The sequence below is a fragment of the Halichoeres trimaculatus genome, unplaced genomic scaffold (assembly GCF_033239565.1).
Source record: "Halichoeres trimaculatus isolate MK-OKI-2021-1 unplaced genomic scaffold, fHalTri1.1 fHalTri1_scaffold_16, whole genome shotgun sequence".
Taxonomy (NCBI): domain Eukaryota; kingdom Metazoa; phylum Chordata; class Actinopteri; order Labriformes; family Labridae; genus Halichoeres; species Halichoeres trimaculatus.
In genome coordinates, this window is record NW_027437194.1 from 3,390,150 (window position 1) to 3,532,692 (window position 142,543).

Here is a 142,543-nt window from a genome sequence, read left to right on the forward strand (position 1 = left end):
ACTTGCTCAGGCTGTAGGCTCCGGGTCAGGTCCAGGCACTCTGTCGCCACCTGTAAACGGTTTCCGCCCTCGTCTCCTCGCAACCGCGTCGGTCCAGAAGATGGTTCTCCAGTGTGTTTTTATCAAGTGAGCTTTTGTTTTTTCTGTGTGTACAAGAGATTGTGTGTGTTTGTGTCTATCTGGGGTGTGTGTGTGTGTGTTTTTGTGGTCCTAAACTCAGTTTCACAAAAAAGAAAAAGATATGTGCACATCACTGAAGTTTTGTTCCGAGCTTTCGTTGTCTGTTCCTAGAAGGAGAAAACAAACAAAAAGAAACAGTGCTTGATATTTCAGAAAAATCTTTGGTACCTCTAAATTTCTCACTGTGGATGTGTCAGTGTCTGTGTCTGCCTCAAACCCTCTCCCCTGCCTGGATTTAGATATTTTGGTTGTTTTGAGACATTTCTGTGCAGAGAGAAGCGCAGTTACCACAGATAATCACAGCGCACCCAAGTGACTTTGCGTGTTGATTAGCAAGTGGAAGAAGCTAATCAGAGTGGCTACGATAGCAGACGTAGCATAAAGAAAGAAAAAAACAACCAAAGGGAAACGAAACACCAAACAGATAAAGCTTTTTCCTAAACGGGTGTGATGGCTCAACTTCCACTTACTTTCAGGAACTTGGAGACAAGCGACAAGCGTTAGCATTCTGCTAACCAGGTATGTGTCAAATACCCGTGATTAGCTTGTGCTAACATGCTAAGTCTGGAGCACAGCTCTCAAGTCTCTCACATGTAGAAACGTGATGCTAGAGGTGGTTGCTTGGCTAGTGGGCGTGTTCATGTAGTCACAGTCTGAGGCTGAGGGTGTGTGCTGCCGCTGGCACTGAGCCAAGGAGGAGGAGCCCAGTTTGAATGTTGTGTTTACAAACAAGTAACAAAAATTCTTGCAGACCCTACCTTTGAGGTTCGTTTTAGCCCACTTTGTACAGAAATATTTTGAAAATGGTCAAAATAAATTGCCGCAGTTGGTGTAGCCCACGATCTCAGCGGAAACGCTGAAAGGCTAAACTTTTGTTGCGGTGCGCAAACCAGACGACAACAGCAGTAAGAATGGCGGACTATCATGTTTTGCTTGTGCTGCTGAATCTGTTGACTATCTTAAAACAATTTGTAAATTGGTCGCACCACTTCAGCAAAGAAAAAGATTCATACACACCAGATGATCAGCCCACTTCTTCTTTGGCCGTCGTCTAAAGGCCTGGCATGCGTACTACAGCGTTTTTAGCCCCCCAGTGTTTTGGTGTAAACACAGATTATTTTTTTTACTGTTTTTTTGTGTTTTAGGGTGACATGTTGAAACAGTGTCTGACGCACCCTGTTGCACAAACCCCCTTCCCTCTGATTGGCCAGCCTTCTGGAGGCCTGTCAGGGCCAGGACAGAGCAGACCTTGGTGTTTGAGGCCCACCCTCTGACACTAACTGGATCCTTACGCAATGTTTTCATTATTTTAGCAAGTCTTGTGAAGATCCCATAAAAGTATCATAGAAGTGAACATGTAGCTGTTTGAAAATTTACACACACTTATTAAAAACATCCAGCATTGCTACTTTGTATCCACATCTAAAATATTAAAAAGCATTACACCTCTTCTTTAATGATGGAAAAACACTTATGTCAAGTTTGACCGAGTAACAAATGTTTCTCTTACCTCGCCTCTGATCTGGTCACTGTATACTCAAACCACAAGATGTTGGGGATCAGGCTCGTGTCTCGCACCAGGAAGTACTCTGATATCGGCCTGTCAGTGGTGAAAGAGGAAAAGTGAAGGAGCACATAATTAGAGCAGTTTAAGACACGAATCGAGGCTGAGGAGAAAACCGTCTTCCCCTGCGACACAAAAAGGAAGCAGAGAAATGAGGGCGCCACTTACCATGCTGCTATTTTGGGGAATAATGGTGTCAGCACCTCTTGTGTGAAAAAGAACCAGACGATGCCAATCGTACTACCGGCCACGCCGCCGTAGAAAACCTGGCTCCAGGTGTGATACAACAGATACACCCTGACGACAAATGAGAGTGAGAAAAATAAAAAAATAACCCAGACTCATTTAACAGCAAAACACACAGTGAGGCGAACAACACTTCCTGTATTCTGCCTGGAGCAGAACAGAAGAAACTTTTAAAGATGTGATGTATGAAAACTCTGCTTACAGACTACGACTGCTGCCAATCTCTCACAGAGACGGTGCATTACCCCAAACTGCTGACTGCTTTCTGTGCAATTAGCCATCAGCGACCTACAAACTGTTCTCTGGGGCCAGGAATATATTGATGATGAGGATAAGCACATACTGGTTGGTTTCCTGGACAGACACAAGTCTAGTTTTCCATCGTCTTGTCCAAATGTGGTTGCTGAAGCACTGCTTTTATCTGTTATACATTAAATTGACGGGATCTATAGACATGCCGCAGCTTCAACTCTTAAGCCCCAGGACTCTGTAAACCACCGGCTCTCAGATTAATAACTGCTGACTGATGCAATATCACACCGGCATCCTCCTCATGAACAGAGACAAACACTGGTTTTGTCTGTATATAAAGCCCATACTGACAAGCTTCCTTCTTCTGTTACAACCTTACACCTTACACATTACGGTACAAATCTTGAGTCTTATTTGTGTGGCCCACAGAAACAAAGAGAAAGGGTTATCAGTCAACTTCACACTCTATCTTTAAATGTGAGTAACCAGGTTAGAAATCTAGGGGTGATACTGCACTCAGACCTGAACTTTAACAGCCACATCAAATCAACAACATCAGCTGCTTTTTTACCATCTTAAAAACATTGCCAGGGTTAAAGGAATAGCAGGGTGTATGCTGAAATCCTTGAGGTTAAATTCAATACCTATTTAAGACTTTTTTTAAAAACCTTTCAAAAATCTTAAGACCTCATCGCGACTTTTAGCTGTCGTTAGCGACCGATCTTTGACAGTTGTAGTTTGCATTTTAACATAAATTAGGTAAGAAGCAATAAAGCTTGAAAAATAAATGAAACTAAAGGCAGATTAACTGACATTCCCATTACCACAAAAAGTAACAGAAAAAAACAAGAATTTATTCAATCATTGTCAAAATTAAGGACATGTACTCGAGACTGTGTTATTTGCTTTCTATCAGCGTTACATTCGGACAGCTACTAAACTACTGTACAAACTGACTTTGTTGTCACATTAGCCTTCGGATATGTTGGTACGTATAGCCCGTGCCTCACAAAATTACAACTTTGCTTGTTGTCACGTCTCAAACACCAGCGCTACGTTACTGTATTGATAAATACCTTATCTCATCGCGTTGTATCCAGTAAAAAAGTGATTTGAACAAAGAAAATTTGTTCCAAAACAACTGAGATCAGGGGAAGATTTCTCTGAATCCTAAGAATCCAAAATCCCAGGTCATCAAAAGTCTGAGACATTTTCTCAGGAGGCTTGAGAAACTCTTCTGATCTAGAGTGAAATATTTTGAGATGCTAAAGCTTTTTCTAGATCCTCACGCTGGTCTGTGATGAGTGTGACGAGCTGAATGATCGTCCAATCACCAGATGTGGTTATTTTTGAAGGTTCAGACCCTGAAAACATTTTCCAACCAGATGGACTGTTTCCGTGGAGGTAGGGCTGAACAATTTATCATTTTCAGATCGAAATCGCAATTTTAGACAATGCAACTTTGAGATCGCCAAAGCAGCAATTTTTTGCAGCGCTCAGGATCTGTTGTGTCAAGTATTATACACATTCTGTTTTACAAATTTGTAGACAATCTATATGTTAAAAGTGCTGGTAGGCAGGTCAACCACACAAAGCCTCTGTTTAGGAGTAGAAGTTGATGAAAACAGATTATTTATCATCACTATTGACAATTAAAATATCGTGAATTGCAATATCTGCCGGAAAAATTGGATCTTTTCCTAAAATCATTCAGCTCTACATGTGAATATCCCGAAGCTTGATTTGAAGAAAATCGTGAATCGAATTGAAATCACAATATCTGTCAGAAAAATCACAATTCAATCTTTTCTTAAAATCGTGGAGGATATATGAAGCTGTTTGTCTGGCGTGTCCGGTTAGTTTGTAACAGATGCAAGAAGGAAAATAAATATTCATAGATACTTTTGGAGTCAAAGCTTGAACACCAATAAAATATAATACCTCATAACATTAGGATTAAGACTTTTTAATACTTTTTAAGGGCCTTAATTTTCCCACAACTGATTTATCAACTTTTATTACTTTTTAAGACCCCCTGAATAGTGTCTAAACCTGACTTAGAGAGACTGATCCACGCATTTGTCTCCAGCAGGTTAGATTACTGTAACGGCCTCCTCACTGGATTCTCAAAATGAGCTGTAAGACAGCTGCAGTACATCCAGAACGCTGCTGCTTGGGTCCTGACCAGAACCAGGAACTAGACCATAATAGTCCAGTGCTCAGGTCTCTGCACTGGCTTCCTGTGGCTCAGAGAATAGACTTTAAAACAGCTCTGCTTGTTTACAAGTCTCTTCATGGTCTAGCACCAAAGTACGTCTCGGACATGCTGGAGCGATATGAACCAACTCGCTTGGGCATGGTATGGATAACCAGTGTGACCGCACTACCGAAACGGTTCAACCTGTGCCATAAAAGGACTAAAGTTTGGTACCCAGCCTTAGTAAATAGAGAATAAAATATAAGGTTTAATGTTGAAATAAGAAGAATTTTCTTAGATTACTGCATAACAAGGAACTACTACTGTGAAATCTGGACCAGGACATGTCCCTCATAAGCTTAAAGTCAATGTCTCCAACAGGATTCTTTAAGTCTGACAGTTAAAAGTCACATCACACTGAACAAATCTGCTGTGATAAGTCTTATGACAGTAACAGATATAACAAAGATGCTATTGTTAACTTTAAATCAAGACCACGATTCAGTATTTGACCTTTAAAGCTAATGTTTCTGCGTTCAGCTGTGGTTTGGGTTTGGGGCGGTCCCTTACCTGCTGTATGAGACTGATAAGGCTATGCCCAACAGGACGATGGACAGTATGTGTCTCCATAGCAGGTCCACACATCGAGCATTGTTTGTTTGATGCATTCTGCAAAAAAAAAAGAGCTCAGCATAAGTTCACACCATCACATCCAGCTCATGTAAAAATAAGAATAAAACCCTGACACATGTATTCTTAACATGCTGAACTCAACATTTAAAATTTTACAGAACATGTTCACCCAGTTTCTAATTTATGAAAAACACACTGCTGGCTACTTTCAGTTCTTTAAAGAGTTTCAGAGCCACATGCTTCAACCCTTAAACCTCCAAAATACACACGCACAAAACAAACAGGCTTACCTTAAATAAAGGAAAAGAAAGAAGTAAACAACAAAGAACCAGATAAGCTGGGAGTGACTGGAGGGCATCCCATACTCTGTGTGTACAGTTGAGTGAGCCCCTGCAGAAAGACCAAAGAGCAGGATATCAGCATTTACAAAAGGCCTTCAAAAGACCTGCTGAGCAAATAACAGAAGGGTTTGTTAAAAAGAGAGACGTCCCCTACATCTCCAGGATGTATAAATAGTTTGTTCTTTCATCGACAGGAAAGATAACAGTCATTATTTTGTCATTTTCAACCAGAATGCCCAACTATTCTTCAACTCTGGATGTTTTGTATTTTTAAAACCTCAGAATCTTTGTGTTTGGGACCACGGGACCACCGTGTCTGTTACAGGTAGGGACAGGTATCAATAACCAGAAACTGTTCAATCCTTCGACACCATTAGCCATCATACTGAACGATTTTTGTTGATTCTTTACGTTAAGCCAGAGCGGCTGGACCTTACATCAACGTCACATGGCGTGCATCAATTACACTCATCAGTCAGGGGCAGGATTTCCAAGACAACAGCAGAGATATAGAAGCAATCTAAAGCTTGCCAACAACGCAAAGTGCAATTTGTGCAACACCATAATATCATGCATGGGTGGCAACACCAGCAACTCAAATACTAAGAGTTTCATGTCATATTCATTTCCATAAAAACTCAATAAAATGTCGTTGACACAGAACAACCTGAAAAGTTACCGGAAACTCACAGGACAAACTGATAAAGGAATCCAAAAAGAATCAGATCAATAAGCGGAATCAGTAACAGCAACTAATCTCTGGTTTCAGGAGTTGTTTTGACTTCCTTTCCAAACAAAATAAACTCTGAACAGAACTTAGCCGAAGTATCAGCATCATGTAGTGCTTTAAATTTATAAAAACAAGAATTAGACCACAGTGATTCTTTATTTCTTAAAAGAAGGCTACCATATCTAAAGATGAGTATTGATGAGGTTTTTCTTTATACAAATGCCCTTGTTGATTCTACTTGAAAGTGGTTACAGCAATGTTTTGAGTCGTTCGGAACACTGAACTTGCCGCAGTTATGCTAGAGTCAGCCATGAACCTGCACATACCTTTTCTACAATCTTCCTGTTTGAAGACATTTACCTAAAGTTGAAGTTCTGGTTTAAAACTGAAGTTACACCAATGTATAGGCCTGTCACGATAATCAATAAATCAAGTAACCGAACAATAAATAAAAACGTCCTCGGTAAGTTTGCCAGCCTGGATAAACTGACACGTGCATGTTTGTTTTCCTCCTCTCTTTCGACCAAAGAGGCTGAATGAGAAGATGGCTCACTACGTCTATCTTTCCTAACATCGGGGTGCATAGGTTCTATAGCGGATTTAGCAGATTTATAGCGGAGTGAGCATCTGTGAAAAATGCGATCTTTGGGGTGAAGACGGGGCTGCTCGCGCGTACACACGGAGAGAGCTGAAGCGAGCATCCAGAGGTGTAAGGAGGAAACACACGCTAATATGAGTGACGGCACCAAAGATACGGTACTTGAGCTGCCTGCCACAGTCCCAGTGTGGGAATATTTTGTTTTTTATCAGAATGAACAAAGTGTGAGCTCATGAACACCAACGAGCTGATATGTCGCATTTGTTTGAAAATAGTGGCGACGAAGAAGAAGAAGGGGAGGTGCAGCGGAGCCTTGTTCTTTGACAATCCGCTCTTACTGAGGCTTTTGGTCGGCAAAGTAAATAGAAATAAAAGCGCCAAATGGTGGGCGCTCAAAGACAGATACATTGCCAAAGAAATGCAGCCCTTCAATACAGTTGAAAGCCAGAAATGTTAAAAATGTTTGACAGACAGTACAGATTGACTGGGAAAAAGGACATGTTACGAACAATTCAGGAACTGTATAAACTCCCTTTTATTTAGGCTATAGTTTTTATTGTTGGTTTTTTTTATTTTGGAGTTTCGTTTTTTCTTGAGAGACAGGGTCTATGTTTTATTGTTTTTGATTAGTATTAATTATTTTCATTGACATGTATTTTTTTCTAAAAGAGTCCATTTCATTTTTATTGTAATTTTTTTCTCTTTCTTGTTAAATTTATTATATTTTTTGTTTAATTTATTTTATTTAAAAGATCCTGACCTTTTAATTACAGTTAAATAATCTCTTTTGATATGATGTACTCACTTTATTACCCCATTTATCATAATTACATCAATGAAAAAATGAAAAAAAAAATCAAAATAATATTGACAATAATATCGTTTATCGGCAATAATATTTTGGAAAATTATCGTCTAGCAAAATTTGTTGTCATGACAGGCCTACCAATGTACCTAGCTAACTGCTTGCAATTTCCTGTTGATATTAGCATCAAGCTACTACATTGGGGGGTGTATAACATGTTGAATGTACTGTATAGGAATCTGGAGAGAGAGAGTAATTTACAATTCTTTGTGAGTTCAGTTCTTCAGTAAAACTTCATGAAGAAAATCCTGAAACTGTTATCATCTGCTAAGCTGAGTCACCTGGGGCGATGCGCTGAATCTTATCAATTCTTAACAGGAACCGGCTTTCAATACCCATCCCCTATCATAAAAAGCCCACGTTTGGTTATAATGCCATCTCATTGAGTTAACACAAGATTTGACACCTTACAGGTTTGCTTTTTGTGTGACTGATATCATAGGTAGATGTTATGTTGCAAGTTACCTGATCCTGTTATCAACTAGTTGCATCATTTACCTGCACATGGGCGCGGCTCTCTGAGAATGTGCTTAAGCAGCCAGTTCACCCCTTCATTCAGAATGAGCCCACCGAAGAAGGAGATCTGTGTGGAGAAATGCACACGTCAACATGTGGGCTTATAGAAGAGATAAGACCAGTGTGACAGATTTTCAGCAAAGTGACTAAATGAAAGTGATGCTCTTGTTCTGCAAGTGCAAAACTCACCGTATGCAGCTCCCGTTTAAACACTATGAGTGTGACAAATCCCACAAGGATTGCAATGGGCAGGAGGCTGATGTAGGCCAGTGCATGTCCCGTCAGATCACCTAAAATAAATCAACACATGAATAAAGTTTGGGGATTACATAAAAAGCTCAGAGAAGCTACATAGCAGTGGTGGGAGTGACACTTGGAGGTACTCAGTGAACCCGGATGGATAAAATGTTCAACTCTAGAAACAAAGTGTGACGCTACTTTGTTTAAGACACTTTACAATGATTTTTTAAAATATGAAACCGAAACATTTTATTATACAGAATTAGAAAGCTTCGAGTTATTTTGTTTTTGATGGTTATATCAATCAGAATCAGACCATGGAGCAAGCTAACACCTTAGCTGTAGCAGCGGCTACTTTCCTGTAAGGCGATTTAGCCTTTATTATCCAGCTCTGTGAAACAGATATTGTCACGATAAGGGTGCTTTAATGTTTTTGAATATTTACTAAATGACTTTGCACATTTTGGTGTTTTCAAATAGGACATTTCAAAGCCGATATTGAAACAGCTACCATGCTAACTAGCCTTCATTGTGGACGTTGGCTCGAACTGCGCATGCGGCGCTGTCTCACAGTTTGGCAGTCCGGGCTTCATTCCCCGCTGAGCTCGAGCTTTCACAGCAGCTCCAGCACCACAGCAGCAAATAAATCCACGCACGCCTCGAAAATTACACAGCGGCTGCTTGTGTCATAGAAAAGAGAAATACACCAGGTTTACTCACCCTCGGGAAACTCTACGTGTGTCAAAGATATGGACCGCCATCGAGGTGGTGCCGAGCACTGCTCTTCCAACGCCATCTTACCCGGACACAGCCGGGCTGTCCCAGTGAAACGCCCCAGACACGTGCTCGACCAATGGGGAGGGAGCTGTGCGCTGGAGCGGGCCCCGGCAGCAGAGGAGCTGTCCAATCCCAGGCGCACAGCGAAGATGAGATATTTAGCCCATAGAGGAGAATTATTGAATGAGCAAAAAAACACACAAGTCCAGAGCCCCACATTAAAGCAGAGATCTGAACCCATTCAAAAACTGACTGTATTTTCATTATTATTAATTCTGCGTGGCTTACATATGCACCAGGTTTATCAAATAAACGACCATCAGCTACCTAAGTAGTTGGTACTTGACTAAAACATTATAAAAGTGTCTTATCCAAACATTATTATTATTATTATTATTTTTTACATTTACATTAGACTTCTTTAAAATAAAATAAAAAAATCTATTATGAAATCATGCCTTCTTTCATAAAAATAGGACTGCAAATAGCTATCAACTTAGCATTTGCAGTTAAATTAGAGGTGAAAAAGCCAAAAAACAAAAAACAAACAAACAAAAAAAACCAATAAAAATCAATCATACATTATTATTACTGTTATAATTTTATTTTTATTATTATTTTGTCTTTTATTGTTTTTATTATTATTATTTATAATTTTATTATTATTATCTATCATTATTTTATTGATTTTTTATTTATTATTAATCATTATTTTATTGATTTTTTTTGTTTTTTTTTTGTTTTGTTTTTTCACACTTTATGATAATAATAATAATAATGATAATAATAATAATAATAATAATAATAATAATAATAATAATAATAATAATAATAATATGTATTTCCTTATACATAATATTTATTTTGAGCCCCATTAGCTTACACAAAGTGGTTGCAAGTCCATAAAAACAAATGTGCAACAGAAACCAAGTGTATAGAATTTAAAAAAATAAATACATAGTGCAACTAAGTATGGATAAGTAGCTTAATACTACAAACTAGCTTAGCTTGGTATGTATTATTCTGTATTCACGCAGGATTTTACTGAAAGTGGGTTAGCTCTTCTTTAAACATGAAACTTTGGCTGTCTTTAAAATCAGGTTTATCACAGAACTTTTGTGTTAGACAGCTGAAAGCATAAATTGATTACCAATATTTAAACTGCATTCTCCCCCTCTGCCTTAAAACAGTCTGACCCATGTGTAATGAGTAGAAGTCGCCCTGTCAAGCTTTGAAAACTTGCTCAGAGTTATTGTTAGTGTTGGGCACCCTCCTCTGGACTTACACTGAATCACCACAGAGCTTCATCTTCTTTAACTATGCATCCTGTTTCAGACGCTCTGTAGGAGCTTAAGTGAAAGACAAAGGTGACCTTTAATAAATATTCAGTGTTTGGTAAAAAAGGGAACAATTAGTTGAGGAAATATAGGCTGTAACACTAAAAAAATCCAAGACATGACATCAATTACATGCTGATACCTGCCAATAAACCAAATTATTGGTCAACTCACATTTAATATTGATTATTCCATGAAAAAATATTGTTAGATTGAGTAAAAATGGCTTTAAAGTCATAATCTCTATGGCAACCACTTCATGCCTGAATGTGCTGAATAGTCCAGTCTGCTCTCCAACAGAATTCATCAGACTTTGGTCAAGAGACTAATTATGGATTGTCAGGAACTGTTTCTCCACCTACTGGAGGTTAGTCGTAGCTGCAAGCCGGGCCTGTTCATCACCACTTGTGGCTCCAATTATCTGGATTCTGATTAAGTCATAGGGTGAGGGAGAGAGAAGAGTAGTACTGCAAGTAAAGAAGAGTGAGTGCAGGGAGAGAGAAGAGTACTAATGCATGAAGAAAGAAGAGTGATAGTGCAGGGAGAGAGAAGAGCAATAATAACAGGTGACAGAAGAGTGATCATGCATAAAGAAAAATGACAGTGCAGGTAGAGAAAAGTGATAATGCAGAGAAGGAAAAGAGTGGTACTGCAAGTACAAAAAAATGAATGCAGGGAGAAAAAAGGATGAGAGCAGGGAGAGAGAAGAGTGATGGTGCAGGGAGAGAGAAGAGAAGTACTGCAAGTACAGAAAAGTGAATGCAGATAGAGAAAAGAGTAGTACTGCAAGTAGAGAAGAGTGATAGTGCAGGGAGAGAGAAGAATGAGAGCGCGGAGAGAGAAGAGTGATGGTGCAGGGGGAGAGAAGAGTGATGGTGCAGGGAGAGAGAAGAGTGATAATGCAGGGAGAGATAAGTGATAATGCAGGGAAGGAGAAGACTAGTACTGCACGTAGAGAAGACTGAGTGCAGGGAGAGAGAAGAGTGATGGTGCAGGGAGAGAGAAGAGTGATGGTGCAGGGAGAGAGAAGAGTGATGGTGCAGGGAGAGAGAAGAGTGATGGTGCAGGGAGAGAGAAGAGTGATGGTGCAGGGAGAGAGAAGAGTGATGGTGCAGGGAGAGAGAAGAGTGATAATGCAGGGAGAAATGAGTGATAATGCAGGGAAGGAGAAGACTAGTACTGCAAGTAGAGAAGACTGAGTGCAGGGAGAGAGAAGAGTGATAATGAAGGGAAGGAGAAAAGAAGTACTGCAAGTACAGAAGAGTGAATGCAGGGAGAGAAAAGAATGGGAGCAGGGAGAGAGAAGACTGATTTTGCAGGTAGAGAAGAGTAAATATGCAGGGAAGGAGAAGAGTGGTACTGCATGTAGAGAAGACTGAGTGCAGGGATAGAGAAGAGTGATAATGCAGGGAGAGAGAAGAGTAGTACTGCAAGTAGAGAAGAGTGATAATGCAGGGAGAGAGAAGAATGAGAGCGGGGAGAGAGAAGAGTGATAGTACAGGGAAAGAGAAGAGCAATTCTGCATAAAGAAAGAAATGTGACAGTTCAGGGAGAGAGAAGAGTGATTATGCAGGTAGAAAAGAGTGATTATGCAAGGAGAGAAGAGTGTCATGGCAGAGAGAGAGAAGAATGAGAGCAGGGAGAGAGAAGAGCGATGGTGCAGGGAGAGAGAAGAGTAATAACCCAGGGAAGGAGAAGGGTGGTACTGCAAGTAGAGAAGCCTGAGTGCAGGTTGAGAGAAAAGTGATAATACAGGGAGAGAGAAGAGTGATAGTTCAGGGGGAGAAAAGAGAAAGTGCAGGGAGAGAGAAGAGTGAACTTTAAAAAAAGTTTATAGAGAACACAAGAAAAAAAACCTTTGTATCGTAAAGACATTACTCTTGATCATCATTTCACTCATTTACTTTTATTGAGGGACTCTTTAATGAAAATAATCTATATTTATTTTCATTTTATATCAGGTACAAGAACGTAATCTTTAATCACAAATACAAATGTTATGTTTCTACATAATGTGATCTCTGGTGGAAGATAAATAAAAAGAGACCTTATAGGTGGGAAAAGGCATAATAAACATGTTTAATAACCAAAAATAACAGTCGACATGGAGAATCAAATTAATTTACAGTTTGTGCTTACATGTAAATCAACAATAGAAAAGACAAAAGGCATGAATAGGACACTTGTAATGTACAGCAGTGACTTGGAAATAAAATAAAGCAATCACTCTTCTCACATTTTGGCCATCTGAGATTCCTCTACTGGATTAAATGTACGCTTGGAAGGAGAGCAGATTCAATGCAGGAATTTTAATCCAATGATTACATGTTTCTCGAGAGCTTATTTCTAATTGATGTTTCCAAAACTAACAACGACAAGGTGAGCTAAGCCTGGGTGTTTGTGTGGTAGGGATACACCTGTTAATGCATTTCAGGAAATCTACAGAGTTTTCATGCAAAGGCTGTTTGAGGAATCCATTTACCCCCAGAACACGGGAAAAGCAGACTAATGTGTGAACACAAGACTTGACATTTGCATAACTGCATTAACCTGTACAATGCATACTCGCAAATATAATCTTTAACCACAATAACGAGGAAGAGGGGGGATTTATTCCACTGCATGTCGTTAGGGATCGCACCACACATGGTAAAAATTAAAACTGATGAACATTTCAAGGATGAAAAACTAAAGCTTTGGATGGAATCAATCGTTTCCATTACACTTTGTTTTTTTTTTGGAAAAGATAGTTCTCTACTGTACAGTTATTATCCTCTATTTTCTACAGTTAGTCATAAGATGCAATAAATAATTCAATATGTTTGTTAAACTCTAATAGATTACTCAAGGAGGGACATTCCTGTTTCTTCCTGCTTTTTGGATAAAGTGCAAAATACTTGGAAAATAAAAAGCTGCACGTTCATCTTAAGAAGACATCTGTAAAAAGATTTACACATGGACAGAAAATAATCCTAAAAAGCTGACTGTTACAGCCAGGACAGTGTGAAATAGATCATGGTGGCAGAAGCTCTGATTTTCTTTTTGAATGTGTCGCAGCAAAAGCTGGTCTTAAATATTTAAGACCATGAAACACACACCTTTAGTACAACAACAAATATGAGTCGTCCCTGTTTGTATGAAAGTGAAAATACTTGACAGGATTTTCTTCCCTTATCTCATTTATGCAGGCAGCAACAAGCATACATTCTGTCCTCCCAATGCCATTTATAATAAATATTATTTCAATAAATGATCAGTCACCGATGAGCACTCTTCTGACAGTCTGTCACACCAAGTTTCAAAGACAATTTGACCTCCAATATTACATAAATGTTTTCAACCAGACAAGTATTTCAAGGGTATTGGTATTATACCTGCAAAAGGATAAATCTCTAATTTCACATCATGGGAGGAAACAAAAGGTTTTTATCAGTGCACTTATAAGGTTTGTTACAGTCAAACTGTACAACGTCCAAGTTCTTCATCATAGGTGTTAATAACTTCAGAAACAAACAAAAAAAATGCTAAAGCTAAGAAATGGCACTCTTTAAAAAGTCTCTTTAAGGGAAACGTCTTGAAATTTTGAGAGCATGTAGCTAATGTAATGGAGGATAGTGGATCTTATGTAGTAACAGTTTAAACAGCATCTGGGCTTTTCTTTCAAGTTAAAGCTCCTGTGAGAGATTTTTAGCTGCTTGTGAAACAGATTGAAATCAGCACAGGTGCCTCTTTCTGACCTAAAACAACCCAAAAAATGAAAAAAAAAAAAAAAAAGTGGCTACTTCTTTCTTGTTATTTTTTATGACTGGCGGGGGGTAGGTGTCAGGGAAAGTAACAAACTCAATGCAGCCTTTGTGCATTTTGTGTCAAGGAACCCTAATTACACATGTGAAAGGACAAAATCAGCAATAGTAGCTTTGAAAACATGGGACAGCAAAAACCAGAAAAAAAAATTCTCACAGGAGCTTTAAAGGACCAGTCGTTAGAATAAACATTAAGCTAACATGCATAAAACAACATGCCATTCGTTCCCTTTTTACCGCTTGTAGCTAGCTTGTTAAAAAGCCAAATTTTATTCCTATCAGCATCCGAGCTGTTCCTTTAAATGCCGAGTTAAAGCTCCTGTGAGTTTTTTTTTAGCTGTTTGTTAAACATACTGCAACTAGCATGAATGTCTGTTTGTGACCTAAAAAAGGAAAAAATGTGGATAACAAGAAGAGTGGCTCTTTTAGATGGTTAATTTTAGCATCTAAAATCTGTGGTGGGGGGTAGGCGCTAGGCTGATTGACTGACCATAAGCAGTACGTACACATTTTATGTCAAGAAATCCCAATTACACATGTGCAGGACATAACTGGCAAAGATGGCCTTGACCACAAAGGACACCAAAATTTGAAAATTAAAAAAAAAAAAATTCTCACAGGAGCTTTAAAGGACCAGTCGTAAGAATAAACATTAAGCTAACGTGCATAAACAACATGCCACTTGTTCCCTTTTTACTGCTTGTAGCTAGCTTGTTGAAAAGCTACACTCAGGATTTTTTTTGTGCCAAATTGTATTCCTATCTGATTCCTTTAAATGCCAAGTTAAAGCTCCTGTGAGCTCCTGCGGGGGGTAGGCTTCAGGCTAATTGACCAACTTTATGCAGCTAATATGCATTTTGTGTCAAGAAATTCCAATTAGACATGTGCAGGACAAAAATGGCAAAGGTGACTTTGACTACAAGGGACACCAAAATTAGAAAATAAAAAAAAAATCTCACAGGAGCTTTAAAATACCAGAGGTAGACACAACAAATTGAGCTAACATGCATAGCAGAACATGCTATTTGTTTATTTCTTGTTTAGAGCTAGATCAAGTTGAAAAGTCATGGTTGGGAAGATTTTTTGTGCCAGAAAAAAAGTTATATTTTTCAATTTATTTATGTTTCTTGAAGTTGTATATTTTAGGCACAAACATTTCAGTCTTTTTCGGCTAATAATTTGATGATTTGAAGAGTTTGTCAACACAAATCCAGCGCTAAGCACTGCGATACTTATCTCCTTATTTAGTTTTTTATGCTATCAACAGATGAATTTATGGAATCAGACATGTATGCCACCTAAAAGTGACGTAGTTATCTTAATATCTGAGGATTTACTGACACTTTCACATGTGGAGCATGTTAGCTAGCGAAGCTGATTTTTCATTGTCCTATTTAAGATTGAACGTTTTTTTTTACTGCATTCTTTTGGCATCCTAGCGTTCTTGATTGAATCAACTTCTTCAGTTTTAAGAGGACCTAAGAGTTTTTAGAGCAGACAAAAATCCATCACATCCTTCATCAAGCAGCACTCGTCTTTCCAGGAATCATTACAAAAATCTTTCCCTGTTTAATAAAAAAGAAACCTTAAGCACAGTTTCAGCAGACTGTAGTGACCGTGATGCCCGAAAGTCAGACAAACAAACGAAGGTTACAAAGACTCGTCCTGTGTGGAGTGATAACAGTGAAGAAGGCCCAGTCTTGATGTGTCAGGAGCTTTTGTCAGGTGTGTTTTTATGAAGTGTCCATGTCACGGAAACAAGGCAGAGACAAGTCCTCAGAGGTCACATGACTACAGCAGGCATTTCTGATGCTTGACAGCAGCTGATAACACGAGCGATGGGGTCACATCCAGCAGTCTCCCTCTTCCTGCAGATTCTGTGGGAGTATCGTCCAACACGCATGAAGAGTCTTGTGATTTTAAGGAATGAAGATGTCGAGCTGCGAGCCCTTTCCGTTTCCGACTGGCCAGCCCTCAGTGAGCGTAGTCCTCTTTATCAGGCTCTGAGGACCTCTCAGTGTCTCTGGGCAGGGCGCCGTTGAGCTCCATGAGGCTGTCGATTCCCAGGTAGCCCAGTAAAATCTCGCTCCGTCGGTGGGAGAGGTTCAGGATGTCCTCGGCCAAGCAGTTAGCTGAGGTGAAACGGACTTTGTCGTGGTCGAACATATCCTTAAGGTACTGAACGATTTGTTGCTGCAGGAGGAAGAGGAAGAGGAAGAGGAGGGATGAGTGATGGGAATTTAAGAGTGTGAACTGTCTCTCAGATGTGTGTGTGCTCTCACCTTGAAGATTGTGCACACTTCACTTAAGTGCTGCCTGGGTCCTAAAAACCCAAAAGCTAAAACCGGGCTCACGTGTTCTGATATGGCGTAGAAGTGTGAGATAAAACCATCGGGGACCTGTGCAGGTAGAAAGAAAGATCACAATCAGGTTTTACTGCCAAGAACATTTGCATATACAACAATTTGTCTTGATGTGTTGGTGCAAGAAAATAATGAAAATGCACATAGAATATAAAAAAGGTTAAGATATTAAAAATACAAATATATATAAAGAAAAAAAAGAATAAAATAAAATAAATAATAATTGAAAAAAAGGAGTATTCACAGAAAAAAATAATTATTATTATTTAAAAAAAATTAAAAAATGAATATTCAGAGAAAAGAAAATATATTATTTTTAAACAGAAAAATAAGGAATATTCACAGAAAAAAGAAATTATGATTTAAAAAATACAATAAAAAATAAGAATGTTCACAGAAAAAAAATAATAATAATAATAAAAAAATAAAATACAAAATAGGAATATTCACAGAAAAAAATAAATAATAATAATTTACAAAATAAAATAAAATAAAGAATATTCACAGAAAAAAAGAAATAAAAATATCATTTTGAACAGAAAAATAAGGAATATTCACAAAAAAAGAAATAATAATAATTTGAAAAAAAAAAAAAAATTAGGAATATTTACAGAAAAAAATAATGATAATGATTTAAAAAGATAAAATAAAAAATAAGAATATTCACAGAAAAAAATTAATAATAAAAATTCAAAAAATTAAAATTTAAAAAATAGGAATATTCACAGAAAAAAATTAACAATAATAGTTTAAAAATAAAATAAAAAAAGGAATATTCACAGAAAAAAGAAATAATAATAATTTTAATGAGAAACAGAGGATACAATGTGACCACATCAGAACACAAAAAAAAGATATTTACGCTGTATGATGACTCTACAGGAAAGAAAGTTTTCAAACTCACCATCAGAAGACGCCTTTTGGCTTTCAGGACCGACCAGCACGCTGTCGCCAGAGCCTGAGACAAGAGCAGAGCTCCATGAGCAAACACATTAACATGATGAAGCCGTGTTGTGTTTGTGTAAACGTGTTCAGACGTACTGTCTCCTTAAAACTGTCAGAGAGCCAGCGGTTCCTCAGCACGGCCACCACAGAGGACGGGGGACTCTCCAGGTCCTCAAAGGCATCCATCAGGATGAAGTCCAGCACAATGTCGAAGAAGTTCATACACACCACCTGCAGGGGTCAGTGTAACACTGAGGATTCTGTTTCTTTCAAAGCTGAATCAGTTGTTATAAAACACACTGCCTGTTGGTTAAAAGATCATGTTGGAGCTGACAAATGGAGGGAGTGTAGAATCATGTTTTTATTCAGGCCTGTGGTTTCATGTTGTGATAATGTCATGGAAAAAGTTGCACAGTTGCCAAAGAGAAACTGAGGAAAACAAGGGTCAGAATAATCCTTAAGGTGTGTAAATAAATCAGACATGAGATAAACAAATATAGAGGAAATTATAATTGTTATCGAAACAGTTTCCAATGAATTAGAAATTTATTATTACGTTAATGCAATGCAATGTAGAGAGTGGGTGAGTGAAGTTGAGTGTTGACTCTTTTGTTTTGGGATGGGTTCCTTTCACATTTCAAACAATAGAATATCAATGTCTGGTACATCAGTAATCAATTGTACCAATTTTTGGTACTTTTTTCATATTTAATCATAAATATTAATATTGTTAAATAATAAAATCTTGACTTTTATGTTTTTACATCGATCTTAAATTTTATTTTGATATTTAGAACATCCTCCGTGTCTTTTCTGATATCAGACTCTAGTGTTTCTGCCGCATTGTCAAAGGAAGCCATTAAATGTGTGGTTTCATTTGATAGGATGTGTCTGAAAATTAGAGGTGGGAGAAAAAAAATGTCATTTTTTTGTTTGGAAATCTTTTTTTTTTCCTCCCAAATTCAAGTCCCTCATTTTTAGGGATGCACCGATATGAAAATTTTGGCTGATACGGATATTTACCAATATCAATATTGGTATAAAAACAAAACAAAAACAATCAGAGATGATGTGTTGAGGTAGCTCAGAGAGAAAGAGCGGCGCAATCCTAAGAAACGACGACCATGGAGAGGATCAAAGGATGAAGCGCCCAAGATGGATGCGATCAAAAAAGTATGTTTTGTTTGTTTTTTGGATCAAAACAGGAAGAGTGACATAAAAGACGAGGGTCCACTCTTCTTAGGTAGTTTTGGTTTACATGGTCAGAGAAAACAAGATTATTTGGGTCTTGAAAGATCGTTCAAGATGCTCTGAAAATGGCAGCTAATGAGTAAATATCGTCCAATACTGCTATTGATACCAATATATGGAGCATCCCTACTTTTTTTAGTCTTTGTTTATAAGCCGGGTTGGAAAAAACTTGAGTTAAATAATAACCTGGATGTCTTACTGTGGGATAAGACTGGCAATGTTTTCGGTAAAAGACAAAAAATGAGTTGATATAGAATTAGAGAAGTTAAAATTTATTAAAACTGTAAGTTTTTAAACCTTTAACAGCAGTTTGGTTAAAAAAAAGCGTCAGATCTCACAGAAATGACTCTTCAGTTGTAAAAGAAGCTCATCAGCAAATATCTGACATTATTTTTTGTTGGATATGAGTTCAGAGAGCTGTGAGGAGTCTCTGAGCGACAGAAACTCTGTTCATACTAGAGATGAAAGGAGATAAACGAGGAGTAGTGCAATCGTTGTAAGACGAAATTAAATAACATTTTACTTTATGTTTTTTTTTCCAGTTATTTCCGTGTTTATTTATAAAGGAGGCCTGTTTTCATTTGCTACATTTGTAATTTATTAAAGAGGGTTGAACTTGACTGTTTGTTTCCACACTGCTGTTAAAGTTTAATTCAGGTTAGTCTCGGAGAATCTCAAGTTCATGTGATCTGCCTGAGTGTCCCTCTTCCTATGAATAAACCAAAAAAACAACCAAGTGGAAAAAATAAATACCAAAACAAACTGTTAACATGTGTGTCAGTTTTTTCTGGTAAAACATCAGATTCAGTTTCTTACCCCTCGTCCCTCCAGCTCCATCTTGGTGACGGGCCACGTCTCCTCCCTCTGAGTGTACAGCAGCATGTCCTCGTAGCTCTCCAGGAAGGCTTTAGGACTCTGCATGAAAAAAAAACAAAACGAAACAAAAATAAACAGAGACTGTTCAGTTACAACCGTACAAACATGGCCCCTAAAGCTTCTGCTAATCCAATCAGGAGATGATAAGTGAGGATGCATATAAGTGGTGTTTTACCTTGTTTGCCTTCACCATTAAGCCTGTGATCATCTGCTTTCCCGTCTCCATGAAAAATGTGCGGTGAGTCTCATCTAACAACAGGATCTGAGGAGGAGAAAGCTACGATCAGGGTTTCATCATCACCTTCAGAGCAGAAAGTAGAGGAGAGACGTCAAACTAGTTTATTACACTCTGAGTCACCTCTCCTCCTGCTGCTTCTGATCTGACCTTGGAGCCTGGATGCTACCTGAGCTAAAGAAACCTGAGTCATTTCCTGTGGGAGCTACGACTTCACCTGCACAGAGCTGGTGTCGCCATGACTAAAGAGGGGAATTATTTTCTCTCATGTTCAAAGTTTCTTCAGTGCATTAAAAGCCTCACTAACCACGTTGATCTAATTAATCCATGATCTAAGAGTAAACCCTTTCAGACTGATAAGTTTTCCTGATTTAAAAACATTATAAAACTGCTTCAAAAGACAAAAACACAAAGCAAAGCCTTTGGTGAATATAAAAAGAAGGAGTTGTTGTGTTTGAGCTTAAACAGACCTGGAATGCTTGTCTCACACAGTGCAGCTTGGCGAGGAAGTCCTGGTCGCCAAAACATTCAAGTAATTCAGTCCTGGAAACAACAGAAAGGAGACGATGAGTTCACAGAGGCTGTTTGATATAAACACTGACTGTGTCATAAAGTTTGAGGTCTGTCACCGTCAATGACTCAGCAGTTTTTAACTCTTCAGCATCAGCTTCATTACCAATGTATGCATATAAACTCATGTTATCATTTTGTTTTTTGTTTTTCTTTTTTGGATTTCTTTTATGTTTTTGCTCTCTTTTGTGTTTGCATTCTTTTTTAATGCTGTTTTTCACTAGAGGGCCACCATAACTGTGAGCTGTTTACTTCTAGATGACTTCTAGCAACAGATATACTACAGAGCCTTCTTGTTGTTATCTGCTTCTCATTTGGATATTATTCCCTCACACTAGTGCTTTTACCATTTGTTGAGCGTGAAGACTACCTAGAATTTTATTTCATTTTTTTAGTTTTTTTTCCTTCTTTTTATCATATCACCATAAAACACATTGTTCCTGTAAACCAAAAAAGCACCATTTTATAATATAATTTTTATGATATAATCTCTGACATTGGAACAATAAACAAAATAAAACAAAAGTAATAATAATGATGATGATGATAATAATAGTTTTTCTTATAATAATTATTATATATCTACATATATATCTTTACAGAAATGCATATACATTTTTTTATGTGCATACATCCACACAAACATATTTATACACATACATCCTCACACGTAGATGCACAAACTCACAAATGCATAAGAAATAGAAAAGAAAAAAAAATGTCATTTTATTATATATATATATATATAAAAATACAGTGTATGTGTGTGTGTGTGTGTGTGTGTGTGTGTGTGTGTATATGATTACATATACATATGCATTTACATGAATACATAAAAATATACCTCTAAAAATATGACACATTTATGCTTGCAAACATATACGCCTGTGACTAAGAGTAAAAAAGGCAAGAAAGAAAAAAAAGGGGCTAAAATAAAATTATCGGTTATAATAAAATACAATAATAAAAGTAATAAAATAAAAATAATAATATTAAATGGAAAATAATGAATAAATATAAAATTTAAAATTTAAAATAAATGAATAAAAATATTTAAATAAATGAATGAAAATGTTAAATTAATGAATAAAAAATCAAAAATAAATGAATAATTGAAAAAAAAAAGATTAATTAATTAATTTAAAAAAATATGTAAGGTTTTAATGTGCTTATAAATAACAAATATATACCCTCTGACACAGCAATAACCTTAAAGTCCTGTTGCAGTCGAAATAAATCCCAGATTTGTGTCTGTTTTGTAGTTCTTAATATTTTTATCATCAATCAAAATCTCATATCTTAACTCTCAGGAGTCCATACATAGTGTTTTATTTTGAAATTAAGCAGAAGCTACATTGACATCTCCTTCAAGCTTTTTATTTTCTAGCATCTATATGAATTCTTTATTTGAGATTATTATTAAAAATATCCCCCCTATTGTCTTCTGGTGCTGTCAGAAAAGGCGTGAACCTTGTGAATGTGAGCGGTTTGATTTTTTTTTTATGATTTTGTTCTATTTTGAAATTGAACTAATGCCTCCCTTTCATGTGTTTCTTTCTGCCTGTCCAGGTAAAACTTTCCCGTTCAGCTTCAAGGCGAGAAAACACCCTGCAGAGTGAACGCCATCAGCGCAGAGGGATCACTCTCACTGGGTATTTCACTCGGTAGTGACCCATGTTGATTAGTTCAGCTTTAAGTATTTAGCATCAGTTGATACTCCTTAGTTACCTTAGAGACCTATAAGCCACTTTGCCCTCCCGGACCAGAGACAAGGCTTCTTCATAGAGAGCTGCCGGCTTAAGTGGCTGGTAGACGTCTCCCAGACACATGGCATCGAAAAGCTGCACAGACCAAACATCGACAAACCTCAGACTACGCTCCACTTTAAATAGAAAGCAGCAGACCAGAATACTCTTCTGAGATAAATCAGTGCATGCACGGGAACGAAGCTAACCTCAGCTGCCGAGAAAAAGGAGTCGTCAGAGGTAACTGTCGTTGCATCGTCGTCCTGCAGTCGGTGGAAACTCTCCACTGTAGGCAAGATAAGAGTTCCTTCACTCTCTGCTAAAGACACAACACAGGAGCTAACTACCAGGGAGGGACAGACACAGAAATACTCAGCAGAGGTAACAACATGCACCGCTTCAGGAAAAACAATCTGCATCTCATGCTCCTCACGACACAAATACAACCTCGCCAGTTTGGTAGTTTTCTTCAAACTTATTACCAAAGTCTGCCAGGACGCTGTCTGTTGGGATGCTGCTGCCAAAATCCTCCTGCAGGTGGTATGCCCTGTGTAGTAACGTCTCCAGTTTGTCAGCAAACACTTTGTTACGAACTTCAACCTGCAACAAATGTGTAAACTTGGTGAATTATTCAGAATACATGTAAAAATAAATAAAATAAACATACTTTAAATTGTAATTTAATTCAAAAAGTGAATCCATGATATGTAAAGTCAAATCTTTCAGTCTGAAATTTGAAAGTGCTCAGTTGGGGTATTGGTTGACACCTCTTGAGTCACATCCGCAAAACCCTTTGACAGTAGTTTTGGCGGTGTCGGCAGGTGTCGTCCTGCTGGGGAAATGAGATCAAAATATAAAGCCTGTCAAAAGATGAAGCATCTAAAATCTCCTGGTGGATGTCTGCGTGGACTTTGGACTTGGTAGACCACAGAGGACCAACACTGGGAGACCACACAGAAACCCAAACCATCACAGACTCCAGAAACTTCAACACCTTGGATTCTTCACTTGATTTTCCAAATAAAACGCTGAATTTAATTTCACATAATTAGGGATTTGGACTACTGAGCAACAGTCCTGTTTGTTTTCCCCTTAGTCCAGAGTCTGACATCATCTCTGTTTCAGGAGTTCAGTATTTACAGTCCACTCTTTGGGAACTTTCCATTAATATACTTTAATAAATCAGTCTACAATCAGCCGCCTGTCTCAGCCTTAACAACTGTCAGGTCAGCTGTGACCGGGAGCTTGTCAATCAAAATCCTGCTCGTAAACTACTGTGGGTCAGAGTGGTGTGCTCTTTGGATGAGAGCTCAGCATGGATATGAGGAGAAGATGTGAGATGACAGTGACATAGCGAGACGCTGCAATTCAGAAAAGTTCAGGCAGCTCACGCTCCAACTGAGGATGTGTCGCAGTAGTTCAGAGAGAAAGAGTGGCGCCATCGTGAGAAAAGACGACAGAGATCAAAGGATGCAGCGCCCGAGATCTAAATCTAAAAAAGTACATTTGTCCGTTTTTTTTTAAATCAAAAACAGGAAGAGAGACATGAGAGAATAGTCTATTCTTCTTCAGTAGTTTTGGTGTTTACAGAGTTTTAGGAAATAAGATTATTTGGGTCTTGAAAGATTGTCTGACAGCCAATGAGTTAAACTGGACTGAGAGGTAGGCGGTACTTGTATTGTTTTAAAAAATGATCTACTCAAGTTCAAAATGGAATATTATAACAATAGAGATCTACATTTTTACGCCTGTCGGCCAATGTCTAACCTAAGACATGAAGTTAGGCAATTTTCTGTTGGTGGTGTTGGTGTTTATTTGTTCCAACAATGTTTCTTTGCAAAAGAATACCATTAAAAAACCTGTGTAGAGTATATTAAGCCTGTTTCTTTCCTAGGTTTTAGGTTATAGACTTTGACATATAACATATTACAGGGATGTGGTTATTCTTCTGGGTTTTTTTTTATATTGTGTTTGGTGGCGGGGATTTGTGTTGCCTATGAAGAAACATATAACTTACAAAAAAGTGATTTTATAGATACCTTCAAATATGAAATTATTTTGACAAAAATATTAAGTTCACAACAGAGAGAGGATTAAATCTGATTAAGATATTTCTGGAAGTTTACGAGGGTAATTTAACCAGAAAACTGATATCAAAAGTCTATAAATCTTCACAAGAAGAAAGAGGCCGCTCTACATTTTATGTCAAAGAATCCCAGACTAATAGACCTGAGCTTGGTGGCTGTTGGAAGATACTTGGTACAAATTTTGTTAGCCAGTTGCAAAAAAACAAGAAATTGGCTCAACAAGCAACCTCCATCTACTGAAGAATGGAAAGAGATCATTGGTAAAGCGCTTGACCTTCTTTCTTAGATATGCCAGAGATCTATTTATGTTTTGTTCCATGAAAAAATAAAAACAAAGTTTAAAAAAAACAACAACTAATTATTGGACCCTTTTGAATCGAGGCCCTTTCTGGGTTGAGCAGCAGAGCTGAGTCTGTGGGTTGCTCCTGTTAAAGATTTGCCAAATCATCTTTGCCGATGCCCAACAACTATCAACTTTATCACAAGAACAACACTGTATGAACTGTGGAAAGTGTGCCCACCGTGTTAAAAACTTCTAAGCGGAGTGTAAGTGTGTGTAAGTGTGTGATGTTTGGTTGTTACCATGGAGAAATCTGCACATGCCGCCCCCTGCAGAGCCAGGCTGTTATTGCTGGAGGTTGAGTGTGTGTGGTGCCCGATGTTCAGAGCCTGTTCCCACTTCTGCAGAGCTTCTTCAAACAGCTCCATGCCTGACAGGAAAAGAGGATAAAGCTATTTTTAAAAAACAGGAGGGATTTAAAGATCGAGGTAAATGATAAAGATTAATGAAATGTTAACAACACTGAGGGTCCGAGAGTCCAGAGCAGTAAATACACAGACGTGAGCTTACACAAAGATTACGATTGGTCGTGTAAATAAGCCTTCAGGTAATGATAACGAGGAAGCAGCAGAGATAGCGAACACAAACCCATTAAATAGAGCTTCTCAGCGTTCGCGTCCTCCACTGCCCCCGACTCCTCCGCCACGGGCTCTGCCTCCCAGGGGGTGGGTGGATTAGCAGACTGATTAGGAGAGCTTGGGACCCGCATCTATGCCGGACATGAACAAAAACACACACAAAGGGAACATTAGAAAGGTGTGGATTGATGGAAACGTGCTAAAATCAGCTGCAGATTGAAAGACTCACCGATGCCAGACTGTGTGAGGAACTCGAGTGTTTACTAGGGGCGAGGGAAGAAATCCCACTCATGGTGTCGTTGCTTCGAGTGCTTGGACTCATCATCTGCCGACCCGTGAACTGACCTGTCGAAGAAATAAAGGTTAATTCTCCGACCATCCATCAAACGTGCAGTTTTAGATGTTTCTCTTGGTGATAAATCCTCCACACCTCTCTTTAATGATGAGGGCCTCCCTGTCTTCAGCAGTGCCTCAGGTATCCCCACAGTCTTCTGGACCTCCTTCCCCATCGTGGCCTGCTTCCTTTTCCTCCCTCGCCTTTTCAGCTGATGAGCCGTGAGCGCCAGAGCCACACTGCCCAGCGCTGTTGCGAACAACACTTTCTTTAGGCTCGGCGTCAGCTTCAGCTGAGAAAAAATGGACTGAAAGAGAGGAGATGGATGTTAGCGATCACCAAAACAAGCTTGAGCTGTGAGTGAACAGAGTATTTACCTGCCCGAACGTGGAATAGAGAAACACAGGGATCTCCGCCACAGTCATGGCCAACGCTTGAGCGATGGACATCCCCTCTGGTTGTTTCATCGACATGTTCTTAATCAGAAACGCCTCCAGGCCACCGCTCACATTCACCCTGAACGAGGTCTCCTCTTCGCTGTGAGATCAGCCAGCTCAGGGCTCTCTGACGGGCCACCTGTCGTCAGCCATGCTCCGGCTCCAGACTGGTCCTGTTGATGACTGTTGCTTTAATCACCCTGCAGACGGATAAGACATGAATTTCAGGAATTATCTGATAGACAAGCCTCCTTCTCCAGGATGTGATTGGGACAGAAGTATGTCTAACCTAATGACAGGACTGCGTTGTTTCAATTATTGCTGCCATTACATGTGTATTAACTAGCGTTAATTATGTATGGATGCAAAGTCCATTCGTTTCTGATAACGGACACCTCGGGGAGCATTATCCCACTCATACCATGGTCACTCACAAAAGAAATAAATACTAAATCAGTTATTTCAACATTAATGTTGTTTTTCCCATTATAATCCTAAATTCTATACAAAAAGCAGCTGAGTGGACTATTTAATATCTCTCGTGACGTGTTGCCAAGGGAACCAGCTCTGGCCAAAGAACCTACAGTTGTTATGTTATGTGATACAAAGCATCATGGGAAATTTTCTTTCAGAAAATCAAAGTCACCAAAGAAAACTGTTTAGTCTACTGTCTTGATGTTGTGATAAAGAAACTGTGAAATAACGTATGTTACTGTATGTTCTGTTGCCATGGTTACCAACGAGCAATTTAGCCAGCACAGTAATATAGAACAATCAGGCTACTAGACCGGGAAATTTTGCATAGGTGTCCCACAACATGTTTTATCTTACACCCTGCAGCCAATCAGAATCTAGTATTCACCCAGACCAAAAATGTTGAGATACAAAATGCATTTTATCACAGTTTGTAACACCAGACAACACGGACAAGGGTTATGCCAGACTCACATCAGGCAATATAGAAGAGACAGGATTGCTTGCCCCACTAGATGAAGAATTTAAGCTTAAATAAAATCCAACAGAAGTGTGGATACGAGCGCAGTTGTGAACAGCCTCTACTATCACCTCAAGCAAGCACCAACACCAGAGCGAGTTTGAGAATGAGCATGTAGTGTCACCTACCCACAACTAGAATCACTAACAGCCCTTGAAAAACTTGGATTTGGTACTGGCGCCTTGAAAACATCGCTTACTCGAAATGCAGTAATGTTTTTTGAACATCATTTTACATTAAAAAGTGTATTTGACTGAAAATAAATATGATTCTGTTCAGGTTTACTCAGAAATCTATGAAAATTCAACTGCTTCTCATGTCCAGTACTGATACTTAAATGTGACTATTACTTGGAAAACCTCTAATTAACTATATCTTTTCACAGAGTTCCACAGTTATCTTACTGTTTCTGATCTTATTTAGCTTTTTTTCTTTTATCAATCTATACTTTTTACATTTATTTGATGTAAGCCCTCATTTATTTTTCTGGTATTGATCTGACCTTGATTTTATAAACGTTACTCTGTTGTGAAGTGTTTTGTACAACCACCCTCTGTGATGTTTTAGTTTCTATTTGACTCACTGTTGTTATTATCTGTCTCTTTCCTTTTGTAAAGGACTTACTGCTGCTTAATAACATGTACGGAAGTTGGTGTATCAATGAAAGGTAATCAACATAACAGAAACGCAATGAAACTCGAGGGAGAATAGGATTAGACTCGTAAATGTTAGCGGGTTAACCTGGGAAAATAAAGCTCACATTAAGTGTTAAGCAGCAGAGTAACTTGAGTGTCTGCCAGCTACTTACCTATCTACTCTGTCTGGTATGCAGCCAGTGAACCCGACTGGCCTACACCTCGTGCACGTGACAAAAAGGTGTGACAGGCTTTGACTGATTTATGAAATACACAAAAACACATTTAGCAAACACTCACTTTTCAGACACGGGGGGAAAAGACTCGTTATCGAGTGGCTGCCAGCTGTGAATAGATAGCTACTGGAGGCTCCTTGTTAGCACACCGGGTGGCTAAGTCCATGGAGGGACACTGATAGAGCTTTAAATTTCATTTTGGTGAAACAAACCGCTATTCTTAACTGTGTCTGTGAAATGTGGATGAATGAAAAGCCAAACTATCAATGATCTGGCTCACTGAAGTCCCACAAGCTGCAATGCTAACATAAGTTAGCACACTGAGCTAGCCGTGCTCATCTGTCACTTCACATCATCCCGTCAACCGTTAAGTGACCGTAGGGCTGTTAGCCCGACACACCGGAAGCTTCAGTGTGTCCGTGACTAGCCCAGAAAAAGCATTAATTATGATACATCCCTTCTGCGGGTACATACCGTGGGCATCCAGGTCGTGAGAAAAGGGCATTCCTGTGTCACAGACTGTAGCAGCCGCACTCTAGCCCAATGCTAGGAGGTAGGACGCTGTGGAAACGCAATAATACTGACACACCCACCAGCCAATAGGAGGAGGCGTATGCTGGTTCGCTATTTTTTCTCCACCAATCAGATGAAAGGTGAAAGAGGCAAAAATATCTACTGACGAATCGGATTGCAGATCACGTCGCGTCGTAGCTTTGTAAAGTTAGACCGTTATTACACACATTTTCTAATTTCTTTCCCTTTTTTTAATCGTTCTGACTAAAATTTTATCGTTCATAATCAATGTTTAGCAGCCAAAGATCACTCTTGTTTTTTTTTTTTGTTTTTTTTTTTTAAGTTGTTATCGTGATTTCCCCCCCTCGTAACATCTGGTATACCTATAGCGTATCAATTAAAACCAATAAAGTCCAGTTCAAAAGTCATAATGCAACATAAAGCAGTCGGAAAGTTGTCTGCATGTATTTACATTAGAAAAAAAAATTATCGTCATATCTCACGTAACATTTTATGATTTGTTTGCATCTGATAAAATATTTAAATTATGTATGTACAACTGCATAATCAAAGCAGACGCTCGACAGTAACTATCCAACCAACCTTCTCGGGTTTTACAAAGATTTCATTGTGCGTTGACAACATCTTTGAAACGTGCGGAAGTCACTTCTATGCAGTGATGTCTGCGAATTAAAGCTGTGGGAGGAAAAATTACGAGTAGTACTTGAATGCAGCATTAGGAAGGTACAGGTGTGTTAAGTTTCCCAAATTATTTGAACATGCCTGTTTTTGGAGGTGGTGTTACCTTTCAAAATAAAAGCATGACCAAAGACGCACAGACTGGTAGTGTTATATCCCCGGAGTTTACAACTAAAACATGATGCTCATAAAAGCTTACAATTAAATTTAAGATTCTGTATTGTAATATTTTTTTTCTGACGGCTATAAATTGTTTAATGTTTGTATCTTTTAATTTCATGCAAAACTTTTACTGCTGACCGGAAGCCTTCAGCTGTATAGAGGAGCGGTGAAATTTTAACAATGTTTATAAGGCTACTGTGTCAACAAAGAGGACAAAATAGTGGTCACTGCAGAGATTTAGAATTATCATTTATTTAAACCTCTTTCGACTGGATACGATTGTGGATCTACTGTCTCTTATGCAACTTAATCTAGAATGGCATCGAAAAGAGGGAGATCCTGCATTTGGGAACAGTGATTAGAGGATAGCAGCCATTAAAATGTGTATGGATTCATTTGATCGCGATGGTTCCATGGCTGAGTTTCTTTTATGTCAATCCTGGAGTTGAAAGGGCTGGAAAAATGAGTTTTTTCAGGCTCTGTGGGTTAGGGATTGCCCAATTCTCTTGATATGCAGCCTCTGGTGAGAACCGTTTAATGCAACATGTGTTTTATAGGTTAGCCAGATGTTTATGTTGAGATCATGTCCCTCCTCTCTTTTTGGACCCAGGTCCTCCGCTGGCTGTGCCTGCTCAGTCTGAGCCTCCCTCTGTTGTTTTGGTTCGGGCATGTGATCACGCGGGACGGTTCTCCGACCCCTGCTGAGAAAAGCTCCACTCTCAGGGGCTACATGAGGATCAGCCCCGGCGGGATGTACCAGGTAAGAGGCAGGGCTTGGGTTGCTTAAAGTAATGCTTTTACAGAGCTCTGACGAAAAAGCCATTGGTTAAAGAAATCAAATTTGAAAGCTTTACCCTTTTCACATCAGTTGTATCTTTCTGAAGATAATGCAATAATACGTTTTCAGTGAATGGGACCTTCAACAGGTTTTTCCTTGCTCATGCGTACTGTAGTCATCCTTCAACCTAAACCTGAGAGCGCAGATGGAAAAAGCCTCTGAATTGGTTAAACACAACTTTTTAAAGTATTTTAAGGCAATTTAAATCCCCTCCTGCGGTGATGTAACAACAGAAGTGATTTCCATTGCCATACACAGAGGCGTTTCGAGAGTCTCTTGGGGCCCTGGGCAAAAATTTACAGGGGGGCCGTCCGACCAGTGTCCATCAGCCAAAATTTGCATTTACTGATCACTGAGGGAAAATGCAGAAAATGCAGCAGTACGCATGCCAGGCCTGCAGGTAGCGCTATGGCTGAATTGTCCAGTAGCAGGTTTTGGTAGATCTCCACCCAAGTGGGGTTGAGCAGATCATCTGGTGTATTGGTGAATGCAAAGAGCAGAAGTGGCGCAACAAATGTTGATTTTGTCAAAAGACAGCCAGCAGATTGAGCAGATTGAGCAGCACAAGCACAACATGGTAGTCCGCAACGATTTTAACAACGGTACTATTGTACTGGTGGATGCTCATGCATGAAGACACTAAAAATGTCAGCTTACATTTCAGGAAAAATTCCACTCTGGAGGCTGTTTTCAAAACTTTGCATTTAACGTCGGCTACAAGGCAGTTTCCTTGTAAAAGAGCTGCCGAAACGCAACATTACTTTTGTGTTTCACCCTAAAACCGTCAGTGTGTAGACAGAACCCTTGAGGCCCTGGGCAAAAATTCCTAGGGGGCCCCTCCAACTAGTGTCCATCGACCTTATATAATAAAAAAATCTAACACTTACAAAAATTGTGAAAGGGAAACATATGACAAGGTTATCTTAAAGGCTGTGTTTATAACATTAAATTCACCTAAGACAACTTTTGAATTTTCTCTGACACTGTCCTTCTACTTTTTATATTATTATTCAGTAAAATCAGAGGCAGTATGATTTAACATAGTTCCAATACAGAAGATTAATCTATATGCTGAAGCCTGCATTATGAGACTAGGTTTGCATTTATAAAATAAAACAGGACATAAACAAATACAGTTTTAAGAAGCATACAGCCAACTGAACACACAGTAAACAAACGATAAACACCACTAGCACCCAACAAACAATAACTTTCATCCATGTATGCTAGTAATACATTATCCAAATGTCTTGCCTATGAGTTCTTTAACTTATCATTCTTAGCTTAACAGTTTAGTTTAGCTGGACAAAGTTTCCATTTGATACCGACAGAAAAAGTATTGTCTAAGTTAGCTGGGGTTTTTTTAGCCAGCTAGCTCAGTAACAAGTTGATTGCAGGTGTCTTTACCCAAAGGACTCAACAGGAGCAGGACAGACTGAGCCATTCCAAGCTAAATTAGCCTCTGTAGACTGTTATCTGTGTTGCTTTTCACTTGAAAAACCCTCTGTTGCTGCAAACAGTGAGGGTGGGGCCCCTTTAGGGAGTTGTATACAGCCGTCGCTGTCATTGCAAACTCTCCTAATTGTCACTGCTCTGTAGTGATTCAAAGTTGGTCAGCTCTTTGGGGCCCCCATCTGGCTGGGGACCCCAAGCACTTGCCTGTCCTGCCTGTTGGTGGTGATGTAATAACAGGAGTGATTTGCATTGCCGTGCAAGCAAACGTACCTTTCCCCACTCCTTGATCTTGCTTGCGCTGATCCTGCTTCTGTGTTGCAGAGCCAAGATGTCGAAGGTTAGCGTCAGACATTCCAACTTCTCCATTATTGGGAAAAACCTGGAACCTTTACTATATTTAATTTGGTGTTTTTCTACCTCTGAATTTGTCTGCACTGGTCCACAACCTCCTCCCACTGAGAACATTCAAGACGCCAGTGTGGCACCTCATTTTCACAGCATCAGAAATTTTGCGGTATATATGTGAGGAAACTAAAACTTCAAACACCTTTCTTTCCCCACAGTTCCTGGATATGCACTGCAACCAGTGTGCCTTGGTCTCCAGCTCAGGTCATCTGCTCGGAGCCGGCGCCGGAGAAGAGATAGACAAGGCTGGATGTGTGTTTCGGATGAACAACGCACCCACAGAAGGGTTCGAGAAAGACGTCGGGAGCCGCACCAGCGTTCGGGTTGTGGCTCACACCAGTGTACCCTGGCTGGTTAAAAATGAAAGCTACTTTTTCCAGCGGTCAGCGAACACCACATATGTGTTCTGGGGTCCTGAGAGGAACATGAGGCAGGATGGGAAGGGACTGATCTTCAATGCTCTCATGAAAATAGCAAAGAGGTATCAAAACCTCTCTTTGTATGTTGTGACCAAAGAGAAGGTGGAGGACTGTGATAATATCTTTGAGAATGAAACTGGAAAAAACAGGTGAGAAAACACATCATGAGCCTAATTTAAAAGGTCATTTACAAGAAATACCATAACATTAACTATAGAGCTGAGGCAGTTTGGTTTCTGTCCCACAGGATGAAGACGGGTACGTATCTCAGCACTGGATTCTTCACGATGATTCTCGCCATAGAAGTGTGTGACAGCATCCACGTTTATGGCATGATCGACGATAACTACTGCAGGTGAGACTCAATTTTGGGCTCCAAACAAAAAAATATGTATGAGAAGCTGATGTAGCCTCCTTGGCAGTGGCTTTGGGAGCATAACTTCTATTTCAAAGCCTTTAAAGCAACACACGTATAGGAATTTGGCCCATTTCATCTCTGCCTGTTGACACTGTGACAGAATGTTAGTGTACGTAGATGATGCATTATTTTATTTGTGATAAGGAAGTTATTTGACAGCTAAAACCAAGTATGAACTTGTCAGTTCAAAAACAAGAACTCTAGCAACCCATGTTCAGGGTACAATGGTAGCTCTAGTCCCATTTCCACCAAGAAGTCCGGTTTAGATCAGTACAGTTTGGTTTGGTTAAGCCTGGCCCTATTTGCGTTTCCACAGCCAACTGTGCCGCCTTGTGGTAGGCAGCTTGTTAGCTAGATGCCATAGCAGCGCAGCACAGTTTACCCCACTAATAAATCCAACGAAGAAGAAAATGTGGCACGGTAAACAAAGAGTAATGGTGGAAACATCCAGCAATTTGTCTTCTTTGTGATTTCCATGTCCAGGAAGTAACGATTCTTTCAGCCAATCAACGGTCTGCAGTGTTGTAGCTCCACCTTCTATGATCAGATCAGTTTAGTCTGACAAGGGTCCCAAAAAGTGGGACAGTTCGTCTTGGTTATTTGTGGATTCATCCCAAGATTAGTGTACCCAGTGATTAGTGTACGAGGATTTTGTCCACAGGGGGCGCCAAAATGGGCACAAATCAAAGCATATAACAGAGATGTCAAAAGGTCTCAAAACAGTTTTGACCACTAACTGATTAAAAGTATGTTTAGCTCTGATGTAGAATAATTTTTTATCTGGTGCCTCACAAGCAGATGTTTAACTGGTTTGCAGTCGCCCCCTGCTGGTCATTAAAAAAGTACAGTTAAAAGACACTTGGTTTCACTTTCATCTTATTTTGTTCACATCACTGTCAATCATTTCCTACTGTAACCTTGTGCTTTGCTCTTTCAATCAGACAAGGCCACCATAGTCCTGTTCCTTACCACTACTACGAGAGGGTCTGGTTGGACGAGTGCAAGATGTACAATTTTCACGAGCACCGCAAGCGTGGGGGTCATCGTTTCATCACCGAGAAGGCCATCTACGCCAGGTGGGCAACTCAGCACAAGATGGAGTTCAAACACCCGTCATGGAGCCCGTAGAGGAGGAACGCTTTTTCTGATGGCGGAGGTTTCCTGTGCTGGCTTTGGGTCCTTTTTGTTCACGTTTTAGTATTACCCAAACTGGAACTTTATTATTTCAACGGCTTTATTGTTGGTGGACTTTTCCCAGCAATTGGGAGACATATTTGATACTTCAGTAGGTAAAATAATGTGCTTCCCAAAATTCAAAAAGTGTCACAACAATATTAAATGTAACCCTCAGTATTACTACTTGTTCATTATGTTAAGCCATACATCAGAGTACTAAACCTTGAAACAGCCAACCAAAACCCATTAATACCAAAGCTTGTAGTTTTTATTTTCATTATGTGTGCCTTAATATTCAGACTTATATGCTGCTGCTACACTCAGCACTTAAAAGGTGTTACATTACTTGCTGTAACTTTTAATTATTTGCATCAAAAATGATTCCAGGGTTTATTTTCTAATCTATGTACTAATTAAAAGCTACCCAACAGTTGTAAAAGTGTCTAAAATTGACACATTTTAATGACAGGTTGAAAACGATCTCAAATCTAGAGTTATTTTATTCATCATCCTGAAAACAGCTGAGTATATTTTGTGTATATGCCTCTAGAATTTCAACTGATTGCCAAAACGGCGTGAGATTAATTTCTTGTTGATTAATTAAGTGTTTTAGCCTCCTTGCTTTTATATGCCATAATTGCCATGGTGTATTCCCCCGGTAAATTTGCACAGTATTCTGCCTTAAACACACCAGGAAGCTGTTTAAAGAGGCAATGTTATGCTAATACATGATAATTAATGAGATGAAATGATATTTTCCAATTTGTGACATCACAAGTTGGTTAGTTTCCCTAAAAGGGCCAATTTGTTGTTTTAAAGGTAGGGTCTGCAGGAGTTTTCGCTACTTGTTAGTAAACACAACATTCAAACTGGGTTCCTCCTCCTTGGGTCAGTGCCAGCGGCAGCACACTCACTAGCCCTGCAACCACCTGTAGCATCGTCTTTCTACGTGGGAGAGACTCGAGAGCCGTGCAACTAACTTGGCATGTTAGCACAAGCTAATCACAGGTATTTGACACATTACCTGGTTAGCAGAAAGCTAATTTGCGTTGGCTCTCCAAGTTCCTGAAAGCAAGTGAAAGTCGAGCCAAGCTTCACCCTCTTTTAGGAAAAAACGTTATCAGTTTGGCGTTAAGGTGTCACTCCGGTTGTGTTTTTCTTCCTCCATGCTACATCTACTATCGTAGCTGCTCTGATTAGCTTCTTCCACTTGCTAATTTACAAGCAAAGTCACTTGCAAACTGGGCGCTCTGTAATTGGCTGTTGTAACCACACTTACTCTCCGCCCAGAAACATCCCAAAACATCAACACACAGGCAGAGGAGGGGGTTTGAGGCAGACACAGACACTGACACATACGTACAGAGGGCCAAAAGTGCTGATAGAGCAGAATCCTGCAGAATCTTCCTTTAAACAGACATGCTTTTGTTGAATTGCAGCAGTGGAGGAGACTTCCAAAGAGCTGAATAGCTTGAGCATAAAACCCCCTCTTTAAAAAATGTCACGTGATCTGTTTTAGGACACGTGCTGATAATCAAACAAAGCAGCCTTCAAAACAGTCATAAAATCAAGTGTTATCTCGTTTAGGTTAGGCTTTACTGCTTTCTATATTTACCTCTTTATGGTGTGATCTTTAACCTGCTGAATTAAAATGTGGAGACTGAATCTCATAGACCAGGCTGTAATCTACTGTTGCTTTTTTTTTTTTTTTTTTGGATTTTTTCCCTTCTTTCTTGGCCTGACTGCACAAACTACTGTGTTGAAATGTTTGGCATGGCAGTGGTCAGCTTTGTGTTTACTCTGAAACACACCCTGCACTCATTTGAATGTCATGTGGCACTTGTTCCTTGTTCTGGTAGCATACCTACAGACAGTATTTAGATCAGTGGTTGAGAAACAGTGTTAAATACAAACTTAGTAAAGTCTCTACAGACTTTGAACAAACGCCTGTGAAGCCTTCTTTAATTATGCTGCTTCTTTATAGTTAAAATCACAGTGCTGATTACTTAGTCGCACACTGCTTTTCCAAAAACTGCAACAGTATTTGCACTACTGAGCTGACTAGTGTCAAAGTGTTTACCTGGCATTGAGTGTTAAATTTAAGATATTGGTGGGAAATTCTGGTTGTCCATTGGTATCATGTCTTATTTTGTAAAATGTGCAGGATAAAAACTTGAATGTAAAGTTGACACTGCTGATTTTTTGTGAGTAAGAATAAACCTGCTGTATAGTGCACGTTTTGTGTGTGTGAGAGTTTCCTCTCTTAGCCTTTTTCTGTCCACATGTTTCACACTGATAAGATATCTTTTCTTGAAAATAGAGGCGATGCAAAAAGAGCATTGGCGCTTCAACTCAGTGCAGCAGAGAATCAGACTCGTTTTTTTGTTTTTACACTCGCTTTACTGCCCCCAAATCCAATTACTGCATCTGCAAATATGACAGAATGAAATTATGTTGTGGCTTAAGCTAGCTGCTCTCTAAACAAAGCTGTCTTTATGATGAGAGACTCCATGTGACCATCTGCACAGACCACAGTAGCCTTAGGTGGCTAATGTCTCATCCAAACCCTCAGGCCGACTCGCTGGTCTCTGCCACAGTACACAAGCAAAGAATACACAACAATGTCCCAGATGCACTTTCTTGCAACCCCCTGTCTCCATGAAGTGACCCTTTTAGCGACCAGAGTACTCTGCTACTGACGTATGGTACAAATTCACGTTTATCACAACAGGGCTATATAAAGCCGCGTTTCCACCAAGCAGTCCGGGTCGGTTCGTCTCGGTACGGTGCGCTTTAAGCGGCGTTTCCACCGACTCATCCCGGGACGGATCCCTTAAAACCGAGACGAGCCGTCCCACTTTTTTGGGACCCTTTCGTATGGGTGCCAGACTGAACCGATCCGCTCTCGGGAGGTGGAGCAACACACTGCAGACAGTTGATTGGTCAAAAGAATCGTCACTCACCCCGACAGCGGCTGCATTTCTCCTTGCGGCTCACAGACTTCTCTGAAACGAAGCTTGGTTGCACTTTGTAACAGAGTTACGTGAAAATCACAGAGAGGACGAAATGCTGCATGTCTTCCATCCGTGCTCTTTGTTTACTGTGTCGCGTTTTCTTCTTTGTTGGATTTAATCGCGGGGTAAGCTGCTACGGCGTCGCGCTATTGTTTACCTGCTGTGGCTTCCGGCATGCGGCTTACACGCCGCCCACCACGAGAGGGCACAGTTTGCTGTGGAAACGCAAACGGGATGAGACTTTACTGTCCCAAACCGTCCCAAACCGTACTGAACCGACCCGTACTGCTTGGTGGAAACGCAGCTTAACTGTACTGATAAATACCTTACCTTGTCGCATTGTATCCAGTAAAAAGTTGACTTTAATAAAAAAAAAAAATGTTCGAAACAAACTCACGCCTAAAAGTCACATCTTTACGACAGTGTGTGTGAGACGCCGGGCCAGTAGGTGGCGCTACAGTCTAATAAAACACATCCTCCTTCTTTTAAACCAGTGGTTCTCAAATGGTGGAGAGCACTCCAGATATATCCAAAAATATCAATAAAGCAATATTCCGTTAAAACCATTTATTTATTACATTTTTTCATCGATTATAAGTTTGAGATCATAAACTGAGCAGAATATCCAATAGACCAGGCGTCTGCAACCTTTACTGTCAAAGAAGCCATTTTGAATCAGATCACCTGGAGAAGTTGGTCCAGAGCCACAAAACTTACTTTAAATCACAATAAAGACAACATAGTGTAATAAATTATCTACATAGTTAGAATCAAATGACTAATTATCTATACAAGTTTATATATATTTATATTTTTTAATTCATAAAAATGTACATGTGATGTCTTAGTTTTTTATTTTTCATAAATTGCAAATATTTGAAGAAAAAAAGAAATTTAAAAACTGTAAACATTTTGAAATAAAAAAATGCAAAAAAAAATAATTTAATAAATCTGCAAAAAGAAAAAAAGAAAATTCAGAAAGTTGCACAAAAATACAAAATTTGCAAAAATGTTAAAATGGCAAAAAAAAATTAAACAACTTGAAATTTCAAAACTTAAAACATCAAAAAAAAATCTGTATGTTTTTTGTCTTGCCACATATCAAGCATTTATATTAAGCCAACACATTGTCAAATGAATCCATCCACACAGAATTAAAATCTGTATTTTCTTCCAGATGAGTCTTTTTGTAGATGTAGTTATCTTCCCAGGGCTGTAAAACTTGAGGTTAGCCACAGGTGCATGGAAAGTTGGTGGGCTGTTGATGTTGTAGGAGGTGAAGTAGAGCGGTGGCAGGCTTTATTGACAGATGGGATGAGTATTTAGTTCACAAAAATGTTAACGCATTATTCAATTCAGAGTTAATGTCTTGAATCATCTAAAACTGTTTGATTTGGTTGAGCATAAAACAGCCCAAGTTTTATATAAAGCAAGTAACTATCTGCTACCAAGAAATATTCAGAGAATGTTTCATGAAAGAGAGCAAGGCCATGATTTAAGAGAGTTATTAAATCTAAAGGTTGGCAGAGCTCGCACAACAAAGAAAAGTTTCTGTATAACCATTTGTGGAGTAAAACTGTGGAATAGATTGAGCACTGAAATCAAAAAGATTTCAAGTATAATTCTGTTTAAAAAGAGACATAAAGAAACGACTCTCCAGAGGTACATTAAATAATTTACATAAGGTGTTCGCTTGCTATTTGAATTAAAATGTGCCAGGAAATGACACATAGTGTAATGAAGGAATGAAATAAATATTCCTTTAATTTTGTTTTGTTTTATGAAATTAATTAAAACATATTAATAGTTAAGATTATAGGGGTAGGATTAGATAAGTTTATACTTCTTCCTACTCCCTTTCGCTCATGTAAACATTTTTACTGTGCACTTATTTCCTTATGATTATATCTGTACTGTGTATGTATGTATGTATGCATACACACGTGCTTTATTTATTATTTTATTTTATTTTTTAACATTGTTGTTTATGTGATCGAAATAAATAAATAAAAAAAATAAAATCACATCAATGTAAGAAAAATAAAAATGATGCCACTGCAAGGAAGTCAAAGAGCAGGTAGACCCTTGACTATTTTGCGCTTGTGAAGAGGTACTTGGCAGAAAAAGAAAAAAAAAATCACAGGAAAAAAAAACGTCACTGAAAAAAGTTTGAGAACCACTTTTTTAAAACCAATTTTTCATAAACATAAATAAAGAATTTGGGGTTGAGTCAACGCACACACACACTCACGCTTTAACTTGGACAGCCCCCTTCACAACTCATCTCCGTGCTGCAGTGGTAGACGTTGTCATGACGTCAGAAGTGGTGCAGGAAGATGGGGCGCGTGAGGGATGGGGGAGACATCAACACAACACAACACAACGGCCATGAGACGGTAAAGCGGATTACCAACCACGGGCGCTAATTCTGACGCTTTTCACAGGATACCTCTGGGTTAAAACCTTCATCCCATTTGCGGGATATCGTTTTAAGGAGATATCGAGGAAAAATTGACGTCAGGAATGGACGGAGAGCGGCTGCGTAACATGCTATCTCTGAGTCCAAACAGAGAAATGTTGGTACCGTTATGACTCTGTCGCAGGATTAGCATTAACCAAAGACTGTCTTTCTTTGCTGTCACACTGTTTTAAGGATTTCTAATACTATTTCTGATACGGTTACCGTTTTTAGCACATTGTAGCATTCACTCATGAGATCATACTGAGATATCCTGTAATGTGACGCTATTCTGTGTTTCGGGTTCATTTCGTGTCTTCTTCCTGTTTGCCAGGTATGATGACAGAAACTTACAGTGAATGTGTTGGTGCTGACCAGAAAGCATGGGGCTCAGGATCATCAAGGTAAGCCTTTTTTTTCTCTATTACTGGCTATTACTTGCCCATTTGGGATTTGTATTTTTTCCTATAAGGACGTGTTGATCTACTTTAGTTGTAAATCTTAAAACACTGAACATTTCCTGCACTGTAGGTGACTAAAATGTTCCCAGAGCATTCCCAAATGCCTCTTGTAGTCATCATAATCAGATTCAGATGAAGATGAAATCCAGAAATTGTTACTTAATTCTCTTCCTTGTGTCATTCTTAACACCAATTTCATGTCAAAACAGGAAGATGAGCCCTCGGTTCACTCCCAAAGGATAGTTTGAAATCTGTTTTGAAAGAATCTTTATATTTTAGAACCACACAAGTGAGTTTTTCACAAGCAAGTTGAGTTATAGATCAACTTTTATGGTCTGCCATAGACTAGTCTGTGGTTTAATGTTTAACGGTGCATCATATTTTCTAATCCAAGCTTGTTCAACAACTGTCGTCCTCATCACAGGGTCATCAGAGCCACAGGGTGGTTATCTTGGCAGCCGTCTTTGTCCTGATGACACTCCTCATCCTGTACGGCTCTAACAATGTGAGCGAAGAAATCTATGTTCCCTTTCATGTGGCCACAAATCACGCCCTGACGACGACAGATCTGAAGAGGTGGTCCGGCAGAGATGGATATGTGTCGGTTAACGGGAACAAGGTAATACGGAGGCTTTGAGAGAATCAAAGGACTGACTTTAGTTATTGTTTGCATGTCAGCGGGCATGGGGTGTGGCTCAGGGTGTGACTGAAAGGATATAATCCAACTTGTAAGCGGATGCAGATGTTATGCAGCTTCTTTCTGAGGGTTCTCTCCAGGTAACACCCTCCTGTTCTGGATCTGCAGGTAAACCCATTGTAAAGGTGACAGTGACGGTAACATGGTTTGAAAAGAACGAGTCCTGATTCATGTAAAATCAAACAGTATCATGTTTCAAGTGGAAGAGTAGTTGATTTTCCATGCTGGACGTAAACACAGCATTGCAAGTTTAAATATTGAATAATAAATGTGTTTTATTAAAAAATAGGAATTAATTATCATCCCCAGAGACTCAAGCTATATTAAAAAATGAGGAATGTTTTATATTTGGAGCAATTACAAAGATTTCTTACAACCCTGTGGACACAGGAGTACATATTTCTTTCACATCTTATCTCTTACATCTTTTTGCTGTGTAGAAACCACTTCCCCTTTTTCTTTTACTGATAACTACAGTGGCTGGTAGGTGTCAACTGATATGCAAAAAACAACTACAAGAATACTAACACCAAAACAGGAATGCAAAAGCCAGCCAAGAATAAATGTTTGTCTTTCTTTTTTGCCTTAAGCTCTGATAAATCTAGCTTTAATGCTAACGTTTTTAAGGCTAAATATAAGAAAATGTGTCTTTCCGGTAAATAAAAAGAGCTTTTTTGTTAGCTTTTGCATTCGTGTTTTTGCTCTTGCATTTTTGTTGAAGCTTTTGTATTTATGTTGTAGCTTTTGCATTCATGATTTTTCTCTTGCATTTGTGTTGTGGTCTTGGCATTAGTTTTTTTTTCTCATAAATTTGTGTTGTTGCTTTTGCATTCCTTTTTTATTGCTCTTACATTTTGTTGTAGCTTTTGCATTTGAGTAGTTGCACTTGCATTCTTGTTTTGCTCTTACGTTCGGGTTGTGGCCTTGGCATTTGTGATTTTTCTCCTGCATTGGTGTTGTTGCTTTTGCATGGGTTTTTTTGCTCTTGCATTCATGTTGTGGCCTTTGCATTTGTTGTTTTGCTCTTATGATGGTGTTGAAGTTTTTGCACTCCTAAGAAAAGGAATTTTTGGTTAGTAAAAAAGCTTTTTTCTTAGCTTTAGCATTCATGTTTTTGCTTTTGCATACGTGTTGGGGTTTTTGCATTTGTTTTTCTGCTTTATCATTAGTGTTGTGGCATTTGCATTGAGTTTTTTGCTCTTACATTTGTGTATTAGCTTTTGCATTTGTTTTTTGCTCTAATGACGGCGTTGAAGTTTTTGCATTCCTGTTTTTGCTTTGAATACGTGTTGTCGTTTTTGCAATCCCATTTTTCTGCTTTTACATTATTCTTGCAGCTTTTGCATTTGTCTTTTTTTCTTTTGCATTCCCGTGTTTGCTTTTGCATATGTGTTGTGGCTTTTGCATTAGTTTTTTTGCTCTTACATTCTTTCATTTGTGTTGTAGCTGTTTTTTCCCTTGCAACCATGATTTTGCTCTTGCATTTGTATTTTTGCTCTCGCATTAGTGTTTCTTCCTCGCATTTGCCATTTTATCTTTTGCATTTGTGTTTTTCTCTTGCATTCGTGTTATAGCTTAAGCACATTGTCTGACTCTCACAGGCCACCGTAGATTAGGGACTGTTCACTGTGAAACTTTAGGATGGAAGTTGTCAGAGCTGCTGGTCTCTTTCAGAGCAGACGTAAACTGTAAAAATTGACTCTTTAAATGTTTTTATTCTGTGAACTTGAGATTTACCAAATCACTTTTTGCTCTAAGGGTTCGGTTAAGACCTGCGGTGAGGCTTGTGGTGGGTTTCCAAATGCACTTCAACTCTTGCATGACTCAAAGTGAAACTCGACACATTACAGTTTACGAAGCCAGATTTATTTATCTCACACACCTGAACATGAACAGAGATACACACAGTTGCTCCAAATATGAAAAAATACTTGAAAAACTCAACAAAGGCCTCTGTCACAGTTACGAAGTATGAAATGTTTTTGGTGTACTGATGCTCTTTTGTTCCCCAGCAGATGTGAAATAAGATAAAGGACTCACTTCACCTATAGTTTGTATGTCAGAAGGCATGAGGTGTGGTTTTATGAGCTGGTTAAACCATCTTTTTTCATTTACACCGAGAATACTAAATCTCTGAGTCCATGTGAAGCTGACATTTATCAGAGTAATTGTTTAATGGAAAGTGCCGGAACGCTTTCTCCAGGCCTCCTAACTACCAACACAGTGCATTCCCCGTTCCCCCTCTGACCACACTGCTCCACTGACTGTGGCTCATAATCAATAACACACTCCCATATCACAGGCACCAGGGGAACTTTGGGGTTCAGCATCCTGATGAAATAAACAAATAAAAATGTCAACCTCGTAAGAAATACTTTTCCACGATTCACTCTGTGCAGCACATGAATTCGGAGTCCAAATGTCATCACAAGGCAGCCATTATACGCCCAAACAGGAAGTCATCCCCGGGGACTCCAGCTATATTAAAAAATGAGGAATGCTTTATATTTGGAGCAGTTATAAGGATTTCTTGCAACCCCCGTGGACATGGGAGGGCATCATATTTCTTGGACATCTTGTCTCCTTCATCTTTGTGGTGTCTAGAAACCACTTCCCTTTTCCTTTAACTGATTACAGACTGTTCACTGAGAAACTCTGTGACAGCTGCTGGTGTCTTTTCAGAGCAGAACTAAACTGTAAAGTTAGACTGTTTGATCGTTTCATTCTGTCAAATTGAGAATCATATTTTACAATCCCCCCCCCCAAAAAAAAATAGACAAGAACATCAGCTGTCAATCATCATTAAACATGACTTAAAGCCTTGTTTCTAACCTCTTATAACTAATGAAAGTGAAACTTTTCAGAATCAGGAGGACTCAAATACAAGGCAGCCAAATAATATCTTCAAATCACCACAACAATCAGATGTAAGAAATATTTCTACCAGGTGTATTAATTATTTAAAGTTTGACCACAGCCCATCTGGAATGACTGGAGAGATGGATTTTTTGATGTATACTGCAGCCAGCCACCAGAGGGAGCAGTTGTGTGGCAACAATACTTCATAAAACAAGATGGCGTCCATTTTTTATGCAGTCTATGGTTGATACGAAATGACACAACGTGAAACTCGACACATTTACAGTTTTCAAAGTCAGATTTCCTGTCTTCTTTCCCGCTCTCAGACTACAGACACAGACTTTGTGAAATTAAGTCCAATTGTGAAAAAATAACAACAAAACCTAACAATCGACCCAAGTGTCACAGTCTCTGAACACTCGCTAAATCTTAAAGACTTCCAAACATCTGGGTCTGTCTCTGAGTTTGACTTTCCAAGCTGTTTAATTTTCTGTGGCTTCTGGGAATTCCTGGTCTGGCATTTCATCTTTCTGCTGAAAGCGTCCTCTGTTCCTCATACTTTCACTTTGCCATTTTATTGAGCAATGTCCCAACTGCTCTGTTGTCCTCTCCGTCTGAGCTCCACGCTCTGTCACACCTCGTCACACTGAACTGATCCATCAAAGAATAGCTCAAAGAGCTCCACACTGATAGGTTGGCCACCCCGGTTAGTAAATGATCTTGAAATAGTCTCACTTTTATATATTTGCATGTTCATAATCCACCATGAAGAGTGAGATTATCAGCGCAGACTGATACCAGTACGAGTACTCCTTCTTGAGTACTCATGGAAACCAAGTACTGATACTACTAGTACTTCGATGCATAAAATCTTAATTAACAGTGACAGATCAATATGATCAAAGACAGCTCAGTCACCCGGCCATTAAGTCCTAAATAAAACACAAACTACTCTCAGTTTCAATTTTTTTTTTTTTATAAATAAAAGAATATATATATTAAAAGTGCACAATAAAACTAACAACTGTCAGAGTTTAACTATGTTTAGAGTAAACTAAAGTGCAAAATAAAACAGTTTAACTATTAACTCTTCCTCGTTGATTCATGTTGTCTGAACAGGACCTGGCGCACATTTGCTGTGGTGTTAAACCGCAGCAATCAGCAGAAACTTTTTTGCGAGGAGGACTTGCTCAACATAAAATTTTCTTGCCTGAAGTATCTGCTGCTGGTGTTTGCAGCCCTCTCAAGTACCGATACCTTGAAAAAAGGCTGGTATCGGCCGATACAAATACCTGGTATCGGTACTCGCCCATCCTTAGTTCACTTGCAACACATAAAATAATTTACAAGCTCAAAGTGAAATTTTAGAATTTCCAAGAAAAAAATGAAGAGTTGTCGTTTGAAGCTTAAGCTAAAGCTAATTAGGCTATCCCCCATATCTAATAATACAAAGAAAAAAAAAACATAAAATCAGTGAATAGAAAAACAATGTTAATGTTTTTATTGCTAACAGTAATTTGAACAAAGTGTATAATAACACAGGCCTTTTAATTAATATTCTCCATGGTGTTTTTCAGAATAATGTGATTTTGTAAGTTGTTTTTTTAGCCTTTCTAGTGTTCTCTTAATACATGACCTCACTGCTTTGCTTCCCGTAAAAAAAGTCGCCTTGAACAAAAAACTGCTTCTGAACAAGACAGTGATAGCACCACCTGCAGGTCTGGCATGCTTACTACAGCGTTTTCAGTCCGTCAGCGTTTTCATGTAAACACCGATTTTTTCGCTGCATTTTAGTGTTTTCAGAGGAAATGTTGTCGTGTAAACAGGGCCAGAGCATGAAAAAAATCTTCTCCATTCATTTGCTTTAACACAAATGTGCGCCTTGGCAACAGTGGGTGGGTTTACAACAGTGGGTGCTAGTGCTCATGGGAAATGGAGTCTTTATCCTTTAAAAAACTACTGATTCCAGATAGTCTTCACGATGCCTTCAATGTGAAAAATTCAATTAAGGATCCCAAAATTAGACAGTTTTATGAACATTTAGAAAAATAACGAATGATACTGGAGTTCATTTTTAGCTCCTGGGTTGTTTTGTGTCCTTGCAGCCTCTGGGACTTTCTCAGCCCAGGAGTGTCGCTCAGCATCACATCATGATGTAAAGCCCAGCTCCACTTACCGTGATGAATAGACTTTGTCTGCCTCTTTATATCAGTTTACGGTTTGGGAAAAGAGCCACTGGGCTTCGTTTCAGGATGAAATTTCTTTAATGGATTAAGGTTTTTATTGGATAAAAGAAAATAAACACAGAGAATCAGACAAAGAGATAAACTTGTGTTAAAACTGGTTACAATCCAGCAAATGTTACACACTCAGCAGCTTCAGAAACAGAATATTTGATAAGAAATTGACCGTAGTGTTTGGTTTTATTTCTCCTTTCAGAACTTGTCCCTCCACTGTCATAACTGCGCGCTGGTGACCAGCTCCAGTCACGTCCTGAGCACCGGAGCAGGAGAAGAGATCGACCATACGGAGTGCGTGATACGAATGAACGACGCCCCAACTATCGGCTTCGAGGCCGACGTGGGAGGCCGCACCACTCTGAGGGTCGTAGCCCACTCCAGCGTGTTCAAGGTGGTGCGCAGGCCCAACGAGTTCCTGCAACGAACTGACAGCCACCCGGCCATCATCTTCTGGGGACCCCCCAGTAAGATCGCCAAGGACGCCAAAGGAACGTTGTACAGATTGATCCAGAGAGTCAGCTCGACCTACAGCAATGTGTCGTTTTTTACCGTCACGCCCAGTAAGATGCGCAGGTTTGACAATCTGTTCCAAAGAGAGACGGGACGAGACAGGTGAGCGCTTTGGGTCACACGTACCAGTACCATTTTAGGTATAATCTGCTTTCACTAACTCTGTTTTAATGTTTTCTTTTCCGTTTTATCTTAGACAAAAGTCTCACTCGTGGTTGAGCACAGGCTGGTTCACCATGGTCATCGCCGTGGAAATTTGTGATAACATCAAAGTTTACGGGATGGTTCCACCCAGCTACTGCGTGTGAGTATAGCGGTTACTGTTTTTAACCAGTGTAGAGTTTTAAAACAGAGAAGTATGAGAGGTTTCATGAGTTTGAGTACGGAGAATAATTGTTGAAGCAAAAAGTGAGAAACATTTTAGGTTCTCTACTCATAGGTGTTTCAAAATAGACTTAAAGAGGGGGTATAATCCTCTCCTGTATTTTAAATATAAAGGTAAATTAACAACACAAGATGTACATAGTAAATGTGTGGAGCGCTTCGGAGTCCTAAATTTTCAAAATCCCTGAATTCATCGCTAAACTGCCCAAAATGGTCCATTCTAAAAATAGAACAAAACAAGACATGCTAAAATGATAAAGTTATCCCATCAGGATTTCCTAACTGGTTTATGATATCAGGCGTCTGCAACCTTTACTTTCATAGGAGCCATTTTGCCTCAGCTCACCTGGGCTCAAGTCTTTCCGGAGCCACAAAATCTACTTTAACCTCACAACAAAGACTTTAAAGTGTATAAAATTCTATACAAAGTTATCGTCTAATGAACTATTTTAAAAAAATGAACAATTAAATTAGGATTTTTTTTTAATTTATAAAATTGTAAATGTGGTGGCTTAGTTTTTTTTAAATTTTAGTAATAAATTTGCTATGAATTAATTAAAGGAAATTTGAAAAATTAAAAAAAAAGATAAAGAAAAATTTTTTTTAAGTACAAAAATTTTCAAAATATTCACAGAATTTGAAATTTCATAAATTTGCAAAAATTTCAAAGAATTAAAATTTGAGAATATTGCAAAACAACTCAAAATATTTCAAAAAACTTAAATCTTTAGAAATGTTGAAAATACAAAATGAAAAAAAATCCAAATATTTTTTTATTTAAAAATGTTTTCAAATTGTCAAAAATTTAAAATTTCAAAAATTTGCAAAATCAGCAAATTGCAAAACAACTCAAAACATTTAAAATGTTGAAAATAAAAAAAAATGACAAAAAAAAAATCCAAACATTTTTAAATGTAAATTTTTTTCAATTTTTTTAAAGAATTAAAAATTTCAGAAGTTTGCAAAACTTTCAAAAGAACCTTAATTTCAGAAATTGCAAAATTAGACAAAAAATAGTGCAAAATATAAAAACATTTGAAATGCAGAAAATATGGGAAAAAATTAAACAATTTGGAAATTTAAAAGTTTTGCAAAAAATTAAAAAAGAAAATTATTGTATTTTAAAAATTTTATGTTTTAACCAACAGCACTCACTCTCACCTTTTTGAGTTGGATCCAGTAAAATGTTGTCTTCAGCAAAGAAAATTTGTTTTGAGCTGATCTCCATTTATTTCCAACACAAACACACAGCTCGTCAAATGTTGTTTTTTTACACAATGTGCAGTTGAGACTCTGGGCCAGAAGGTGGCGAGGCATTCCTATTAAAACAGATCCTCTTCACAGCATCTTTAAAGTAGAAAAGCTTTAAATTCACATTACTTTTAATGGGTTAGGGTTAGGGGCAAATCAGGGGGTGATGTTAAAAAAAAGACTCCTGCAGAGTGTCCACTAGAGGCTGTGTCTAATCGCTCATTATATTAAAGATTTTGTCTGATTAAACCTCTCATTTCCAGAAAAAAACCTGCATCCAAAAAGATGCCCTACCACTACTACAAGCCCAGAGGACCCGATGAATGTTTGACTTATATCCAGAACGAGAGGGCCCGCCGAGGAGGCCACCATCGCTTCATCACGGAGAAACAGGTGTTTGCACGCTGGGCCAAGCAGTACAACATCACCTTCGTTCATCCCAAATGGTGAATGGACTCTGATGAAAGAGATCCCGCCTGAGCGCTTTGTGCTGGATCCCATTGTACCTTCCTGTGAAAGCGCTCGAAACCTCCACATGATGAATGATGACAGCTATTTCCAGAACACGCCGGCAGAAGGAAGAAGCTATTATTGGACCAAAGGAGCCAGATTTATGGGAGTGTTCTCCGTCACGGAGCAGAGAGGAATCACGGTCTGTAGAGAGATCTGAGACTACACTTTGACAAAAGGTGTTTTTGTTAACGGGGAGAAAAAGACTTTTTATATGTTTTTAAAACTTTTATGTATTGAAAATGCACTGGTGTTTCTCATGATGTGGGAAAGCTTTGACTAAGTTGGTACGCATAACTATATCCTATTAACTGACTGTACGTTTGTTATGAGCCATGTGGACAGTGAAACAAACCAGATTCTAACTTCAGCACTGATATCGTAAATTTGCACCAACAATAACAACGACACTTGTACGGCTAGCTTTAAAAAGATTTCCTGCAATGAGACACTGATGAATTGTCTGAAGAATCTCTATGACACTAAACTAAAGACTGAACATGGGCTGAGTTTAGCTGCACGCAAGGAAATGTCTCCTGCTAACGATCTGAAAGCGACTCCTGGTGCTACAGACAAACTTTGACAATTGTAACTAATAACACCGGTGTTATGTTCAGAATGGAGCCCGCTTTATCAGATGTCACTTTGAGATAACACAGAGATCTGAAGGACAGCATGAAAATATCTTTAGTTCTACAGATGTCATTTAAGTTTGTTCAGCAGTGCCAAACTACGGAGCCCTGGAAGTCCCAAAAATGTAAAACTATTTTATTTTGTGTGAACAAGATTATATATTATGCACACAAGATGATAACTTGTGAAAACAACATAATACCTTTCACAAACCAAAAAAAGTTGTATTTGTTGCACAAGAAATTAACTTTTCAGTACAAGATTAAAACTTTGGCGCGCATTAACGTGAGAGCAGGATATTTACTTTCTGAAACAAGATAATTACTTTCCTTTATTTTTTTTGTTATTTTTGGGGACTTTTTAAAGCAGATAGATTAGTAAAGGATAATGAGAATTTGTTTACACTACAGACTGAAAAAAAAAGGGAGGTCACCACAAAAACTGCTCCCCCTGGTGGCTGGCTGCAGTATATGTCAAAAAATCTATCTCCCCAGTCATTCCAGATGGGCTGTGGTCAAACTTTAAAAAATTAATACTCCTTGTAGAAATGTTTCTCACGTCTGATTGTTGTGGTGATTTGAAGATATCATTTGGCTGCCTTGTATTCAAGTCCTCTTTATTCTGGAAAATTTCGTTTCATTAGTTATTAGAGGTTAAAAATTAGGCTTTATGTCATTTTTAACGATGATCGACCGCTGAAGTTCTTGTGTATTTTTTGAGCCGATTGTAAAATATGACAGGAGGGAGAGCCAACAAGAAATTAGACTCTCAGGAAAAACAACATATATATATATTTTGTCAACCAGCTCCACTCAGATTCTGAGCCATAGTCCACTCTATATACAGTCTATGGTCTAAACATGATAACTATTTGGGCTCTTAACAAAATAACATATGACAACAAGATAATTTGTGTGAACAAGATGATTATATTTTGTACACAAGATAGTAACATCCATCCATTTTCTTAACCACTTATCCTGTTCGAGGGTCGAGGGTGGCTGGAGCCTATCCCAGCTGTGATTGGGCGAGAGGCGGGTTAACCCTGGACTGGTCGCCAGCCAATCACAGGGCTGACACAGAGACAGACAACCATTCACACACACACACTCACACCTAGGGACAATTTAGAGTGTTCAATTAACCTGCAGCGCTAACGGTTGCGCCACCGTGAAGCCCAGATAGTAACATGTCTTAACAAAATGAAACTTGGGCATGTGTGAAGAAGATACAATTTTGTGCGCACAAGCCAACAAATTGCGTGAACGAGTATAATTTTGTATGCACAAGATAACTTGTCAGAACAAGATAGTAACATGGGCCCACAACAAAACATGTAAAAGAAAGAAATGATGAAAACTTGGACTTTCAATTTAACATGTGAAAACAAGACAACAACTTGAGCCAAAAAGATAAACACTTCAGGAAAGAACATTGTGAAAACAAGATAGTATCTTGTGCGGAAAGGCTAATTATGGTAAAGCTAACAGGGATGGGTGCCATATTAGCGACCTAGTTCTGTTTTTAGTACCAAGTACCATTTACATAAAATCAAAGTGGTACCATATTTGGGTACCTAAACACATCATTGTGACTGTAGGTGAGTGGAAGAGTAGGTGATTTTCCTACTGGAAGTGAACGCAGCATTACAAGGCTATAAATCAAGAAATTAATATGTTAAATTTAAAAACTTTGAGAATTTATCATTTAAAAAATTAATATTAATCAGTACCTTATTGTTTCAGATGTGAAAGGTTCCCATCTCGAAAAGCTAACATGAGATTACTGTATTATAATGGAAACAAGATAACCTGTGCAAGCAATATAATTATACTGTGGGCACAAGATAAAAAAAGATTTGCATTTTTGGGACTTGCGGGCCTCCGTACCAAACACCTCCACGGTTTATCTCTAATAGTTTTGTAGTAACTGACTAACTCAGATTGTATGCACCAGCTTTATGATATAGACGCAGACTCTTACATCAAACTAAAGTCGTTTCTCGTCTCTTCACTCCAAACACCTGCTCGTACCCTTGATTTACAGATGATATATCTTATATTGATCATTTTTACAGCACTACACTTTGAACTGAATGTTTTGATGAAAATGATGAAAAACTGTTGCTTAAACCTTTTTACCTCAGTGGCTTTCCGGCGCATGCAGATTCAGCTTCAGACTCCACAGACTGCACCGTGGTCGTGTGATTTATTAACGTCGCTGCACGAAATGAAGGGAAAACACTTGTATTTTATCCATGTTGTATTTAAAAGAAGAAAAAGGTGCAGTTTCTTAAATTTCTTCTGCTTACTTACTATTGCTTTACTTGAAGGAAATGTGGCTAATGAGCAGAATGAAGATACACAAATGAACTGACTGTTAAATAAATGAATAAAGATTAATTTAATGATAGTTATGATGATGCTAAATCAAAATTTGAATTGATCCAAAATTATGTTTTTGTTCGATATTCGAATAAATTAACAGTGAAGCTAGGACCAGACAGAATTATCTTTATTTAAGAGTTTGTCCACTTAGTTTTTTTTTTTATTTGTGCTTCCATGTCTTTACTGGGAGGATAGGACAGAGGAAACTAGGAGGTGAGGAAGTGAGGAAGGAATCAAACACATGGTTAACGGAGTCGCTAAGCTAATCTAGCTTCCCCATCCTTAAAGTGAAATTTAAAGGAATAAATCTCAAAAAAAGAAGTGTCAGGAAGACCAAAAAGTTTCAACACAACCTTTCTACAACCACACCCTGCCAGTTTCCTACAGTTTTGATCATATCTACAACAGAATGTGTTTATTTGCACTGGGGTTTTTAATCAAACGTTCACAGTTCTCCTTCATATGATCCAGAGGAATACTGCCAGCCCCTTTCAAAGCTGTAATTATATTAAATTATATTAAATTATATAATAATCAGATCTGTGCCTGCTTGCTTCTCTAGTTACAGGGGAAACGATGTAAAGGGTTGTATGAAAGCATGCAGCATGTTTAGCAACAGGAAGGTAAACACGTCCATGACCTGAAGCCAGCGCTGAAAAGGCCTTAACTCCTGTAAATGTGCCACTTCTCTTAACGCAGGCATGTGTGTGCGCTCTCGCTTGGGAAGCTGATTTTTTTTTTTTCTGACAATGTAACTCAAAGTGATATTTTCTTTCTTTTTGCACATTCTGTTTTTTCTTTTATCGATGAAGCATTATGCACTGTCTTTCAGAAAGCAACAGTTCGCTTTGGAGAAAATATGAACATCAGGTAAAGCTTGTATTTTTTTTATTATTAAATATGTACAATTTGTTCAGCAATTCAAAACAGACATCCTGGAATAAAACAAACACAAGGGAAGTTTGAAACGTGTTTTTTTCTCTTACTACAGTCAATAGGCTGTGTGTGGTGTGATGGTGGAGGTAACTACGCAAAAAGACGAGGACCAGTTCAAAAATTTTGACACCTGTAATTTAAAGCCAGAATTTTTACTTTTTAACTCAGGCATTGTGAGTTTTTCAAGCGCTAAAGCCCATAAAAGAAAAAAACACAAACATTATTTCTCTGCAGTTCAGACTTCAAGGTCAAAATTTTGTGTCTTTCCCTGGGAATTCGAATTTAAAGTGAAAATTTTGACCGTTTTTGCCTTAGAATTGTTAGATTAAGGACAGAATTCTCACTTTTTGGGGGGATTTTATCTTTGAGGATGTAAGACCTGCAAAAAAAAAAATCCAACTTTTTTTAACCGTTTCTGACGTTAAAGTCAGAATTTTGAATTTTCCCTCAGTGTTTTTTTTAAATCAGAGTTAAAATTTTGACCTTTTATCTAGTTTCTAAAATTAAATTTAAAAAATTGAACCTACTTCTTAGAATGGTAAGTTAATTATTAGAAGTAAGTCATTTCATAAAACAGAGTCTGTGACCTGCTTTTTGCAATTCTAACTATAAGGTCAAAATTTTGAGTTCCTCCTCTGAACCCTGAATTGAAAGGTATGATTTTGACCTTTTTGACCAAGTTATTTAAGGTAAGGCCTGAAGAAAAATCAAAATTTTTAGTTCCTCCGAAGAAGCTTGAATTCAAAGGTATGATTTTGACCCTTTTTGTACAAGTTATTTTAGGTCAGGCCTGAAAAGAAAATCCCAAGATTTAAGTTCCTCCTCAGAAGCCTGAATTCAAAGGTATGATTTTGACCTTTTTTGACCAAATTATTTAAGGTAAGGTCTGAAGAAAAATCAAAATTTTAATTTGCTCCTCAGAATCCTGAATTCAAAGGATTTTTTTAAACCTTTTTTGACCCTTTTTGACCAAGTTATTTTAGGTAAAGCCAGAGAAAAAATAAAATGTGACTTTATTCAATTCAAAGAACAAAGTACAAGTCAGAACTACGACTTTTGTCCCTGAATTTTTACTCAAAATGTGTTTTTTTTTTTTTTGATAAAGAAGTCAGACAGTAGAGAAATGTCTGACCTTTTTCCGTATTCTAAATTTAAAGTCTGTAAATGACCTCTTGTTAATATTCTAAGGTATTTTTAAAACTGAGGCCTGAACATTGAAGTGACTTATTTAATCCTGACTTGCCAGTAGAAATTTCAGTTTATTTCCTTGCGAAATTATGACATCAAATTAAAAAGATATAAATATTTTTTTTCTAAAGAATTCAAAGATTTTAAGTCATAAAGAGGGTAGGCCCGTGATAAAGTCTCCTACTTTTTTGAAATTCTAACTCAAAAGTCAGAATTTAAAGTTTTTCCCCAGAATCCTGAGATCAAATTTAGGATTCAAACTTTTCAGAATTCAGAATCCTTACTTGAGAGGAAAGCTGTTGATAATTCAGATCATCATAACTCTAAATCACAGGTACAATTTTGACATTCTGATTTTAAAGAACTCTAAAATGAAAAGGAGAATTCTAACTTTATTCTCAGAATTTCATCTCTTCTGAATTTGAAGTCAGAGTTTTAAAAAATGTAAAAAACAAACAAACAAAAAAAAATACTGCTCCTCACTTTAAAAAAATATATCCCCCCTATCAGTAGAAGCTGTTTTCACAGCTGTGGAAATCACCTGCTGGTTTAATGTAATAACAGAAAATAAAGAGGATCAGAGAAACAACACGTCAGCTAAATATCGTCTCTTGTTGCTAACTCTTTAATGAACCATTGGAAACGTCTGTGAAGGCAGCAGCGATCTTCTGTCTCAACCCCGCCATGGAAACCAAGATGGCCTCCTGAAAAAAAAGAAGAAACTCAATCACAATATTTCCTCATGTCAAAGAATGTAGTCACAGTAACATGTGGTATGGGCTCTGATTGGCTCTCACCTCTGTGCGAATGGTCCTGCTGCCCTGACCCGGGCACGTGTTGAGGTACAGGTCGAATAAAGCACTGGGGTCAGTCACGTTCAGTTTCTGGTCGGCGTCCACACTGGCCTCTAGTCCCTGAAGACCTCCGAAAACTACCAGGAGATGCCTGAGGGTGGAAAAAGAGCAAGAGTTCATTAAAATACAAAGCTGAACAGTTGTTTTCAATCTGTTTTTAAGCACAGGGAGAGCTAAATGCTAATGTCAGCACATTATTAATCACTACTAAAATGTCATCGATTATTTTTTCATTAATACATTTCTAGATCAACAAAATCAATCTGCAGACAGAGAGCACAGATCAGATGATGTTACTTAAAGAAATCCAATATTCAGTCCACTATGAGTGAGCACTTAGGAGCATTAAGCACGTTTGCTTTGCTCACTGGAAACGCAAGTACAGCTGGGGTCAGAGTGAAAATTCAGCCAGGGAAGATTTGGTCGGTTGAGCTAAATTTGAAAGAGGAAGGGAATCAAAGGATCACAACAGTATGACTCATCCTTTCAGCATCAGAGTGTCTCAGCTGTAGACTTTGAAAAGATAAAGACATCAGTTCTTATGGCGCCTGAAAAAAAAAGAAACTCTCTTCCAAGGCCCTGGAGCCTCATGTGGCTCTTTGACTCCTTTGCAGTTGCTCCTTGTAGCTTTAAAAAATCTTTAATTCTGTGTGGATGGATTCATTAAACTGACAACAGGCCAGCTGTATATACATGCATAATATGTGGCAAAACATGAGCAAAAAACTATGACTAGAGCAAAGTATTCCATACATGTAATAAAGCCAAGTTTTGTTTTAAATTATTATTTTTTTTAACGTTTTGCAAATGAAAATTATTTTTGCCTTTTTGTGATTCACAACCTATTTCAAGTTTTTGCTGTTTTAAATTTTTTGAAACTTTTTTAATATTTTACTATTTTTGAAATTTTAACAACTTTTTGAAATTTTGATAGTTCAAAAATTTCTGCAACTTTTTGAAATTTCAAAATTGTTGACTATTTTTGCCTTTTTGTGTTTCAAAATGTATTTTTAATTTTTGCTTTTCTTTAAGAATTTTTTGCGTCTTTTTAAAATTTTATAATTTTTTAAGTTTTTTTTGCAACTTCTTGGAATTTCAAAATTGTTGAGTATTTTTGCTTTTTAGTGTTTTACAATTTATTTCAAAATTTTGCCTTTTTTTTTTTAGAAATGTTTGAAATTTTTATAGTTTTTGAAATTTTTTGCAACTTTTTAAAATGTCAAACTTGTTAAGTAATTTTGCCTTTTTGTTTCACAATTTATTTTAAATATTTGCTTTTTTTTCCAAGAAATTTTCTGCAACTTTTTAAAATTGTAATAGTATTTGAATTAAAAAAAAAAAAAAAATCAAAATTGTCCAGTATTTTTTGCCTTTATGTGTTTCACAATCTAACTTTAATTTTTGCATTTTTTACATTTTTTTTTGCAACTTTTGGAAAATTTAAATTTTTGACATTATGCAAATTAATGAATTTTTCTTCTGTTTTGGGGGAAATGTTTGAATTTTTTTTCGATTTAAAAAAAATCTCTGTAGTTGTAAATTTATTAAAACTAAGATATCACATGCATTTATATTAATTGAAAAAAAACTTCTCGTTTAGATAAACATTCACTTGATTTTGACTGTGTTTGGAATTTTATGTATAGTTAAAGTAGATTTTGTGGCTCTGTAATGACTATAATCCAGATGAGCTCCAATAAAGTAAAGGTGGCAGACCCCTGAGTCAGTCTGAGGTAAAGAAGTGAAACTGAAAATCTTTTAAAGCCAAAATGACAGAAAAAAGTCCAGGTGGCCTCTATGATACTTAGGTGATAAAAGGAAGCAGGATAAACAAGATGCTACTTGCTAATGTTGTGCACATAAATCAGTGACCACTGATGAGTTTCCTGACTTTTTGCTCTGAACCTACTTGAACGGCTTCAGCGACGTTTGGTCCAGGCTGCTGCCTCTCTCCGACGTTCCAACAGTCAGGTCGTATCCGTCTTTGTACGGACTCTCGGTGAAAACTGCACCTGCGTTTAAAAACCCACAGATTAAAACACTCCCAGCAGGGTTAAGCCTCATACTTAATTCTTACACAACATTTATTTTTAGCCTTTAATCCTGAAGTGATGCTGCAAATTTTTCCTGGAGCGCGTCTCTGAGTGATGGAGGAAAATGACTCACTGAGACACGACGCCAGGCGGACGCTGTAGCCCCAGTAGAGACCTCCTTCTGTTCTGGGGACATGTGGAGCCACCACCACACCTTGAAAGAGTTTACTCTCTGAAAATAACCAATAACCAAAATATGAGTGATTATACATTAAATGCATTCAATGAAAGAGCTTGGTGAGAAAAGTTACCTTGATTCTGCGTGTCACTGAGCTGCACTGTGACTCGAAGTCCAGACTGGAGCTGTTTATCAATGCGAACATCCTTAGGGAGAGAGAGGCAAACATGGTTAGATCAGAGCAGATTAGCGGCTGCTAGCTAGCATAAATAAAAAACATGATCTCCAGACCCTGCTAATCAAATTTCCTGGACGTCTTTGTCTGCGTGGTATTGACTGATTTACAATAAAAGTCTTTGAGTTTTTTATACTAATGCACACTTGAATTGATCAACCAGAACACTGAAATGGATTAAATCTGTCTGAGTGTAACCCCGACAGTCACCTCCACAGAGACAAACTCACTTTTCTCATTCCACAGTTCACTAATGATCCCTTCCCTTGTTTGATTGGTCGGTCCAGGACGATTCCTTCTCTGTATTCTGATTCGTCGTCCATCCTCATGTGGTGAGGAGAGTCCAAAGGGTTCAGTAAACCTGCAAGAACAGCACACGGGTCGAGGTCATAAGTGAGGGGAAACAGCTGCATCCAGTCTTGGCAAAACAAGATAAAGCTGTGTTGCAGCACAGATAATTTCCTCTGTCATAAATTTCACTGATTTAATTCAAATGGGTCGAAGATATCTGGGTCTTTAAATGTTGCATCATATTTGCAGTAGCTCCTTGTAGCTTTAAAAAAATATTCATGAAATAAAGAATAGTTATTTTTCTTCCAGAGGGTATTGATGAATAAAGACACTGACACTAAATAAAATCATGTGTTAACATTTAGTTGAACAAAATCTTCATCCCATCTGTCTTTTAATCCTGCCACCGCTCTACTTCACCTCCTACAACATCAACAGCCCACCAACTTTCCATGCACCTGTGGCTAACCTCAAGTTTTACAGCCCTGGGAAGATAACTACATCTACAAAAAGACTCATCTGGACTGTCTTTTTGAAGAAAACACAGATTTTAATTCTGTGTGGATGGATTTAACTGACAACGTGCCAACTTAATATACATGCTTGATATCTGGCAAAACATAAGCTAAAAAGATGACTTGGGCAAAGTAATCCATATATGCAATGAAATCCAAGACTTGAATTATTTTTTCTTTTTGCAACTTTCTAAAATTTTATGATTGATAAGTTTTGTTTTGTTTTTTTACCTTTGAGTGTTTCACAATTTATTTTACATTTTTGCAACAGAATCGTAACAGTTCTTGAAATTTTTACAACTTTCTGAAATTTCAAAACTGTTAAGTATTTTGCCTTTTTGTGTTTGCATTTATTTTAAGACAGTTTTGCAACTTTTTAAATTTCAATAGACGAAGACATTTTTGCAACTTTTTAAAATTTCAAAATTGTAACAATTTTTTGTCTTTTTGTGTTTCACAAATTAATTAAATTTTTTTCTAAATTTATTTTTCTTTTTTTCAATTTATTCAATTTTTCCTTGTTTGGAAACTTTTGCAATTTTTTTTTTATTTTAATAGTTTTTGAATTTTTTACAACTTGTTGAAATTTCTTACATGTTTGATATTTTGCAAATTTATGAAATGTTCCTTTTTTGGAAATGTTTGAAAATGTTTTACATTTCAAAATCTTTTCAATAGCTGCAAATTTATTAAAACTAAAAAAATGTGGCAAGATGAGTAAAGCAATGATATCAATATAAATTATCCATTTCAAGAATTCTTTCAAAAATTTCAAAATAGATTTATTAATTTTTTTGCAAATTTTTGAAATTTTAAAATTCTTTGATAATTTCGCATTTTCTTAAATTTCTTTTTTTTTTAAATCTTAAGATCCTTTGATATTTTTGCAATTTTTTTAAAATATATTTATTTTTTATATTAATATAAATTTTCTTAATTCAAATTTGGGGATCAGAGATCAGCTCATTCTTTACATATGAAACTGATCTTATAAACCTCCAGGAAGGTCTGACAGCCAGCCACTGTTGCTTTTTGCTCTGAGACCTAAAACTCAGGACACTTTTTTGGTTGTTTAAGTCAAAACATAAAGATTTTATTCTTCCAAAAGTCTTGAAGAATTGCAGAAACTCAGGAAACTACAGTCTTACCTGCATATTGTAAATCTCGATGCTTTGGGAAAAACCATTTCCGTAGATACCTGAAGGGAAAAAAAGAAAAAAGACCTTTAATACCAGTCAGTCAAACTGGGCTTGTACTGGTGATCTAACTCTTAAGTTCTTCTTACTGGGGACACTCCAGGAACTGGAGTATTCTGGCGAGCTGAATACAAGCATGTCCTTTTTTTCCAACTCCTTTGAATTCTCCTTCAACGCTCCTGTGGGACGAAGAAAAAGGTAAACACTCTCTGTTGATTTCAGATGTTTTGAGGATCCTTGCCTAAAAATACGCCATCTGACTTACTTGACGTCTTCTCCTTGCTCATCAAACACGACTATCTCATCGACACAGAACACCACGCAGGCTCGAGCGATCTGTCCAGCCAGGTACGTGCGGAGCTCAGGGGATTGAGCGTTATCCAGGACGGACCCTGGCAGGGCGATGCTCACCGTGTAATCTCGACCTAACAGACACACAAGCGGGTCACACATCATAGCTCTTGATTAAGAGATACCACAGACTCCCAGTGATTGAGGAGAAGAAGAGGTTTTTACCTTTTTTGATTTGTTTCTGTTCAAGTTTGGCAGCCTCTGCAGCCTCCAGCTCCTTCTGCTTTTCCAGCTGTTTGATTGTTTTTATCTCTTTTCTTTGTTTCTGAGTCTCTTTTACTGTCAGGGAACAAGAATGAGTGGCTCTAATGAAAAATCTGCTCTGTCCACAAACTTAAACACCAATCAAGATAAAATTTTCAATTTTTATTATAATTTTATTACAGTTTTCAGTCTCCAATTTCTAAATCCCAATCTAATTTGTAGAAGTTTGAGTGAAAACAACTAACTCTAGATAAACAGAAAAAATCCAAATATCCAATTTTAATTAGCATTTTAAGTAGGATTTAACACATTTTCACAAAACAAATAATAAAATATTAATTTTAGTGAAAAACAGTTGATTTTTAGTGAAGTTCATCTTAAAAAAATTGAGCATCCAGGATAACAACAGGGGACTAACTGCTAATCTTATAATAAAGTCTGTATTAATGTTGCTCCCCACACACACATGCTAAAAACTGCTTAAAATTTATAACACAAACAACAAAATCCAAATCGATAAAACCATCCTCGTACTTAAAATCGCTTTAACTTTGAATTAAAACGTCTTAACTTCTTTCCTCGGCCTCAGACTCACATCAAACTGACACATGTAGCTGGAACTGTTAGCCTCATGTAGCTAACGTTAGCTGTTTACTTACGTTCTGCTTTCCGTTTCTTCCAGTCCACGCGCTCCACGGGCTGAAAAATAAATAAAATATAAATTGAATCAAAAAACATCATAAATAATGTGATTTTTGTTTTGCCACAATCACGTTAAAGTACCTGAGGGGACAACATTTTGTGTTTTTTAGCTGCAACACTAGTGGACATTTTTAACACACAGCGACATGCGACTTTTATTTACTTCCGGGGCCACCGTTTCAAAATAAAAGTCGTCTGAACATGTTTGGTTGTATCAAACGTAACGCGGAAATTTCTCAAATTGTGCTCAAACTAAACCTTAATTATCAACCATAAGCTCGAAAAATCAATAAAGGTACGTTTTTTTGTGCGTGTGTGTTTTGAAAGTCCCTTTTTTTTGTAATCCGCTTTATTTTTTATCTTTATTTCCCCCTCACTTTCAGTTTAATGAGAGCACCGTAGCGCCAAAAAAGTAAAAAAAAAAAAAAAAAAAAAACACGAAAAATGTTTTAACTCTTCTCTTTCTTGTGTTGTTTTGTGTATATTTTTGTGCATCTTTGTTGGATGATTGCTGTATCTTCGCCTATGGCTGCAACTATGTGTATATTGTTAATTGTACTTTGGTAATACTAAAAAAAAATACAAAAAAGGAATCCAAAAACAAAAGAATCTTCAGTACTGTAATAACTTTAATTGCACATTCTTACGTTTAAAACAAACAAACAAACAAAAAAGAAAAAAAAACAAAAAAAAACACGAAAAAGACCAACTTCCGGTTTGTCTTTTCCGCTATGTTTTGACGATTGGTGATGATCAGTCCCTGCAGATGGGTGCTTTAGCTCAATTTACTCTTCTCCATTTGTAAAATAAGTGCTTGTTTTTAAGTACTTTTAAATTGTTTAATGCAAACATTTGTACAGGAATCAAGAGAAAGAAAACAGAAAACAGCATAATTTTCCAACCTCAAACTGAGTATTGTCTCACGTCAACTTTTTTTTAACTTTTATTTTTGTTTTATCTTTTTTTTTTCTTTTAAATAAAGGACTGCAAGCTTTTATAAACTCAGTCCCCCGGAGAATTTATTTTTATTTTATTTTATTTATTTAATTCTTTTATAATTAAAAATTGATACAAAGAAAAAATAAAAGATCCCCTAAACGGAATGAAAAGGAGCAGAAAGAATAAAAACTCTCATTGTATCTGCCCCTTCTTTCACAGGATACAAATCAAAAAATCACATAACAATAATATAAGAAAATAAAAAAGTCTTAAGTGAAAATGCATAATTTCATTTTAAATATAAATAAATAAATAAATAAATAAATAAGTAAATAAATAAATAAATAAGTAGATCTTACATGTTGTGTTTCATTGTATCTTTGTATTAGATATGCCATTCATTTTTATTCTGGATGTAATTCTGACACAGACCACCAGGTGGAGCCTAAAAGTCAAGGCACCATGTAAATGGATATTGATGAGACATATTCAGACCAAGCTGATTTTAAGATTTTTGAATGTTAATAGATAACGCAGTACTCCAGTTTTGATACTTTATTTAAAACCATACCCACGAAAGCCAAAATTCCACCAAGACAAATTGTCTGAGTTTGGTCCATTTCATCATTTTATATTTTTTTGGTGGATTCAGTTTGTCTTGTGGATATGGGACTCATTGTTTAGATATTTATTGCAGAGTTAAGTCAAAGTTCAAAAGCTTTATCCTTCTGCGCTGATGCTAATGTATGGTTGTGCTGATATGGAGGAAATTAATACACTACACTCAGCTTTTCCCCTCTTGAGCCAACACTGCCACCGAGTGGTCTCAAATAAGGACAGCTATAAAAACTGGAGACGAAAGAGAGACCACATTTACTTATTTTCCTCTCAAATGGCAGTCTCTCCCGCAAACAAGATGAAGGTAAAGAATTCAGGCTGTAGTCAGGTGTAGTGGATAGACATTTACTGACTCCAGTGTTTGTGTGTTTGTGTGTGTGTGTTTCAGATCAAGTTGACGTTTTATCTCAGGCAGGGTACTGTCCACTTCTTGGGTTTCCAAACTTTCCTCAGCTTGGGCCAGGTGTTGAATTTTTCAACAGAAACCCAGAATACAAACCACAGAGAGTGAAGCAGTACCAGGGCATCGTGGTTTGGGAAACTTAAAACATAAATAAATACATATTTGTAAAAAAAAAACAAATAAATAAAAAAAAAAAAAGAAAAGAAAAAATCTTTGAGGAGAAAAACAAACAAAAAAAATGAATGAATAAATAAATAAACAAAACAACACCTACTTTTAAAACAGGCCAACTCATGAGATTTCATAGAGAAATATCTAAACACCACCAAATGAGCATGAAAACAGAAATAACCATCTGCTGGCTGAAGCAGATATTTCAAGCTCGTTGACACCGCCGATCACCTGATACTAACTGATTCAGGTTTATCTTCCCTGTCTTCTTTATTTCTATTAATCAGCTTAACTTTTCTTATCTTATCCCCGGGGTACAACTTCTGTGTTTTATTTTCTTAAGCAAGTTTTAACAGGTAGATATTTTCAGGATTTTCCAAGGTTCTTAATTTTCTCTTGTCGCCTTTCTGCATCACAGTTTTATTAGATCAAATCAAACCAAAATTTGGTTATAGAGCACTTTTCATACGCTAAAACATATGACAAGTTGCTTTAAATGTATAAAAGGAGCCCCCACTCTCTCCAACCCTCCACTTCCATTATGGCACACACACACAGACACACACACACACTCTCAGAGATAATGTGGTTATGGAATGCGTAGCTGAGTACAGAGGAGCCAGATCAGGAAACACACTCACAGGAGGCCATCTGCACTGGGCGCCTCCACTCGGGCGCCCACCTTGCTGCAGGCCAGGGAAGCACTGCCACAGACCCCCACCCCCCAGTCTACCACGAGACAGAGACATCCCAGCCAGAACCCAGTGCAGAGGGCCCCCCACTGAGGAAACACTGGAGAAATGGAATAAAAACTTAAAACTATATGGGCTGAGAAAATAAATGGTTAGAATATGGCTAAAATGTAAATAAAGGCTAAGACAAGCTAAGAAATGTACTAAAATGTAAACTGAAAAAATAAATGAAAGGTAAATAAATAAATGTAAAATAAATAAATAGAAAATAAACGGTTAAATAATTAATTAATTAAAAAAAAAAAAAGATAAAAATGTTATCATACAATAAATAAATAAATAAACAAGAAAATAAAATAAATAAACACTTAATCAATTAATTAAAATAAATAAAAAAATATCAGCATACAACGAATAAATAAATAAATAATCAATAAAATAAAATAAATAAATGAAAAATAATAAACAGAAAATAAATAAATAAATAAATAAATGAATACATAATTAAATAAAATAAATGAAAAAATGTTAGCATACAATGAAAAATAAATAATAAACAATTGTATAAAATAAATAAATGAAAAATTATAAACAGAAAACAAACAAATAATTAAATAAATAAATAAATAAATAAATAAATAAATAAATAAATAAATAAATAAATAGGTTAGATGATCAAAAAGTAATATAGGATTAATTAAAAAAATTATACATTAGTAAAAAGCCAAATGAAAGCAGGTCATGAGCTGCTTTTAAAAATATGAACATTCTCTGAGGCCTTCAGCTCTCTCTGCTGGCTGTTCCTCAGACACACATTTTAATCTATGTGCTTATTTTTCCTCGTTTTGTTTAAAGACAGCCCCTCCTCAATTGGACCACTTAGAAAATAATCACTTAAAAGTCTGGACTGCAAAGCAGTTGATGGTTTTGTGGTTTGAGCTGGTTCTTGGTTTGAGTCCCAGCTGGAGCATTCCTGAGCAGAACAAAAATACTCTGACGTCCACTCACTGCAGCTCTAAGAATAGATTATAAGAATTTAGACAGGACGTAAGGATAGCATATCAGCGTCTGCATGGTGGCACATCAGCGTGGTGGATAGCAAAGCTGCCTCAAGGTTGGCTGCTTCTGGGTTTGAGTCCTCGCCGTAGTCTTGTGGTCTTGGAATGTTCTGGCTCCTTCCCGCTGGAGTCTTGGCTGAAGCTTCAGAACCGTCTCAGAGGAAAAGCAAGTCAATAAACCAGAGACAAGAAGCACAGTGGTGTGATGGTAAAGGCAGCTACGTCACAGAGAAGAGGTCGTTTGAGGCTGCTGCCGGCTGAGCTGGAACGGTGGCGGGGTTGCGAGCAACAAAAGTGAAAGAGGAGAAGAAGAAGAGAGGTTCTGACCTTTGACCTACATCCTCCGACAGTGGATGGGTTTTAAATTGGGACCTTTTTCCTGTCTTGATGGACTAAAATCATGTTTTAAACTTCAAAACCAGTGGCCTGTTTCCTCAAGGACGTGAAAAAGGAGCTATTGAAGACTAGCAGCTAAACCATTACATCTGAATAGACACTTCATGCACACACACACTACTATACTGGTGTTAAACCTCCGGTGGACTTACTGGAAACTGGAAAACAGTGTATAAAACTTCCATCTTTTCATCGTGAAGCTTAAAGAGAGTGCGCAGCGAACAGACAAAAACGCAGACACACATAAACATACGACAAATGGAATTGACAGGGACTTTTGTTCTGACTGTTAATTCCCAGCAGCCCTCTGCAGGGAGTCATGGTAACTGTTCACCAGCCGGCTCTTTCTTTAATGATCGCTAACTGTACCCTGTATTTATTCACTCTGTACTTTGAGTGATGGCTCCAGTTAACAAAAACTCTCGCAGTGCTCTTTGGATGGTGCTCGAGCCGTGCTGGGCTGTGATTCTGGTGCTTTGGAGAATGATTTATGACGCTTTGATAGTGTCACCGAGCAGCGATCCAGATCCTGATCAGCTGATTGTTATTCTGTGAGGATCTATGAGAGAGTTAGAAATAAGGTTACATGGTTGATATTTGCGATCCATCTAACATTGACAATATTCTTTAACTCATTTTAACTAATCAAATAGCAAAACTAGTGCCCTTAATGGATTTTATACAATCCGTGACATTTTTGTTAGTTCCACCAGAGCAGAGCCTGGGGTGGCCCTATTGTAATAATAATTAATAAAATAAAATAAAATAAAATAAAAACAACGACAACGACAACGACAACGACAACAACAATAATAATAATAATAATAATAATAATAATAATAATAATAATAATAATAATAATAATAGATATGATAATGATAATATAATAATAATAATAATAATAATAATAATAATAATAATAATAATAATAATAATAATAATAATAATAATTAAAATGATATTAATAAACTTTATTTGTATAGTACTTTTCAAAACCAATGTTACAATTTGCTTTATGTAATAAAAACAAACAGTAAAGAGAAATGAAATAGAACAAGTAAAGAGAGGTAAAAAAGAAATGTGAGGAAAAATATAGAAATATATCAAATACTTAGAACCACCACAAGATTAATGAAATGAAAACATCTGCAATGAATAAATAAATCTATAGATAAATAAGAAAATGAATAAATAAAAATTGATTTAATAAATGAATAAATAAAAAAATAAAATAAAATAAAATAAAATAAAACAAAATTAAATAAGATAAAATAAAATAAAATAAAAGATTAAAAATATTAAAACAACAAAAGTTAAAGGATTTAAGATCCCACCCTCAGAGGTTTGGGGTAAGTCTGTGTCCCAGTACGGCCACCTCAGTCAGGAATGTCTGGCTCTGATGCTACAGTTGTGAACAGTTTTCTCATAAATCTTGATCATTTAGAAAGTTAAAATCTCATCATCTTAAGGAAAAAAAGGTGACCTAATAATCAAAATCTTTCCAAAAATACTGTCTCATTTGACTCTTTAATTGATAACATTTTCCTTTAACATTCTACCAAAGAATCTATAAACAAATTATGCCAACAACTGATGAATTTGAGCCTAAAAAAGTTAGTGACCACAAAACTACAACAGTGAGGAGATTCACAGATCAAAGTTACTCTGAGTCATGCCTTTCAGCGATCAGCCTGGGGCTGGTGCAGCATGAATTGTAGTTTAGGTGACTCGCTAACCGCAGAGCTACACCTTCCTGCTTCCAAGCTGCTACGCCACGTCTGGCATCACCTATGTAAACAAAAACCACTGTTATGAAGAATGATCGCTCTATTAATTCATCCTGCCACACTTACACAGTAGTATATGTGTCAGGTCTGTCGGTAAATGATTATATATGAGACAGCAAAGAACAAGACTACAGGGCAGAGATGTTGCATTTCCTGTTTTCATATTGTTCAGATAAAACAAAACCTTATCTGTGAAAGACAGACATAATAACATAACTTTACAGTTACTAAGTCACTGGTTCTACACTGGAAACATCTCCTACGTTTATTTAAAGAAACTCTGAGAAACAGATAGATTTCAAAATTAGCCACACTTAAGGCTTGTGGCTACATAACAGACATACCATGACTTTATCCTTTAGAGTCATTAAAGGATGAATGTTTTTAAAAAAGGCCCATATATGGAGCTACAGGCTAGAGTTGAGAAAAAGTTCCCACAAACTTGAACAGCACAAACTGCCTTTTGTGGAGGCATTCATTGCACTGTTTTGTTCTCTTCATCAAAATATTGTAGTATTGTTTATTAGGGTTGTACAGAAGCTATACACAGACCTGTGGGATACAGTTACTATTAATGTTTTATTTATTTGTTAATTTTTTATTTTTACTGTTATAGTTTGGTCTTTTTGTACGCACAAGTATGGATGTGTCTATAATGTCATTTGGTGCAAATCTGCTTAGTATGAGTAGATGTGTGCGTATAGATGTTTGTAGTCTGTTCTACAATCTTTAAATGTAATATCATGTACATTATTTGTTCACCTTTTGTTATAAAACTTGAAAACTGATAAAAGCATTTTTTTTTAATTAAGAAATGGATACCTTAACATTATTGTACTAAGTGAATGTTTTTGTTCAGCCCCCAAAATAAGTTTCTTCCTTTTAACACTTGACATTTTGGAGTAATAAAGGAAGAAGTGATTGCCAAAGTTGTTTTACGTCATTGGGGAATATTACCTTCTGTTCGTGACCCCAAAGCACTTGAATTTTTTTCTCTCCATCCACTATGTGGTCTATTGTTTTGGAAAAAGTTGGTAATAACCGCAGTTTACGAGGAGTCTTTGAACGCAGCATACTACGTCGCTTACGCTTCTGACGAATCGCGCACGAGCCGGGGCGCCTCCCACCCTCCAGCCGCTCCAGTGGAGACGAACACAGCGGAGTTCAGTCCATCTCTGCCCGTAGCTAGCTCACCCCGCAGCAAGGCCACTGCGGGAAGATGGCGACGGAGAAACAGAAACACGAAGGAAGAGTTAAAATTGGACATTACATTCTCGGAGACACGCTCGGAGTGGGGACGTTTGGAAAGGTTAAAGGTACGTCTGACTGTCCCGACGCTTCTGCATCCTGCCAACTGAAAGACGGTGCTAATAGAAGCTAGTAGCTTAGCTGCTAACGTAGCATTCAATAAGAAGCTAACGTTGAGTTTGGTCGCGACGCCAGGAAGGTAACACACTTGTTGTCCTGCTGTTTGCCTCAACTTGTTTTTTTTTCTTCTTAACAAACCTGACATTCCCATTAATAAGATCAACTTTGGGTGCAGGTGTCATTAACAAGCATACAGGACAAGTTTTATAGCATTAGCTTCTGTAATCAGTTATAAATCAGTTAGCGCGTGAGCTAGCCAGAAAGCCACAAGTCGCCTGTCAAGACAGACACCGGGAAGTAAAAACCACCCGCTGGGGGGGCATTTAGTGACCCCTTAGCGTATCGTTTCCTCCTCAATTCCACCTTAAATTATGATGAGAAAGTTCTGAAACTGAACTTTGCCTTTTACCCTTCCTGCGAGTGTCAAATTGCTCCACAGTGGAAAGTGAGTAATGTTCAGATGTATGGAAGGAGTGAGGCAATTCCAGCCGAATAAACGCCCAGTGTTGTCAGTCCAGAGGGCGGTACGATAAGTGTGTCAATACAGTTAAGCTTGTCCCAACAGGTAGTGTGACTGTTATTGAAAACCCCTGTTTCTATTTGCTTAATGCCAATTATACCCCTTCTTCCGTTTGTGTGAGTGAGAAGACTTAAATCCAGCCTACAGGCTCCTTTCTCTTTCATCAGGCAGGGCTTTTTGTCTCCAGGGAACACATGATTACACCTAAATATACCCAAATCAAGCATAACAACCCAGCCCTCTCCTAAAACAACCACCATCTTTGTTTACAGTGAGGTCTCAGTGAGTCATCTCTCTCTGCTCCTCTTTTTGATGTTTTAGGACGAGGAGCAGAGTGTGCTGGAGAGAGTTTGGGCCCCGTGATTGTTATGGTCTTGAGTCCTGGAGACTTGGTTAATAGTTCACTCACAGTACAACTGGTAAATCAATAGTAGCTGATGGCTAACTTTCCCATGTGAGTGTGTTGTGTTCCCACCATGCATTCAAAGTTTAGTGAGTTTCATTATTTCATAAACAACACAAGTACTCCAGTATAAAGATCTTTGTTTCTGGGTGAATCTCTTGGTTGAGGTGGGGGAAAAAAGTTAAAAAATTCAAAGATTCATATAAGAATCTCAATTCTAAAAATCCACTATCCTGGATCTGTTCATAAACTTCAAAAGTCATTTATATAATTAGTATTTCCTCTGTCTCTTAACACACCCTCATTGGCTTCCCTACAACAAAGTTGCTGCACACAACTTGCTGTGAAGAGGAACTATGGAGGAGCAAGAAATTAAGTTAGTCCCATCTTCTATGAAGGCAGCAGTTTGGGCTCATTTCGGATTTTATAATCTCCCTGGGAAAGAGAAGCTCGACCTCCAGCTAACCAGCGCACCCTGCACCTATTTTTCAGGAAGCACCTAGCCAACTCTGAACAGGCAAAACAAAATAACCAAATCTACCGCTTGTTTTATCTTGAAAGACTTACCCCTTTGCAGCCCAGTCGAGAAAGAAGGTTTTAGATACATCAAACAAAGGCAAAAGTTGCGGAAGCCCTGACTAGAGCAACCATTTTAACCAATTTATTATAAACAAACGCAGGTAGTCTGACAGGACGAAGAGACACGATGAGAACTAGAGCCTTATTTAGCGGTGTTAATGTGTGAAAGTAACGCGCTGAAAATTCTCTAAATAAAGCGTGAATGCAGACCCAACTTGTTACATCCTGGAATATCACTTTAACACCAATTTGTTTAGTTTGTATACTATTTTATTTTTGTAACTTTATCTAACAGTATTATTTCATGTGCAGTAAATGCTTCCTTTTGTCTTCAGTTTACCTTTGTGTACATTATTGGAAGCAGTAAATTTAACTTTTGCAAATTTCAAAATCATATCATGTTATACAAACTTAATTGTTTCGATGCCATAATTTGCGTCAGTAATACACTATGCTTTGTATCAATTTTTGAATCAAGAATTCACTTTGAATCAAATCGTGAGACACACTAAGGCCATGTCCACATGTTGCCAGGTATTCGGCAAACCGCATATATTTTTACACGTTGAAGCCTGTCGTCCACACAAAACCGCAGCTTTAAGTTACTGAAAAATGATGTTTTCTGAAGACTCTGGAAAACTCTGGTTACATGTATATGCCGAGAAAATGAGTTTTTGGTTCTCAAACGTTACAGATGAATAACAGTGCTTCATCCTGATTGGATGGCACAGGTTTCGCCTGGTGTGTGTGGACGAAATCATGTTTAAAACGTTTTTGGGGGGATATTTGTCTTTGAAAATACTCGGCTACATGTGAACAAGGCCTGAAAGTCTCATCCCTAGCTCTTGGTTTTGACATAAAACAGACAAAATTTAGTTGTTTTTAGAAGTATCTTCCACTTGGTTAATACTTCTTTAGTCCAGCACTTTCTCAAGTAGTGTTAATGGAAGCTTCAATTAATCTTCTCTTGTGGACAGGAGAAAAATAATCAGGTAACTCTGTGTTGTTCACCTGATGCTAGCTTTTTAGCATCTTTAAGCTCACTGTTTTGGTTTCCTTGTGAGTAACTTGATTGTTTTCGTTGTATGTCTTGGTTATCTGAGCATCAAGTCCAGCTGTTTTTGCAAAAAAAGGTCAGATATTTTCCTCTAGGCTGGAATCAGGGTTGATAAATTCAAAGGAGATCCATTTGACAACAAACAAATTAGGGCTGAGCTGTGTTTTGAATGCAGAATATATGTAAATAAGCCGCTCTCTACCAACACGCTTTACATCGGCTTAAGAAGCTGACTGCTTAGATATGAAATTGACCTTTCCCTCTTTTTATTTTCCTGGTTTGACCCTTCCTTTGTTTTCTCTGCAGTGGGCCAACATGAGCTGACCAAGCACCAAGTGGCGGTGAAGATCCTGAACCGGCAGAAGATCCGCAGTTTGGACGTGGTGGGAAAGATCCGACGGGAGATCCAGAACTTAAAGCTCTTCAGGCATCCTCACATAATTAAACTGTAAGTCCTAGATTACACCCTGCTCGCTGTTTCCGTAATCCCCCCCGCCGCCACATTAATGCCACCCACTGAGCTATTTCCAGACTTTAATGGTGTGTTTTAGACCACATCCATCTAGGACAATATCAGCCTGAGCCCCACTGTCCTCTTCCCACAATCCTCGGCTCATTCTGCTTTATTGCCTGTTATGGCTCGTTCCCTCTGTTGACCTTTCATCATGAAATTAAAAAGTGTTTCACCTCAGTCTTTTATGAGGCCTAGCTGTTCCTCCTCTCTGCTTGAGAAGCTGTGAAACAACAGGCAGGAGTCATCCACATACTGTGTTTTTGTTCCATTTTATCTGTGGTCTTCTGCACGCTTTAAGACTCTGACAACATCAGCTGCTGTTGATGCAGAGTTTCACGACTGCGTGTTTTCCATGAGTCATTGTTAAACTTAATCTTAACTGTCTTCGACACCAACCGGAGGTCATCTCGGTCCGTTATTGTTGCTTTATGACTCAGGCGAGTCAATGAAAGACCTGCTTCAAGGAAATTCTCCGTTCAGTTACACAATAACGCTGCACTGCTGCTGGAAAAGTCAGCCATCTAAAAATAAAGGGAGTAGATTGTGGAGGTACTTCCTGCTCGGGTGAGTCCCCAGGCTGCAGCGAAGGCCGCAGTCAGAGGGTCACTGCTGCCCAGGAGGCGTGGCTAATTGCCTGAAATACCAGCTCCATGTCATGCATGCACAAGAATGTAAACTGTGAGAGACGGAGAGCGATCCAGTCTGCGACAGAGTGAACAAACACTGAGGCAGGACGCAGAGCACCAACGCCGGTGAATCATTTTTGGAGCAACGTGACAACGCTGCAACTTTTACAGGATGTTTCTCACAGTTCTGACTCAGGAGATAAGAAGTTAGCTGACAGCTTTGATCAGCTAAAGAGGCCGACAGCTGTAAGACTGCAGCGGGAACTTAAGTAGCTGCAGCCACGATGAATAAAAGCTACAGATCAGACAGAGGTGGTCGAACTGTTGTCGGTTAGGGCTGGGTGATATGGCATTTTATTCATATCTCAATATTTTAAGGTCATGTCACAATATATGATATATCTCCAGCCTTGAGATGTATAAAAACACTCGACTAAAAATTATAAAAAAGTAAATAAATAGATAAATTCGCAACGATTCATTTCCATCCAATCCAATCGACTTAGTTGATCTAGCACATTTTAAAAACAATAAACTTTACCAAAGTGCTGCACAGTAAAAAAACAACTAAGAACATCAATAAAACAAATTAAAATAACACATAGAAACAAACAAAGCCATAAAAGCAGGTTAAAAAAGAAAGACATAAAAGTACAAGATCACACAACTCTCATGCTGAATTAAAAGCCAAATAATAGTAGTGGCAGATTGTTCCATAATTTAAATAGTAGGGATGCACCAATATGAAAATTATGGCTGATAGCTGATATTTAGTGATTTCGAAATTGGTTGAAAAAAAAAAAACTGAAATGATGTGTCGAAGCAGTTCAGAGAGAAAAAGCAACGCGATTGTAAGAAAAGACGACCATGGCGAGGATCAAAGGATGAGTGTACAAGCTTTTGTCTGTGTTATGGATCAAAAACAGGAAGAGAGACATAAAATAAGAGAGTCCACTCTTCTTGGGGTAGTTTTGGTGTTTACAGAGTCAGACAAAACAATATTATTTGAGTCTTGAAAGATCATTCAAGTTGCTCTGAAAATGCCGGCAGCTAATGAGTAAATATCAGCCGATACTGATATTGATACCAAAATATCATGCATCCCTAATAAATATTGAATTTTAAACACCAAAGTAGAATTTTAGCAAATAATACTGTTAACTTTTTGCATGATAACAGGAAATTACCAGGCATTTTTTCGTACAACTATTTACAAAACCACCAGGTGTCAACAAGACTTAACAGACAGTTAATGAACAGTCATGAATTGCCTCATTGCCCTGACACGTTTTCGCCTGTCGTCCACAAGAAACCGCAGCTTTACGTCACTAAAAACAGTGTTTTCTGAAAACTCTGGTGAAGATTTGGAAAACTTTGGTTTCATGGTTTCATGTGGACGCTGGTAAACAGAGTTTTTGGTTCTCAAACGTCACCGCTGAATGACGGGGGCTCCATCTGATTGGCTGGCATGGGTTTTACGTCAGGAAAACACTGACAAATATGGGTTTGGCGTGCTTGAGCTGCACTCACCATCGGATTTACCTGCTGCGTGTGGACGAAAGTATTTCTTAAAATGAACGAGGGGGGGTTACTTGTTTTTTGAAAATACCTGGCTACCTGTGGACATGGCAGAAAGGTCACAAATAGATTAAAAACCCACTTTCGCGCACACTGTAACTCCCAAAACTTCCCCTCTTTCCTAGCAACCATATAATTTTGTGATTGGCTGAGGTGATACACTTTTGACCAATAGAAAAGGAGTGATGTGTTTCTTTATCGATACAAACGATTGAGTCTTTTTTAGATTGCGTAGAAGAAATAAATTTATATGGAGCTACAGGGGTTACAGTGTGTGTCCTGTCCCGCTGACAAACATTGTTTAGGCCTCAGCTTATTTGCTTCTTTTTTATCTTTCCACACGTCTTTGAAGCCACTTCTCCTCACATCATCAATCAACCCACAGATTCACCACATCACACATCCAGATAATTCATTTCATTCACAAACACAAGCATACTTTTGTTGCTAGCAGGGCGCCAGATCTTGATTGATCTGAGACCAAAAGCTTTCTAATCTAAAGGTGCTTTCACAACTGCTGTTTGTTTAATTTCGTCTGGAGAAAGCAAGAGCTGATTGTTTGTGACTGGCAGATGGATTACGTCGTGTAGAGTTTCAAAACATGCCACATGCTCAGGACGTGAATTTACAAAATCAGCAGAGGGAATGTGAGCTGTGGAAAACAAAATTTGTGGAAATAAAAAGAAAAAAAAGATAGAAAGAGGAGAGAATAACCCTCTGACCCTATTTCCATTTTGTGGTTGTTTTGAAGAGATCCTTTTTAAAACTTTTAAGGGTTTGATTCAGAGAGGCACTCAACCTTATTGTCTTTCTTCTGTCTCAAAATGAAATCCCAGCACATGGTTGTGTGTTGAGATTTTAACTTTGTGTTTGTTCCTGCAGGTATCAGGTTATCAGCACCCCCACAGATATCTTCATGGTGATGGAGTACGTCTCAGGAGGAGAGCTCTTCGACTACATCTGCAAAAACGGAAAGGTAATCCTCTTCCTCCGCACCGTCACGTACTGCAGATGTTATCAGGAACATTTCAAGTCCAGGGACAGGATCAGGGGAAGTGTTTGTTCAGAGCAGACACGTAAACCTGTGAACCAGACACTCTGAGCGGCTGTGAACGATTGAAACAACACACCACAGGAAGTGCTGCTGAGTCAGTTGTGATGTGTTGATTGAGTCACAGGGAAGATCTCACCTAATAGATAATTCTCGCTCTGACAGTTGGACGAAAAGGAGAGTCGCCGGCTGTTCCAGCAGATCATTTCTGCTGTCGACTACTGCCACAGGCACATGGTGGTGCATCGAGACCTCAAGCCCGAGAATGTGCTGCTTGATGCACACATGAACGCCAAGATCGCAGATTTTGGTGAGTATGTAAAGAGGTGTAAGAACATCTTGTCCTTGCTTTCATCTCATCAATGCAGCGTGCAGTTTATTTGTCAGCAGTTTTGATAATGAAGAGTTTTCATTAAGTTTATGAGGCCTGCAGAACTAGCATAAACTGTTACAGCATCCCTGACCTCGTGTTACCTCCCAGATTATAATTCCAGGAGAGTCCTCGCTCTGAAACAGCAGGAGTTTAGATTTGGGGGAGGCATGCACTTGTTTGACAGGAGGAGTTGGTAAAAATGACAAGTCCTGCATACATGGGCCTTGCTAAAGACAAAAAGGAATGTAAACAACACAACTAACAAGTTGTAAACAAGGACTTAAACAATGTAGTAAGAATACCTGGAAGTCTGTGACTGTTTCACAGCTCAGAAAATACACTCAGTGTTAGCTTAGCCTGAAGCTGCACAGGGTTTGTGGACTTTCTATTTAAGCGTACACACACAACACAGACTGTTTGTTATTGTTGTGTTTTATCCTGACGCACTTCATGTAAACATACTTTTAAAATAATATGATATAAGTGTAACATAAAAATGTAAATACAATATAAAAATAGAAAATTTTCACACAAAATGTTGAAAAAACAAACTTTGCATTAATTCTTTTTTACAAAAAAGATGACAGGCAAAGCAATGTACAATTGAAGTTCAAAATTCCATCTAACAAAAGAAAAAAAAATCTCATTATAATTGTTATTCATATGTATCTATTTTTTTATTTTAAAATATTTTTTATTAAATTTATTATTTTTTTAATTATTATTTTTGATTATAAAATATTTTAAATGTAATTTATAAATATTTTTTATTTAATTTTAAATGTTTTTCTTTTAATTTAATTTTTAATTTATTTTTATTTATTTGTTTTTCTTTTCAGGTGCAAAGTTAAGAATATCTTTCATCCTGGTATTTGTATAACATACTGTTTAACAACAATTTTATGTATACATACAACTATATATATGTAAATATAATATAAATATAAAAACACAAATGTTAACATTCTATTTACAGCTGTACATTTGGATATTAAGTGAATCATAAACCAGATTGACCACTCTAAAGAATATACATACACATACAAGAATACACATGGACAAACAAGTAAAGCAGGAAGGAAATGTGAAGCATAAAAATAAATTTATTAATTTTTTTAAAAAGTTAATAGATTAATGAAAATGTGTTTATTAAGAAATAAAGTCTAAATTATTCAGAGTAATTTACTTATTTTGATTTGTTACTGATCTCTATTTCTGCTCCTTTTCTTGTGACTTCAAATGTTGTCACAGGACAACATTTCCTGAGTCAGAAACAGGACACACGCAGAGAGAAGAGAAAATTCATCGTTACCACGTCCACGTCCTTAAATGAGGCTAAATCTTTCTCTGCTGCAGCTGCTCAAAGTTTCACTCACTGGAGATCAATGAAACTGCCACTATCAGAACAAAGCCCTCACTTCTTAAAGATCTCTTCTTCTTTTTAAAATAAAATTTAAATGATGTGTGCCAGATACATGTGTCAGTGAGAGATTTTTAGGTTAACTTGAAACCAAAGAACTGATGGAGAAGTCTTACATCGACCCACTCAATCAGAATTTTGCTTTACACGCTAAGCTTTTTTGTCATATTTATTTCTTGTTGTATCATTTCAATGTGAGTAGAGTTAATTTATAAAGCAGTATATATACAAACTGCAATATATCTGCTTTCAAACAACGTACAAACAAAAGAGGTTATTAGTCAGCGTTTACAGACTTTTTGAAGGGCAGGGGCATTTTTTGCCACCCAGGAGGGTAGTTTCGTGTTTTATTTTATGTTTTTGTTATTATTTCATTTTATTTCCAATGAATTAACACAGAATACAACAAAAATGTCCATCCTGACACTATATCAATGATGAACTGACTCGTACGTTTTTTTTTTTTAAACCCACAACCTTGTGGAAATGTAGGGTGTCATCAGAGTAGCCTATGATGTGGTCAAGGGAAGCATGTAGAGGACAAACTAGAGGGGACCGAGCATTGATCCCTGGGGTACACCATGTGAAACAGGGTTGGGAGTTGCAGCTATTGATGGAGATGTATTTTTGTCAATTTTACCAAGCACGTTTCAGAATTTTCAGTGAGTAATGAATGCTAACGCTTTATAATGACCGTCATTGTGCACAGGTTTATCAAACATGATGTCAGACGGAGAATTCCTGCGAACAAGCTGCGGTTCTCCCAACTATGCTGCTCCTGAGGTCATTTCAGGAAGGTAACGTGTTTTGCCTGCATTTGAACTCGACACCACTGCACAGATTATTTCCCATCCTATGGCTACAAGATGTTTCTGCATAAACACACAGAAGAAACATTTAATGCTTTGGCACCAACAGTCTGTCTGTTTTTGCTCCTCGGCAGGTTATATGCTGGTCCAGAGGTGGATATCTGGAGCAGCGGCGTCATTCTCTATGCCTTGTTGTGCGGGACACTTCCCTTCGATGACGATCACGTGCCAACGCTATTCAAGAAGATCTGTGACGGGATCTTTTTCACCCCTCAGTATCTGAATCCATCTGTAATAAGCCTTCTGAAACACATGCTGCAGGTGGACCCCATGAAGAGAGCCACCATCAAAGAGATCCGGTGAGAATCTGTGAAATCAAGTCCGACTAATGTAGATAAACAATGCATTTATTAACCAGCGTCACTGATTTTGCTCTCCGCAGAGAAGACGACTGGTTTAAAGAGGACCTACCCAAGTACTTGTTCCCTGAGGACCCCTCCTACAGCAACAACATGATCGACGATGAGGCCCTGAAGGAGGTGTGTGAGAAGTTCGAGTGCACAGAGGAAGAGGTCCTCTCCTGCATATACAGCCGCAACCATCAGGATCCACTGGCGGTCGCCTACCACCTCATCATCGACAATCGTCGCATCATGAGCGAAGCCAAGGACTTCTACCTGGCTTCTAGTCCCCCAGACTCCTTTCTAGACGACCAGCACCTGACCACGTCCGGTGCAGCCGTGACAGGCGTCGTGAAGCCCCACCCTGAGAGGGTACCTTTCCTCGTAGCGGAGACTCTGCCTCGACCTCGTCACACCCTGGATGAGCTAAACCCCCAGAAGTCGAAGCACCAGGGCGTGAGGAGGGCCAAGTGGCACCTGGGTATCCGCAGTCAGAGCAGACCAAACGATATCATGTCGGAAGTGTGCCGCGCCATGAAACAGCTGGACTACGAATGGAAGGTGAGGGGAAGCTGGGTGAAAAGATGCTTCGTTAGCTGCACTTTTATCCTGCCGTGTCTCACATTCTTCAAAACTTTCCCAGGTTGTCAATCCGTATTATCTCCGTGTGAGGAGGAAGAATCCGATCACTGGCGTGCAAACCAAAATGAGCCTTCAACTCTACCAGGTGGACAGCAGAACCTACCTCCTAGACTTCCGTAGCATAGATGGTAAGAGCCTCTTTTTTTCAAGCAGATTTGTCACATATTTATCTGAAATGACATGTTTTTTAATAAACAGCCCATACCTTGGATCTTGGCTCTCTGCGTCCTGTTAGCTGGATTATGTCCCATGGTAATCTGTGCCAGCGCAGACTTCATAAATGATTGACTCAGGGTTGGGATCTTGGTTTGCTCAGTCTGTGTAGGTGTGCAGCGGAACTTCAAAGTAAACCGTGAGATAAGAGTCTCGTTACAGGCCGTTCACACAGCTCAGGGTAGTAAACTGTTTTCTGCCTGCAGCTTCAGAAAAGACTGGCAGGGTGCTCATGTTTGGCTACAGTAGGAACTAGGCATGCTATTTTTTTCCCTTTCTTTTGCCCCCTTGTTTAATGTCTTTATAAACCTAAAATGCTTGCCTGTAAACCCTCCATCAAGCTAAGTCAAGTTAATCTTATTTACTATACAGCACCAGATCAAAGCAGAAGTAGTTAAAGGTCACATCTTCCACAGATCAGGTCTTCACCTTTTGCTTTTATTTAACAGACTGAATAGCTGCAGTAGAGATAGAGGGAATTTTTTTCGGGGCCGATACTGATTATTAGTTGGCCAGGTGGCCAATAACCGATATTTGGGGGCCAAAATTCATCTGCAGTAAAAGTGACAATACTGGCGTCTAGGGATGGGTTCTGAAATGGTTACTTTTGTAGGAACCGGGTACCGATTCAGGTAAAAAATGAATGCATCCTTGTGACTGTGAGGGACTCGAAGAGTAAGTGATTTTCCAAACTGGACATGAACACAGCATTACAAGGGTATATATTGAAGAATGAACAATTTAAAGAGATTTTTTATTTTATTATAAAACAAATACATAATTTTTATCAGATAAACACAAAAAAGTACCGAAAAATTGGTACTGTTGAGAACTGATACCAATTGCCAGGTATTGGTATCATGAAACTTGAAAAGTACCCATCCCTACTTGCATCAAAATTTTGAACAAAACAAACTTCAACACTTAGTTTGAATCTCTTTTAGCATATAATGATAAAGTTATAATACATTTTATTTGGAGTAGGGCTGCACGATTTTCGCAATCGCAATGTCAGCACATGCAATTAAGATTTTTCTCCATGATAACCAAGCAAGTCTGTAGACTCATCATGACACAACTTTTTTTATTAAATCGCAAACACAATCGCAATCGCAATATTGTCCACCTAATGGCAAATCGCACCTTTTCCCCAAATCATGCAGCACTAATTTGGAGGTGTGTTTCAAGACACATAAGGTCACTTTACAAAAAAAGATAGAAGCATTGTAAAACATCCTTAAAACGAAACATCAGCTTAAAAACATGTAAAGTTATGTTTGTTAATCAGCTCCCTGGCTCAGCAGCTGTCTTATAAAGTTAAATCAAAACTTTAAAAAATGAGAAGCTCCCTAAAGTTTTCTACAGTGAGTCAAGTTTTCCAAAAAATGTCTCTGTGTGTCACCAAAAAAAAAAAAAGACAGATGCCGATATGCTTCAAAATGCTAAATATTAGCACCCAACAGACACTAACCCTAGACAGTCATGCTACGGCTTGAGGGGGAACATAAAGCTCTTTCGTTCTGAATGAGTGTAGTCTGTTTTTATCCAATGTTGTGGCGTTAACGTCTCATTGTTCATCTCATCTCTTGAACTCTGATGTGTAGCCACCAGAGTCATAACCATAAAAGGTGACACAGATCTAAAGTGTTTGTGTTAACCGCTGTGCACGGCCTGATTTGAGAAAGGTTAAGGATGTGGGTTTGGAGTGCTTAAGTTTTGCTACCGAAGAGCATCAAATAAACAAATGCAAACAAGTAATTAGAAAGGAGTGCAGAAGTTTCCGGCTGTTAGTGTTTTTCACACGTTATCTGTGCCAGTAACAACTTTTTTTTAATCACTGAAGCACTTATTTAAAGCTATGATCTACGATCTGAAACCCAGTTTGGCTGATGAGACACCTTTGAAAAACGCAGCCTCACTCACCCCTCCCCTCCGTGTTCCAAGATCCCGCCCCCCACCTTGTATCGCCCTCTTCACCTCCTAACAACACGCCCTCTTCGACAGAGCAAAAAGTGGGCGAGGCTTTACCTTTCTTGGCGTGTCTTCACCAGCTCAGTTTAAAATGCTAAAGATGTGTGGCTAACTTGTGCTAAAATCTATTGACAGAGCCGACCCGTTCCGACCAGCAGCGTTCAGTCATTAGCCAGTATAGGCTCAGACTAACCAGAGTTATTCAGCTGACATCTCCCACTGTGGTAAACAAAGTCATTACCTGTTCAACAGAAACTCAGCTGTCTCAGCGTCAGTCTTCAGTCCCAAATCCCTCTGCAGCTTTTTCCACCGGTCATACATTTCTCCAACGTTCAGTCTCTGTTAGCACCTGTATCGCTCATAATTCTTCCTTGCTTCAGCCTTTTCCTTGAAACTTTTTTGTTTTCTTCCCTTCCCTGTGGAGGGTAACAGTAACAGATTCCTGGTTTCGGTCTTCTCTGGCTCCATGAGGCTTCAGTAGCTGAGCAGCTAGCTGACGTGAGAGGGGTTGTGGGGAAGGACGAGGTGGGACCATGGGCTGGACGGTGCAAAGCGAGGGAGACAGGGGATTGGTCAACTAGTATGCAGCTTTGCAGCGGATATATTGAATGGGTTTTTTCGTTCTTTTTGGTCTTTATATTGTGTAAATTGGACCATAGGACGGTGTTATTAAGATGTACAAAGCTTCCAAATCGTACACCATAGCTTTAATCTACAGTTCCGGCAATTAATCTGAGTGTATCCGTTAGCTTGCTCAAGCTTCAGCTGACAGCATCAAAAAAAGTCAAGAAACGACCTCTGTGCCATCATTTCTGACTCTTACCGTGTGTTCATTAGAAACTAAACCTGTTATATAACCACGTTCAAAAATATGCATGATCCGTTAAGCTGCAATTCTGATTATGGTGAGTGTTTTCTAATAAGTCTTTTACAGTTAGCAAAGAGTGCTGAACAGGAAGCAGGAAGCAGCTTCAGTACAGTCCCAAACAAAGCCATCCAACTTTTCATTTAGAGAATCTAGAGTTTAAATCTGTGGATATTTTCCTCATCATCATTTTGTTTTCTTCTCTTTCAGATGATATGTTGGAGACAAAATCTGGATCAGCTACCCCTCTCCGCTCTGGCTCTGTGGGCAACTACCGCACCACTATAAAGAACGATGTAGACGGCGGAGAGGCTCCCACTACATCCAGCAACGTACACCCTATCAAGGCTGCAGAGGGCTCCTTAGCTTCATCACTGACCTCATCCATCGATTCAACGGGAGGGGCAGACAACGCCACCGTACCTCGACCAGGAAGCCACACCATCGAGTTCTTCGAAATGTGCGCGAATCTTATTAAACTACTTGCACGATAGCTTGCAAAACAATCGTTAGCCTTTTTTTCCTCTCCGAGTGTCTTTATAGCAATAAGCATGCAACCGATTCATGGCTCAGTTCATCCCGGCTGAGGATGAAGTGATCGTTCCATGGCACTGATGCAGGTTGGCGTTCCCTACGTGGGAGAGATGTTACTGAGCTGGCAGGGAATGTAAAAGGGGGTCACTGGGAAGGATGAGCGACCAAGCTTCTTAACAGAAAGGACGGAACAACATTAAAGAAAGGGTTTTTAAATTTTTCTGATCAATTTAACAGTCCAAACTATACCTACCATTCAGATAAGTGATTACACTGAATTCCCCGCACTGTAGCCAGTGATCTCTGCTTTCAGAACAGAGAACAAGATCAAGTTCCTGCCTGCAGAAAAAAAAAAAAAAAGCCACCGCCCGATGATGCTGATGCTGATGCTGATCGTTGGCAGTGGTGCAGGAGGCAGGAAACACTTTTGCACAAGTATCTTAGATTTCCTGCTGCTCTTGTATTTCTTTTAGCGAGGATCAGAGAAGTGGTGCAGATGTATCGGAGCGCTGCACCGGCTCCATCTAAAGGGGGTTGTGGTGCCCGTCACATTCATTCGACTCTGGAGAAGTGCAATGACCCATGTTGTTTCTGTCTTGTGTCGGGGACTAAAGAATGCTTCATCAGATTTCTGTTTTGGTTCATTTCATTGTGAATCTTAAGTTGTTAGAGACTAAATTCTCATGGTTTTGTCCTTGTTGTAAAAAAATTGTTTGAATTTGTCTGTCCCCTTCGTTTTTATATATTGAGACGTGAATATATTTATCGGTGCGTTGAGTGAACGCAGTGTTGGTTCTATTGGAAATGGAGTTGTTTTCTTTACTGCATTGAGATCTATTGCTGGATGGTATATATTTTCCTTTTTTACTGTCTGGTTTTTAAATCAATATCACACTTGTTTCCTTCAATCACAACGATTCTGATACTTGATTGTCTTCCCAGATGGATATAACCTGCTTTTACCATTTAAGAGTTTCTTTTTTTTTTGCCATTACAGTCAAAATCTAGAAATATATCATATTAAAACGACGAGTTGATTTTGACTTTTTCTTTCTTGTGTTTAGATGAAGAATTAGGATTTGAGTGTGAAACCTGAGTGCGATGCCTTTTGCCTCCTTTAAATTTGTAAATTGCCAATCCATCACAGGTGTACAGGCCCGAGAGCCTGATTCGGAAATGCAAAATCACAATTAAGTGGACCCCGTCAGAATACGTCTACAGTTTTTTAGATTTATTTATGTTGAGACAAACATACCGTTGAAGATGAACCGGTGAGCGCTCTCACACTTCTCATTGAGACCAAATAACATCACAGAAGATTAACGTGATGAAGTGTGGGAGGTTTATATTTGATAGAGAAGTATCTAATCTGAATCTTGCACGCTCACAAAAGCCGAGTTGAAAGTCTTTAATCACAACTTCGATGCCTCTCCCTCCATTTCCTGTCCAGTCTTAAAGTTTTGAGTGGTGTCTGTTGTTTGGCTGCCTTATCGTTATCAGTACTGTCAATCTGTTTTCATGTCTGTAAAGTTGGACTTAAGTTCTGGTCGGAGTTTTTGGGACCTTTTGCAATTTTTGAGTTTAGTTCACAAGTTTCTTTTTCAATGTTTTTGAGTTTTTGAGGAGTTTAAAGATTATTTAATCGTTAGCATTACACATAAAAGAGAAAAAAATTCACAAAGCTTAAACATCTGATTATTCTGTTGCCAAACTATTGTAAACCTCAGTGACTGTTTCCACCTTTCAACTAAAGAAATAGGAATAAACAAAAACAAAGGTTCTAACACCATCAATCACTACCATCTATGTTCAAACAAGCCAGGTTTTAAAGAGCTTTGTATATTGTAAAATGAGACATCCTATTTATTCTTGGTGGGAGGTTGCAGTTGCTGAGGTCAGAGTTTCCAGTGTTGAGCTCTCAACAGCTTTAAAAAAATCTCAACTATCTCATTTGTATAAACAATTTTACATTTTAGAGATCTATTAAATCAAAATTGAGTGACAATATTTGTGATCATCTTGTTTCTTTTGTCATAAGGTGCAGGTTTGGACTGAAAAAGTTTCTGAACTAACATGATCATGGTACAGAAACACACTTTGGTCATGGGGAGATATTGTCAAATATTTCCAGTTTTGAAGGGCAGTTGCAAGTACTGTTTACATAACTTTTCATGGGTGTCATGATGGGTTTTGTAAGAGAGATGAATGTGTGAACTGAGACATTTGTTGACAGCTAATGGAGAAATAGTTCTGTGTGAACTGCTTTGAAGAAATATTGTTCTATTTTTGTTTGATGTGTAAAGGGACCCTAGCAGATCGACCAGTGTAAATTTGAATGGACAGTGTTGAAATCATTTGTATACACAACTGCCTAATAAACTGCTAAATTGCACACAAGTATCTGCATGTTTCCAGTCATTTTACTGTAAGGAAAATTCACATCAGCTTAATAAATGTACTTATTACTCATATAAAAATCCGGTAATAAACAGATAAAACAAATATGAATGCTACATACCTTACTACTTTTACTCTTGTCTAATAAAACTGAAAATTATGCACTTAAGATGCACTTTTACAGGGAATAAACCTGTTTTTAAGTTGTACAGGATATTTAAAAAAATCTCTCGACTCAATAGACAAGCTGCCCTTTCAAGTAACTTTTGTTTTTTAATCCGTCCTTATTAAAATCCTTAGTTGACTTAAATGAAATTCGAAATGTGTTGTATGTACCGTGGTGCCACCTAGAGTGAGTCAAGTCGACGGATTTACTTCCATAACAACTCCCGTCGGATATTTCCGGAAAACTTTTTTTTTTAATAATAATAATTTTAAACAAATTTAACGGTAACATCTCGCTGCATGATTTTTTTAAAAATGAAATCCAATTGAAAATAAAATCAAATGTTTAATTTTTCTGCACAAGACGGCAATATTTCAACAACATCCGGGTCATCGAATATGGCTCACTAGTAGCTTCCGCTAGCGTCTGAGTTAGCTCACCGACAACTGTAGCCTGTAAGTTTATGCAAATACACACTTCTAAATACAATTCTGCTATCTCTAAGTAATAAAGTGAAGATTTATGCCTTGGTTGGTCAAAATGTTTTTCTGCGTACCGGGAGGAAACGAAGTTTCCAGAGTCTTGTTAGCTCAGTTAGCCGCTAACGGTAGCTAGCGTTGATATGAGTTGGTTGTTTATGCTTACTGTACTTTTATAATTTATCACGTTTCTACATGAAATGTGTATTCAACACTTCACAAACACCCGGACTTTCTCATCTGAACAGGATGGCTTCATTTGGCTGGAAAAGGAAAGTAGGTGAGAAGGTTTCAAAGTCAGTGGTGCAGAAGTTTGAGGCTGAGGAGGAGGAGGAGAAGAAGAAGCAGGAGCCTGGAGGTGATGGAGCAGGTCAGGATGAGGAGGTGGACTGGCTGCACGCCATCAAACGACGGAGGGAGATCCTGCTGGAGGACTGTGCCGTGAAGAGCAAGAGGCTGAAGGAGGAGGGTTCAGTGCTGGCTGAGCAAGGCAGGTGAGAGATGCTGACAGGTGTCTAAGCAAAGTGTTGTTTATCATTCAAAACAATCCACAGATCCTCTAGACTGTAGACCAGGGTGGTCTGCAATCTTTACTTTCATAGGAGCCATGTAGCCTCAGCTCATCTGGATTAAAGTCATTCCAGAGCCACAAAATCTAAACATAGTTAAAATCTAGAAAATAATCATCTAAACGAGAGGTTTTTAGAATTCATGAAATTGTAGATTTAATGTTAACTTTTTTTAGAATAACTTTGGAAAAAATCTGAAAAAATAAGTCAACAAAATTTGCAAAAATAATAATAATAATTTCGAAAAATTTGCTAAATAATTCAAATAATTTTAATTTTTTTTTTTTTAAAAATTGCAACATAAAAAAAATGGAAATTTCCAAAATCTTTGAAAATTTTAAAAAATAAAATAAAAACAATAATTATATATATATAGATGTAAAGATATAAAATTAAAACAAAAGATAAAAAAATATATAACTGTCTAAAACTTGGAAAAACTCGAATTCCAAAAACTTCCATTTTTTTTTTCGCCTAATGAATTTGATTTGTCAGACAATTTAAGTTTTTGAGAATACCTGAATTTTATAATGTATTTATTCTTTAATTATTTATTTATTCATTTATTTCAAATATGCATATTTGCTGCAACTAAGAGACACGATGAGAACTAGAGCCTTATTTAGTGGTGTTTTTGTGTGAAAGTAACGCGCTGAAAATTCTCTAAATAAGCGTGAATGCAGACCAAATCAGGTTTTTTCTGTGGGAGTCTGTTTATTTGTGTTTTTGGTCAAGTAAAAAATGGGCCTGTCTGAGTGCAGAGGAAACCGGCAGAGGAGCAGGGAGGGGGTGTTTGGTGTGAGCGCTCTGGGCTTCTGCTGCACAAAAACACTGCTGTAGGGGTAATTTCTGCCCTAAACCTTGTGATAGGACCCAACTTGTTCCATCCCAGAGTATCACTTTAAGTCACCAGGAGATGGCGCCAGTGTAGAGCGCACATCTAGAAGCATTTATCCTGCCCTGCTTATAAATAACATCCAAATTAATGCTGTTTATCAAAGGTACAGCCAATACAAATTCTGTAAAACTATCTTTGCTGATGTCTGATTAATTATGGAGCTATTATTTCATGAATGCTTTCAAACATGGGATAAAGTGTAAAGTGTTCCTTCATTCTCCTCTGGTTCCCCTGACGTATAGAGTGTTTTTCCTAAGGAATAAATATCACAGCTTTCTCTTCGATTCAAAAATCTCATCTTCCTTTGTGTATATTTCAGCTGTTTTGATTGACTCTGATACTGAAACAAAAACAAACAAACATCTGGGTCGTCTGAATATTTTACGTGGTTTAATTTTTTTGACCTTTTCAGCTGAACAACAGGCACTCTGTGAACCCTACAGTACAGAAGAGGTTGTTCCCTTCACTGACTGCCTGTAATCACATCTTCATGGGGTAAAGTGGATTCTGTTGGGGAAATGATGTTGTTCATGCTGCTCTGTAATGAGCGCTCAGAGGTTTGAGATGGTGCCTGGTTGGGTCAGTTGGTCATTGGGATAGTTTAGCTGCTCCTTATCTCATTTAGGAGGCTCTCTATGACCTGCTTGGGAGTGTAATATCCTCCTGAGTCACATCATGTGCTGATAAGTAGGGTTATGGAGTTTCAGGTTGTAGGATTTGAGGTTTTCTCTTAGAGACAGACGCCTCATCTCGTCAAAGCACACAGCATAAACCAGCACAGCAGATTTATTCTGTCATTTCTTCTTTCTCACTGCGCTTTGTGGAATATTAATGGAGAATCACAGACTGAACTGTCACACTTTATGCATGAATGGGCTGAGCGAGAACTTTTAATCATGAGCTGCGTGGTTGAAAGAATGTCTGATTAGTTGAACAAACAAAACTTTTGCAATGTAGACTGCATTTTAACTTGTCAGGTTTTTGAGCATTTATCTGTTTTCAATTTTTGGTTGAGTCTGTTGAATAAGGTGTTTAAGATGGTTGACACCAGGAGTGGAATAGAATAGAATAGAACTTTATTTTCATTGTAACAAGTACAACGAAATTGAAGTCACAGCAGCAATCAAGAAAACAAAAGTAAGAAAGTGTATAGAAAGTGCAAAAAGCTCCATAAGAAAATAGATGCTGACAATCTGGTGTTAGCTCTGTTAGCCATGTCTGTGAATAGCATGATGCTACTCTGCCTTCTGGTATTCCCTCCGCTGCTGGGTTAGCAAAGCTAGCTCATCCATCTTGTTGGAGATAAATCTTACGTTCCTAATAACGATGGATGGAAGGACAGGTCGATCTCTTCTTAGACGTTACCTCAGTGCCAGCAGGTCCTTACCTCCTTCTCCTCACCTTGTGGGGAAACATCCGGCCTTGCACCAGTTAGCACTGACACGCTAAAGGCTGCTAACAGCTGATTTCACATGTAAACAATTCAGCCATGGTTACATGTAGGATCTCCAGACAAACACAGGAGCAAAAATAAAGAAAACTCAGTGTTAGCTTGATGCTAATGTATACAGGAAATTGCACTGATATGCTAGCGGTTAGCATACTACATGTATAAAGCTTCAGTTTTAAAGCACAACTTTAACTTTCATCACAGAAACATATCACATTTAGTCTTTTTAAACAATACTAACAACTCCAAATGTCAAAATACTGACAGGTAAATGTTTTCAGACATAACAACTCAAAGCAGACACTAGACCTACTGGCTTACTGAGGTCAAAAACATGAACAATACATTAATGTCACATTACATGAGATTTTTACTTATTTAATTTATTTAAGTCCAGAGATATCCAGATTAATTTGCCAGTGGCACATTTACGTACCTACAAATTTAATCAAATGTGACACAGAAAAAACTGTAAAGCTATTTTTGGAAAAAGAAAATCCACAGGAAACCGATAAGGAAAGAAGCAATAAGGGCATTTTCTTCTTCTTCTTTTTGTTTTCTTAAAGTTCTTCGGTTTAATAAACATTCTGTGCAAAAATGGTACCAGAGAATCCCGATCTTAACTCTAAGCAAAAAAATTGTGATTCACATTTTTGCCAGAACCATGCAGCAATATTTTGAAATGTCTGAAACACTTTGGAAGATCAGAAACAGAAATCAGAAAAACTTTATTGATTTAGGGAAAATGGCTTTTTAGTTTAAGTTACTCCCTTCAAAAAGTGTTCAAAGCAAAAATACAACACAAAATTTAAAACTATGAGATATAAGAAAGTACAAAATAGAAGCACAAGTGTGATGTGAAAATTTGAATATAAAACATAGAGTAATTTACAGACAGATGCAGGTAAATCTATAACGTATGAAAATGTAGCATTTTTACTTTATATCCATGTTTAAAACACGGGAAAGTATCGTCCTTTGTTCTCACACAGTTTTCTCTCCTGACTTCCTGCACTGTGAAATCAGCTCAAACTTGTCCAGACCAGAAAAAAACTCAACAATCATTCAACAAACAAAATGTCTTAGAGTCACTGACTTGAGCAGAGAGTGTGCCGTTATAGATTTATGTCCCGCTTTAAAACCACAGCAGATGTTTCACACTGTTCTTCTGGAGCTACAGGAGGCAGCAAGTCCCATTATCATCCAAATACTTCTCATACTTCACTGATTCGTCTTCCTCCCAGCTGCTGTGCTGAGTCAGGGCTGAACTGAGCTGGAAGCTGCAACCTGGCTCTTTTGAGGCCATTCAAAGTGTTGCAACATCTGAAAACATTGTTTTATCTCATCTTCATCCACTGTGAGAGGTGAAGCCAGAAAACGGCACGGGTGGGCTCTGGTGGAGGCTGGGAACAGCCGACCAGAGGCAAACTAGCAGAAAGATCCTCATGTTGATCTGAATCAGACATTTAGAGATCTTTAAAGTTCACTTCCTCTTAGGTTAGCGTCTGTTTTCTTTGACTGTCCCTCATCTTTCCTGCTGATCCAGTCAAAGCAGCAGTTTTGAAATAACTCATAGATCCTAACGTCTCAGAGAAATGAACGCTGGGTCATAAATCAGTGTGATAAGAACTAAAGTGATTGGCAGTCCAACTTTTTCAAATCCTGATACTACCTGGAGCTTTGGTATGATTGATGTAAACAAAGAAAAGGCGTAGAACCAAGTTAACTAGATCTGATCTTCAGTGATGGCCTCAAGTTTTGAGAACGACACAAATTTTTTGGTTTTCACAAAGTTTGCTGTCTCAGTTCTTATTGTGACATTTTGATTGTCCTGATTCATTTTGTTTTCTTTATTTACAATTTTTTGGGTGCTGATTCTTGATTGAATTATTGTATATTTCCAACTTTTGCAGGTTTTGGTTTCTTTTTTCGCATCAGGCCAGGTTAAAAAGTTAAATGATGATGATAATGATGTCTATAGACTGTATCAGGAGCCATATTTTCCCAAAATGCACATCACACATGAGTCAGAAAAAAATCATTCCACCCTCTGCTGGAGAAGAAAGTGGTAACTTTTTTCAGACACAACTTATCCACAAAGACTGAAATGAAGGATTTAAATTAAAAATAGAAGATTTTTTAACAAAGAATCCCAATCTTAATATCATAAAGCAAAAAAACCCTCAAAAAATGTGACTATTGATCAGATGAATTGCATTTAACGGCAAAATCATGAAAAATGACTTTTGTGAAAACCAAAATTTGTGTCAGTGTCAAAACTTTTTTGTGGTCTGTTGGATTGATACCAACATCTCTAATATCTAAGTTAAATGACAGAAAGCAAGTTTGAGAAAAGTTTATTCAACATTAATTTTTATTTTTGACTCAAGTTCCTTCTGTCACAATAAACGAGGCAGGCTTGGGGTCCTATACTGCAGGCAGCCAGCAGGGGGAGCTGTAACTATTATGGCCTCATGCAGTCTAGATGTTCTGCCAGTACTATGGATGACAAACACTTGGGCTGGGAGAAGAAATCTTTACACAATGAGTGAGGATTTGTTGTTAGGCAATATCAAAATCGTGATTCTTTGTCGAAAATCATTTTGTTTTTCAAATCTAAATTCTTCATTTCAGTCTTTTTTTATAAACTGAATGGGAAAAAAGTTACCAGTTTTCTCCAGCAGAGGGTGAAATGTTTCTCTATGGGAAAATATGGCTCAAAATATAGTCTGTCGACATTATCATCATCATTTAACTTTTTCACATGGTCTGGTGTGGAAAAATCCTAAATAAAGAAGAATCACTTTTGAAATAGGATCGTCCCTGAATTGTGGCACATTAGCATCAGCCGTTTTTTTAATAATAATAATAAAAAAATCCCCATTACCATCTGATTGGTTACAGAATCATGCCTCAGGTAACAGCCAATCAGCAGTGAAAGCTGTGCATGCACAGCACTCCCACAAACTGCAGAGAGGAGAAAAAGTTTTTACTAGGTGGAGAAACTCTGGAGAGCTGATCTATGTTTTGGTGGCAAGTTTAGGCAGCAGACTCAACAGAAACTACAATAAACATCCCAGTTTCAGTTTTTTTTGTTCTTTCTATTTTATAAGACAAGCTGACAATATTTTCACTTAACTGCAAATTAATACCAGCTCCAAGTATCGGTCATTGGCCTCCTTGGCTACTAATAATTGGTATTGGTATTAGCACTGAAAAAGATAAACAATAACCATGTTTTGTTCCTGTGTTTCCTCTTTTTTAGTTTTCTTTACGTATTCTTCCTTACAATAAGAGTCTAGTTAATCCTCTTAATGATTAGACTTTATTAACCCAGCCCCCACCCCTCCTTCCAGTCTCTCTTCCCTCTCTGTGACCGATGCACACAGTTTTAATAACAGCACACGTTTCATTTTTAGCCCTCAGGCTTCATATGTTGTATATCTTATTGCTCAACTTCCTCAAATAATGTAGCTCTGTCCTTTTGCTTCATTTCATGGTGAGATTTCCTCACTGCTGTAGTCTCATTTCCTCACTCCTCTCCCCGACTCTCAAAGAATCGCTGCATTTGTTATCTTTGTCTTGATCCTGGTCCAGGCTGTAATCCAGGTTTTGTAACCTATCGGTGTAAATGGATTCATTGTGCTGCTTCAACTTTTCAGGATATCCTTCTCTATAAAGCCATAAAAGAAGATAGACGGGAACATTGTTTGTCAAAGTCAGGAAATCAGCTCATAATCTTTGAGAGCTTTTCTCCTGATCAGGCGATTGAAGCAGAGTTTGAGTCAATATTGACTTGAGGAAGAGAGAGCTGTTGATGAGGGGATGACCATATGAATCCTTTTAGTGCATTAAAAGACAAAAAAAACTCTGAGAAACTCACTTCAGGTTAAGGCAGCTGCAGAAGAGCCCACAGAGGTGCTTTAAGGTCTTTTTCCGACGTCTAAAAATATCGAATAGGAAACCTTTGTCTCCCGCTCACTCAGATAATAAACAACAAGGTCGGACACTTCCCTGGAATAGTTTGCTTTATATTCATCCAGTGAACTGAGGTGTTTATTTAGCTCATTGTGCATTTCTTTTGGCTTCCATTGTGTCCGACAGGTGGACAGTTATTGTGAAGCACACACTCAGTGTTACAGCCTCAGGAAGCTGCTTTAGCATCATGTTTCCAGAGAAGGGTCTTCTTTGTAATCACAGTTGACCCGTGAGATTTTGGGGTTGTGTATGACGTCACCAGAACCTCTTTAAGACCTGGTTTTTACTCCTTCTGATGCTCACTCTGAATTCTTCTTGGGGAGCTTTGGTGTAGTACATTCTGTCAAAAGTACCGGGTACCGATTCCCCTAAAATGAAAAGGTACCATGTTTAGGTACCTGAACGCATCCTTGTGACTGTGAAGGAGTGGAAGAGTAGCCGATTTTCCATGCTAGACATGAACACAGCATTGCAAGGTTATATATTGAAGAATAAATATGTTAAATTAAAAAAAAAAATTTAAACAAATTGATATTTGGTACCACATAAACATTAAAAAGTACTGAAAATTGGTACCATTGAGTACCGTTACTGATTACCAGGTACACAGACGTGGGTTACCCAGACCTCCAGCATAGGCTACAGTGTTGAACCAGTGCAAAAAGAAAAAACATGCCTCAGACGCAAAAGCCCATGTGCACAGCCTGATGTTAAGGACGGATTTGGTGAGTCCTTCTTAGCCTGACATATCCCAGGATTCATCAGGGATGGGTACCTTTCACATTTGACACGATACGGTACTGATGCCTGGTACCTGGCAATTGGTACCGGTTCTCAACAGTACCAATTTTCGGTTCCTTTTTTGTGTTTATATGGTAAAAAATATCATTTTTTTGTTAATAAGATATTGAAGAAATTCAATTTAATATACAACCTTGCAATTAGGGATGTCCCCGGTTTTACATTTTCACTTTCGATACGATACCAATACTGCAGCATTGAGTATTGGCCGATACCGATATTAATCTGGTATGATATCAGCATTAAACATGCATACTTTTATTACTTATTTTGTAGTATGTCTGTCATGTTAGAAAAGGCTTGATTAAGTGATATTATTCAAACAAAGAACAGTAGTCAGCAACAGTAGGTATGAGGAAAAACTGACCCATTTATTATTAACTAATGGGAAACAGAAACTGCTGATATCGGAGATTTTAGATGCATTCCGATACGATACCGATACTTGTTTTTTGCTGATATGGGGCCGATATCTGATATCAATATCAGACTGGGACACCTCTACTTGCAATGCTGTGTTCATGTCCAGCATGGACAATCCTCTACTCTTCCACTCCCTCACAGTCACATGGATGCATTTAGGTACCTAAACATGGTACCACTTTGTTTTACATGAATCGGTACCCGGTACTTCTGACAGAAATCGGTCGGTACCTATAAAAGTACCTGATCCCTACTTGTCATAGATGATGGACACAGCCAAACTCCTGTTTCATCCAGTTGTGGAGGATTCCTGGCAACAGCTGTGATTTTTTATTTCTGAAAACACTGATGAAGGTTTATTTTACTGCAGAAAAATGTGGGTTTTTTTGTTTAAGTATTGAAAATATATGTTTTTGAGGGCACTGTAACAAACAGGAAGTGCTCCGTAAACCTGACCGTCTCAGTTCAGTTCAGCTTTTGTGGTTTATGATTGGTCCGCCATTGGTTCGTCACACAACAACAACTCCTCTCTACGCTCTCATGTAGCTTCTGTATGATAGATCATAACACTATAGTGTAAAATGCTCAGAGTCATTGTGAAAATGCAGAAAGCGAAGCAGGACTGAAAACAGGTCATCTGATGATCAGACAGATCACACTGCCCCCTTGTGTTTTGGAGGAGTACTGCAGAGCAAGAAGTAGAACTCACCAATGCATCAGCCACCACGGTGTACCATCAACTCAACAGTATAAACCAGACATTTTGATTTGGCGTCTGAAGCTACTGAACGAAAACTCTCATTGGTGGTCACATCTCCTTTTTGAGCCCTAAAGGGGAACACTACGAATTTCTTTTAGTTTCCTCACCAGTCAGAAACTCCTCATGGAAGCCGAAGTCACATTTCTGTGAATCCCGTTGACCTAGTTTTTGACTCGTCATGTGCCGATGAAATAAAGGATAGTTGAAGCTTCAACAGGGAACAACCAGGGAGGTTATCCACTGAGCAAATACCTGCTTCTATGTTCAGAACATTACACTAATGAAACTCAGGTTGGAGACAAAAGAATCGATTGTGTGTCTGCGGTGTGAGATATGATCCTCTGTTTGAGTCTGTCATAGCTTCCAGCTGCATCAGTCTAAGTCAATTACCAAGCCATGTTTAAGTTACAGTTGGGCCACATGCCTGTGTGATGTTGATGCTTGAAATCCAGGCCGAGGATCATTCACGACGTCTGAATCACAAACAGAAAGTATAATGATCTGCTGTGTGTGTTTCAGGCACTGGGAGGCCTTAAAGAAGTGGGACGATGCCATCCAGCTGACTCCAGAAAACCCGGAGCTCTATGAGATGAAGTCACAGGTACAGTTCAACCCTCGACTTTGATTCACTCTTACATCTTTCCCAATCTGTCTGAAGACATCACTCTTTCAATTTCTCTTTTAGCTACAAGAAAAGGGTTTCCCAAACTTTTCAGACCCCAAAATAGCAGAGCCAGAGAGTGGTAACACGCTTATTAGCTGCAGTATTGAAACAAGGATGGAAATATGCAATTCTAAATTGTTCTGTATTTTGGTGCGGCCTTGCTTTGGGAACCACTGCATTAAAACGTCAGTCACAAGGGACAGAGTGTGAGAAACAATGAAGCAAAAAACAGGAATAGCTTACCGAAATCCTCCCTCTTGTATAAAACTTGGGTTTAATCTCAGTAATGGCGCTAAAGTGGATTTTAAAGAGACTTAATAAAGCTCAAAGATGGTGACCTGATACAGGTAAAGAGGAGGAGCTCAGTCACACCTTGACTCTCCTGGCAAACAACGATAGAAATAAAGAAATTTGTTTTTGAGATCCAAACCCTTTTTTACACCAGACTGTAGACATTTCATTAAGCCGTTAAAACGTTCACAGTAATATGAGCTCTAACAGAGATTCTTTGGCTTTTGCAGCCAGCTTCAAGAGGACTCTTAAGGCAGTGCAGGGTTTTTGCAATTTTGCAGAGCAAAACATGTCAGCACAAAAATTATCACGTTATTACAACCAAACAGCAAAAATATGAAGCTTATAAGTGATTCTAAAATCAGGGGTACATTTCAACTCAGCGGAGTATACTTATACTTATTTTTATTATTACTAATTATTATTATTATTGTCTATTTTACTGCATATTTATTTTAAGCAAGGAACAATTTCACAGTGGATCATTTGGCTGATATTTCACTTTTATTTAATATCGAAAATTAACAGGTTTCATCATTTAACAAAAAAAAAAAAATCATTTACCGCAATTTGCAGTTTTTGTGTTTGTTTGTTGTGTTTTGAGTTTTTACGTTGTCTGATTTCTCAAATGTTAAGTTTGCTTTTCAAAATTAACACAAGAATACATGTTTGTATTTATTATTTCAGTATTATAAGTTAAAAATCAACAATAATTATAATAGTAATAATAATAACAAATAGATAAATAATAATAATAATAATAATAATAATAATAATAATAATAATAATAAATAATTTATAATAATGAAAAAAATAATTATAATAAATTATTAATAATAATGATAAAAATAATAATAAAAATTACTTTTTTGTATGGCACATTTAAAAACAGAAGTTTACAAAGTGCCTTCACACCAGTCAGGACACAAACAGGAAGGAACAAGGAACTCAAGCTACAGCATGCAAAAAATAAAACAATAAGGCTTATTTCAGACTCACAGTTTAAGAAATACTGTAGCTTCATATGACAAATGAACCCAAACAATATAAGAACTATGCAATATAAAATGAGACCATGGAGACCAAAATAAAAGCTTAAATCATAAATAAACAAGAAAAATAAAAGGCAATAAAAAGGGATTGGGAGCAGAAAACAGGACAGCATGTATAAGAAGACAACATTGAGAGTGTTAATAGAATAATAAAATAATAAAATAATAGTAATAAAAGTGATGATAAAACAGTGATGGTGCAATAAACAATAAAAAAGCCAGTAGACAGACAGTAAAACGGAGGTAAGATAGAAATATAAGAGATAAAAGATGACATAAAGGACAAAGAGACAAAGAGGTTTAAAACATGCTTAAGTTATTGATTTACATAAAATAATTCACTTTGTGTATGTCTGAGAAATCTGTGTCAACTGTGTTACCCATTGAATAAAACCCTATAAATCAGCAATGGTTTGCTCCAAAGTCACATGACCCAAATCAGCTGAGGGCCCATCCTTTTTGGTGGGAGCCTTGAAGAAAGTGTGTCATGTTTCAGCTCCTCCTCATCAATATTTCATCAAATTTCCAACTGTGTTACTGTGATTTTTGAACCATAATTCTTTTAAATTTTGTCTAAACTGTGAAATAAATGATGAGGGACATTTCTAGGGAGCGTAGTCTGACAGAGATATGTTGAATAACTCTAAATTCAGTTTAATATGGATTTATGTTGAAAAATAGTCACAATGTTTTTCCATAACACAGTTAATAAAATAATGTACCATTTTTTAATAACTTAAATATTTAAGAATTTTTGAGCTTCAGTTCGTATCCAAGAATATACTTTCCAAAAAATAGAGTATGTTGCAAAAAAAGCAATTTTTCACTCTTTAGTAGACCTGAAATGTTGGCCTCATTAAAGATTCACTCTTGTGCTGAAGTGCTAATTTTTAAAGCTTGCTATCTTCAAAGTTATTAAACTTTTCAAACTTTTCCAATATGGCCACTGTTGATGATAGGTTTAAAAATTCAGTATCAGAAACAAATGGGTGATGTCACAGAGACTATGATTTCATTCTTTTCTTAAAATTACTCCAAGAAAAAGAGAGGGAGAGATTATTTAAAGTGGTGACAATGAAAAGACATATATTTTTTAATCTTTCCATGATGGTTACGCTTCAAAAAACTCATTTAAACGTTCAGGAATGACACGTGCAGAAAGGTTTATGATGATTTGAAGCTGGAGTCGCTTCTGTCTGCCTCCACTGCCCGTTATAACCTTTGTATCGTTGACGGTCATCATTCATTGGCTGAAATTTATGAAATCTGTTTGGAGTCTCATAAATGTGCCTGTGTCGGCTGAGAGGAGGATATCACCCAGTCCTGTTCTGGTTTATATTTTTCCTGACCTATGACTCAACACCGCACAGAAGCAAACGCCTTAGAGATGCAGAAATACGGAGAGCAGAAACACACTTCCTCTTTGTTATTATTGATAATTTGGTGGAAATATAATTACTTCGGAAAAACCATCAATTGACCGTCTGTCTTCTTTGACTTTTTCTGTTCCAGCACAATTTTGTGTGTAAAAAAATTAAAAGAAGCCAGCTTTGGGTGAACAGGATTTCATTTTTTTTTGTTTGTTTCAAAAACAGGTAGTGAAAGTAGAGCTTGTCTTCAGTGTTGCATTAAAATTTCAAACTCGTCTCCTGATGCAAACGTACACCCCATGTCAGATAGATACAGAGTATGTCTCTGCTGTTTCCTGCTACATTCAGAGGTCGGGGGCTGCAGTTTTTCATCATAGAAATTAAGATAAATTTGACTAAAAGCCAGGAAAGATCTGCTTGGTTGACTCTCAGATCACATTTTCTGTTCACATCTCGTGGTTTGGAAACACTCCTCCTCGCCACAGCGCTGTTAACACACTTCCACGCTCCTCTGCTTGTGTGTGGTTATTTATCAGCCATCATTTCCAAACACACCCTCTCTCAGCAGCCGCTTTCTTTGCTTTTAAACTGGCGTGGTGATAACATCGTGTTTATGACACCGCTGAAAGCCTTCACGTTTCCCTTCCCCAGCTCGGTTTACACGTTCCTTTTTACTCCTGCTTCCTTTGGGTCGATACCTCTGTGTGTTTTTGAGCCTTTTTCCTCTTCTTCACCCTCAGCTTATCCTATTCTTCTCGTAAATGCGTCTTCTGAAGAATAGCAGGCGGTAGACAGACCCCTTTTCATTATAATTTGCTCATTTTACTTCAACTAACCCAATTAAATCTCTTCCAATAGCCGTTCACATTACGTGGAGCTGAAATAATATTATCTCTTATTGGATATTTGAGAAGGAAGTCATTATCGTCTGGAAAACTCCACAGAAACGATTCTTTTCATCCTCGTGCCTTCGGTTACTCGAAACATGACGTAAGTTCAGACTTTGCTGCTCTGCAGAAAACAGGCAGAGCCTCGCCGTGTTCCCGTCAGAAGCCCCAGGTGACGAGAAAGCTTATTTCGATGCTGGTCAGTCACTTCCTCTCGTTGCCTTCTTCCTATCTAACTCAATCAGCTTCTTAACCGATGCACCCGACTGTGACGATGGTCCGCTCCGGGGGAAATTGGATCCATTCATTTCACTGTTGCTGCACCTTCTCGGCTGTAAGATGATATTTGAGACTTTGGTCAATGCAATTTTTATAGATTTAGTTATACGTTTGTGACATCAGTTGGGTTTTTCCATCCATTTTTAAGTATCTTTGAAAATCCTATTTCAATTTAAAACATTGACTTCATATAAAGATGGACGACGCGTCTCTGCAAACATGATGCCAAAATAACCCCTGCAACAGATGCGGACACTTTTGTAGTCAGAGTCTTCAGAGGACGTAATGGATTCTACAGACGAGACATCACAGAAACTTTGTGTTGAAACGTGACTTCAGAAGATAAACTATCAAATAATAAATATAATAAAAATATAACTTTAAAAGTTGTTCTTTTTTATTTAAATTCCACTTGTCTCTAGCTAAATTTGCGTTTATGCTTGCTACCAGGCTTGCCGTGAAAGTACACAACATCCACTTGATGATGCGTCCTAATCATTGGTTATTAGAACAGACTTTAAAGAGGGGTATCAAACCAAAAAGTTGCTTCTGAGATCTTCACAAGATCGTCATCTGAATCGCTAAAATGATGAGGTCATCGTGTAAGGATCTCCGAATTGGTGCATGCATTGGAGAGGCAGGCCTCAAACACCTCCACAGAGGCTTCAAGAGGCCTGGCCAATCAGAGGGAAGGGGGTTTGTGGAGCAGGAAACTTTAAAGGGGCAACTGCTAAAAAAAGTGTTTGAGGCAGAACTGAAATAAAGGTTTTCTAAAACACTTGTGTGAGATAAAATATGTTTTTTCTTTAAAGTTTAAATCATGTAAAGTTTCTACCAAGTAGCAACCTCCGGTCTAAGAATATGAGACAATGCAGAAGTGCAAAAACCTGCCGTTTTTCGAGTGTCCACTTGAGGCTCGCTCCAGAAGTACGTGAAGTCACAAACACACCAAGCCAAAAAAAGCTGTTTTCAAAGCAGAAATTAACCTATTTACAGCCTGGTTCAAACAATGTCTCCTATCTGAATTGCTAATTTCACTATCAGTGCACACTGTACAAGGTAGATCTTTCTCTAACTTAGCACTTCACAGGATATTAAGATCCTGAGCTTGCCCAATCAGAGGCACAGCTCAGGTCATATGACTGACGGGCGCCCTATAGGCCCATTTATGCTCAACGTTTCGTATCTTCTGCTCTGAGCTCATTTCGTCAGTATGAAGCCCGTCGGCATGAAGCTTAAGGATATGGACCAAACTAAGCAGTACCACTGGAAACTGTGGGGGCAGTGCTGCTGTTACTACTCAAAAAAAAAAAAAAGCTTAAGTGAGACATGAAGAAGAAAAAGCAATGGCGAAACTTTTGCGATGTATTCAACTGCCTCTCTGATCACTGCCTGCTACAACACTGCCTCCATTTTTGTCTTTTATGCAAGTCGAACACTTTTATTACCTTCACCACAGTCGCCGTTCTTGTTTTTGAGTTTCATTGTCATAAGCTTTTGACTCTGGGCTCACCCCCCTGGTGGATGTTTTGGCTTCCTGCAATGTCAACGTAGAGGACGTACGGAAGTATGTGGGCGGTGGCGATAACATTGTTTGAAATGTACATAAAGGGAATAAAAATGGGCCTTAAAGCTGTACTCGAAGCCCGTCCCACTTCCAATACGGCCGAGACAGCCGATCTGCTTCAAAAATCTGTTTCAAAAAACAGAAGCAAGGAGACTACGTCCATTGACTATACAGTCTGTGGTTTCTACGGGGTACCAGAGGGACAGTATGAGGGGCTGTTACAAGACAGCAGTTTTAGGATGAAACGCAAAAGTGATATTGTGTTTGGACCTTTCACAGGAACAGCGTTTTAGTCAACTTTAAACAGAAATTTTGAAAACGGCCTCCAGAGTCTCAGTCTCTCTTCACGTTCTCAGTTCTCAGTGTTCAGAGAGTTTTATGCATTAGTGGCCCGTCACTTGAACATGTCTTTGCATTAAGCGTAGACATCAGCTCAGTTATAAAACAGACCTGGTTGGAGTTAAGTGCATCGCTTTAAATTCAGCTCCTTCATGCAGAGCTCATTCTGTGCTTTTGCATCGTAATTTCTGACTTGAGTGCTCCGAACACTTTGCACAAAGAGAGCTCCATGCTCATTTAGAATCTGTGGCTAAAAGTGGACTTCAAGAAAATACTAAGTAAGGTTAAATAAAAGGCAAAGGATACAGGACGATGCTGCAGCATGTCCAGGAATCAGCACTTGGTCAACGTCAGATTAGTGTTTCTGCTGAAAAGCTAAAGTTCTGTACAGTCTGCTCACGTTAAAACTGCGTGTGTGTGTTTCTGCTTAATGTCCGACCAACAGATGATGAAAAGCGTCTGATCGGGTTAATGAGGTCAGTTCAAGTCTGTTAAATGTTAACACAGATAAGTGAATTACACTGAGTCATCTTGTGACCATGACTGTGCATTGTTCTGCACATTCATGTGTTGAATGAGTCATGTCAGCAGGGCTGAAACTAAATGTCTCATTAAAGATTAATCAGTTGATTTACGACGACAAAAAACACGGTGTGGTTCTATCCAAGAATAATCCAAGAAAACTGATATTTGCAAGGGGAAAACTACTGAGAGACATTAGAAATTTTACAACAACACTTTGAATAATGAGGTACTTAAAGAGAGAGTTTGCAGGATTTTCCTTAGAAAGTAGAATGTCAAGTTTTATAGGAATAATTCTGCTCAATCGTCTCCTACTGGCCACTATATAAGCGTGTCAGTGTCTGTGTCTGCCTCAAACCCCCTCCTCTACCTGTATGTTGATGTTTGGTTGCTTTCTGGGTGGGGAGTAAGCATCGTTACATCAGCCAATGACTTTGGGGTTAAATAGCAAGTGAAAGAAACTATCCTGAGCAGCTATGATAGTGGACATAGCACAGAAAAAGAAAAACACAAGTTTAAAGCTTTTTACTAGGGATGCACCAATCCAGCTTTTCTGGTCTCGATACCGATACCTGGGCTTTGGATATCAACCGATACTGATCAGATACCAGTGTTAAATAATAACCTGCATGCTCTACTGTGGGATAAGACTGGTAATGTTTTGAGTAAAAGGTAAAAATAAGTACATATGGAATTACTGAAGTTAATATTTATTTGAACTTAAAGTTTTTAAATGTTTAACAGCAGTTTGGTTAAAAAAAATGCTTCAGAATTTACAGAAATGACTATTTGATTGTAAAATTTTATACCTTGTAGACTAAATCATAGTTTAACTTCAGTGTCTGATCGGTGCATCCCTACTTTTTCCTAAACGAGGGTGAAGCTTGGCTCGACTTTCACTCGCTTTCAGGAACTTGGAGAGCAGCACAGGACGAAGAGTGACACAAGTTAGCTCTCTGCTAACCAGGTTTGTGTCAAATACCTGTGGTTAGCTTGTGCTAACATGCCAAGTCAGGTGCACGGCTCCGGAGTCTCTCCCATGTAGAAACACAGTGCTACAGGTGGTTGCTGGACTAGTGAATGTGTTCACGTAGCTTTGGTTGGAGGCTACAGGTGGCACTGAGCCAAGGGGGAGGAGCCCAGTTTGAATGTTGTGTTTACCAACAAGTCACGAAAATTCTTGCAGACCCTACCTTTAAGTTATCCAATTGTTCTTCTTCTTCTTATTATTATTATAGTTAGTATTAATAAAAATAATAAAACATTTTACTTTATTTTTTGTTATTGATTTTATTTTTATATTAGAATATATAAATATATATAAATATTTATATAATACATTTTATTTAAAAGCACCTTTCATACCACTCAAGGTCACTTTATAAATTATTAAAAACACTAAAATAATTCTTAACATTCTTTTTTAATGTTTTTTTAGCCACAGGTGGTTACTGGGCTAGTGAGTGTGTTCTCGTAGCTTTGGTTGGAGGCTGTGGCTGTGGGCTACAGCTGGCACTGAGCCAAGGGGGAAGAGCCCAGTTTGAATGTTGTGTTTACCAACAAGTCATGAAAATTCTTGCAGACCCTACCTTAAAGTTATCCAATTTTTCTTCTCCTTCTTCTTCTTATTATCATTATTATTATTATCATTATTATTATTATTATTATCATCATTATTATTACTATTATTATTATTATTGTTGTTGTTGTTGTTGTTGTTATTATTATTAAAAATAATAATAATACTTTTATTTTATTTTTTATTTATTTTATTTTTTGTTATTTATTTTATTTATTTTTTTATATTAGAATATATATATATATATATTTATATAATACATTTTATTTAAAAGCACCTTTCATACCACTCAAGGTCACTTTACAAATTATTAAAAACACTTAAATAATTCTTAAAATTCTTTTTGAAAGTCAAAATTACTTTATCACTCCATAAACATCTGACACTTTCAGTATTCCTACTGGGCCACCAACACACAGAGCAAACATTACTGGAAAGAGTCCCCAGGTTTGTTTACAGCCCCTAAAGAAAACTCATCTTGTGACTGCGATTCTTCAAGTGCATTTCTTAGTACAAAACTCTCTTTATTTGAACTTATAAACAATAAAACGTGTGTTGATCGTTGTGATCTATCATGTTGTGCTTGTGCTGCTGAATCTGTGACTGTCTTTCAACAAAATGAGCATCTGTTGCTCCACTTCTGCTCTTAGCATTCACCAATACACCAGATGCTGCTTCTTGACAAGGCAGTTATAGCGCCAACTACAGGCCTGGCATGCTTACTACAGCGCCTTCAGTCCCTCAGAGTTTAGGTGCAGATTTTTCCTCTGCGTTTTAGCGTTATGGGGTGAAACGTTGTCATGCTTTTGTTTAAAATTGACTTAAAATAAGTTTTTTAAACATTAGGTTTCTCCATTTTTACCAGGATAGATTACTAAAATGTTTGACGACTGATTTTCCCTCCTCAGGTGCTGACCATCCTGCAGGAGGTGTTCCCAGCAGTGAAGGCTGCAGAGACGGCAGTGAAGCTTCGCCCCCTGTGGTGGGAGGGCTGGCAGACTCTGGGCCGCGCCCAGCTCAACCTGGGAGAAGTGGATCTGGTGAGTAGCTCAGCGCTGGCAGAACACTCTGAACACAAACAAATTAAAGCGGCTGATGCTGCTCGACTGCTGTTGAATTCAGGGGTATAAACAATTCAGCGAGTCACAGGAGGAAACAACGGAGCCTGAGACTTTAGTCCTGCTGTGATTCAAACCAAATGCATGAGTTATCTGGAGCCAGGAAGACTTTGTTTTACCTGTGCAAACAGAAAAATAAGTGCGTTACATAACTGATAACAGCTTCATTCAGACATCTAACAACCTTCAGTGTGTTTGCTCGAGCTGCACCAACATTAACCTGCCTATAAATCAGATTTCTGCTCCTGCAGCAGCGCTCTAAAGACGCCTCAGTTCTCCTGTTTACTACTTTCAGTCTTTTCTCGAATACGTCGTCCTCCTCTCAAAGCACACCCAGCAGCCTCGGGCTCGAACGATTGCTCAAATTGGCCCAGAACAGGCCGGGACCTGTGGGTGTACGAAACCTGAAGATCCCGGTCATGCCATTGGCCCATTTGTTGGAGCCAATCAAAGGAGGCGGTGAGTTCGGGAAGCCTTCAGCACAAGGCACCGTGTGTCTCTCCTTTGATGGAGAGGCCTGTCCTGCGGCACAGAAAACAATAGGAAGTGTTGAAAGTTGGTCGGGTGAAAACTAAACCAAATATAGACACACCTCTGCGTATAATGAAGCTATTGGGAAGGAAGAGGAGAAAAAAAACAGCGGGCTATTTTTAGAAAAGCTTGTTAGGACAAGTTTCTGAGCTTTGTGTGCATCAACATGTTGGAGTGATGGCTGTTTGTGCAGAAGCGAGCGCACAGATCCTGGTTTTCTCTTAAATAAACCCTTTCTTTGATTTCTTTGTCTGAATCTAAAAGGAGAGCGCTCGCATTAAACAAACACGAAGCTTTTGGTTTAATCTGTTTATCATGTTCTTAGTGTTTTAAAAACACAGACGTGGAAGTGCTCTGCAGCATGACGGCTCTGCAGCCATTAATCTTCCTGTTATTATCATTAACGTCTCTTTGGCTGTAAATTTCCACCAGAAGCCGGTTTATCTGCTCTCCTTTCACAACAAGAAGTGGGTTCAGGATGGAACTTGATCTGTTGTTTTGGTCTGAGATGATTTCATTCAAAGAAAAAATGATTACAGAGAAGCTGACAAAGGCTTTTTAGGTTATTTATATTACAGAGAGAACATTGCAGCAGTGTTAGAGCTCGATGAAAAGGATGAATCTTCCTTTTAGAAACAATCTTAGGATGAAGTTCCTCTTTGGTGATTGAAATCATCCCTTCACCCTGAGTTTAACCACGTGTGAGGCCGACATTTGAGTGAATTTTCATAAAAGGTGTGCCTCACTGTGACTGGATCAAAGAGGCAAATGACAGGTGAGCAGCTCATTAACGTGTGCTCATCAGAGAAACGTCTTCTTTCCTGTGTATGACCCAATACATAGGGATGGGACCGATTCATGTAAAATCAAAAGGTACCATGTTCAGGTACCTAAATGCATCCTTGTGACTGTAAGGGAGTGGAAGAGTTGGTGTTTTTCAAAGCTGGACATAAACACAGCATTAAAGGTTTATATATTAAGTAGGGCTTTCAACCGATTAAAATATTTAATCCCGATTAATTGTATGACTGTTTTTAGTTTCAGGGTGATTAATCTCAAATTGATCGCCCATTTTTTTTAGCTTTTCCAAATGTACCGTAAAGAGATGATTTTTCAAGTTTTTAAACAAAACAGCTCAGTGTGACCGCAAGCATAAGCACGGTTCACTTCTCCTCGGCACACCTCACGGAGGTGGGCTTCAGCACGGTTTACTTCATGCACAAGCACAAGCACGCAGAGTGTATGATCCATGACGTATGATCACCTCTTGAAAATCATTTTGAACGATAGCGTGGTGTTTAGAGGGCTGTGTCTAACCAAAATAAAACATCAGTCCAAAAGTCTCTAAAGTTGCAGCAGAGCTCTGTGTGTTTCATTGTGCCATGCCTGCATGTGATACCTGCTAATAAATCATACTGGAATAGTGTGACCGCTGGCTCTCCAACATGGGAACGGCGCAGCGGGGGCCAATCGTGCTTGAGCAAGGCATGGTCTGTATGGTCAGTGTGTCATTTGGCAGAGCTTTGGAGCTCAATTTTCCTTTTGAACACCCTGTGTACTCATTTCTGCTCGTCAACCACATTGTTAGTGCTGTATCAATTCCTGATTTCCCAACCTACGGAGCAGGCCGAGGGACATACACAGAACTTGGCATGTTAATCACGTGTCAAATAAGTTTGTGGCGTTAAAAGAAATTTGAATCAACATGTTATCGCGTCAATTTTGAGCATTATATATGTTAAATTGAAAAACTTTGCAATTTTATTAACAAATTAATACATTTTACCACATAGACACACAGAAAATTACCCCAAATTGGTACGGTTGAGTACTGATACTGATTTCTAGGTACCAAGCATCTGTACTGTATCGTCTTAAATGTGAAAGGTATCCATCCCTACCAATACATAATGCATAAATTAGGGATTGGGTTCAGACACTAAAAAGCAGATTATCTCTATGACTTTGACATTTCTTTTCATCCTTCACAACTTGTTAAAAAAGACTTTTTATTCAAGCTCTTTTTATTTTTAAGACAAAAAGCAGTGAACTGTAACTGATGATGAAGCTTAAAGCTGAAAAACTTCATGTGTAGCTTACTCAAAGTCGACAGCTGTTAAAAAAGCTGTTAATGATCGGCTCAAACATTATGTCTTGGCGAGTGGTAGGATGTCACTTTTGTTGAAGTGGTTGTTGAAACCTAAACTAAAGCTCTTGGGAGGTGTTCCTGGTCTGCAGAGGTCAGTACTTACTGAAACAGTTGCCAGGAATGAAAACTAGCTAGCATGCAAAATAATGTGATTTTCTTTCAAGTTAAGTAGATCAAAGAATTTTTACATCAGCTTTTTCTGGTTTTATTTTGATGCTTATATTATTTTACTTTACACAAAGAAACAAAATTATTTCACACATAAAAACTACCTGGAAATTTCCAAAAACGTATACATAAAGTGCGGCAATGTGAAGCAAATAAAGGGAATTCTCCCAAAAAACATGATGGCAAATCATGAAAAGTTGCACAATCACAATCATTGGAAAAACTTCATACATTAGACTTACAAAACAACTGTTAGGCCTCAACAAAGCTTCCTCAGCATACAGCGCCATCAGATGTTTCAAACCGGCGAGGCTCACTGCCATCAGTTTTACAATTTTGATTCGCTCTTTGCTTGTATGCGCCCAGATTTCCAAGATGTGTGAGCTGCTTCTAGAGTTTTTCATGGAGTTACTGGGGCGTTTTTGTGGCGATTGTTTCGTAAAGTAGCTTTCATATTGCTGATTTTATTATTGAGATTTTCTACTGTGCGCTCAGAAACATCACACGTTTTTACTCTGTTCAAGATCGCCAAACTTTCTCTTTCTCCTTGTTTGTTCTCTGATTGACAAGCTAATAACAGCTGTTTGTGTATTCTTCTAAAAAATTGACCATTTCTTCCAATTTTGAAGTAATCTGCTCCTGCGTCGCTTTCATGGCGTGGTTAGCTGCCTGGCAGATTATTTGAAGTCATGCATGTAGTTAACGCTACGGTCGTACCTTAGGACTAATGGTCCCGTTTGTTTGATGACTAAGCATGCATATGGCCCTGGCTCTTACACATCCTTGGATTGGATAATGTTTACAACAAAGCCAATCCAAGGCCTGTTTTGTGCAACAGCTATGAATGAAACTTCCATCTCTGAGAGAGTTTGTACTTGTTGGCTATTTTACTTGAAAGAAACAAAAGAAAGGGCGCCATCGTCTGCGCGGAAGAAGACTGAGTTTCAGCTGCTTGGAGGTATTTCATGCTCACTACATCAACAAATTCACAGCGACTTGTGTTTTCTGCACAGTAAATGTGATTCAAGACTGCTCAGCCACGCATTGATTGTAGTTCTTCTTCTTCTATGGTGTGAGGCGTTTTTAGTCCCTAAAGGATCATTGCTGGGAAAGTTGTTAGGACGTCTATTTCTGATTTATTTCCCCATTTCACAGGCAGCGAATCGGCTCAGACTGCCTTTGACGTCAGCTGGTATTTCTGCGTAATGGAACGATAATTTTTACATCGATCTGCGACTGCACCGTCAGCTCAGAGATGTTGATGTCTTTTTAATGAAACTATAAATTAGGACGCAGTGGAGCCGCCTGGATGTCCAGGTTTTGCAGAAATTCCTCCAATCCATCATGATCCCCCCTGATCCCTGCTTTTAATCATGTTTTACTGTCCCTGTAGGCTGTGAGATCCTTCCAGGTCGCCATCCACCTCCATCCGTCAGAGCCCGCGCTGTGGCACGAAGACCTGGCCTGGGCGTGTCGGTTACAGAAGCAACACTTGGCGACTACAGAGAAAATACGGCAAGAGGAGGAGGCCCACAAGCAGATCCTGAACGCTCCTGAGCTGGAGCAGGACTATGATTTTGAGTCAGACGAGGTGCTGGCTGCCTGTGAGGCTGTTGCCGAGCGACAGACGCGCTACGAGGAGCTGAAGCGGACCGTTGTGGTGATGGACTCTGAGGGGAACATAAAAAATGTTGTGAGCGGGGGAGGGGGATCAGAGGACACAGAGACGCCATCCAATGAACAGTTTGTCAAAGCTAGAGGACTTTGAAGTGTCTCAACATGAATGGATTGTCCTTCTCTGAGCGTCAGATCTTTTTGTTTTATGTCAGAAACCGCCCAGAGCTGAAAATACCCACGACTGGAGACAATCCATCTTCATAGACTCAAGTCCTTCTTGATCTTAAATGTGTTTTTTCAAATGTTTATGAACTCCGATCCGTCGCAGAAAGGCAAGAAAACAACTCTCAACTGGTTGTGAAACAAAAGCAAAGAGAGTGTGACTAACATCAGCCGATATCTAAACAGCAAATAAAGTTCTTCAGTAGAAAACAAAGAACAAAGTTATCGAGAAGACAGAAATTGATGGTAACTTTTGATTAAAGTGTTTCTACTTTGTCTTGTGGTTTAAAATTGTCTCTATCGCCAAGGAGGTTGAATCAAAATGGTTAAGGGCCTGTGTCCACTAACAGCATTTTTGTGCTTTTGTCCCTAAAAAAATTAATGAACTGTCGTGTTTGTGGAGCTCAATGCTTGATTATTAAAATTGTTTTTTTACACCTTTGTCTTGAAGACAGGACGATGGATAGAGAAGGAAACAAGCGAGAGTAGCTAGCGATGTGAGAAAGTGTCCAAAGGCTCGAACCTGTGCCACTTGCTTGAGGACTAACCTCAAGGATTACGACCGAAAACTGCAAGTTCTGAGCTACTGTATTATTTCTGATGCTACCATCACAAAAAAAACACTGTTAATGGACACAGGCCCTTCAATATTTGATTTAGCTTTCTGGAGAATAAAATCTAGGGATGTTCGATACCAGTTTTTTCAGACTGATACCAGTACGAATACTTTATCTTGAGTCCTCACTGATACTAAGTACTGATTAAACTGCCAACTACTCTCTCTGAGTTCACGGTTTTCTTTTAAAAATAAATTAACAAAAGTGCAAAAAATCAACAAACAACTTAGAGTTTTAGTTATCTTTTAAAATACACTGAAGTGCAAAGTAAAAAGTTTATCTGTCAACTTTCCCTGGTTCATTCGTTTTGTCTGAACAAGACCTGATGCATATTTGGTGATAAAGCGCTGCAGTGTAGCGCCAACTACTGGAAAGGAAGACTTGAGTATCTGCTGCTGGTATTGGCAGCCTTCAAGAGTACCGTTACCTTAGATTTAGACTTTTATCAGTCCGAAAATGATACCTGGTATTGGCCCGATACTGATACCTGGTATCTGCCTAATACTGATACCTGGTATTGGCCCGATCTTGATACCTGGTATCGGCCCTATACTGATACCTGGTATCTGTACTCGCCCATCCCATCAATAAAATCTTTTCTCAAGAGTCTCTACAGAGACAACATGGAAATATTGGGGATTGAAATTCAGGTCTTATCCATGCCCAGTGTTTTTTTTTTTTTTTTTTTTAATTAATTTTTGTTTTGTTTTATTTCGTTCTGTTTGCTGCACTTCCATGGCACTTGGTTAGTGAAGTCCAACTTGGATCAACTTCACATTTTTTCATGTCAGGACTTACCCATCAAAACCAAAATTAGATAAGATATCAGTTAGGATAGTAAAATTGAAATGCACCAAGCAAACACCAATTTTTAAGGTGTAATTTGCAGGTACAGGGATCCTGCACTGCAAAAAACTGAAATCTTATCAAGGGTTTTTGTCTTATTTCAATTAAAGATTGTCTTGTTATACTTGATATGAGCCACATTCCCCTGACCTGTCTATAAAAATGTATTTTTTTCAAGTTGTTTAAAAACAAAAATGAGGTCTGAACTGCTTGTAACAAGTCAAAAAATCTGCCATGAACAAGATAAGTTTTCTAAAAAAGTTGCTTGAAAATAGAAGAATTTCTTAAAACAAATAACTTTCTGGACTTTTCAGGTGAATGTGGCTCATATTGAGTCTAAAAAGACATTTTCTACTTAAAATAAGACAAAAACACTTGATAAGTTTTTAGTTTTTTGCAGTGCGCTTATACCAAGACACAAAACACCAATATCAATAGAAGTGTTTCAAGAGTTACTTTTTTTGTATCCTGGCTATAAATAAGTTCATGTTTGACATATCCTCAAAGATTTTCTGCCTTTAACATTCTTAGATTCTCATCCTAAAAAATGCGAGTGGTGGACACAGGCCCTAAACCCTTTATGATTATAAACAAACACACTCTGCGACCGAGAGCTGTCTCACATTTAACCACACTTCAAGGTGTCACAGCTGCAGCAAACCACATCTCTGAGGAAGAGGAAGAGGGAGAGGAAGTGACAGGTACCAAGCCTGCTTTTGTTGCACTTTGAACATTTAATGCAACACAGTGAAATTCTTGGGAAATGATTCAGCATGACTGCACGGTTTTAAGTTTCTCACTTGTTGTGATGTTGATGTTTTTCGTTGATAAATTGTCTTGCAGGGAAAAAAATAAGACCTGAAAATTGCATCTGTGGTGTTTTCTAACCTCTGTTAATGAAACCGTGAAGAGAAAACCGCTCAAACCTTCTTATGTAAGATGTTTGAAGAGAGATAACTGACGAAACGCTGAAACATGATGCTAATCTTCACGTGGTGGGTTTATCTGAGCATCCATCTTCTGTGCACACGTTTTTTGACTGACAGGGATGTTTACAGGACGTGTCCGCGTGCTGTGATGTGTGTCGAGTTGTGTCAAACTGCAGCGAAATGCATCATGTGTTGATTCTTGTGTTGTGGTGTTTTTGTGTATTTCATCACTAAACACTTGTGACAGAAACTTTAAACTGTCGTCTTTTTGGACTCGTTTTGAAACTCTTCAAAAAAAAAAAGGAAGTTAAAGAATTTCTACCACGAGGTCTTGGGAAGTTCAGAGATAAATAAAGTCCTGTGTCAGCTGCACAAACCTGAGTACACTGGGCAGTTTCTCCTCTGTGGGATTTGACAGCCATGTCTTCTTTATGTAAGAAATATTTACTTTCTGTCATGAGATGACCTTGATTTGGTTACATAATCGGACAAACATCACTTTTGCCTGGAGTTGAACTCTGGTCCGTGTGCTCCGGACAAAGAGATGAAGTGTCTACAAATTGATTTACACGGAAAACAAATATATTAAACAAAGAGGAACATGATTACTCAAGGCGGTGAAAACCCTCGACGGCGACACGCCCAAATCATCGCCGCTGCTGCAGCTGTTGATTTTAGACGTTGCATAATAAGATAAATGGAGGTCGTCTGTGTGTGTTCAGGGTGTGCCAAGTGATTCTAGGTTAAACGCGGGTTTGTAAAGATGGTCCAACTGCTCGTTCATCTGTGTCTTTGTCAACTCTGAAAGAGTAAAATAAACAAATCTATAAAAAGTTTATTGAACCATCACAGGGACAAAAACAACACATCAGTTTTATTTTCAGTTCTTCTGTACAGCTCAGTGTATGTTCTGCTCAAGACAAAAGAAACTGTTATTTTAGAGTTAGTTCGAACCGAGTCTTCTGATTGGACGAGAGGTGGTCCATGAGCGCTCACAGCTACAGCCGTAACCATCCAACGTTTTCCTTCTCGAGCTCCACGTCTCGAAATTCAGAAGTCAAAACACATGATGGAGAAGACAAAAATTGCTGCAACTTGTTCCTTAAACAAAGATGAATGGATCAATATCGTGTCTCAAATTGAAAGTATGGAAAGATTACTGTCACTAAATCTAAGAGCAGAAACTTTTTTGCTATTCTGGGAAAAATGGATTGTGTATATGACATTGAAAGCCCAGTGAGCAACTATTTTTCCCCATCATGACATAAGGACCTATAGGTGACCTATTGCTTGTTTTTTTAGCTGTACTATTGTCTTATGCTTGTTTTCTTTATTTAAAGAAAAAAAAACAACAACAAACAAAGTAAAAAAAATACACTGTAAAGAAATGTAGTTTTTTTAAGGTATGAAGGGTTCTCTGTTCAGACAGGAAGTTGTGAATCAATCAGTAACATAACCCCCATAGCAAGGCTGTTTTCAGGGGCAAATTTATTACCCCAGAACTAAGTGTAGTACCTAGTTCCTGCAGTCAGAAAGCACATACCGTATTGATCTGAATATAGGACGACCCCGATTTTAAGACAAGGCCTCCCTTTTCAAGACCAACCTTCAGAAAAAGACTCCAATCGCCAAAATTTACTTTGCAACTGGGATCCCATTTCTGCCTCCTGCGGATGATGTGGTCCTATTGACCTCATCGACCACTTACCTCCAGCTCGCCTTGTGGCGGTTTGCAGCCGCGATGAAGATCAAGGCCATGGCTCTCAGTTGGGAAAGGGTGGACTGCCCACTCCAGGTCTGGAGAGAGTCTTTGCTCCAAGTGGAGGAGTTCAAGTGTCTCGGGGTCTTGTTCACGAGTGAGGGGAAAATGGAACGAGAGATTGGCGGATGGCTCGAGGGCGTCGGCAGTGGACACTATACCGATCCATTGTGGTGAAGAGAGAGTTGAGCCAGAAGGCAAGGCTCTCATTTTACCGGTCAATCTAACCAATCCAACCCTCACCTACGGCCACGAGCTGTGGGTCGTGACCAAAAGAACAAGATCCCAGATACATCCGGGAGACGCTCGGAGTAGAGCCACTGCTCCATCACATCGAGAGGAGCCAGATGAGGTGGTTCGGGCATCTTGCGAGGATGTCTCCTGGACGCCTCCTTGGGGAGGTGTTTCGGGCATGTCCAGCTGGGAGGAGACCCGGGGTAGACCGAGGACACAGTGGAGAGATTATATCTCTTGACTGACCTGGGAAGACCTTGGTATCCCCTCAGAGATGCTGGTGGAAGTGGTCGGGGACAGGAGCCATTGGACTACGCTGATGGAACTACTGCCCCCGCAACCTCGACTCTGGATAAGTGGTGGAAGATGAGATAAAATGAAAAAAACTTTGCAACTATTTTTTAACTGGAATTATGAGACAATCATTAAAACAATATTAAGAAAACCACTATAAGTTTTTCTTTTACAGTTTGCATTTCTCAGACGCTCTTTTGGACGCATGATCTTCGGACATTATACTCCGTAACCCCTGCAGCCACAGTGAGGTCACTGGCCTAAAAAAAAAAAGCTGGTGCTCTATGCTGTTACAGACGTGTGTCAATGCTTAGACCCCAATTTTAAGACAACCCCTCCACACTTTTCACATTACTTTCAACAAAAAAAAAACTTGTCTTATATTGGAGTCAATACGGTAATTCATCAGAAAGTCCCTGGTTTCTGGGGAAAGCTTGTGATTGAAAAGTACCTTTAGTGAACACTCAAACAGGGAATAAAAACGAGTGTTTCACTCTGCCTCAGCCTAAACCTAGCTGCTAGCTTGTTAGCATTAGTGTTAGAAATGCTAACTTGACCTGACTTTACATAAACTCTGGAACAGAAGAGATCTACAATGAGCAAACATGTGAGTCAACTTAGCCACGCCCCATTTTTATGCAACAAAATGCCTCAAGTGGAGACTAAATGAACTGCAGTTTCATGTGCTTTCAACCTTAGCTTCATTTTTCCTTTTTAACATTGGAGGTTTCCAAGTTTTTCTTTTTGTGTATTAATTTACAGAGCCAGAAAGAAAGAATGAAACAAGTTTTTACATTTTGGGCAAACAGTCGTTACATTCATGGCTCAGCATTTTGTATTTTGGGTATTTTGGGTATAATTTCATTTTTCTAATGACATTTTGGGTTTTATAACATTTTTTAATCACATATTGGGTCGTTGTTATATTTCAGGCTCTAAAAAGTTTTGCTCCTTCTTTAATGTGTTCTACACTTTGGGTCATGGGGCTGTCCCATAGACCAGGAGTTCCCAAACTTTTCAGCCCAAGATCCCAAAATGTTGTTGCCAGAGGCCGGAAACTGGTAAAACACTGACAATGCAAAACATAAACTGTCGAGTTTTGGAAAAAAAGGGCCTACAGTACTTAATTTAGCTGATTGGTAGAAAATTAGACTACTGATGTTCAGTGTTTCCTAAATCAATCTGCCACCACTGCTTACCATCACTATCCTGGCTTAGTCTTCTGGTCGTCATGTGGGAAGAAAGAAAAGTGGAAAACAAATCAAACAATTTCTGTTGGCATGGCTTTTTTCATTTAATTTATTTTTTATAAATAGAAAGACTATTTTTGAATACAAGTTTCCAATAATGAATTAAATATGTTTCTGATTTTGTAAGGTATTTTAGCAACCCCTGATCTGAGTTGACTGCCACAGACTAGATTAACACAGATATTATGACATCATCCACTGGTTTCCATAGAAACCTTATAAAGCTAACCAGTGCAGGTAGACATACCCGAAAAGAGTGTGAATGACTTGCCAAAGGCATACACACCTTGACTACAAGGCGAGGACACTATTGTTTTTCCTCTGTTTCTTTCTTTCTTTCTTTCGTCTTATTTTAATTATGATAATTAATACTATCATTATTATTACACACGCTTTTAAAATGCTTATAAGACACCTCCTAACCTTATTAGACACACCTAACAATCTGCAAAAATTCATTTTAATATCAAATCGACCCTCAACATCCCATAATTTGCTCTCTAGCGCCACCTAGGCACACTTAAACAGCTTTAAATACCAGTAGGAATGTCGTAGAGACACCAAACCAACATCAAAATGTTTGTGTCACTAAGACACACAAATCATGTGTTGACACCCATGACCTATTTCAAACAGGAAGCTGGCTATTGCCTTTCAAAATAAAATTCGGCCACATTTTTGGGCCTTTTCCAAAATTTGATTAGTTTTTTTTTTATTTTGTTTGTTTGTTTTACTTTTTATTGTCATCATGTTCTACCTTCAATATAAAGCTTTTTGAATTCAACCCAAGAATGACAATATTTAACATTTGCTGTAACTGATATGGTGTCGAAAAAAAATGTGCCCCCAACTGTGACAATAAATAAATTGGTACTTAAATAAGTCAATGATTTAAAAAAAAAAAAAAGAGGCAGCGATCACAGCAACAAAAAAAGAGAGAGAGAAAGAAGAAAAGAAAAAAGAAAAAAAAGACATTAATAATACAGAATACAAAAATACATGTATTACAGCTATTCGAAATAACTAGAAGTAATATTAAAGTATTATGGCTCCGTGTTACTAAAGAATAAATAAATAAAATAAAGTAATTTAAAAAAAATGGATAAGTTTTGCTGTAAACTTGGTCGTTTTCACGTATCTGGCATTCTTTGACTTTTTGAAACAGCCTCATGTGGACACTTTTGGAACTGCAGTTTGGTTTTGTTTTACTGTACTTCCTCATTGATCAGATTTCCAACACGTCTTGTCTTAAACTGAATAAATCACAGCACTTTAACCTGTCAGAATCTGCTTCAACACCCTTCATTTCCCAAACTTCCTTCCCCCTCTCTTTAAATTCTCTTGAAACTTAAAACTGATTGTTTCCACAGGCTCTTCACTTCGGTGTTTTAAACACACGTGCCGCCCTTTGTTACTGCTGTTAAACAATGAAGTCAGGACAGATTGGACGAGTTTCCCATCATTTTTCTTCTCCTCCCGATGGCAAAGTCTCTACTGTTTTGCCGATCGTCTTTTCCTGGCACGTGAGACATTTCTCAGCTTTAACAGATTCTGCAGGCTCAGGTCACGGCTCTCTTTTGTTGGGATTTGGTTCCCAGAGGAGGTTTTAAGTGATCTGGGAAGGCTTTGGACTGCAGCCACTCTTGACCTGGTTTTGTTCTGGCGAGCGATTATATGGTGCCACCTGAACTGTGTGTACGTCAGAGATGTGTTTCCTCCATCAGAGGTGATGGGTTTTAAAGCTGACCCATATTTCATTGTCTGCTAAAGTGCACACTGACTAAAATGACAGTTCAGACAAATATTGTTGCAGGGAGCTTATTTCTTTGTCAGCTACGAGATCTGGATTGAAATCTGTTTCTGTTGTAGTAGCCGATCTCACGTTAAAAACTTTCAATGAGGTTTATAAAGTACGACTGTTCACTCACTGATCTCCTGTAATGCATATCACAAGTGTGAAACGGTTTGACACAGTTTGGCACAGTTTGGAACAGTTAAGCATGATCCCGTTTGCGTTTCCACAGCAAACTGCGCCCTCTTGAGGTAGGCGGCGTGTAAGCCGGATGCTGAAAGCCACCGCTATTAAACAATCCAACGAAGAAGAAAAATATGACACAGTAAACAAAGAGCAACAATGGAAGACATGCAGCATTTCATCCTCTCTGTAAATGTTATGTAGCAATCAAGCTTTGTTTCAGAGAAGTCTGCGAGCCGCTAGGAGAAATGCGGCCGCTGTCGCACAGGAAGTGACGATTCTTTCAACCAATCAACGGTCTGCAGTGTTGTAGCTCCACCTTCAGAGAGCGGTTCGGTTCAGTCTGGCACCCATAAGACGAAAGGGTCCCAAAAAGTGGGACGGCTCGTCTCAGTTATTTGGGGATCTGTCCCGGGATAAGTCAGTGGAAACGCCTAAAAATGCGCGCCGTACCGAGATGAACCGAACCAGTCTGCTTGGTGGAAACGAGGCTAAAATCTCCCCCAAAAAACACATTTCCACCAAAAGTGTCACACCCCATGGACGTCATCTTGCTCGGCTTGATGGGGTCGCCACAAAAAGAGCTCCCCCTGGTGGCTGGCTGCAGCATAGGTTAAAAAAAAATCCATCTCCCCAGTCAGCCAGCTACGTTGTGCACTACCCTGTACTTAGAAGCCCCTCTGGTCAATTATTGCATTCACAGGCGCCACAATCACCAACTTCTGTGCACGGCTGTTTCCCTCTGGGAGTCTGTTTAGGCAGAAACACGTCATTCTCTGAAAAGCAGAGTGTCCCAAACAGGAAATGAGACACGAAAACAATCATGGTATCCGGTCATTTCAAAATAAAGCTCCCTGTTCTGGCTCCTGATTGTAAATCCCACCCTGTATTTATCAAAACTATGTCACTGTCACAGGAACAGAAGTCATCAGCAGCTCAGATCCAGAGGAAATCTGATGTTTTGGACGAGGAAAAGTTAACATCATAATTCTATGTGACACAACACATCCTTTCTATAAGGACACCAACAGAAAGGAGAAGGCATGGACTGAAGGTGCAGAGTTCAACATACTAATTAATTACCATGAAAGTACATTGTTATGAGTGAGATTGCTGCAAGAAAAGAGACGCAGTGGTGCAGTGTGGCACTAATGCTGAATGTGCAAATTAGGAGGAAGTGTCAGAAAATATGTCTTGCACCATTTCTTAAAAATTAAGTTGGAAGGCTTTGGTAGCTTTAACTGTCCCATCAGCCGCCAAAAGATGCTTAAAGTGATACTCTGGGATGGAACAAGTTGGGTCCTATCACAAGGTTTAGGGCAGAAATTACCCCTACAGCAGTGTTTTTGTGCAGCAGAAGCCCAGAGCGCTCGCACCAAACACCCCCTCCCTGCTCCTCTGCCCGTTTCCTCTGCACTCAGACGGGGCCATATTTTACTTGACCAAAAACACAAATAAACGGACTCCCACCAAAAAAATCTGATATCGGTCTGCATTCACACTTTATTTAGAGAATTTTCAGCGCGTTACTTTCACACAAAAACACCGCTAAATAAGAGGAGCAGGGAGGGGGTGTTTGGTGTGAGCGCTCTGGGCTTCTGCTGCACAAAAACACTGCTGTAGGGGTAATTTCTGCCCTAAACCTTGTGATAGGACCCAACTTGTTCCATCCCGGAGTATCACTTAAAGGTATCAACCCAAGGAAGCCAAAACCTGTAAATTATTGAAATAATTTCCCACTCAAGAGAAATTAAATAAAAAAAGACAAAAGACTTTTAAAGTTGCTATGAGGAGAATCTGTCTTAATCGGACTGCAGCGCCACCTTCTGGCCTGGAGTCTCACACACACTGTCGCAAAGATGTGACTTTTAACCAGGCGTGTCATCTTGTTACTGGATACAACGCCACGAGGTAAGATGTCTATCAGTACAGTTACGTAGTGCTACATCAGTAGCTGGCTATATGTAGTGCTATTGGCAGCCTGGTGCTATGATGTATCTGTCGGCTGCCAGTCATCTACCAATCAGAGCTAACGTAACCTCGCTCTTCATTTTATTGATAGACTCTCAAGTTTGTTGCTAGTGGTTTTGGAATCAACATTAGCACAAACAGTTTAGCCCTTTTAGCCTTTAGCTCTTGCTCTATCTCTCTCCTGTTTATCTTTCTTCTGCTCTTCTCTCCTTTTTCTGTCTGACAGTTAGGCACCAGTGTCCACCACCACTACGAAATTAATCACAGAAATCAGCAGAGAAAAAGACATACCTCTCTTCTCTCTACTAAACTTCATCAGCTGGCATTGAGACGTGCTGTAAATCAATCTTCACTTTTCACAGTTTCATGTTGACAAACTTAGACACCAATAAAAGCTTTCACCAACTTTTACTTTCACTTTATTCATGAGTTTGATACAACATTCACACATTGTGGAGAGTTTTATTACTGGCTTTTAACAAGGAAATGAAATTTATAGAACAATATCTGCATCAATCTTTATAGCGTGATTAGCATAAACGGAGCGTAGCTCGAAGAAATCCATTATAGCAAACTTTATCATGTCTTAGCTTTGCACTTTCTTTCTTAAGTGCCCAATAAAATCTGATTAGATGAGAGGATTTTCACACAACATTAAGGCAGAGCTGGAAAAGAAACAGCCTGAAAACACAGGTGGAGCCTCCCACCATCCTCCAGGAAACCAACGTGTAGCTGCCTTTTACTCTGAAATGCAGGAGATGGCGTGATTCTCGCCTCGACACCAGTTTGACCTAATTCATTAAAGATGTACTGGGAAATAAAAGGAACACCATAAACAAAATCATCTGGTACTGATTCCAAACGGCTCCAAAGGATCTGGACCTTCTCACAGAGAAGAAAAGTAGAATAAATAAACATCAGGGTTCACATTTTGTCATGAATTCTTTACAGTCACTGTGTGGTTTGTCGATATGCTACAGAGAGAAACGATCGAGCAGTGGTTTGAGAATTCAAAAAGTGCATAAAGAAAGACTCAACGTTTTCACACGACAGTTTTCAAAGCAGTGACTGTCCCATTTTCTTTTTTACACTAAGAACAGGCATTTGGTTGAGTTTTCAGTCTTAGAGACATCTCTGTCACAGTTTCTTGGAGATCACTCCGACTTATATACATTTCTCCAGCGTGTTTGCAGTCTCGCCTGTAAAAGTCACGTGTAAAGCCGAGTCCTTGTTGGCGATCGGAGGCTCTTTCAGAGTCCGTCCAACGTTTACGTCCCTTAAATCTGTCCGTAAAAGCCCCATCTTAGCTTCTTTGACCTCCTGCGACCCCTGTAGCGTATGAGACTCCGTCGCTCCGGACTGAAACGCGTCCAACCCGCCCGTATTCCCCTCGGACTGGTACAGAAAAGTGTGCGAGGTGTGCACCACCTCTGGCATTTCATGCGACATCAGCGAAGGAGAGTCCCTGGAGACGATGGAGGAGGAGAGGCGTCGGTCGGCGCAGCTGAACTGCCTCCCACTTCCCCGTCCACGCCCGCCCATTTTGCAGAACAGACACTTGATTTTCTCCATCAGCGTGAGGAAGACCGTCTTCCTCAGCAGGATGTAGATCCAAGGGTCCAGGATGGGGTTCACGGAGGCCATGCGGATCGCGAGCAGGTCTTTGTTCAAGCCTTGCGGCTCCTCTGTCTGGTTCCTGTAGAGCTGGTTCACGAAGATCCTCAGCTGGAAGAGAAAGAGACGCAGAGTCAGAAAATGATGTGGAGGAGCCAGAAAGACGCTCTCAGACGAGCTCCAACACGTCGACAGATGTTATACAAGAGTAGGATAATGTTTATCTTTCATTCTTGGAGAAAGGGGCTTGGCTGAGCGTAACTTCTGTGCAGCAGCAGCAGCGGCGGCGGTGGCGGCGGTGTGAGGATGGCAGCAGACCAGGAAAAACAGAGCTGCACTTCACACCATGGCTCATCAGCAGAGAGCCTTCGGCCATTGGGCTTCCCCAGAGTCTAATCAACAGGCATCCTTTCTATAAGTCCCAGAGCCGTAATTATGTTTGACATTTTATGAAAGAGATTAAAGGAAAGTTCCACCTTTTTTTTTTTTTTAACTGTCTGAACAAAACACCCATATTAGGCTTGGTGAGGATTAAATTCAAAAACTGCACAAATACTAAGACTAGGGGTTTGTTTTTGATATTTGGACTGCCTTTTTCAGAAATGCTGGTAAAAAACTGACAGATTTTATCTCAAAGGGAATAATTGATTGCAAACGCGTAAAGTGGGAAAAATGTCAATCCTAGATTTGACTTATCCAGTTTTTTGTTTTGTTTGTTTTTGACACAAAAAGTTGATGTCCTTCTATCATAATCTCATTGCTGGAAGCTTCCAATATATTAAACTGTGTGCAGTCAGTACATGCATATATTTAAGATATAGACATAGGCTGTATAAAACATTGATGTAGTCTCCCGAAACGAAGCAGATCGGCTATCATGGCCGTATTGGTAGTGACAACGGCTTTGCATACAGCTATAGGATGCCTGTTGGTCATGTGACCCTGAGCTGTGCCCCTAATTGGGCGAGGTCAGGATCTTAATATCCTCTGAACGGCTGAGTTAGAAAAATTTCACCCCCGTACGGTGGGTGCCGATAGCAAAATTAGCGATTCAGACAGGAGACGTTTTTTTAACCAGGCTGTAAATAGATTAATTTTCTGCTTTGGAGTGTGTATGTGACTTCCTGTACTTTAAGAGCCAGCCTCAAGTGGACACTCCAGAAACAGCAGATTTTCTTAGACCGATGGTTGCCGCTTGGATATATAACACTTTGTTGCAGTCATTTAAGATGATGTTTTTTAAGTTGTTTCCATGTGTTGTATGAAAGGATGTTTTTATTTTGTCCAAAGTTTACTTGTTTGCTCATTGTAACGTATTGATGTATTGTTAGTGTTTTTGTGTAAAATTAAAAAGTTAATAATACTGTAAAAAAAAATGCACGAATAAAAGATTTTGAAGCAGATCGGCATCTGCCTTTTGACATAAAATTTCAGACTGTTATTTTGACTCTGTCTGCAGTCACTACTCTGTCTTTAGCATCGTCCTACACACAGCACCATCTGATTGGTGACACGCAAAGACAATTCTTTGGAAAACTTGACTTACTGTAGAAAACTTTAGGCAGCTTTTTATTTTTTTTAAGTTTTTATTTAACTGTATAAGACAGCAGCTGAGCCCGGGAGCAGTTTAACAAACATATGCTAAACTGCTTTAAACAAAGTTAAGTGTTGGAGTTCCTATTATCCTAAATTTTGATGCCAATATTTCCACTTTTACTGCATATGACTTTCGGCACAAGTATCGGTTATCGGCTTCCTTGACTACCTATTTTTTCGTGAGTTTTTAAACTGAGTCCTGTTGGTATCTCCTCAAGGAACACTCACTTTACAGATGTTGAAGACACTGCCTTACTATCATTGCTTTCCAAAGAGAAGCCGTCCCACAAAGGGGACAGGTTTGCAACGGGGTAAAAACTGGATCAACGCTATTCGAACCTCCAAAAATAGCCATATTGGGCGCCGATACCCATCAGTGTATCAGATTGGGACATCCCTAATAATCAGCATCAGTACTGGCCCTGTAAAAAACACATCAGTCTATCTCTAAAAGTTGATTTGATAAGCTTGAGCCTAATGATTGTAGATTTTTTTAAATCGCTCTAACAGACTGAGGATACTGGATTCTGTTCCTTAAATCTATGTTTAAAATAATTTTGTGTTGATTTCCAGTTTTGATGTTTGCACAGGTCCCCCTCTGAAACTGTGAGCACATCAATCATTTCCGTCCTGAGAGTCTGCATGGCACATGGTGAAATCTCACGCTCTCAAGTATTTCAAACTGAACCCTGCAGTCTGGTGACTCCAGTGACTCAACTCCCAGGGGCTGTTTGCAGTAAACAAAACAAACCCAAACACATGACATCTGGCAGAAATCCAAACCTTGGTGCTAATTTTTCTACTATGCCATCTCTTGAAAATGCAAATCCTGCTCTGGGAGTGTTCAGCATCTTTTATGTGCCGCTGAGGGATGCGTCATCTTAACCACAGAGACCAAAAACTAGAACACATAGTTCATGTTGCATGTTTTTATCATCAGCCACCCCCTGCGTTGGATTGAGCAAGTTTATTTAGTGTTTTGTTGTTATAGGGACGCACGTGTGTGCTGTTAGATTCTTCTTTCACGTGTTAAGATGAAGTTTTAAGCGTTTTCTATCTCACATGAGCGCGTTTGTGGAGAAAAACGCACACTTCTCTCCCCCTGATAACTTTTACGCATGCACTTTACGCACTCCAAGCCTGACTGGTGTTATTTTTCCGTACTCACCACTAAAGGTATGGAGCAGATGAGAACCACAGCGGAGGTAGCAATAAGCAGGATCACCATCTGGATCTCTGCAGCAGCCAAACGTCCAAAACTCCGCCTGCGCCTCAGCTCCGCGATGCGCCTCTGGTCCGTGCCCAGAGACGTGCGCCGGATGAAGCGCTTGTGCATCAGGATCAGAGCCCCGCACACCATCACGTTACATATGACAGTGGCGAGAACTAGAGCTGAATTCACACCTGCGTACATCAGATTGAAAGTCTCCACTGACGTTTCGTTGTTCTGCCAGTCAATGAAGCACCACGTCCCTGGTTTCTGCCGCTTCACCTGGCCGATCCCCATGCTGGGCATCGCGCAGAACACGATGTTTGAGATGTAGATGCCAAAAAGGGTGAGCGCGGCGAGTTTCTGGTTCACGTACTCGTTGTAGAAATACGCGTGGTTGATGGCCAGGAATCTCTCCACGGACATGGCGAACACGATGCTGAGCTGCACCAAGAAGAAGAAGAGCAGGATGAAGCCGGAGTACTGGCACAGCGGCTCCCCTCCCGGCCACTCACCCTTCATGTAGGTGGCGATGGTGACTGGGCTGGCGAGCAGGGTCCCCAGGAGGTCCGTCACCGCCAGGCCACACACCAGGGTGTAGAAAGTGGTCTCCTTTTGCTCTTTTCGGGAGATCCTCAAAACCACAATCGCTATGACATTCCCCACCACCCCGAAAATGAACATGATGGCCGGGATGGTGGGGTTCTTTAACCGCCCCGTGGCTGTCGTGTTGTTCATACCTGCAGGGACTTGGTTCTCAGATTCTTTCCTTTTCACAGTTACGCACCGAGCTGAGGTTCCTCTGTCACTTCCGATGTTGTGACACTTTCCATTGCGCGCTCACCAGGCTCAACCAACCAATCCATAGTTTTCAAAATGTCCCTTTTACGCACGGAATTTCAGCTCAATGATCAAATTCTGAGAAGGAAAAAAAACGATCCTCAGAGAACAGGTGTTCACCCAAAGAGTCTAGTTTGACGCGCGCTGCACTTCACCGTGTTGGCAATCTCACAACTGACAGGGAAGCCTCCTCCTCACGGGGCCACTGACGGCAGCTCCTCCTCTGCGCTTCATTTAAATATGAGCTGTTTGAACCAGGAGAAAAAAAAGAAACACACAGCCACTCACAACATCGATACACGAGGTCACAAATTCCCCAGTTCCACTACAAGATTGACTGAAAAAAAAGTTTGCAGCGCCGATGATCTCACCCCACGCGCGTGACCTTTCACCGGCATCAGTCCGTCTGTGAAAACCAGATCTGTGCAGTTTAAACAGGTGGGAATAACCCGGAGTGTTCAATAAAACACAGAGGGTGTTAGAAAAACAAACAGGGTTTGTAGGTCTTAGATCGAGGGTCTGCAACCTGCGGCTCTGGAGCCTCATGCAGCTCTTGGCTCCTTGTAGCTTTAAAAAATATTATTAAAATAATATTTTTTTACTTTTCTTACAGAGGGTATTGATGATTAAAGAAATTGACCCTAAAAAAAATCATGTTTTGACATTTTGTCAAACTAAATATGCATCACCTCTTGCAATAAAGCTTTTATATATATATATTTTTTAAACATTTTTTACAATTTATAGAAATAAATCTAAAATTTTTTTGGTAGATTTAGATGACATTAAGAATGTTTGCAATTTCTTTTTTTTCGAAGGTCGGTAATTTTTTTTGCAAATTATTTAGGTTCGATATTTAACTAAAGCAAATTTTTTTAATTAATTATTTTTTTGCAAATCGATTTAATTTTGGCATTTTTTTAAATTTGGACGTTTTTTATTTATTTATTTATTTATTTACATTTTTTAAAATGATTTTTTCTAAAAAAATTTTTTTAATGATTTCAAAATTGAAGGGAAAAATTTTGCAAACTTTTGAAATTTCATTTAAAATATATTACAAAAATATTTTTGGGGAGATTTTAATAACTTTAGAAGTGTTTGCAATTTTTTTTTGAAAGTCAATAATTTTTTTGCAAATTATTTAGGTTCCATATTTAACTTGGCATTTTTAAAATTCAGACTTTTTTTTCTTTTTTTTTTTTGCATTTTTTAAACTTATTTTTTTATTTCAAAGTTTTTTTGAAAATTTTGCAACCTTTTGAAATTTCATTTATGTCACTGCAAATTTATGAAATATATGACAGGATTTTTTTCTTTTTATAGTTGCACATTGCCTTAAAAAAGATAATTCATGTACCATTTTACATCTCTTTTAAATAATTATTCACTAGATTTTTACTGTTAAGATTTTTTTTTTTATTTTTAATTAAAGCTCCTGTGAGAAGTGTTTATTTGTTTATGAAATAGACTGACATGAATAATTAAGCCTTTTTTAACCCACTTGAGCAAAAAAAGGCTATCAGCAACAAGACTAAAAATTTCTATAATTTTTTTTTCCATGATCATAACCATGATGGGGGGTAGGTGTTAGATGGCACGATATACAAAATTCAAAGAAAAACCTTGTTTTTTTATTTTTATTTTTTAAAGTAAGAAGAGAGCAGGATGAGATTTTTATGTAGAAACACAGACTGACACATTTACAGAAAAGATGCATCACTTTGTCCACAGGGGGCGCCAAAATCAACACAAATGAAAAAATTCTCACAGGAGCTTTAACTACCGAATTATTTTGAGGTTACGTTTTGTTTCTGTTGAATCCTTTGATGGTAAATTACTTTTCCAGGTTACGGTAGATACTGTTTTGTTTGCGTCATCTTTTTAATTACTCATACTTAATTACTATACATGACTCCATGGCCAGTCATAACTGTGTGAAGCTGCTCACGCATATTTAATCACATCATCCAGGGTAAACTTTTGACCTTGATCACACAACTTCTGATCTACTGACTGTTTTGGTGTACAACAAACGTCTGTAATGATCACCTGCTTGAGGTTTCCTCGGAGAACACTTTGTTTTCACACTTCTGGTTGAAAGGTCGGACACTCTGTTGCTCAACTGCGTCATCTATACGTTCCCTTTGCTTGTGGGAATGGTAACTTAGCACCAGTTCCCATGTTGAGACGGTTTCAGTGAGTCAGAATGAGAGTTTGCAGCGCCGGGGAGTAAACCTCGATGAGTTTACAGAAAAAGGAAACAAGCTGCAAGTTAATGCACAGGAACAAATTTAATGCATGTTTTTTGACATTATTTTCAAGCAATGAGACAGCTGCAGCTGATATATGAGTAAATATTAGTTCATTAATCATGACAATGCTTCAGTTTTCACTCAAACATAGATTGCGTGATGATGTCTGTTATTTATGGTCTGAAAACAACCCGTCAGAGAGCAGGATGTTTGCTTTGTACGCTACAACAAACACTCGGCACAACCTGTGGTTTTTCACTGAAAGTGTGTCACGTATGCCACCAACGCAGACAACACTCACAGAGGTACCACTTCCTCTGACCTTGAGTCGAGTTTTTATCTTCCTCGAACAAAGAGGAAGAGAAGAAGAACTTTTATCGTACTGAAAAGTCATTAACTCTGGAAACGCTTCGCTGTATTTGTAACGTAATCGAGTGATGGTGAATCACGCTGCTGGAAAATGAGGAATAAATGGACTGAAGGAAGAGATGATTGGCAGTTTTTGGTGTAAATCCAGCAGAGTCAGCGCTTTGTTGGTGCGATAGGTTCAGCACGAACAGTCTGACACAGGAGAGGAGTTCATCCTTTTTAAATTGGCTCGTTAGAAGATAACGATCTCTGAAGAGAGGCTGACTCACTCCTGCCCGTTCCCCTCACTCCCTCATGATTTGCAGCAGATTAAACATATTAAAGCAATAAAAGTTTTCTACCTCAAGGTACACAGTGTGTTTCCTCACGCACAGTGTTTTTCCTCTCTGATCTAAAGTAATGGAAAAAATGCTTAATACGGCTGTTAAAACTTCATATTGCTCCAAAAACTTTTTTTAATGTCAGGAAATCACAAATCAAAGCTGTGTTATAAATGTTTTACAACTTTTCTGTGTTTTCACGGTGATCTCAGCTGAAAAAGTTCAGCTTTTCAAGTTGGTGACTGTTTCTCTTCTTGTGCCTAATCTATGGAGTTCCCCAAGGCTCTGTTCTTGGTCCCATCTTCTTCTCCCTTTACCGCCTCCTTTGTGGCCTGATTTTTTCAAAGCATGTTGTACACTCCAAAAAACTGAAATCTTATCAAGTGTTTTGTCTTATTTTAGGTAAAAATTATTTTATTACACTTGATGTGAGCCACTATCAACAGGTCAGTCCAGAAAAACATCTTTTTCAAGTTATTTCAAGACTAAAATGAGGTCTGGATTGCTTTCAACAAGCACAAAATCTGCCTAAAGTCTAAAAAGACATTTTCTACTGAAAATGAGATAAAAACACTTGGTAAGATATCAGTTTTTTGCAGTGTATCCTGCCATCTGTACGCAGACGACACTCAGATTTACCGACCAATAAAGAAAATCTGCTGTTTTAAAGACATTAAAGACTGGATGGCCCTGAGCTTTTTTAAAATTTAACGAAAATAAAACAGAACTGATCATTTTTTGGCCCAAGTGGAGCCCATCTCAGAGACCTGGACCCTCTTTGACCTTATTTTAAACCCACAGTTTTAAAACTTGGTGTAAAAGTTGACAGTGATTTTATATTGGATCAGAAAATAAACTCAGCTTTTAGATTAAATCGGTTTTATTTTTTAACTATTTTGGGCAAATAATTCATGCTTTTATTTCTGCACAGTTGGACTGCTTTAATGCTCTGCTCTTAATCAGGCTTGTGTTAATCACCGCAATTCTGGCATCCTCATAGACTGTATATAGAGTAGACAGTGTGGCTCTGCCATTTACCATTGCACGGTTTTGAAGCCAAAATTCAACCGTCACAGGTGCAGCCATTGGTAGCCAGAGTCTGTGCAGTAGAGACTGTGAGGGATTTTGGGAGAATCTGAGTGGAGTTGGTCTAATCACTCCTTGACTCTAACTCCCGACATATTTTACAAACCCCGAAAAAATACACGAGAACGTCAGCTGTCAATCATCGTTAAACGTGACGATAAACCTAGTTTTTAACCTCGTATAACTAAAAAAAGCAAAACTTCTCTGAAAAAAGAGGACTTGAATACAAGGCAGCCAAATGAAATCTTCAAATCACCACAACAATCAGATGTGAGAAACATTTTTACCAGGTGTATTAATTTTTTAAAAGTTTGACCACAGCTCATCTGGAATGACTGGGGAGATAGATTTTTTGACCAATACTGTAGCCAGCCACCAGGGGTATAGCCATAAGGTGTTTGCTGGAGTTGCCTAAAGTGTCTGTTAATGATACCTGGAGAATTGTCCAGGTATCTAGTACAATACCATGTAGCAAGTCATATAAAGACTTTAAAATGTACGTGTTTTATTTGTTTGGAGCTTTGAAGGTAATTTACTAGCACTAGCTAGCCTCAGCTGGTAGACTTACTTTCGTGTTTAAAGTTGGGAACTTCAGGTCAATCATACTTAAAAGTCGGTTTAATCATGTGTATAAACCTCTCACTTCATGTTTGTACTTTTACAAAAGCACAAGGTAAAAATGGGGCAACAAGAGATCTCCCTGAGAGCCCACTGATACAGAGTTCTCTGACAAGATATACGCTAGTGGTTAGCATTCATCACTAAAAACTTCATTTTTCCACAAAACAAGTGTAATAGTTTTGCACAAGAGAGTCATTTTAATCAATTCAACATGTTATACAGCTCTTAATTTACCAAAAATGATATAGAGGCCTTGGTACTAGCTTGATGCTAACGTACATCAGGAACTCCATTAATATGCTGGCATTTAGCATACATGGATAAAACTTTTTCCAGCAGAATATCAACTTTCATCACAGAACACACCAACAAATGTACATAACTTCCTCACAAGAGATTCATTTTCAGTACATTCAGCATGTTATATCTCTGCTACAGCACACAGCAGTGGTTTGGAGATGGCTGAAAGAGCTGTCATCCCGACTTGAAGAGGATATGATCAGACGTATTCTCTTTTAGAGCATAAAAAACAAGGCCAAAATTAAAAACATAAACATAGCTATCAATATTAACCATACAGCAACAACAATAAAGCACTGTTTTGGATGATTCAACGACAAGCATTTAATATTATTATTCAGCACAGCGCAGAATGAGCTGGGTGAATTTCCAGGTTTGAAATCCTAAACTTTGTCTAATTACTACTGGAAACTTATTTGTAATAATACAAGTTTCTGGTATTTCACGCTCTTATCATATTTATCTTTTACACATGAGGCTATTTTTCACTCTGCTTGTTTGCTGCTGTATTTTAAGCTGCACTTGTTTTTCCCCTCAGTCCTGAAGTTACCTCGCTCCCATCACAAGACAGCGAACCAGTCAGAGCGGTCTGCCTCACTCTTCATGTGGCTTTGGCTCGATAAGAAGCTGCCAACACTACGCTCAACTGTTGAGGCGTGATGGCAGCAGCAGCAGTAAAAACTGTAAACACCCAAGGGTGCAAAAGGAGAACAATGATGTGAGCTCTGGGACACGTCTGCTGCGGCTCGCTCGGTAATTAGTCAGATATGTGAGGTGGGGTCAGAGCTTCACGAACTCAAGCAGAGACTTCAAAGAAGCTGAAGAAGCCTCGACAGTGTTTAGAAAGTAAACTGGTGATTGGCTTTCATAGAAGACTTTAACGGTTTTAAAAACTTTAAAGAAAACTGCTAATAGTTTTTGAAACAACTTGCATCATAAAAACTGACAACCTAGTGCCAACGAATTCAAGCTCAGCGCCATGTTAATTCATTCTATTATAGGAGATGGAAGCAGTGCAAAGAGGACAAAGAGGTGAAAGCTCAGATTAAGGGTCTAAGTGTTCCCTGAACAGATGAGTCTTCAGACATCTCTTAAAGTAGAAAGGGACTCTGTGGATCGTATAGAGTTAGGTAATTCATTCACCATTTGGGAACAACAGAGGAGAAGAGTCTGGCTAGAGATTTGGAGCCGGGCTAGGCTGGGAGCACCAGGCGTCTTTCACAAGCAGAGCATAGCGGAACAGAAGGAGTTTAGACCTGGATGAGGGACTCCAGGTAGGCAGGAGCTGTTCTTGTCAGTGTTTTGTAAGCCAGAAGAAGAGCTTTGGATTTGATTGGAGCTGCTACTGGAAGCCAGTGAAGAGAGATTAACAGGGGGGTGATGTGTAGTGTTTTGGGCTCGTTTGAAAGTCAAATCTATCACCTCACCTATTTACTATGAAAAATACAAATCTACAAGTGTTGTGGTAGAGCTTTAGTCATCATTTCCTCTGACACTTACCCTGCTGCAGCGGTCAAGACATGACAAACAGTACAATCTGAATAGTCTGTCTGTAGCTCATAAAGAAACATTAGTTTAAGTTTCAGTTTGTTGAAGTCAACTGGTTGAAAACTGCTGACAGGTGCTTTAAAGATGGCATGAGGAGGTCGCCACCTTCTGGCCCAGAGTCTCACTCACACACTGTCGTAAAGATGTGACTTCTAACCAGGTGTGCGTTTGTTTTGGAACAATTTGTCTTTGTTCAAGTCAACTTTTTACCAAATACAACTCCATGAGGTAAGGTATTTATCAGAACAGTTACATAGCGCTGAGGTTTGAAGCGTGACAACAAGCAAACGTTGTAAGTATGTACCGTATATCAGTAGCTGGCTATATGTAGCGCTATTGGCAGCCAGGTGCTATGACGTATCTGTAAGCTAACATGACAATAAGCTAACTGTCAGTTCGTACAGTAGTTTAGTACCAGTCCATATGTAGCTCAGCTGGCAGCCCGGTGCACTAAGGCGTGTCTGTAACGTGTAACGTTGGTGAATCCTGGTTATGTCCTGCCAGTCATCTACCAATCAGAGCTAACGTAACCTCACTCTTCATTTTATTGATAGACTCTCAAGTTTGAACAGACCACTGCAGAATAACTGTGACTGTGGGTTGGAATCAACATTAGCACAAACATTTAAGCCTGTTTTTTAGCCTTTAGTTCATGTTTTAGCCATTAGTTTGTGTTTTAGTCTAAAGCTAATGTTTAAGCCATTAGCTTTTTTTTTTTAGCTTGTGTTTTAGCCTTTAGCTTGCATTTAAGTCTTCAGCTCATGTTAAAGTCCTTAGCTCCTGTTTAAGCCCTAAGTGAGTATTTTAGCCTTTAGCCTGTTTTTTAATCTTTAGCTAATGTTTCAACTTTTCCCTGTGTATTAGCCTTTAACTCTTGTTTTAACCTTTAGCTTGCATTTAAGCCTTTAGCTTGTGTTTCAGCCTTTTGCCCATGTTTTAGCTTTTAGGTCATATTTTAAGCATTTTGCCCATGATTTAGCCTTTAGCCTGTGTTTTGATCTTTGGCTAGTTTTAACCTTTAGATAATGTTTCAGCCTTTTGTCTGTGCTTCAGCCTTAAGCTCCTGTTTTAGCCATTAGCTTGGGTTTTAGCCTTAAGCTCATGTTTTAGCCATTAGTTTGTTTTTGAGTCTTTAGCTCATGTATTAGCCATTAGCTTTTTTCTTTTAGCCTTTAGCTTGTGTTTTAGCCTTTAGCTTGTGTTTAAGTCTTTAACTCGTGTTAAAGTCCTTCGCTCCTGTTTTAGCCCTAAGTGAGTATTTTAGCCTTCAGCCTGTTTTTTAATCTTTAGCTAATGTTTTAACCTTTAGCATTTGTTTTAGACTCTAATTCTTGTTTTAACCTTCAGCTTGAATTTTAGCCTTTAGCTTGTGTTTCATCCTTTTGCCCATGTTTTAGCTTTTAGGTCATGTTTTACGCATTTTGCCCATAATTTGGCCTTTAGACTGTAAATTAGTCTTCAGCCTGTGTTCTGATCTTTCCAATCCTGTTTTAACCTTCAGCTCGTGTTTTAAACTTTAGTTTGTGTTTTAGCCTTAAGCTCGTGCTCTATCTCTCTCCTGTTTAGCTTTCTTCTGCTCTTCTGTCCTTTTTCTGTCTAACAGTTAGGCTCCAGTGTCCACCATCACTACCAAATTAATCACAGAAATCGTTTTAGCCCCTTTAAATTGAATAAAAACAAATTTGCCTAACTGTAAAATTATACACTAACACAAGTTCTAAGACTGATTCAAATGGATCATTGGTGAAAAAAGTGACATTATTTGGAAATTGTTCGACATCTTACATTTGCGTTTATCCAAAGAGGATGTTTTGATATTAAAAGAGGAAAAACATGAAATAAAATATGATCTGCCCCAGTCTGGGAAAAACCAGAGACATACTTTTTTGTTCCCAGGAGTGAAATAAAGTCATCCATTAACCCTCCACCCTCTGTCCTGGACCGCCTCCCCATCTCCTCCAGGTCACGTTTCAGTCGGTTCATATGATCTACAACTCCAGAAACTCTGGATGTGAAGCTTTCCCCTGAGAATTCATGAAAACACCACAGGGACTTTTATTGGATTTTAATGTGCACTTGCTTATGATGAAAACACAAACAAACAATTTCAGCAGAATTAAAGAGGCATCGATTATAAGTTTAGTAAATGGGTCAGTTATCAGTGTGCCCAGGCCAGCATGTGCAGATCTGTATTTGTTGTTTATTTTACAGTTGCGGTTTGTGAGTATGCATGTTTTTCTCTCACAGCGATGAGTGCCAGCAGAGTCTTATTAAAGCTTAAAGATCCTCTTTGTTCTAAAAAAAGGGAACAGATCTCTGAAAGACAAGTCCCGATCTGTCCGTACTCCCCTGTCAGCTCCTGCGTTCTTTCATTCAAAGTCAATAATATTAATGAGGAGGGTTAAGATGGCTGCACATTCCTCTTAAACTTCCCATGTCTTCAGTGAGGAGTGAACCCCCGCGAGAGTAATCACTCACTCACCGCTGTGAAAGAGCAAAGAACAAAAGTGGACCTCCTCTGATGAGTTTGGATTCTGATTTGATCCGGAAAAACATTCCCAAACTGAAGCCGACAGAGGGGTCAAGTGCTGATAAGACAGAAAAAGAGTCTATTAACACAGAGCGGCTGAAGCTGCCCAGCTGTCAGCGTCTGCTCAGGAGACTTTAAAAGTTGTTTTAATTTCTGCTTCTTCTGTGCATTCACAAACCTAAACACAGCTACAGGAAGCACTGATCAATCTCAGCTAAGACTCAGTTTTCCATTTGTCAGAGAATCAGTGTGTGCACATACAAATACACACGAAACATATGCAAACTATTAGAGTTGATGTTGCTGTTCTGTTTTTCTGCAGTCGCCTCAAACACCACTCTGTCATGTCGTTTGTACAATGAACACAAAGAAGAAAATCACTTCCTAGAATCTGTTTATTGAATCTGCAAATTGTCATTCTCATAGCTGAATTTATTCAGTCATGAAATGTTGATAAAATTTTAAAAGAATACATAGTTTTAATAAGAATGTGTTTCCTTTCAGAAACTTTAGGATATGACTTGTGTGTGCTATGAGTCGAACAATATTCAGATTACATTTCTTATTAAGGGACCATGTACAGCACTGAACATTAATGTTACTATTCTACAGATTGTGTCAGAGTTAGCTTAAAGCTAATTTACATTTGAAGTCCCGTATCATGTCTCAATCTGAGACCATAGTCTGATCCTTGGGTTAAAGATAGAATTTGACAGCAAAGCCAGGAAACTGAGATAAAGATGACATTTTCAGGACCAAAGTCAAAAGTTTAAGAGTCAGAAGTAAAAAAAAAGTAAGATATTTCAGATCAAAGTCAGACTTTCAAGGTCAAAGTCAGATTTGTGAGATTGAAGTCAGAATTTTAAAATGAAATTTAAAATTTCACCCTCAAAAATCAAAAGCTGAAGTCGGAATTTTAACAACAAAGTAAGAAACTTGAGGACAAGGTCAGAATTTTATGGTCAAAGCTGGGAGGTCAAAGTCAGAATTTCAAGATCAGAGCCAAGACTTTAAGATCTGTGGCAGTAATCTGAGACCACAGTCCAAATCATGGAAATAAATATAGAATTTTGACAGAAAGCTGAGGTCAAAGTCAGAATTTCAAGGTCAAATTCAGATTTGTGAGGTCAAAGTCAGAATTTCAAGGTCAAATTCAGATTTGTGAGGTCAAAGTCAGAATTTCAAGGTCAAATTCAGATTTGTGAGGTCAAAGTCAGAAATTCAAGGTCAAAGTAAAACTTTTCAGAGTCAAATATATCTCATGATCAAGTGTCTAAAAGTATCAAACCTATGCTGAAGTGTTAAGAACTGCAGTTCCATTAGCGTCCACTTGAGGCTGGCTGCAGAAACTTCGTAAACCACATACAGACCAAGACAAAAATGAGTTTTGCAACAGATTGGGCCTGCGTACCTCATACTTTTATCCTCACTCAAATGGTCACACATGAAAAATGTTAGTCACTGTAATTTTCGATACTTGTTTGTTAAGACACCTGTAGCACTGCGTTTCTACGTGGGAGAGACTCGAGAGCCATTCACCTGACTTAGCACAAGGTTATCACGGGTATTTGACTCATACCTGGTTAGCAGAAAGCTAACTCACGTCGCTCTTCGTCCTGTCCTGCTCTCCAAGTTCCTGAAAGCAAGAGAACGTCGAGCCAGGCTTCACCCTCTTTTAGGAAAAAACTCTATCTGTTTGGAGTTTCATTTCACTCCATTTGTGTTTTTCTTCCTCTGCGCTTCGTCCACTAGCATAGCCTCTCTGATTAGCTTCTTCCACTCGCTAATCAACACGCAAAGTCACTTGTGCACTGGGTGTGCTTGTGATTGGCTGATGTAACCATGCTTACTGACCACCCAGGAACGTCCCGATACAACCAAAACATCAACATGCAGGCTGAGGAGAGGGTTTGAGGCAGACACAGACACTGACACTTATGTCTCGTATTTACCACCGCTTCACCATACATTATGTTTTACACATCTTGCCTAAGCAGTTGTCCCCTTAAAAAAAGAGAAAGTGGCTTAAATGTGATTTGTACAAACTGCTTCTGACTCTTTCTTAGTTGTGATCTTTATTTCTTTGTGCTGTGAAGATACAAAATAAGTAGCATCAAGTTAATTATGATAACTTGTCTTAAACTGCTTTATATATCTTGCAGGAGGTCCAGTTTTACTAATGCTTTAAAGCCACTCAGTTATTTAAGCAGGAACAAATATGATGTTACTCCCACTGCCAAGCAGATGTGAAGTTTCTGGGTTATGACTCATCTCTGATCAGTGGAGAGGACATACAGCCTGTTCTGTACAAACCATGCTGGCAACGGATGCTTCAGGAGGAGCAGATAGTTTTATCTGAAATGTGTGTGTTAGAAGATAGGACATATCAGCCTTTCAGAACCAGAGCCCCTCTGTCAGACACCAGACCCCATCACATATGTATATGTATTTATAGAGAGACTCTTCCTGGCCCCTTGTGTGAAAGAGAAATCTGTCAAATGTGAAGCCCTTGTTGGTATTTCTACCTCTGTTTACCTTCAGATATTGTTTTTAATCCCTGCTGAAGTTTTTCCCTCCCGATCATTACATTCATAAAGAACCTCAGACACTTGTGGCTATAATTATGTTCATCAGCTCCACACTCAGGTGCGGTTTTAACATAAGCTTTAGAGGAACATGCCCCGACAGTCACAAACTATTTCCCTCTGGCAGCCTGCAGAGCAAACACAGAGTACTTGTTGGCCCACATCTTTCCCAGCGCCTGTGTTCTGCGTGAAACCCGCTCTGAGACGGAGATGAAGCGATGTATTGTATAATTACCAAAATTAAGATACATGCCAAAACCTCTCCATGCACCTTTCATCCTGAACACAAACATAGCTATAAGTTAGACCTCACCTCATCTGACCCAGAACGCTACAAGTCTCAGCAGACACCCACTGTGTGAACGGGTGACCTCATTTGACCCGGCTGTTTACACTGTGCAAGTGTGGGCATTGGTTTGCACAGGGCCTACATATCTAATCAGCAACCAAGTATGATGCATTCATTCCATACAACCAAGAAAAAAAATAGGCCGACTTGTGTTATTTTTTTAAGATATTTTTAGTTTTTGACCAACATATTTTACCTTGCCTTTCAAATGGGATGTAAAAAAATGCATCAGAACAATTTAAAGTTTTTTGGGGGGGTTGAGGCGTTTGTATGTTTATTTTTCAATAATGACAAAAAAAAGTCTGATCTGGGGTCATAGTCAGAATTTCAAGGTCAAAATTCAAAATCTGAGGCAATAGTCCAAATCCTGTGATTAGTCAAAGTCAAAAGTTTAAGAGTCACAATTCAAAATCTTGGGATTCAAGCTAGATTTTTTTCAAACATAGTAAAAATCTGAGATCAAAGTCCAACTGTCAAGGTCAAAGTCGGATTTGTGAGGTTGGAATGAGAATTTCAAAATGAAATTTAAAATTTCAGCCTCAAAAATCGAAACTGAAGTTGGAAATTTAACAACAAAGTTAGAAACTTGAAACCAAAGTCAGAGTTCTAAGGTCAAAGCTGGGAGGTCAAAGTCAGAATTTTAGGTTTTAAGTCAAACTTTTAAGATCTGCGGCAGTAATCTGAGACCATGGTCCAAATCCTGGAAATAAATACAGAATTTTGACAGAAAAGTTATAGAACTGAGATCAAAGTTAGAATTTCAAGGTCAAATTCAGATTTGTGAGGTAAAAGTCATAATTTCAAGGTCAAAGTAAAAATTTAATAAAAAAGCAAAAACATGGGATTTAAGTTGGAAATTTAAAAATTTGGGATAAAAGTCAGAATTTCTAGGCCCAGGTCAGATTTGTGAGGTTGAATTCAGAATTTCAGCCTCAAAAATCAAAATCATGGAAATGAAGTTGGGTTTTAACAAAAAGTAAGAAACTTAAGAATGAAGTCAGAGTTTTGAGGTCAAAGCTGGGAGGTCATAGTCAGAATTTCAAGGTCAAAGCCAAAATTTCAAGACCTGTGGCAGTAATCTGAGACCGGTGGTACATATCCTAGAAATAATTATGACATTTTGACAGAAAAGTGAGAAAACTGAGGTCAAAGTCAGAACTTTGAGGTCAGATTTAGATTTGTGAAGTTGAAGTCTGAATTTCAAGGTCAAAGTCAAAATTTTAAGAGTTAAAAGCCAAAATCACAGGATGTAAGTTGGAATTTTGACAACGAAGCAAGGAATTTGGGTTGAAAGTCATAATTTCAAGGCCAAAGTCAGATATGCTAGGCCAAAGCCAGAATTTTAAGGTCAAAGTCAAAAGTTTGGGATTTGAGGCTGTGATCCAAGATTAAAGTCAAAATCCTGGGAAGTATGTTAGAATTTTAACAAAAAATTAAGAAATTTAAATCAGAGACAGAATTTTAAGGTCAAAGCCAGATTTGTAAGGTTAAAATCAAAATTTTAAGATCAGAGTCAAAAGTTTAAGATCTGAGGTAGCAATCTAGGATCCAAAATCCTAGGATTTAAGTACGAATTTTGGCAACAAAGTAAGAAATTTGAATTCAAGTCAGAATTTTTAGGTCAAAGTCAGAGTTGTGAGGTCAAATCCTGAATTTTAAGACTGAAGTCAAAAACCTAGGATCAAAGTCAAAATTTGAGATCAAATCAGGACAGAATCCTTGGGCACTAGATTTGTGAAATCAATTTTGACCCTGTTATGACCCATTTTTAAGTACATGTCTGCAGAAAGCATGATGTAAGGACTCATTTCTTATGCTCAAACAGTAACATGCTGACTCTTTACTGTTTCCATCACAATGTTGACACTTTTCCCTGTTGTGTCCCATCTGCAACGTGTCAAAGACAGAGATGTAATGGTTAGAGAAGTTGGTAAAAGGTAAAACAGACGTGAGACCTTGATAGACAGGATACAGAAATGCTTTTTCCCCAGTATAAGTCTGAGTGTGTGCTGATGTGGAGCTTCTGAAACACCCTAATGTAAGGGGGAATAACACACTGGGTCAGCAGTCATGCGTTGCTATAAAAACAAAGCTGTGAATGTAAAGACTTGATGACTTCTGCAGATTCACGTGTCAGCAGCTCTCGTGGGATTTCTTGTTGTTGTGTATTGAGACATATTTTTGCTCCTTTAGGATCCAATCTCACTTTGAATCTGCTACTGGATGATCACTTTATTTGGCAAAACCATTAGCACAGAGGAGCAGACTGTTTATTGTTATTCTAGGGAGCATTCCAACCTTTCAGTGGAGCAGCAGATGTTATTTAGGTGCAAGATTTATTTATTTTTTTTTGTATCAGGAGTTAACGAGACGATCATTAGTCTTCATGAGAGGGTGCTGGCGTCTGTTGTGATCCCAACATGCCCCACCTTTCCTCTTCTGCATTCTTTGTCGATAAATATGCTCTGATGATGGCGGTTGGCCTACAAAGCTCAGCTCTGCACACTTTGGTTGGCTTCATGTTTTGCAGCGGTCTCAGCTTCTTCAGACACTCTCTAAATACTGTTTTCCAGCATTTCACCCCTCAGGCGTTCTTTCTCGTCAAAAGAAGAGGTTATAACCACCGCTACCTGCGAGGACACAGAGGAAGCTTTGTCGAAATAAACTGGCAGTCGGTCTAATCCACATGCCAGCTATACCATGAAAAATAATCACTTCAATTCCAAGCCCTTGCCCTGTGATTCCTCAGGCACTTGTCTTTTCACACGATCGGCAGCCAGCAAATTAAAACAAGAGCATCTTTTATGGCCCCAACAAGCAACATGAAAGCAAGAACATCAATCTAGGCCACTTTATTTGGCTGTTTCACTGTTTTGTTTGGGGGATTTTTGTGGTTTCTGCAGAATGAGCTTTGAATGTGGTTAGCGTCTCCAGTAAGTAGATGCAGGAAAGAATGAGTGACTGTTCGATTGTCGTTTTAGCAAAACAAAGGCATATTTGTTGGAACTGGCAGAGATCTGAAGTGTGTAAATATCATTAAAGTCAAAGGCTGGGCTTAGCTTGTGCTTAGTTTTCTGTTTATCCAGTATTTATTTGGTAGATTTGAAGCTGCTCTTACATAACTTTACTTCCTCAATGAGAAACTTTTTATAAACACTCAAGAACAAAATTTTAAGACCAAGGGGAAAATTGTAGGAGTTTGGCTTTTCACTTGGTTTTCTTGCTTCATGCTACATCCACTAGCATAGCCGCTCTAGATAGCTTCTTCAACTTGCAATAATCAACATGCAAAGTCACTTGTGCACTGGGCGCTCTGTGATTGGCTGATGAAACCACACTCACTCTCCACCAAGAAATGACCTGATACAACCAAAACACCAACATCCAGGCAGACAAGAGGGTTTGAGGCAGACACAGATACTGACACAGGTGTATAAAGTGGTGATAGAGCAGGATTATTGCTGTAAAAGTTGACATTCCTTTTTGGGGAAAATGCTGCATGACATCAAGTGTGCGGCGTGTTTTCAAGACCAAACACGTAAAGAACTTCAGAGATAAGACAGATAAATTAGAGTAGTTGAAAACAGCATTAGCAAAGTATGCTAAAGAGAGCAGCCCATACAAAACATTCTTAACCGTCAAAAACCAGGCAACTTGAAGGAAGTTATACCATTTTTTACTGCAAAGCATGGATGGGATGGAATATTACTCACATATTTTATCAAATTTGTATTCTTTAAAATTACAAAACATTTTTTATCATTTTATTATTATACATTATTTTAAACATTTTTTTTTATATTTGTTGAATTTCAATTTTTGAAATGTTTTTGCAATTTCATTTTTTTCTGATTTTTTTAGAATTCTTTAAAATTCTAATTTTTACATTTTTGGCAAATTTATTAAATATAAAAAAAGCAATTTAAAAAAAAAAAACAAAAAATTAAATAATTTTTTTTTAAACATTTTTAATTTTTTTTTAAATAAAAAATTAGGAAATCACACGTATAATTTTAAGAATAACAAAAAAATCTTGTTTAGATGAAGTAATAATAATAACAATAATAATAATAATAAAAAATAATAATAAACATAATATTACTTATTCTTATTATTATTTTTTATTTTTTATTCATTCATTTATTTATTTTTCTTTATTCTTATTTATTTAGCTTTTTTTCTTCTCTCTCTTCCTCTTAACTATTGTTATTATTATCCATGTCACAGTAACAATGCAACTTTTTCTCATCATTCAATTCATATTGTCCTCTGTAATAACAAATATCATCAATCACATTTTTAGCACACACAACCACAAAGTTTTGTTGTTCACACCTGGTATGTCCCTGTATTGTCTAATTGTACAAATAAAAATAGAAAAATAAAATAAAATAAAAAAAAATCTGGTTTAGATAACTGTTTTCTAGACCTTAACTATGTGTAGAATTTTATACACTTTGTTGTTTTTGTTGTGAAGATAAATTATATTTTGTGGCTCCATACTGACTTCAGTCCAGGTGAGCTGAGGTAAAACTTCTCCTATGAAAGTTGCAAACCTCTGTTTTAGACTCACACTGTCCTCAAATACCCCTCACTGAGTGATGTTGATGTTGGTGGTTGAATGTGCGTCCACACCTTGTCTGATGTTTTTGACAGGATGTGTCTGTAGAGTGAGTTTTGCCCTGTCTGCTCATAGAAATCTGTGTTTGTTGGAACATGAAGGAGTGTTTTTGGTGACCTCTGCCACCCACTGACCTTGATTTCTGAAGCTTAAGTATGATCTCCTCACTGTGCCCAAACAAATGGTCCTCTGGACGGACATTCATCTGCGACAGCCCGTCACAGAGCTGTGTGTGTGCGTTCATCAATCGTTCAGCATTTCCCTGCTTGTTTAGCATTCCAGCTTGAATCTCGAACACATGCCAGGGTGGTCTGTGAAATGAAAATCAAACAGAAACCGCTGGCACATGCTCAAGACGGCAATCAGGCTTTGACTCATTCAGTCACACAAACAGATTACTCTATAGTCTTCATTCGTTTAGATTTCTGTTTTTACTTTGTGAGACTAAATACTGACATTTACATTGTTATTCCACTTTATTACACAATCTGTTAAATCTGTCACCGTGATAAGTGAGAGTGTGGGAAAAGGAGACAGGGAGGAGGAGAGGTATCGAGAAGTCACGGTGGAAATGCGGGAACTCAGCAGACAAATCGCTCTGCGCTTACATTTGTCTGGATTTAACAAAGCCTCGCTGAAAAGACGGCAAAATAATTTACTCTGAGCCAAAAAGAAACGTTGCTCAAGCAGCGTTTGAAAGTGCCAAACTCTGAAAGTTGGTTTCCTTCAAAGGCACTCCTACTATTCTTCATGTTGCACAAGACGATAGCAGGATGATTAAAGTATTATATGGTTGTATAATCTCATTTGTGCAATAGTCACATTTTTTTTTCTCTTGGAGGGGAAGAAGCAGTCTGTATCCGTCCTTTTCAAACGATGTTACCGTCACGGCTCATATCCTTCCATGTGTCCTGTACGTTGGCATTGTAGTTAACCAGTACATCCACCAGGGGGAGGAGCCCAGAATCAAAGTCTATGACAACAACAAACTCAAAAACAAACATGGCTGCTGTGGAGGAGGTATTGCTAATGTAGCGCTGGCATAAAAGACAAAAACAGAGGAGGTTCTGTAGCAGGCGGTGCTTGGTGACGCCAATAAATACGTGAGAAGTTCCACCATTGTTATTTGTTCTTCGTGTCTCACTAAAGCTGTGTATTGGGTAGTAACAGCAACACTGCCCCCATGGTTTCTGGTGGTACTGCTCCATTTGGTCCGTATCTGTAAGCTGCATGGAAATGTACAGAAATATGGACGAAATTAGCGCAGAGCATGGACTGAAAGCTCCGTCTGGAGTCTTATGTTCGGCTGGTTGCAGCAGATATTATGCTAACATCTACTTATGAACACTACAGGATTATTAGCGCCCTGTGGCTGCTGCTAACACCCCCTTGTTATCTGTTTTTTTATTCCTCAAGAAAGTTAAAACAAGCTACTGTTGTAAGCTGTATTTGCTCTTTAGCTGCTAAATGCTCAGCTGTAAGTAAGTAGGTAAATTATCTTTAGTATAGCACCTTTCATAGAACAGAATCACAAGGTGCTTCACAGAAATAAAGAATATAAAATAAGATTAAAAAAAAAAACGAAAAAACAAAACAAAACAAAAAAACATTAAAAATGTTGTCAAATAGCAAAAAAAAAAAACATAATAAAAAAAAATAAAAAAATCTAAATCTAAGAAAATAAAAATAAATAAAAAAATCTAAATCTAAAAAAAAAAAAGAAAAAAATCTATCAGTTTGTACAGGTAGAGTCAAAAACCTACTTAAAGAAAAGCATACTCGCTAGCTAGAAACTAACTTTCTCTGATTGATGAAAATCAAAGACGTCCAAACTATAGACTGTAAAAAAAAAAAAAGGAAGTCATCTTGCTCGGCTCAAAGTGAGGTCTCCACAAAAACTGCTCCCCCTGGTGGCTGGCTGCAGTATAGGTCAGAAAAAAAAAAAAATCCATCTCCCCAGTCATTCCAGATGGGCTGTGGTCAAACTTTAAAAAATTAATACATCTGGTAGAAATGTTTCTCACGTCTGATTGTTGTGGTGATTTGAAGATATCATTTGGCTGTCTTGTATTCAAGTCCTCTTTTTTTCTGAAAAGTTTCATTTTCATTAGTTATAAGAGGTTAAAAACAAGGCTTTACGTAACATTTAACGATGATTGACAGCTGCTGTTCTCGTGTATTTTTTTCAGGGATAGTAAAATATATCAGGAGGTAGAGTCAAGAAGTGATTTAGCTTTGAGCTAAAAGCAGATGCAAATTGAAAGATAAACTTGATCTAGGGTTAGGAGATTTTTTTTTTTTCTGTGAGGAGAAAACAAAGCAGCCACAATTCAAGCTGAAGAAGTTTGCAGCATTGTGAGCAACTCTGCCACTTCTGCATTCTAAAGCAAAAAATCATTGGGACTTCAAATGAATTCAGGCGTACATTAGCATTTTTAAGCTAATCCGAGTATTTGAAGTGAAGTTTGTTTCATGCTTGTTCCCCTGTTTGACATCTTAACTCCAAACAATGCCAAGGTTCTGCTTTCAATCACTGTTGCTTTTTTAAAACTTTTAGAAAACTGTTCTTAAAAAAGTTTGTCTGGCCTAGAGCTGTTTTACATAAAAAGAAAGTTTCAGAAAGTAGCAAACAGTTTGAGAAACGGGTGAGGCAGACATCATACATCATCTCAGTGCAGGTATGCGTGTGTTTATTTTCATGCCTCTGCAGTGGGGGGCCGTTGAGGCCTGCAGGCAGAGTGATGAAATATTTGCAGAGAAGAGCAGAGCACATCCTGTACGAAGGGGGCAGTTTGAACATCCGGCTTCCTCCGTAACAGAACAGCTCCTCCAGGTTGAACATGAAACTGACAGAGCTACAAACCAAACCAGAGGTTCAGACCAGGGAGCATGTCATCCATCTTCATCACTGAACTGTGGCGTCTTCTTCAACAAGCGAAAAACATAGAGAAAGTGTGGTTTTGCACCAGTGATAGTTGGCTGTGGAACTGTTAGCCGTGTGTGTTGAGGTTTGGCCGAGGAGCAGGGAGCGTTCATGGTCCATCAGGAGGCTCTGATGATGTTTGCACAACATGAGCGGGATTTATCTCCATTCTTTTATGGCAACATGTAGATTAAATCTAATCTTGATCTCTCAACTGAAATCACAATTTCAGGATTTACCGGTTTTTGTGTGGGTATTTTTACTACATATTAAAAACAATTACTCAAACAGAAACCTGTATTACTCAGCTTACAGCAGCTCTCTCTTACTGTCTGTTTCTTGTCATTTTTTCATTTTTTTGGTCATCTTTGGATTTTGAATTGCTCATTTGTTGGTCATGGACACCAAAGTTTTTCTGTCTTCAGTGATATTTTTACTATTTTTTACTCCTGTGTTTGTCTGGAGATCCATGGCTGCATTATTTACATGTAAAATCAGCTATTAGCAGCCTGTAGCATGTCAATGCTAACTGGTGCTAGGCCAGATGTTTCCCACAAAGT

At 38.4% G+C, this 142,543-nt stretch overlaps 8 protein-coding genes across 11 annotated transcripts; 4 read left to right on the top strand and 4 right to left on the bottom strand.

Annotated features, from left to right (window-relative positions):
• Positions 1–232: 232 nt before the first annotated feature.
• On the bottom strand, positions 233–9,227 carry dolpp1 (dolichyldiphosphatase 1). The gene is made up of 8 exons (XM_074689687.1): positions 9,083–9,227; positions 8,312–8,412; positions 8,105–8,189; positions 5,363–5,462; positions 5,010–5,108; positions 1,913–2,041; positions 1,691–1,780; positions 233–287 (listed from the first exon to the last, which is right to left on the bottom strand). The coding sequence occupies exons 1-8, from the start codon at positions 9,156–9,158 to the stop codon at positions 251–253; spliced, it is 717 nt and encodes a 238-aa protein (XP_074545788.1). The 5' UTR covers positions 9,159–9,227; the 3' UTR covers positions 233–250.
• Positions 9,228–12,395: 3,168 nt separating this feature from the next.
• miga2 (mitoguardin 2) lies at positions 12,396–28,459 on the bottom strand. Of its 3 annotated transcripts, none has more exons than XM_074690770.1 (16): positions 28,380–28,459; positions 25,981–26,240; positions 25,700–25,910; positions 25,499–25,614; positions 25,280–25,400; positions 24,934–25,061; positions 22,747–22,864; positions 22,474–22,550; positions 22,248–22,360; positions 20,420–20,492; positions 19,890–19,976; positions 19,655–19,753; positions 17,684–17,818; positions 17,547–17,600; positions 16,562–16,678; positions 12,396–16,472 (listed from the first exon to the last, which is right to left on the bottom strand). In XM_074690770.1, the coding sequence occupies exons 2-16, from the start codon at positions 26,074–26,076 to the stop codon at positions 16,254–16,256; spliced, it is 1,764 nt and encodes a 587-aa protein (XP_074546871.1). In that variant the 5' UTR covers positions 26,077–26,240; positions 28,380–28,459; the 3' UTR covers positions 12,396–16,253. The 3 variants fall into 3 exon arrangements, with proteins under 3 accessions (XP_074546871.1, XP_074546870.1, XP_074546869.1); XM_074690769.1 differs by having other exon boundaries at positions 22,474–22,580; XM_074690768.1 differs by having other exon boundaries at positions 22,474–22,583.
• A 1,023-nt stretch (positions 28,460–29,482) lies between these two features.
• On the top strand, positions 29,483–36,210 carry st6galnac4 (ST6 (alpha-N-acetyl-neuraminyl-2,3-beta-galactosyl-1,3)-N-acetylgalactosaminide alpha-2,6-sialyltransferase 4). The gene is made up of 5 exons (XM_074690345.1): positions 29,483–29,802; positions 29,890–30,039; positions 32,136–32,545; positions 32,644–32,751; positions 33,756–36,210. The coding sequence occupies exons 1-5, from the start codon at positions 29,791–29,793 to the stop codon at positions 33,940–33,942; spliced, it is 867 nt and encodes a 288-aa protein (XP_074546446.1). The 5' UTR covers positions 29,483–29,790; the 3' UTR covers positions 33,943–36,210.
• A 3,110-nt stretch (positions 36,211–39,320) lies between these two features.
• st6galnac6 (ST6 (alpha-N-acetyl-neuraminyl-2,3-beta-galactosyl-1,3)-N-acetylgalactosaminide alpha-2,6-sialyltransferase 6) lies at positions 39,321–52,373 on the top strand. 2 transcript variants are annotated; one of them, XM_074690170.1, is made up of 6 exons: positions 39,321–39,580; positions 39,797–39,866; positions 40,348–40,542; positions 45,919–46,331; positions 46,426–46,533; positions 48,128–52,373. In XM_074690170.1, exons 2-6 carry the CDS (start codon positions 39,846–39,848, stop codon positions 48,312–48,314), a joined length of 924 nt encoding a protein of 307 aa, XP_074546271.1. In that variant the 5' UTR covers positions 39,321–39,580; positions 39,797–39,845; the 3' UTR covers positions 48,315–52,373. The 2 variants fall into 2 exon arrangements, with proteins under 2 accessions (XP_074546271.1, XP_074546273.1); XM_074690172.1 differs by having other exon boundaries at positions 39,325–39,400.
• A 1,602-nt stretch (positions 52,374–53,975) lies between these two features.
• On the bottom strand, positions 53,976–60,245 carry spout1 (SPOUT domain containing methyltransferase 1). The gene is made up of 12 exons (XM_074690169.1): positions 60,159–60,245; positions 60,035–60,074; positions 59,337–59,450; positions 59,086–59,245; positions 58,910–58,999; positions 58,773–58,822; positions 57,049–57,179; positions 56,717–56,789; positions 56,539–56,637; positions 56,282–56,384; positions 54,316–54,463; positions 53,976–54,222 (listed from the first exon to the last, which is right to left on the bottom strand). Exons 1-12 carry the CDS (start codon positions 60,204–60,206, stop codon positions 54,136–54,138), a joined length of 1,143 nt encoding a protein of 380 aa, XP_074546270.1. The 5' UTR covers positions 60,207–60,245; the 3' UTR covers positions 53,976–54,135.
• A 6,993-nt stretch (positions 60,246–67,238) lies between these two features.
• Positions 67,239–83,452, top strand: prkaa1 (protein kinase, AMP-activated, alpha 1 catalytic subunit). Its single transcript, XM_074690605.1, has 9 exons — positions 67,239–67,457; positions 70,375–70,516; positions 73,669–73,762; positions 74,003–74,147; positions 76,340–76,427; positions 76,574–76,798; positions 76,882–77,401; positions 77,484–77,610; positions 80,742–83,452. Exons 1-9 carry the CDS (start codon positions 67,361–67,363, stop codon positions 81,023–81,025), a joined length of 1,722 nt encoding a protein of 573 aa, XP_074546706.1. The 5' UTR covers positions 67,239–67,360; the 3' UTR covers positions 81,026–83,452.
• A 553-nt stretch (positions 83,453–84,005) lies between these two features.
• Positions 84,006–109,881, top strand: ttc33 (tetratricopeptide repeat domain 33). Its single transcript, XM_074689680.1, has 5 exons — positions 84,006–84,083; positions 84,356–84,601; positions 93,506–93,587; positions 102,445–102,576; positions 106,896–109,881. Exons 2-5 carry the CDS (start codon positions 84,357–84,359, stop codon positions 107,268–107,270), a joined length of 834 nt encoding a protein of 277 aa, XP_074545781.1. The 5' UTR covers positions 84,006–84,083; position 84,356; the 3' UTR covers positions 107,271–109,881.
• Positions 109,882–117,676: 7,795 nt separating this feature from the next.
• LOC141805321 (prostaglandin E2 receptor EP4 subtype-like) lies at positions 117,677–122,662 on the bottom strand. Its single transcript, XM_074690312.1, has 2 exons — positions 121,595–122,662; positions 117,677–118,941 (listed from the first exon to the last, which is right to left on the bottom strand). The coding sequence occupies exons 1-2, from the start codon at positions 122,372–122,374 to the stop codon at positions 118,381–118,383; spliced, it is 1,341 nt and encodes a 446-aa protein (XP_074546413.1). The 5' UTR covers positions 122,375–122,662; the 3' UTR covers positions 117,677–118,380.
• Between the last annotated feature and the right edge of the window lie 19,881 nt (positions 122,663–142,543).

What these genes read in the sequence shown, in the direction of transcription:
- dolpp1 (XM_074689687.1), bottom strand. Translation starts at nt 9,158, where the DNA reads ATGGCGTTGGAAGAGCAGTGCTCGGCACCACCTCGATGGCGGTCCATA. An exon ending in TTAAACGGGAGCTGCATACG is followed by an intron (nt 8,190 to 8,311) that starts GTGAGTTTTGCA and finishes TTCTCCACACAG; the next exon opens with ATCTCCTTCTTCGGTGGGCT. An exon ending in TTATCAGTCTCATACAGCAG is followed by an intron (nt 2,042 to 5,009) that starts GTAAGGGACCGC and finishes ATTTGTCGTCAG; the next exon opens with GGTGTATCTGTTGTATCACA.
- miga2 (XM_074690768.1), bottom strand. Translation starts at nt 26,076, where the DNA reads ATGTCGATGAAACAACCAGAGGGGATGTCCATCGCTCAAGCGTTGGCC. An exon ending in GCCCTCATCATTAAAGAGAG is followed by an intron (nt 25,615 to 25,699) that starts GTGTGGAGGATT and finishes TTTCTTCGACAG; the next exon opens with GTCAGTTCACGGGTCGGCAG. An exon ending in AAGTGTGCACAATCTTCAAG is followed by an intron (nt 16,473 to 16,561) that starts GTGAGAGCACAC and finishes TTCCTCCTGCAG; the next exon opens with CAACAAATCGTTCAGTACCT.
- st6galnac4 (XM_074690345.1), top strand. An exon ending in GCCCCGGCGGGATGTACCAG is followed by an intron (nt 30,040 to 32,135) that starts GTAAGAGGCAGG and finishes CTTTCCCCACAG; the next exon opens with TTCCTGGATATGCACTGCAA. An exon ending in AATGAAACTGGAAAAAACAG is followed by an intron (nt 32,546 to 32,643) that starts GTGAGAAAACAC and finishes TCTGTCCCACAG; the next exon opens with GATGAAGACGGGTACGTATC.
- st6galnac6 (XM_074690170.1), top strand. Translation starts at nt 39,846, where the DNA reads ATGGGGCTCAGGATCATCAAG. An exon ending in TGGGGCTCAGGATCATCAAG is followed by an intron (nt 39,867 to 40,347) that starts GTAAGCCTTTTT and finishes TCCTCATCACAG; the next exon opens with GGTCATCAGAGCCACAGGGT. An exon ending in GTTCCACCCAGCTACTGCGT is followed by an intron (nt 46,534 to 48,127) that starts GTGAGTATAGCG and finishes TCTCATTTCCAG; the next exon opens with AAAAAAACCTGCATCCAAAA.
- spout1 (XM_074690169.1), bottom strand. Translation starts at nt 60,206, where the DNA reads ATGTCCACTAGTGTTGCAGCTAAAAAACACAAAATGTTGTCCCCTCAG. An exon ending in CAGTTCCTGGAGTGTCCCCA is followed by an intron (nt 58,823 to 58,909) that starts GTAAGAAGAACT and finishes TTTTCCCTTCAG; the next exon opens with GTATCTACGGAAATGGTTTT. An exon ending in ACGTCGCTGAAGCCGTTCAA is followed by an intron (nt 54,464 to 56,281) that starts GTAGGTTCAGAG and finishes TTCCACCCTCAG; the next exon opens with GCATCTCCTGGTAGTTTTCG.
- prkaa1 (XM_074690605.1), top strand. Translation starts at nt 67,361, where the DNA reads ATGGCGACGGAGAAACAGAAACACGAAGGAAGAGTTAAAATTGGACAT. An exon ending in CATCCTCACATAATTAAACT is followed by an intron (nt 70,517 to 73,668) that starts GTAAGTCCTAGA and finishes TTGTTCCTGCAG; the next exon opens with GTATCAGGTTATCAGCACCC. An exon ending in GCCACCATCAAAGAGATCCG is followed by an intron (nt 76,799 to 76,881) that starts GTGAGAATCTGT and finishes TGCTCTCCGCAG; the next exon opens with AGAAGACGACTGGTTTAAAG.
- ttc33 (XM_074689680.1), top strand. Translation starts at nt 84,357, where the DNA reads ATGGCTTCATTTGGCTGGAAAAGGAAAGTAGGTGAGAAGGTTTCAAAG. An exon ending in TCTATGAGATGAAGTCACAG is followed by an intron (nt 93,588 to 102,444) that starts GTACAGTTCAAC and finishes TTCCCTCCTCAG; the next exon opens with GTGCTGACCATCCTGCAGGA. An exon ending in ACCTGGGAGAAGTGGATCTG is followed by an intron (nt 102,577 to 106,895) that starts GTGAGTAGCTCA and finishes CTGTCCCTGTAG; the next exon opens with GCTGTGAGATCCTTCCAGGT.
- LOC141805321 (XM_074690312.1), bottom strand. Translation starts at nt 122,374, where the DNA reads ATGAACAACACGACAGCCACGGGGCGGTTAAAGAACCCCACCATCCCG. An exon ending in TCTGCTCCATACCTTTAGTG is followed by an intron (nt 118,942 to 121,594) that starts GTGAGTACGGAA and finishes TTTCTCTTCCAG; the next exon opens with CTGAGGATCTTCGTGAACCA.